Below are 144179 nucleotides of genomic sequence, written 5' to 3' on the forward strand. Positions count from 1 at the left end.
TCATGTTAGCTAACAGGGTGGTTCAGACACAGTGACATTAACGTAGGGTGGCCACTCATGCACCCCTAGAATACCGGACATTCTGGTACTAGCAGGAATGGCGTGATCCCACCCCACAGGTGTGATCTCATGTGCACTGTGTGTGTCAGGTCATGTTGGTTGGGGGCAGAGCAGTGCGCTGTTCAGAATGCCATCCCCTGTCCGTGATACTGGATGAAACCAGTTTTATCTCAGTACCGGACAGGGGACAAAGCATTGAAAATTAGGGCTGTCCAGGTTAAAACCAGATGAATGGTCTGCCTACTTTAATGTAGACAAAACCTTTACTGATCACAGGACCATAGCAATGTCACAGATGATCACCAGCATAGCTGTGTTTGGGATCAGTGGCACAAGATCCTTTTGCCCCGCCCCCTCTCATGACCTAGATAACACACCCCGCGAGTGGGGAGGAGCTAGCGGTGTTGCAATCTCCTCCAGGGCAAAGGGCCTTATGATTTTGGTCCATTTTAAAACTGAACGGCAGGAGCTGAGAACAAAGGCTTTCCTGGAACACTGGCTGGGCTTGAAATTTGTACAGCCAGGATTTTGAAACACTCTTTGAGCCAGCAAAGCAAACATTACCAAAGAATTACTGAGTCATATAAACAAGCAACTAATTAAAACATTAAATAAATCTTATACGTAACCTTTCTATTTAAACACTGTCCAGGCTGGCTTGGCTCCAAGGCATCTGACCCAATGGGCCTTATGATCCTCTTTTTATGTGATGCAATCAAGGGTTTGCTTGGGCCTGTGTATTTTTTTTCTTCTTCCTCTATTATTTATTTATGTAGCTGAATTTTATGCTGCTGAAAAGTGCCAGCTTGAATACCCTGAAACCACACAGGTATGGCACAGGCAGCAGCACTATGCCTATTAGCTCTACCCATGTATAAACTTTATAACACTGGACTCAGGAGAGCTGGGTTCTATCCTTGGCTGTCACTGGCCAGTGGGGTGACATTAGGCAAGTCACTTTAGCTCCCCATGCCTCAATTTCCCCATCTATAAAATGAAAATAATGATCCTGACCTCACTTGTAAAATCCTTTGAGAGCTACTAATGAAAAACAGCTGGGTATTATTACGGTTATTCTAGACCAAATAATAACAATGATTAGAGATGGGTGCGAGAAGCAAAGTTTGAAACTTGATCCCAACTTCCCTAAAGTTTGGAGGAGTTCAGATCTGGAGTATTAAGAATAATGCTGTACCCCTCTGTAGCACCTTTAACGGTATGGCTCCAAAAGTTCAAAAATCATGTGAGGCCTGAAAAAAAAACATGAAATTATCTTTTAAATCATGAGATTTGTTGTAAGATCATATATTTTAGGTCCTTTTACTTGCCTTCAGGTTTATTGTGCCTTTGGGTTCACTTTTTCAAGCTTCTGTCACCAACTAGGAGAGCTACAACCATTCAAACAAACAAACAAAGCTGAGTTTCTCATGTAATCAGATTAATCCAGAGCCTGGGGCTCTAAGAAAAGCACCAAATATTGTGATTCGTAGGATCAGTTTGTGAGAGTTGGAAGTACAGCTAGCTGAGGGCTTTAGAAATCTGAACTAGTCAAACCTCAGAACGTCCCTGGGAAGCTGTATTGCCAATTCTCAAGATTTTATCACAAATCTTGCAATATTTAATGGTTTCTCAAAGCCCCAGCATCTGGAATCATGATTACGTGAGAATCACAGCTTTCATTTGGGAAAAAAAAAAGTACGCTTCTCGACCTTATGGTTACAAACAGAAGCTTGAAAACATGATCCAAGTCTAAAGATACAGAAACAAGAAGAAAAAATAAAATGAACCCCCAAATTACCATTTTCTCAATCTCAAGGTTTTTGACTGCTTGACCTTCATACTAGGGTGCAACACGGATCTACCATGGTCCCAAGGTCTATCAGAATGGTTACTGAGAGGTCTTTGGGTCATCTCAAGCTGATATTCAGGTCTGCTTCAGGCTGGCTTGACAGTTAATGCATCCATGACAAGATGTATCCATAAGAGTTAGCAGGCTATTCCTGGTGTGTTGCATGCAGCACAAACGCAGCCATGAGTGGCAGAACACCCTTGCCTGAGGAGGCAGAGAGTGATAATCTCATAACCTTGGCAAACGGTGGTTGATCAGGGGTGGGGTTGTGGATGCTCAGGAGCTGAAAAGGCATGAGGGGAAATGGAACTGGATGGTGACGGCAGAACTGAGGCACAGGCCTAACAGCCAGTGGGGCCTAAGCCCCTGGACCATAAGAGAATTGTCAGTGAAAAGTGATTAACAGACAATATTCATTCAGGCCCTGGGAGATGTCTCAGAACGCATGGGCTGTACAACGCAGCTGGCAGCGTCATCACAGGGGAGATGGGATGGACTGGCAGCATCACCCATTGACTTTTTTATACCTTTTGCTATGGCTGCCTTCTTGAATGGCTACCTACAGTGCATGCTGTACAAACCTGGGTGGCTGCCTCTGCACTGGCACTGCTCTGCCTATCTCCAGTTCAGAACTGGAATTTTCAGTACTAGAATGGACTCTGGCATCACCTTCTCTCTCCCATGATCCACAGTGCAGGTCAGGGGAAACCCATCCCTGACCTGCATTCCACCACCAGCCAAGGAATATCATCTTACCACCAGCCCCAGGGACCGCTCCCCCCAGTCAAATCCACCTCAGGCAATAAAGGAAGCCATTCCTCAACCTACCATCCAGCACAGTGTGAAAGCAGGCTGGCCCATCGCTAGCCAGCTACCCTACAGCCAGACAGGAAATCCACCTGTCATTGCTACTGCTGCTCTGTGGAACAGGGACCTGGAAGGGAAGCCACCTTGAGGAACGTCCAAGAGGTGCTGGGAAGGGGGAAGCATGGTGGATTGAGTAGCAATAAAAAGAGATATAGTCTTATATGGAGAAGAAATCATTTAAATAGTAAGCATAGAGCCAAATTCTGTTTACACAATATAAATCTAGAGTAATTTCATTGACTTCAGAGAATTTACTCCAGATTTACACAGATGTAATCAAGAGCAGCAATTGGTCCAATAAGCAATACCTTGCATGACTGAGCCCTTATTTCTCCTTCTTTTTTGCTTTACCTATTCTCAGACATTCTCCTGTTCAGACCTCACCAGTCTCCTGGCCTGAGATATGATGTTTGTGAGGGATGCTTACACCTCCCTTTTTTGCTCCTCAGTTCAGCTACTAACTCATTCTCAGCTGTAAAATTTGAGCAGTTGCCTGATCTCTGCCCTGCTAGGGTACCAATAGTCTTTTCATAGCTGAGAGATGCGGGGGGGAGGGGTAATTTTTTTGTGCTATGCAATGATTTTAAGCTCATGATTTTTTTAAACTCTAAAGCACTTGTTTGTCCTAACTGAATCTTTGGACATTTGGGTTCATTCACTGCAACACGCTAAGTGCTTTTTTACTGATTTTGAATTTGTGCAGCACTCAGTACTATGGAGCCCTGATGCTGACTGGGGCCTCAGGGTGCTACAAATAATAATATATTTCTTCCTCTTTTTAGCAGTTGCAGGCTGGACAATAGCAGGGCACCACCTGTGATCCAGTGGAGTCACTCCCAGCTTAGTCATGACTATGTATGGTGAAATCAAAGGGGAGGGGCATCACGAACAATCTAATTTTCCAGGGTCATGTTTTTGTGTGCCCAGTAAGCCAATAATTAATTCATCACTGGATTGTCAGTCTCCTCACTCTCCATCCTCTCCATGGATTGCCATATGCAGTGGCCGAGCATCTCCACCGGATAAGAAAGTGCCCAAGATGGGGCAAAGACGACATGTTGTGGGAGGTACTGCCTTTCTCCAATGCAGAGAAAAGTGAATGCAAGGAGTGGAGGGAAGCCAAACAGCAGGCAGAAAAAATCATAAGTTTGTTAATGACACTACTGAGCAGATGATTGTAGCCATGGAGAAGCAAACACAGATGCTGAAGTCATAAATGAGGCTGCAGATTGAGCAAATGCATGTCTGCCCTCCCCTGCAACACATTCAGAACTCTTTTCCTTGCCGCCCCAAACTCCACCCACAAAGTCCTTTCCACTTTCTGGGACTTCTTGGTTTCCCCTTCACTCTACCTCCTTGGACTACTTTCAAAATGATAGTTGGACCTATACATAGCTCTGAAAATCTGCCTTTCCCTGGTACCTCCTTTCCCACCAAGCCTCTGTGTGTGTGTCTGTGTGTGTGTGTGTGTCTGTGTGTTGTTTCTTGTGCAATAAAAGCAAAGTTTTTTAATGGTAATTCATCTTTATTTGTTTCCTACAAACTGAGTTAGCAGGCACTACCAATACATATTCAGGCAGTTTAATCATTTGCATACTGGAATGTAAGGCCCCAGATGTCACCATTGCTTCCCAGGAAAACTACATGTAATGTAACATTGCAGCATCAATCATAGAGATATACATTACTAGTTCTCATTTTCAAAGTGTTGCCTCAAAGCCTCCCTGATTCAAATTGTCCTCCTTTGGGCCCCTCTGATAGCCCTGGTATCTGGCTGCTCAAAATCAGTAGCCAAGTGGTCTGCCTCAACAGTCCCCCACTGAGCAAAACTTTCACCCTTAGCTTCACAAAGATTATGCAATGTACAGCACATGGCTATGACTATGGCAATAGTATCCTCATTGAGGTCTAACCTGCCATAAAGGCATCACCAGCGTGCCTTTAATCTGCCAAAGGCACATTCCACTGTCATCCAGCACCCACTCAGCCTGTTGTTGAACCGCTTCTTAATTCTGTCCAGGTTTCCCATGTAAGGTTTCATAAGCCATAGGTGTAAGGGGTACACTGGGCCTCCCAGGATCACCATGTGCATTTCAACATCTCCCACTGTAATCTTCTGGTCTGCAAAGAAAGTCCACACTTGTAGCTTTCTATACAAGTCAGCGTTCCTAAAGATGCACGCATCATGCACGTTCCCGGACCATCCCGTGTTGATGTCAGTGAAACGCCCACAGTCAGGGCCGGCTCCAGGGGTTTGGCCGGCCCAAGCAGCCAAAACAAAAACCGAACAAAAAAAAGCAGATTGCGATTGCGATCTGCAGCAATTCAGCAGGAGATCCTTCGCTCTGAGCGGGAGTGCGGGACCCTCTGCCAAATTGCCACTGAATACGTGAAAGTGCCACCCCTCTCCAGAGTTGCCACCCCAAGCACCTGGTTGATAAGCTGGTACCTGGAGCCGGCCCTGCCCACAGTGATCCACAAGCGCCTGCAACACCATGGAGAAGTACCCCTTCCTATTGATATACTCCATTGCAAGATGGTCTGGTGACAAAACTGGAGCGTGTGTGGCATCTATCGCTCCTCCATTTAGGGAAACCCATTTCTGCAAAGTCGTCCACTATTTCATGCACTTTACCCAGAGTCATGGTCCTTCGTAGCAGGATGCAATTAATCGCCCTGCACACTTTCATTAATGCAGCCCCAATGACCGACTTCCCAACTCCAAATTGATTTGTGACTGACCGGTAGCATTCTGGAGTCACCAGCTTCCACACAGCGATTGCCACGCACTTTTCTACTGATAGGGCAGCTCTCATTCTGGTGTCCTTGCACCATAGTGCTGAGGCAATCTCTGCGCACAGTTCCAGGAAGGTGGCTTTCTGCATCTGAAAGTTCTGCAGCCACTGCTTGTCATCCCAGACCTGCATGACAATACAGTCCCACTATTCAGTGCTCGTTTCCCGAGCCCAAAAGTGACAGTCCACCATCTGCAGCTGTTCCGTGAATGCCAAAAGCAATCTAAAGTTGCTTCTATCCATATCACACAGCATGTCAGCCAACTGGGAGTCTTCTTCAGTTAGGAGCTTTGTGATTAACTGCACTACCATCCACATTGTCTTAGTGACGGTTAACAGAGCATAGGAGAGCTGTGTGCGATCCATTCCTTCTCACAAAGATGCTGGGCTGCAGCACATCAAACAAAAGCTGTTGAAAACTGCCACGAAAGAAAGCTGGAAGCCCATGGAGTGCTGGGAGAGAAAACAATGCATCATGGGACATTTAGCCCAGTCCCAAGATGCACTGTAATCTGCTCCGCCTTCCCACAAGACCTATCAACAGAAGGTATCGAGGTGGACAGTGGAATAGGTACCCACAGTGCATTGCTCACACTATTGATGATAGTGCCCCAATTGTGGACCCGCTCTGCCGACAGAGGGAGCAAGTGTGAACATGCAATACTGATTTTTATTATATTGCTTTTTGAATGTCGACATAATTTTCATTAACAAAATTCTGTGGTATAGACAAGGCCCTACAAAATGGGGAATAACTGTCCAGGCAGTAGTACTGTAGGAAGCAGTTGGTGCTGGCCACGTTGGAAACAGGAAACTGAACTAAATGGACCATGGCTCTGATCCAGTCTGACAATTCCTATGTTCCTATGAAATAAACTGTTAGTTTCAACTAGGGTGACCAGATAGCAAGTGTGAACAATCGGGACAAGAGGTGAGGGGTAATAGGCACCTGTATAAGATAAAGCCCCAAAATATCATGACTGTCCCTATAAAATCGGGACAAATGGTCACCCTAGTTTCAACTCAGTTCTAGTGGACATTACAGTTGGCACCACAAGGCTCTCCTAATGGCAGGCTCAGTAGAGAGGCCAAGGACTTAAAAGATACGGGGAATGAACTCCCCTCTCAACCCCTAGAGTTGGGTCCTTCTTGCTCAGGGTTGAGGCACTTTGCCAGGAAGCGCAAAAGCTTCCACTGATGCTGCATGTGCTATACCTGCTCTATGGACAGAGGAAGGGTTCCAGTCTCCAGGGTTGTCAATGTGGTGCCTTTCCCAAGCTGCTAAAGCAATCTAAAAAATGATGATAGAGACTCCAAGGAGCAAACAACTGTTTTAACTCATGAGCTGGAACAGAAGTCAGAAGTCATTCAGGCAGCTAGCAAGAAGGTCCATTCCTTTGGGGAGCACAAGGGCGGGGGGGTTGTCATTGGCACAGACAAATAGAGAAGTGCCATCCAATGTAGACACTAATGATAAGGACTCTTAACAGGACCCTCTTTGTCTTTCAGGTGAAACTTTAGCTAATGGCCTTGTTGTATCAAGGATCATTCAGCTCTATCTACTCCTTGTTCTCATAGCTCCCTTTACTCCCTACCGGAGCCTAGGGTCAAACTGCCTTGAGCCAACAGAGGTAAAAAACACATTGATCCTTATTTTGCTGATTTTAAACAAATGCTGCTATAGCTGCCATGCATCAGTGCCATGGCTGGCTGAGGTGGTTGCTGGGAGAAGGGTTAATAGATGATGAAACAGGAGGAACAAGTTGTTTTCCCTTCTGATGAAGCGACCTGAGGGGGGAATTCTTTTGGGAGAACAATGGCATGTTCACAAGGCTGGGTGGCTTGCCAACTCTCCAGGCCTAATTGTCACCATGTCCCTGCCAGGCAGTGCGTCTATGTGTAATTACAGGGGTGACACATGACCAGGCTGCAAATAATTCCCTGAAACAGCTGGGAATAAGCATTAGCTTCTGAGCCAACGTGAGCCATTCCAAGGCATCTAGTGGCTTCACGGTGCAAGGAAAGTGAGGCAAAATTGAGGGTGGTATCCACGGTCCAAAACCCACACCTGGTTTTTGGCACAAGCAGTGGTGTTATTTTCAAGCACATGGGAGCAGATCATCAAACTGGCATTTAGAAAAAGAGTAGGCCAAATAAGCCCCATAACCATCACAAACACATTATCCTAGACTGTAAATTAAGACTGGGGCCTGGGCTACACTAGCGAGGAGGGAGGGTGTCAAATTAAGATATGCAACTTCAGCTACAAGTCAAAGTATCTTAGTTTGACTTACCTGGCCATCCTCACTGCGGCGAGTTGACTGCCACAGCTTCCCCGTCGACTCCTCGACTTTGCTTACTCCTCCTGCTGAGGTGGAGTACAGGCATCGATTAGCGGATCAATGAGATGTGATAAATTGATCCCCGATACATCAAACACTATCCGCTGATCCGGCGGGTAGTATAAACATACCCTGGGTGTCTGTCTAGCTCAATCAGAAGCCATGGGCTTGATGCAGGAATTACTGGGTGAGGTACCCTGGCCTGTGTTAAGTAGGAGGTCTGACAAATGACCAAAATGGTCCCTTCTAAAGTGGACAATAGTTGGCAGGTTCAATGGAAAAGCCAAAGGACTACCAAATCCTCCCCCTCCCATTCCTCACACCCAAGAGATGGTTCCTTCCAGCTCAAGGCTGGAAATTGACGGGTTGTAGGATGAAGCCTGTATTCCACCTTAGCTATATTCTCTGTGGCTGTCAGTCCAGCACACCTCATCAGCACTAAGATCCTGAGTCAATGTGCACTGATGTCCGTGGAAACACTCCCAATGATTTCAACAGACACTGGATCAGACACCACATTCACTCAAAATTTGGTCAGTTACTCTATGTGCCAGAATGTAAACCAGGGGACAAACTCATCTCTGGTGTAACTACACTGACTTCAGTGCAGTTACACAAGGGATGAATCTGTCCCCATGCACTATTGTCTAGCAGAAGCTAAAGGTTATCCCCCCAGAGTAGTTCCACTTTATTGGGTGCTCCCTGTCCCATTCCTTATAATTACTCATTTTCCTAGTTGGTCTGACAGAGCCTGACTTTGTCATCAACTTCAAAGGATGTTGCACAGGCTCTCTGCTGGCTCAGGACCCAGTTCAGCAAAGCATGCACTTAATCCCATCTATATTTAGCAAAGCACTTAAGCACATGCTTAAACAAAGCATACACTTAAGTCCCATAGAAGCGAATGGGCTTATGTTATGTTGTTAAAAGAACAGAAGTACTTATGGCACCTTAGACACTAACAAATGTATTTGAGCATAAGCTTTCATGGGCTACAGCCCACTTCAGCAGATGCACAGAATGGAACAAATAGTGAGGAGATATATACACATACAGAGAACGTGAAAAAATGGGAGCTGCCCAATCAACTCTAAGAGGCTAATTAATTAAGATGAACTGTTGTCAGCAGGAGAAAAAAAACTTAGTATTAACAAAGAGAATGTTTAAATTCTAAGGCCCAGAATACTAGCCTTTAACCGACAAGTAACCCTATTCAGGAATTCTATGCATTAGGCTGTATCTAATAATCCTTGGCGCCTCCGTGTCTATAAAATTCCAGATGCTCATGGAAGCCATCCCCTTTATATAGATAATGTTTCCTATTGGGGAATCAACAGGGAAGAATGATTATGGAGGAAAGAGGACCCACTGAAAGATATTAAATGTCATCAGAGCATATGGTTCTGGGAGAGTTCTTTTGGCAAAGAGGGGTATCCGTCTAAAAACCCTATCTAATGACAGAAGTTTGGGAACTTAGTTGGGGAACAAAACTGCACATCCCACCGGTTACAGCAAAGAAGAGAGCCAGAGCCAGCTCTTTACCTTACATCCAGGGTGGTAATGTATCTATTCTTTCTGTATTCTGTACATTCCTATACTAATCTCTGATTGATAATCCTTGATTAAATAATTCCAGGTGAGCCTGTTATTTGACAATCTTGAATCATCATTCACTTCAGACACGCAGCGAGGTGCTGAAATGCTTAGCTGAACAGGGACGGACCACTCAGGCCTTTGTTGCGAGGGGGAGGTGGCCGGGCTGGGATGAGTTTCATTTCAAAAGAAAAGATTAAGGGGTGACTTGATTACAGTCTGTAAGTACCTACATGGGAATGAATATTTAATAATGGTTCTGTAGTCTAGCAGAGAAAGGTAGAACACAGTCCAATGGCTGGAAGTTAGAGCTAGATCCATTCAGATTGGAAATAAGGCATACATTTTTAACAGTGAAAGTAATTAACCACTGGAACAACTTCTTCAGTTTCATGGTGGATTCTCCATCACTGACAATTTTTGAATCAAGAGTGGATGTTTTTCAAAAAGCTCTGCACTAGGAAATATTTTGGGCTAAATTATCTGCTGATGTAAATGGGTTAAACTCCATTGAAGTCAGTGGAGTGGCACTCATTTACACTAGTGGAGAATGTGCCTGCTTACCTCTTGTTATGTATCCTTTCCAAACTTACAGCACTTATTCTGTGAGCACAGAATGATTTTTTGAAGAATTTACAAGTAAATCCATTAATTAGTTTGAGTGATCATTTTTAATTGGGCCCTTTAAGAAATTTTCTTTATAAATCTAAGTTCTCATTAGAAACTTTCTCAGATGTGGACTGGGAGTTCTGAATCTTTAATGGACTGTCTGTAGTGTTTAATCTTTAACAAAGATAGCACTTATTTAGCTGAAGCACCTAGCTCAAAAGCTAACACAAAAACAAGCAAGAGTTTTAAACAAATTGCTTAAAAATCCTTTTCTCTTTTAGCTAGTCAAATTTTCCTGCCTTGGGATCTCTGGTGTCAGAATCTTACCAACTCTCCAGCTGTCCATAGAGCTTTTCAGGAAAAATGGGAGACAAGAACTGAATTTCTGGTTAAAAAAAGAAGAAACTAAAAAGTGATAAAGAAACTCTATGGGCCTTCTTTAGAGATTAAAAAAGTGATAAATAAAATAACAATAATAAATTAATAATAAGGCGGTCAAGTGATTAAAAAAATAATTGTGATTAATTGTGCTGTTAAACAACAATAGAATACCATTTATTTAAATATTTTTGGATATTTTCTCTATTTTCAAATATATTGATTTCAATTACAACACAGAATACTAAGCCCTGGTCTACACTATGAGTTTAGGTCAAATTTAGCAGCATTAGATCAATGTAACCCTGCACCCATCCACACAACGAAGCCATGTTTGTCGACTTAAAGGGCTCTTGAAATCGATTTCTGTACTCCTCCCCGACGAGGGGATTAGCACTGAAATCGACATCGCTGGGTCAAATTTGGGGTAGTGCGTATGCAATTTGATGGTATTGGCCTCCGGGAGCTATCCCAGAGTGCTCCATTGTGACCGCTTTGGACAGCACTCTTAACTCAGATGCACTGGCTAGGTAGACAGAAAAAGCCCTGAGAACTTTTGAATTTCATTTCCTGTTTGACCAGCAGGGGCAAGCTGATCCGCAGAGGTAACCATGCAGAGCTCATCAGCACAGGTGACCATGCAGTCCCAGAATTGCAAAAGAGCTCCAGCATGGACTGAATGGGAGGTACTGGCTCTGATCGCTGTTTGGTGAGACAAATCTGTGATATCAAAACTCTGTTCCAAAAGACGAAATGCCAAAATATTAGAAAAAAATCTCCAAGGGCATGATGGACAGAGGCTACAACAGGGACCCGCAGCAGTGCCACATGAAAATTAAGGAGCTCAGGCAAGCCTACCAAAAAGCCAAGAGGCAAACGGCTTCTCTGGGTCAAAGCCCCAGACATACCACTTCTATGATGAGCTGCATGAAATTCTAGGGGGGGGGGGCCTACCACTACCCCACCCCTGTCCGTGTACACCTGCAAAGGGGAAGTCTCATGCAACAGGGATGAGGATTTTGGGGACAATGAAGATGAGGAGGTGGAAGATGATGAGGACAGCACACAGCATGCAAGCGGAGAAACCATTGTCCCCAACAGTCAAGAACTGTTTATCACCCTGGAGCCAATGCCCTTCCAATCCTCCCAAGGTGGGCTCATGGACAACAAAGCCAGAGAAGGCACCTCTGGTGAGTGTACCTTTGTAAATATAATGCATGGTTTAAAAGCAAGCATGTTTAATGATTAGTTTGCTCTGAAGACTTGGGATGCATTTGCGGCCAGTACAGCCCTTCCTTTTAAATGGCCAACTCAACGGGTGCTTGGTATGGGAAAGGAAGGTGCTGCTGTTTGAAACCATTCCCACATGTTATGAAGGTTGAGGAAGCTGAAAGACTGTGACTTACCATGGCTGTCTGCAAGCTGAATTCTGTTGCCCAGCCCTGCATGTGTGATCTCTCACACCAAACTGGCAGGCCCTCAACATAAGAGGCAAAATGTGACCTTGTACCAAAAGCACATGTGCTATATAATGTTAATAGCTTGATTCATCGTGAAAGAATCTACCCATTGTTCTCTAAAATGTGTCGTTTTAAATACTACTCCCCCTTTTTTTCCTCCTGCAGCTGCAAATGTTTCAATGCTACCCCTATCATCTCTGTCCCAAACACGAGCACAGACAAGAAGGCGAAAAAACCACACTCATGATTAAATGTTCTCTGAGCTCATGCAGTCCTCCCGCACTGAAAGAGTTCAGCAGAATGCGTGGAGGCAAACAATGTCAAAATCCAGGAAAGCAGCAAATGAACACGAGGACAGGAGGGATGAATGAGATGAGAGGTGGCAGGAGCAAGAAGAGAGGTTGTGGGAGCAAGATGAGAGATGGTGGCAGCATGATGAGCAGAGGCAGGATGCAATGCTGAGGCCACTGGGAGATCAAACTGATATGCTCCGGCGTCTGGTGGAGCTGTAGGAAAGGTACCAGGAGCACAGACTGCTGCTGCTGCCTCTGTGTAACTGTCCGCCCTCCTCCCCAAGTTCCATAGCCTCCTGACCCAGATGCCCAAGAACGTGGGTGGGGGGCCCTCTGGGCACCCAACCACTCCAACCCATAGGACTGCCCAAGCAACAAAAGGCTGGCATTCAATAAGTTTTGAAGTACAATGTGGCCTTGTCCTTCCCTCCTCTCCTCATCCACCACCCCACCCAGTGCTTCCCTCCTCCCCCACCCCTCTTGGGCTACTTTGGCAGTTATCCCCCTATTTGTGTGATGAATTAATAAAGAATGCATGATTTTGAAACAATAATAACTTTATTGCCTCTGCAAATGGTGATCAAAGTAGGGAGGGCGGTTGGCTTAGAAGGAAGTATAACAATGGGTTATAGAGTGAAACAATGGGGCAGGTTTTCAAACAGAACTGTCACACCGTAACCTGGCCAGTCATGAAACTGGTTTTCAAAGCTTCTCTGATGCGCAGTACGCTCTGCTGTCTCTTCTAATCACCTTGGTATCTGACTGCACGTAATCAGCGGCCAGGCAATTTGCCTCAACCCCCACCCCGACATAAACGTCTCCCCCTTACTCTCACAGAGATTGCGAAGCACACAGCAAACGGCAATAACAATTGGAATATTGGTTTCACTGAGCTCTAACCGAGTCAGTAAACTGTGCCAGCAGGCTTTTAACGTCCAAATGCACATTCTACCACCATTCTGCACTTGCTCAGCCTATAGTTGAACAGCTCCCTACTACTGTCCAGGCTGCCTGCGTATGGCTTCATGAGCCATGTCATTAAGGGGTAGGCTGGGTCCTCAAGGATAACTACAGGCATTTCAACAACCCCAACAGTTATTTTCTGGTCTGGGAAGTAAGTCCCTTCCTGTAGCTGTTCAAACAGACCAGAGTTCCTGAAGATGCAAGTGTCATGTACCTTTCCCGGCCATCCCATGCTGATATCGGTGAAACATCCCTTGTGATCCACCAGTGCTTGCAGCACCATTGAAAAGTATCCCTTGGCTGCCAAAGTGGTCCGGTCCCAAGATAGGGATATGCATTCCATCTATTGCTCCACCACAGTTAGGGAATCCCATTACAGCAAAGCTATCCACTATGACCTGCACATTTCCCAGAGTTACTACCCTTGATAGCAGCAGCTCAGTGATCGCATTGGCTATTTGGATCACAGCAGCCCCCACAGTAGATTTACCCACTCCAAACTGATTCCCGACTGACCGGTAGCTGTCTGGCGTTGCAAGCTTCCACGGGGCTATCGCCACTCGCTTGTGAACTGTGAGGCCTGCTCTCACCTTGTTATTATTGAGCTTCAGGGCAGGGAAAAACAAGTCACAAAGTTCCATGAAAGTGCCCTTACAAATGCAAAAGTTTCGCAGCCACTGGGAATCATCCAAGACCTGCAACCCAATGCAGTCCCATCAGTCTGTGCTTGTTTCCCAGGCCCAGAATCAGCATTCCACAGCATGAACCTGCCCCATTACCACCTTGATGTCCAAACTGCCAGGGTGAGAGAAGTCTGTGTCCATGTCCTCATCACCGCGCTGTCATTGTCTCCTTGCCTGCTTTTGCAGGTTCTGGTTCTGCACATACTCAGGATAATGTGTGATGTGTTTAGAATGCTCACAACAGCAGTAGTGAGCTGAGTGGGCTCCATGCTTGCCATGGTATGGCGTCTGCAGGAGAGCAGAGTTGCAGCTGAAGCAGTGGATGATGATGCGTGCCACAGAATAGATATTTATACTGAACGACGAGAGGACCTGTGAGGTGGATTCATGGCACCAGGAGAGTAGAGTTGCAGCAGAAGCAGTGGATGACTGAGCTCATTTACTCTATTAAGCTCAGTTATTATTTACTCAATTGAGACTGGGCTCATTTACAACAGCAGGAGAGCAGAGTTGCAGCAGAAGCAGTGGATGACGATGATTTGCACCTACTGCACCGTCTGCTGCTAGCAGCACTCTGGACACAACAGCAGTGGTGACTGTTAGCTGAGCTGAGTGGCTTCCATGCCTGCCATGATATGGTGTCTGCACAGAAAAAAAGGCACAAAACAATTGTCTGTCGTTGCTTTCATGGAGGGAGGGGCAACTGACGACATGTACCCAAAACTACCCGCGACAATGTTTTTGCCCCATCAGGCATTGGAAGCGTAACCCATTATTCCAATGGGTGGCAGAGACTGTGAGAACTGTGAGATAATTATCCACAGTGCACCACTCCGCGAGTCAATGCTTGCCATGGTATTGAGGAAGCACTCCGCTGACCTACTGCACTTAGTGGGGATATACACGATCGACTGTATAAAATCACTTTCTAAAGATTGACTTCTATAAATTCGACCTAATTTCCTAGTGTAGACATACCCTTAGTGTACAGTGCTCACTTTATATTTATTTTTTATTACAAATATTTACACTGTAAAAAAACAAAATTGTATTTTTCAATTCACCTAATACAAATACTGTAGTGCAATCTGTTTTTCGTGAAAGTTGAATTTACAAATGTAGAATTATGTACAAAAATTATTGCATTCAAAACCAAAACAATGTAAAACCATAAAGCCTACAAGTCCACTCAGTCCTACTTCTTGTTCAACCCATCGCTCAGACAAACAAGGTATTTCAAATTTGCAGGAGATAATGCTGCCCGCTTCTTGTTTACAATGTCACCTGAAGGTAAGAACAGGTGTTTGCATGGCATTGTTGTAGCCAGTGTCACAAGATATTTACGTGCCAGATGCACTAAAGATTATATGTCCCTTCATGATTCAACCATCATTCCAGAGGATATGCGTCCATGCTGATGACGGGTTCTGCTCGATAATGAACCAAAGCAGTGCGGACTGACACATGTTCATTTTCATTATCTGAGTCAAATGCCCCCAGCAAAAGGTTGATTTTCTTTTTTGCCGATTTGGGTCCCATAGTTTCCACATCAGAGTACTGTTCTTTTAAGACTTCTGAAAGCATGCTCCACACCTCATCCTTCTCAGATTTTGGAAGGCACGTTAGATTCTTAAACCTTGGGTTGAGTACTGTAGCTATCTTTAGAAATCTGATATTGGAACTTTCTTTGTGTTTTGTGAAATTTATAGTGAAGGTGTTTTTAAATCAAACAACAAAAATATGCTGGGTCATCATCTGAGACTACCATAACACAAAATATATGGCAGAATGTGGGTAAAACCATGGAGCTGGAGACATACAATTCTCCTCCAACGACTTCAGTCACAAAATTAATTAACACATTTTTTTAACAAGCATCATCAACATGGAAGCATGTCTTCTGGAACGGTGGCCGAAGCATAAAGAGGCACATGAATGTTTAGCATATCTGGCACATAAATGCCTTGCAATGCTGACTACAAAACTACCATAAGAATGCCTGTTCTCACTTTCAGGTGGCATTGTAAATAAGAAGTGGGCGGCATTATCTCCCATAACTGTAAACAAACTTATTTTACATTGTTTTGTTATGGAGTGCAGTTATGTAACAAAAAAAAATCTACATTTGTAAGTTTCACTTTCCTGATAAAGAGATTGCACTACAGTACTAGGTGAATTGAAAAATACTATTTCTTTTGTCTGTCATTTTTACAGTGCAAATATTTTTATCAAAAGTAATATGAAGTGAGCACTGTACACTTTGTATACTGTGTTGTAATGGAAATCAATATATTTGAAAATGTAGAAAAACATCCAAAAATATTTAATAAATTTTAATTGGTATTCTATCATTGAACAATGTGATTAAAACTGCAATTAATTTTTTGAGTTAATCATGCAATTAATCGACAGCCTTAATAAATAAATAAAAAGGGACCATACTGAAAATTTCCTGTGCTTTACAGATCACTGTTAAGAACAATTGCACGGCATGTACACAGACACCCTCACAAGCAGGATGAGGTCTGCAGAAATAGACACTGGACCTCATTCTCAGTTACATTTAGGCCCCTTTATTCCACTTGTTGGCAGTGTAAAGATGGCTTAAATGTGCATAAATAGCCCCCTGAAAATATCCCTAATGCAGCGGGCCTCCCCACTGGGTGTACAGCTGGCGTAAGGGCTCTACATGAGCTCTATTCCTAACCTAGTCCCAAGCATAGACTGCATCAGGAGCCTGGCTAACGTACACTGCATTATGGATATTCTCTGCTTCTCTAGGCCTATAGGGGGTCCTGGGAAACAAAGTGTAAATTAGAGCTACTTCTGGGCTGCTCTAACTAACACCAGAGGCAAGGTAGGGCCTTATACAGCCCCAGAATAACACTACCTGTACCTCAACCTGTCTCTGCCGCAAAGACAGGGAAGGAGTAACTGAGAATTGAGCCCATTTGAGCACAGGGAAAGGCCAAGCTTTAATAAGCCACCACCACCAAGCAGATCATTTCCCTTTTAAAGTGCTATTACAAGTCCACTCCAAAAGGAGCAGAAGATAATTTGTGCAAAGCAAATTAGCAGCTGTCAAGGTTCCTTCCCCACTCTGAACTTTAGGGTACAAATGTGGGGACCTGCATGGACACTTCTAAGCTTAATTCCTAGCTTAGATCTGGTAACTCTGCCACCACCCAGAACTTTCAGTGTCTGGAGCACTTCCTGTCCCCCCAAAACTCTCCCCTCCTTGGGTGGCCTTGAGGGACTTCACCAATTCCTTGTGAACACAGATCCAAACCCATTGGATCTTAAAACAAGGAGAAATTAACCATCTCCCTCCTTTCCCCCACCAATCCCTGGTGAGTCCAGATCCAATCCTCTTGGATCTTCAAACAAGGAAAAATCAATCAGGTTCTTAAAAAAAAAGGTTTTAATTAAAGAAGAAAGGTAAAAATCATCTCTGTAAAATCAAGATGGAAAATACTTTACAGGGTAATCAAATCCGTATAGCCCAGAGGAACCCCCTCTAGCCTTAAGTTCAAAGTTATAGCAAACAGAGGAAAAATCCCCTCAGCAAAAAAGGACATTTAAAAGTTGAGAAAACAAAAATAAAACTAATCCGCCTTGCCTAGCTGTTACTTACAATTTTGAAACATGAGAGACTGGTTTAGAAAGAGATGGAGAGCCTGGATGGACGTCTGGTCCCTCTTAGTCCCAAGAGTGAACAACACCCAAAACAAAGAGCACAAACAAAGACTTCCCTCCACCAAGATTTGAAAGTATCTTGTCCTCTTATTGGTCCTCTGGTCAGATGTCAGCCAGGTTTACTGAGCTTCTTAACCTTTACAGTTAAAAAGAGGCATTAACCCTTAACTATCTCTTTATGACAGCAGCCAAAAAAATAAATAAATAAATGCAGTGAGTGCAGAAACAAGCAAACAACCAACATCAACAGGTTGGCTTGGCACAAATTTTCTCAAAATACCAAAAAACAAAAGATCTCAAACTTTCCTCTTCGGAGCAGCATTCTCTGTAAAATGTCTGGTGAGTGCTGTGGTCTGACTCACAAGCAGAACCTGGCACCTTCCCTTTTATACAGCACCAGGTGAAGAACACCAATCACGCCCACTCCACACTCAGGTGAAATGAGGAGTTAACCCTGTAATGCATTAGGAGCAAAACCCAGCCCCTTGGTGAGAAGGGATTTTGCCAGACAGGCTGTGTGACGATGGGAAGGAGGGTTTTCCCACACATCATCAGAGACAGGTGAAGGGTCCAATTGGGAAAGTTTCTAGAATCTGTCAGCAAAAAGGACCAGTGGGAAAATGAAATAACCAACAACAGGCATGCACTTTGGAATGTTTGGTGGTTCCAGTTATTTCTGTGAGAGCAGAACGATCTGACCCAAACTAGTCTCAGCAGCTTTGAATATCCCAACTCTCCTGCCCAGGCTGCTCAATTCAGCTTCTTTAAAAAGCAAGTGCTATTTTCCATCCCTCCAAGCACTGCCTCCCCTACACCAACACTCACTCATGCCCGTCACCCCAATTGTGGTATGGGCCACCAACCACAGATCTCCAGAGTCCACTATACTGGGCCATTCGCTCTAGCTGGTTCCAGGTATAGCCCATTTTTTGCTATCAGCCTGAAGGTCGGGTCGCCAGGTGTTTCTTGGACGGCCTCTTTTCCACTTGCCTTGGGGGTTCCACCGCAGTGCCTGTCTGGTGATGCCTCCAAATTGTCATGCCTGGAATAGCAGTGAGTTTCACCTCCGAGTACCTTAACAAAAAACCCAAATGATAAACCACCAGAGCATGCCCAGATACATCCCAGTGCTCAATGTTCAGTGCTCGACATTGCACTCTATACAACAGAGTCAAACCACCACCTACAACTGCATTTGAAATCATTCTGGCTCTGGAAGATGCTATTGTACGTATACTGACGGGGAGGAGAATTCTAGAGCCTTGGGGCTTGGCGGTGAAGAATCTTCCCTTCCTACCTCAGCCAACCCTCTCAAGGTTTTAGACTGGCCAGGTTAGTAGTGCCTGCCAATCTCACCAAAGTTTAATTAATGAACTAGTCCAGACCTGGTGCTGGAATTCCCTCCCTCATTTCCAGAAGTGGGCCATACCCCCCCATGCCTTTTGCAGGCTTGACAGTCAGAGGGAGTAAGATACACCGACATCAATGACACAGTCCAGAGCAGGAAAGAATTTGTAGCGAAGGCTGCAAGAAAGGGTCAGAACCAAGAAAACCTGCCCAGACAGTGAAGTGAAAGAAACACAAATAGCCCTCCCACTGTTTCACATCACTGCTTTTAGTAATCACAGCTGTTTTCACTTCTCCCTAGAGCCTACTATTGTTCCTCTGAGGTTCAGTTTTGGTTCCTCTTACCTTCCCCTCTTCTCTATTTCAAGGCCAGCCTAGTCTTCAAACCACCTTAGCTTTTACTTCCAGCTTCTAACCACAGAAATCCCACCAGTTTCCGTGCACTGCACTGATCAATCTCTAAGCCCCTGCAAAATCTGCAGAGAGATAGAAAGTCCCATAGAAATCACCCCCAGCTGCCAGGTTTTGGCACTGGCTGTCTTGCCCGCAACAACTGGAGATATAGACAAAGATGGGAAGGACCAAGATTCACTGATGCCCCAACTCTCTCGCCCTGAGATGTATGTAATACACCAACTTGAGTCTTATCAATGAGTATGGGGGAGGAATAGCTCAGTGGTTTGAGCATTGGCTTGCTAAACCCAGAGTTGTGAGTTCAATCCTTGAGGGGGCCATTTGGGGACTGGTCCTGCTTTGAGCAGGGGGTTGGACTAGATGATCTCTTGAGGTCCCTTCCAACCCTAATAATCTATGATTCTATGAGCTTGGCTCAGTGTTCCATAGGATGGTGAAACCACCTCCAGCTTGCTGTCATTGTGATCTAGGATGGGAAAAGGAAAAGGCCTTCCTGACCCTAAAACAAAAACAGAGAAATAAGCTGGAGGAGGAGGAGGATGGAAAATCATAAGCAAAAATGGCCAGGGGATATCCCCTTAGTTACCTTGACATTCTAGGGCAGAAGCTTCCTAGCCCAGAGCAGGACAAAGTGAGGGCACAGGAAAGAAAACATTCCTTTTGGATTTCTAGGCCCACAATAACAAATCCAGACCAGATTCATTCCTGGTGTTAACTCCACTGATGAGCCCTGAGTTTAGTCCTACAAATAATTTTCTGAACTTCAGATACAGAACACGGGAACCTACATATCCAGTGAACGCAGGAGTCAGCTGGCACTTCAGGCCTGAGAAGTCATTTGACAAACTGACATCCTTTATTACATTACTTATATTTTACCAATATCAATATTGTCTCAAACCAGACATAAACGATGCCAGGATGCCACAAAAGCGCCTTATAAAGGCATCTTGAGCCTTCACCTTCTTTCTTGGAGTCACTTCTTCAGCTCCTGACCCAGTTTTTCCACATGTTGGATGAATCAGAGAGATTTTTAAAAGTCACTCAATCCACTGCTGAGATGATAATGCTTTGATGGGCTCCAAACCGATGAGCATGGGTTTCCCACATAGATTCATCAGCTCTTCACAGGGAGAGGAGGAAGTGACCAGAATAAGTAAACACACAGATACATGTGAAACTACTTCAAGGAATTTAACCAGCAGGGTCAGCATCCTTCTGGTTTGACATGCAGTTTTCCCTTGGCTAGTGTCAGCTCGTCTGGCTATCAACTGCCCAAACAGCATTGGAAAGTCTGACCATGTGATTCAGCTCTGACCCATGCTGTGCCTAACAAAATCAGCAGAACAAGGCAACTATTTTGTTCTGCTTTCGTTTATTTTAGTACCAATAAACGCAAATGATTAAGAAGAATAAATATTGAGTTCCACTGAAGTAACCTTCAGGGTTCATTGACCACAGGGGAAAGACTGGACCTTTTGCTGAGGGTCAGTGACTACCTAGAGGGACTATAAATCTTGATACTCATCAAAATATAAAGTCAATGGACCAGATCCTGGAGCCTGAACCTTCTGTACACAGTGCTGTTCAGGAGAGAGTAGTAAACCACCCCAATCCTTAAATTGCCAGTCTGATCCAAAGGCACATCTTGGAGTACCCTTGGGGCTGCTCTACATTGTGCTGGCGGCCCAAAGCCAATAGGGACAACTCTAGCAGCCAGGGTTCAGTTGGATGCAATGGTACCCCAGCCATGCTACCTATGTCAGAGGCAGGGAGGGGCGAGAAGTCAGAGCCACGATACCAGCAGTAAGCCAAACAGGGACTTCTCCACACTGATGGAATACTCAGGCAGTTAGACCAATCAGCTTCCTGGTACCTTGAGCTGGGGAACTGGTGCAAAGTGGCGGCAGTGGAGGACAGGAGCTGATCTAATACATTTTGCTACCTATGTCCCAGTCTCAATATTTTCAACAGAAACCTTTAAATCTTGAGCCCATGATTTTGTGTACATGCAAAAAGCTCAGGTCTGCATAGGCAAATTATGTTTTGCTATGCAAATCTGGCAGACTGACAACTACCTACTAGTGTGTGCGAAAATACAAGGTGCTGGCTTGCACAGCTTTGATCCCTCCAATTCAGAAAGCCATTTGAAACTGCCAGGAAAATATGGCTCTGAACTTCCTTTATCAGAACTCTCTGGATGATAAAGCTCTTGAGCATTAAAAAAAATAAAAATAAAAATAAAAAATTACACTGTCATTTTAAAGAGTAGAGCAGGTTGAGATTCAGAAAAAAAGCTTTGATGAGGCTATTAGGGAGCAGGAATTTGCATACGACATCCAATTGTCTTATCAGTGGCGATTAATCATTTTCATTCAGCTGTGAAACAATCACAATTCATTCACAGATGAGAAGCAGTGTGGCTGTGCACTGGACTGGGATTCAGGAGACCTGGGTTCTTTCCTACCTCTACCACTGGCCATTAGGCATGTCCGTTCATCCTTCTGTGCCTCAGTTACCCTATCTGTAAATTAGGGGTAAAATGCTTTGAGATCTATAGATGAGGCATGCTAGGTATTATTATTTAAATTTTGCAATCTTATAGATTAACAAAGCACCAGCCCTCAGTACTGTTAACCCTTATGAAAATAAACAATTGTAATGACCTGACTTGACATAAGACTGTCATCAGCCAGTCATAAGACACAATTTTCTTCTTAGTGTCATCATGATACAGCAATTACTTCATGTTCATTCAGCACCTTTCACATACAAAAATTGGACTCCAACATGTTTCTACATTCACATACCCGAGGCTCTTTTTGCTCATTACTGAAATAGAAACCTCCTCCGGGGTGGGATGCAGCTTGGGATTTACCAGCTCCAGGGACACTGCACATCATTTGTGATGATCCAGTTAAAACAACAGGGGAAATTTAGGACAATTTTGGAGGAAGCATTTTGTCAGAAAACCAAAGAAAAGTTGTCAGAAAACTTCTTTGGAAAGTGTCATGGGATTGTTAGTGCCATCAGAGGCAGTATTGACTAGCAGTTACAACACCAGACTGGGAATGAGGAATTCCTGAGTTCTGTTCCTGATGTGGCCATCTCTGGGTAGCTTTGAGCAAAATTTTCAGAGGTGCTGAGCATACACAATGCCAATCGAGTCATGGGAACATAGGGATTGCCAGACTGGATCAGACCCATGGCTCATGAAAGTCCTGTATTGTGTATCACAATGCTGGCCAGCGCTAGAAGCTTCAGGTACACAAATCTCACAACAGGCAAATGTGGGAGAATCTTCCCCCCAAAAGGGCTCATCCTAATCCCTAACTCCTTTCCAATACTCTTATTTTATCCTTAATCATTACAACTCTGGATATTTTTGTTGTCCATACAAATGTCTAATCCATCTTTGAAGTTTACCAAGTTCTTGGCCTAAACAACATCCTATGGCAATGAGTTCCACAGTCTAACAATGTGTTATGTGAAAAGGAATTCCCTTTGATCAGTTTTTCACTTCTCCCCTTTCAATTTTATTGAAGGCAGTGCCTGCTGCGGGTGCTTAGCAGTTGTGATCAGGGCTTTCTGTCTCAGTTTCCCACCTGTACAATGGAAGAAGTAATATTCCCCTATTCAATGACATAGGTGGGGTGCTTTAGGAATTAATGAATTTGTGTTAGAATAAGCACTAATTACTCCTTTTAATGAAAGATTCTGTATGACTATGAGAGGATATTATTTGCCATCAATGCCACCTAAAGCATGATGCACCTTCTTGTTGCTTTCTCCCAGTAATTTTCCTCTTCTAGCTGATGTTCACCTGCGGAACAAGAGCCAAGAACTGTTCAGTTATGTACAGGTGTTTAGTAAGCCAGTAAAATTGAATAGCAACCTCCAGGCAGGGGTAAAGTTCTCCACCAGTACAGTGAGCATGCTAATATTTTGGATTAAAGTTTTCGGAGGAGCTTCAACCTGGTTTCCCAGAACTTCAACCATTTGTGCAGCTTTGCACATGCTATCACATGTATTTTTAAATACTATCACCTGTGCACACAGGTGACAGTGCTAAAAAATGAGTGTCAAAGTGGTCACACACACACACACACACACACACACACACACACACACACACACACACACACAAAGTGGAGGGCATGTTTGGATATTCATGGGTAAAAGCCACAATTACGTGTGATGTGTGGGTGGGCTGGGAATTTCCTTAGTTCAGCTTCCCTTAATTAAGTGTCCCCTGCAAACCCCACTGGGATATCTCAGACAAAGACCTCTTCTAAACAAACAAATAAAATATCAGTCTAAAACCTATTCCACCAGTGAACCTCAACCCTATTCTGAAAGGGCCACCTCTAGGAGTGAAAGGGGAACCTCTAGGAGGATGGAGCTCAGAGTGTGCGGCTCAATTCATCTTTATTATTATTATCACTATTGATTTGTATTGTAGTAGAGCCTAGAAGCCACGGTCATGGGTGAGGACCCCATTGTGCTAAGGGCTGTACAAACACAGAATAAAAAGATGCTCCATGCCCCCTAAAGCTTACAATCTAAGTAGATATTTGGCTTCTCTGCTGAGATTTCCAATTAAGGGACCAATTTTTTTATTAAATGAAGCAGAGGAAACAGGATGAGATCCACCAAGCTCACTTCACACAGACCACTCAACAAGATCCAGATGGTAGCAGTTTACAGACACTACTGACCTGGACCAAATTCAAAGAGACTAAAGGCAAAAGGCTCCATATTGCCTGAGCAAACCAATTCCTGGTTTTTTAGCCTTTAGATATATTTAATTCATAACCTTAGTAGGGAGAGGAGAATAAAATAGTACAAAGCCCAGAAACTGCTCCTCAGCACATCTGGGCAAACAGGCCGATGTGCTATTGAAGGTCCGTGCAATATGCAAAGCCCAAAAGCCCAGATGGTGACCCAGCAACTCTATCTGCTTGGTCTACCCTTTGATCCCTGGAAGACACATGCCAAGCCCTCTCACATTTTACAAAGGCTTAGAATAAACAGTAACAAATTTGCAAGGCCAGTTTGCAAATGATTTGTATGTGGTATTGATATTTGCAAACACAGTCTTCATCTGCCTCTGAGCTTTGGACCATGTCTTCCCACAGAGCCTATAAAATCCCTCATCTTCATAGCTCCACAAAAGATCAATCTCTTAGCAGCAACAGGCTGGAGAGGCTAAAATGCCATCAGGAAGGAAACGGCAACATTCCTTCTCTCTTTTTAGGTGGGGAGGGGGTGGAGATGTCTTCAGGTTTCTCAGGGCTTGGTTACACTGGAGAGTTGCAGCACTGGTGGTGGGTTTACAGCGCTGCAACTTACTCACCGTCCACACTTGCAAGGCACATACAGCGCTGCATCTCCCTAGCTGCAGTGCTGGCTGTACTCCTGCTCTGCCTGGGGTATAACGATTGCAGCGCTGGTGATGCAGCACTGCTCCGACAGTGTGGCAATCAAAAGCGCTGTAATTGGCCTCCAGAGATATTTGGAGGTATCCCAGAATGCCTGTTCAGCCACTCCCAACAGCACTGCAAATGCTGCAAATGTGGCCACACTGCAGCACTGGTAGCTGTCAGTGTGGCACACTGCAGCACTTTCCCTACCCAGCTGTATGAAAACAGCTGTAACTCCCAGCGCTGTACAGCTGCAAGTGTAGCCATACCCTTACTCTCCTAGTCCGTCATTTCTGATCTGTGTTATTGGGCACCCAGCACCATAAACGTGCATGGTATTTTACGTGTTCAGCAGGGGAAAAGCCCACCTTTGTCCAAACCAAGCCTTGCAAAATTCCACTGCCCATGGACAAGCATGTGCATTCCCATCCTATAACCATTTCACCACCATGCTAATTATCAAACCTACACATTAGGCCCTGGTGAATAACCTATTCAAACAATATTCAAATTCTGAGAGTTGCAGAAATCAGTTGCTATTCAGCCCTTCAAATAACCCAGAGGAATCTGGAAGCCCTTGGCCCCATCGAGCACTTTCCAGGTCCCTCCTTTGTCCCCACAAGAAGAGTGGAGAAGTGGGTACCTGCTCCCTTCAGTTCAGGAAGTGAGAACTTGTTCCTCCATCAAGCAAAGAGAAAGGAGAAGCTCCTACCAGGCATCAGGTTCATGTATTCTATGTATCCAGTGTCCTGCACAATCATAGAATCATAGAACCTCCAGTCCAGTCCCCTGCACTCAAGGTAGGACTAAGTATTATCTAGACCATTGTTTCCCAAATTTGGGATGCTGCTTGTGTAGGGAAAGCCCCTGGCAGGCCGGGCCAGTTTGTTTACCTGCTGCATCCGCAGGTTTGGCCGATCGCGGCTCCCACTGGCCGCGGTTCGCAGCTCCAGGGCAATCAGCAGAACCTGCAGACGCAGCAGGTAAACAAACTGGTCTGGTCCGCCAGGGGCTTTCCCCACATAAGCAGCGTCCCAACTTTGGGAAACACTGATCCAGACCATCCCTGACAGGTGTTTGTCCAACCTGCTCTTAAAAATCCCCAATGATGGAGATTCTACCACCTCACTAGGCAGTTTATTCCAGTGCTTAACCACTCTGACAGTTAGGAAGTTTTTCCTAATGTCCAACTTAAACCGCCCTTGCTGCAATTTAAGCCCATTGCTTCTTGTCCTGTCCTCAGAGGTTAAGAATAATAATTTTTCTCCCTCCTCCTTGTAACAACATTTTATGTACTTGAAAACTGTTATCATGTGCCCCCTTCCACCCCCATCTTCTCTTCTCCAGACTAAACAAACCCAATGCTTTCAATCTTCCCTCATAGGTCATGTTTTCTAGACCTTTAATCATTTTTGTTGCTTTCCTCTAGATTTTCTCCAATTTGTCCACATCTTTCCTGAAATGTGGTGCCCAGATCTGGACACAATACTCCAGCTGAGACCTACTTAGTGCAGAGTACAGCAGAAGAATCTTCTTACAACACTCCTGCTAATACATCCCAGAATGATGTTTGTTTATTTTTGCAACAGCGTTACACTGTTGACTTACATTTAGCCTGTGATACACTATGACTCCCAGATCCCTTTCCCCACTACTCCTTCCTAGGCAGTCGTTTCCTATTTTGTATGTGTGCTACTGATTGTTCCTTCCTAAGTGGGGTACTTTGCATTTGTCTTTATTGAATTTCACCCTATTTACTTCAGACCATTTCTCCAGTTTGTCCAGATCATTTTGAATTTTAATCCTATCTTCCAAAGCACTTGCAACTCCTCCCAGCTTGGTATCATCCGCAAACTTTATAAGTGTACTCTCTATGCCATTATCTAAATCATTGATGAAGATCAGAGGGGAAGCCGTGTTAGTCTGGATCTGTAAAAGCAGCAAAGAATCCTGTAGCACCTTATAGACTAACAGATGTTTTGGAGCATGAGCTTTCGTGGGTGAATACCCACTTCCTCAGATGCATGACATGCATCTGACGAAGTGGGTATTCACCCATGAAAGCTCATGCTCCCAAACTTCTGTTAGTCTATAAGGTGCCACAGGATTCTTTGCTGCTTTTATTGATGAAGATATTGAACAGAACCGGACCCAGAACCAATCCCTGTGAGACCCCACTCATTATGCCCTTCCAGCATGACTGTGAACTACTGATAACTACTCTCTAGGAATGATTTTCCAACCAGTTATTCACTCACCTTATAATAGCTCCATCTAGGTTGTATTTCCCTAGTTTGTTTATGAGAAGGTCATGCGAGACATTATCAAAAGCCTTACTAAAGTCAAGATATATCACATCTACCACTTCCTAACATCCACAAGCTTGTTACCCTGTCAAAGAAAGCTATCAGGTTAGTTTGACATAATTTGTTCTTGACAAATCCATGCTGACTGTTATTTATCACCTTATTATCTTCTAGATGTTTGCAAATTGATTGCTTAATTATTTGCTCCATTATCTTTCCAGGTACAGAAGTTAAGCTGACTGGTCTGTAATTCCCTGGGTTGTCCTTATTTCCTGTTTTATAAATGGGCATTATATTTGCCCTTTTCCAGTCTTCTGGAATGTCTCCTGCCTTCCATTACTTTTCAAAGATAATTGCTAATGGCTCAGATATCTCTTCAGTCAGCTCCTTGAGTATTCTAGGATGCATTTCATCAGGCCCTGGTGATTTGAAGACATCTAACTTGTCTAAGTAATTTTTGACTTGTTCTTTCCCTTTTTTAGACTCTGATCCTACCTCATTTTCACTGGCATTCACTATTTTAGACATTCAATAGCCACCAACCTTCTTGATGAAAACTGAAACAAAGTGGCTCCAGTACAGATCCTCTAGGCATTACTGTAATACAAATAGTAATCATTAACTGTGATGCTATACCCCATAATGCTTTATGGGAATATGACATAACTGGAATATGTTTTGTGCTGCCTGTGCCATGTAACATAAGTTATGGTCTACTATATCTATTCATCCTATTTGTACACATTGTGACAAAGTTCCTCCTCTACCTTGGTGGGTCCTGAGCTTACTGGCAGATTTGCTCATCTCAGTGATCTTCCCCAAAGTCTGGGTCAGCTCCTCCTGTGTCTGATCAGGAGTTGGGAGGTTTGGGGGGAACCTGGGCCCACCCTCTACTCCGGGTTCCAGCCCAGGGCCCTGTGGACTGCAGCTGTCTATAGTGCCTCCTGTAACAGCTGCACGACAGCTACAACTCCCTGGGCTACTTCCCCATGACTTCCTCCAAACACCTTCTTTATCCTCACCACAGGACCCTCCTCCTGGTGTCTGATAACGCTTGTACTCCTTAGTTCTCCAGAAGCACACCCTCACTCTCAGCTCCTTGGGCTTCTTGCTCCCAGCTCCTCACACACACTTCCTCTCCTCTGGCTCCCCCCGCCTGACTGGAGTGAGCTCCTTTTTAAATCCAGGTGCCCCGATTAGCCTGCCTTGATTGGCTGCAGGTGTTCTAATCAGCCCGTCTCCATTAATTGGTTCTAGCAGGTTCCTGATTACTCTAGTGCAGCCCCTGCTCTGGTCACTCAGGGAACAGAAAACTACTCATCCAGTGGCCAGTATATTTGCCCTCTACCAGACTCCTGTACCCCACTGGTTTGGGTCTGTCACAACATATATCATTTTGTACTTGAGGTTAAGAATATTGGCTTTATACTTACTCAAAAATCAAGCAAGCTTTGTGAGGCATTTGGTCGGCTTCTTTAGGAAGGAATTCGCAAGGTTAAGTACCCGATCAGGAAGTGCTTGGGGAACAATGCATCTTGGAATGCTCCAATCCACATAAGTAGTCTTCCTGGAGACATACAAGATACCATGTGGACAACGGCTTCTGCCTGTAAAGACTATGAGTCATGCATGGACATGTCACTTGCCTAGGTGATTCCAAAACTCCACATTGGAGTTGGACTTTGAATAGGAGTGAGGAGGGGGTCTCCACCCACAAAAAAAGTCTATTTAAACCCCTGGAATACACTTCCATTTTGTCTTCAGCTGGCTAAAGAGGGAGCCTCTCCTCCCCGGGATACTTGGAAGAAACTGGAACAAAGGGGTGTGAGTGATTGCTGGACCCAGGCTAAAAGGAGATTAGTCTGTAACAGGGAGCATTCTGGAACTGGTGAGGATCTTATCTGTATTCAGTTTGAGCAGACATAGATTTGCACATTTTATTTTATTTTGCTTGCTGACTGACTTTGTTCTGTCTGTTATTTCCACTTCAGGTACACCTACATCAACTGTGGCTTTCACAGGTCAGTGTATGTACAGTTGTGATTGTCTTTAATGTCCCCTGGGGTGGAGTTGTAGGGGAAGTGCAGCAGCCTCTGATGTCATGTAGAATGCTGGAGGCCGTGGGGCTATCGGCTGCAAAGGGAGGAGAGCGTGCAATTTTTGGACCTGTAGGTCCACCAGAGTCTGCCACATCTCTGCTGCCTGAGAAGACCCATTACGTCCAGGTGCATCTCCCTCTCTTTAGCCTTCTTGGATTTCCAGGCCTCTTTCCTCTCTACTTTCTCCTTCTCCAAGTAGTGTGCAAGGGTGAGCCTCCTGGCCCTGATCTCATTTTCTGATGCAGCACAGAATTGCAGCTTCTCCTGGAACATGCCATCCCGAGTTCTCTTTTTTCTCCTCCTCATCGGGCTCAGGTATTCTGCGATTATGACCTTGAGGTCCCTGCTCCACAATATCAGCAGCTGCAGATACAGTACACAGAGGTACCATGGTCAGTGTATTCACGACAGAAATAGAAACTGAGGATACTGAATTCACTCCACTTGATCCCCACAAGTTGTAAGCACGACATTCTCACTTCTCCTGGGGATGGATACAGAACTACACCAGTCACAGCACAACGATGGTGAGTATGGCCCTCGGGGATGGGGGAGATAGCTCAGGCACGAGTGTACGTGTACAGGGCAATGGGACTGAATACTGGGACTGTTTTTCACAGGCAGGGGGGATTTTAGCACATACCTCACTCCTGAAAGTAACAAAGGCAGAGAGAACATACATGACATGCATCTGAGGAAGTGGGTATTCACCCACGAAAGCTCATGCTCCAAAACATCTGTTAGTCTATAAGGTGCCAGAGGATTCTTTGCTGCTTTTACAGATCCAGACTAACACGGCTACCCCTCTGATAGAGAGAACATAGCTGCTGCTGGCATCTGAATGCCACCAGAGGCAATACGCTGCTAGCCTGTGTACTGCAATGGTGCCTACTGAAGTAATTGCTGAATGGTGTGGAAAAGTGTCCAACTGCAGTGGAAGAAATAAGGCAGCCCTCCCTGGAGTACCTCCATGAAAGTTTCACTGAGATCTCTACGGAGGATTCATGAAACATCCCAGTGCACATAAATTGCTCTCCCTGGCTCCCCTCTCCCACAACTCTAAAGGGGTGTTGTGATGGGGTCTTCACCCCATACTTGCCCAGAAAGGGTTAATGTAGAGTGAGAAGGGGGCTAATTAACCCAACAGGCCACAGCTAAGGGGAATCAGGTGGCTAAGCAATCCCCTGACAGAGTGAGGGAGCCCAGCAGAGGAAGAACCAGATGGCTGGAACTAAAAAGACAGGAAATTGGCAGCAGAAGAAGGCTGCTGGAAAAGTCTGCAATCACACCCTGGGAAAAGAGAGGTGTGTTTAGGCTGGAAAACCCAGAGAGGGGGAAGCCAAGAAGGTAGGAGAGATCTGGGAAAAGCAGTAAGATCTAGAAGGGAACAGACCTTGACTGCTGACTAAAGAGTCTCTGAGCCAGAACCTGCAATAGAGGGCTGGTCCATGTTCCCCTGCCAGCTACTGAGAGTGCGGCACTATAAGGCAGCAAATGGGAAGACTGCCTAGGATTTGCTGGTGAGACTTTGATATCCCAAAGGGGAACATGTGTATAGTGACCTGGCCAGAGGACTGTGCCATGAAGAGGCGGCAGCAGCTCATGGAGTGAGAGATGGGCTGCAAACCCAGAGAGAGAGGTGGAGAGATGGTGTGCAACCATGGGAAGGGGTGTCGACCTTGTGAGCTATTCCCAAGAGTGACCAGGAGGAGGCGCCATCCTAGTGGTGAGTGGAGCAAGCTCACAGGAATGGAAAGCAGATAGCAACACTCTCTCTCTTGGTTGTTTCAGTACCTCTTCTACCACAAGTAAAAGAGAGTAAATCAACAGATGTGTCCTACTACTTTGGTGGTTTCATGCCTGTAATTTCAAAGCAAACTGCATCCTTATCAGACATTCCTTCCCCTGCATCACGCTCGCCCATGCTCGACTGTCAGGACTGGCTGCACTGCGCTTGAGTCAAAAACAGGTCCTGGCTCACTGTGCAGCTGGATCCCCTATCCCCCATACTCCTCCTTTTCCTTATCCATCTCCTCCTCCTCGCTGTTCACAGTCTGTGACTTGGGCTCCTCTGAAGTATCCGCGGGGGTCTTAGAGGTGGTGGTGGGGTCTTTGCCGAGGATGGCATGCAGCTCTTTGTAAAAGCATCAGGTCTGGAGTTCTGTACCACATTGATTGTTGGCCTCCCTGGCGTTCTGATGCACCTGCTGCAGTTTCTTGGCTTTCATGTGGCACTGGTACTGGTCTCTCTTGTAGCCCTTTTCCTCAATGCCGCAAGCGATCTGCTCATAGATATCAACATTTCTCCGTCTGGATCAGAGCTGCGCCTGCACAGCTTCTTCTCCCCATAGACCCAGGAGATCCATCATCTCCTGCATATTCCAGGTAGGAGCACATCCGCAATGTGTAGCCAGCATGGTCAGCTGGGCAGTTGCACACAACAATGGAGAGTTGCTAGGTGTGCCTGCCAACCCAGGCAACTAGGAAAAGGAATTTAAAATATTCACAGGGTTGTAAAGGAGATGGTCAGCTTCCTGTCCACCTGGCCAGCAGAGTTCACAATGGGGTGACCAGAGCAGTCACCATGGGGCATTGTGGGACAGCTCCTCGAGGCCAGCAACAGTCGATGTAAGCAATGCTGTGTTTACACTAACACCGTGTTGACCTAACTACATCGACCTTGACTCTACAGTGCTTGGGGAGGTAGTGTTATGAAGTTGACATAGTGGGCCAGTTACATCGGCAGGAATTAAATTTAAATGCAAATACATCCACAGCTAGGTCAACATAAGCTGCCTTGTGTTGACCTAACCATGCAGTCAAGTATCAGAGGGGTAGCCGTGTTAGTCTGGATCTGTAAAAGCAGCAAAGAATCCTCTGGCACCTTATTGACTAACAAACATTTTGGAGCATGAGCTTTTGTGGGTGAATACCCACTTCGCTGGATGCATGTGACGAAGTGGGTATTCTCCCACGAAAGCTCATGCTCCAAAATGTCTGTTAGTCTATAATATGCCACAGGATTCTTTGCTGCTTTAACCATGCAGTGTAGACCAGGCCAAAGATACCCCTCTTTGCAAATAATACTCTCCCAGAACCATATGTTCTGATGCCATTTCTTATGTTCTGATGGAATTTCCTTTAATATCTCTACATTCTTAGTTTACCTGTTTGATGTGTGAAGGTAGAATTGTTTGCAGTTTAGAGGACCAACAGTTCTTCAAGATAGTCTTTCAGTGGGTCCTTCTTCCATACATAATCATTCTTCCCTGTTGATTCCCAATATGAAACATCTGACACAACAGCCCTCATCAATCTCTCAGGGAGAGATAGCTCAGTGGTTTGAGCATTGGCCTGCTAAACCCAGAGTTGTGAGTTCCTTCAGTCTTTGAGGGGGTCACTTAGGGATCTGGGGCAAAATCAGTACTTGGTCCTGCTAGTGAAGGCAGGGGGCTGGACTTTATGACCTTTTGGGGTCCCTTCCAGTTCTATAAGATAGGTATAGATGCTTATATAAGGATTATATATATTAAGAGGATGGTTTCTATTAATATCTGGAGTTCAACAGACATGTAGATGTGAAGGATTATTAGATATAGCCTAATGCATAGAATTCCCAAATAGGGTTACTTATAGGTTAAGGACCAATATTCGGGGCCTCAGAATTCAAATATACTGTTTGTTAATATCACAAAGATTCTAAAGCATAGTTAATATAAAAATGAATCAAATATACAAAAAAAGGACTAAAAGGTTTAATACTAACAGGCACTAAGAGACCCAACACTACTGTCTGGTTGCCATAACCATAGAGCAGTGGTTCTCAACCAGGGGTATGTGTACCCTGGGGCTACGCAGGATCAAATCATCTAGAGATTTGCCTAGTTTTACAACAGGCTACATAAAAAGCACTAGCGAAGTCAGTACAAACTAAAATTTCATACAGACAATGACTTGTTTATACTGCTCTATATACTATACACAGAAATGTAATATTTATATTCTAAATTGATTGATTTTATAATTATATGGTAAAAATGAGAAAGTAAGCAATTTCAGTAATTGTGTGCTGTGACATTTCTATATTTTTATGTCTGATTTTGTAAGCAAGTAGCTTTTAAGTGAGATGTAACTTCGGGGTACGCAAGACAAAGACTCCTGAAAGGGGTACAGTAGTTTGGGAAGGTGGAGAGACACTGCCATAAAACAACTCTGCCTCAAGAATTGACTTTCATCAGAAACCAAGGCAGAAAGCAAACTTCTGCTGCTTGCACAGCTCCACACAATAGAACACTGCCACTACATGAAACCCTGCATAACAAAATCTAACAAACACATCATGTCTTCCCAAGACTGAACATTTGCTCTCATGCTAAGAAAAAGAACTTGGAAGACTGTATGTAACAGCACCACCTGGTGACGCGTGCCATAACAATACAGTTAACCTGTGTCACGAACTTATACAACACTTATACACCTAGAATTAGAATGTCTACACTTCAAGCTAGGGTGTGATTTCCAGCTTGAGGAGACACACCTGTCTTAGTTCTAACTGAGCTAATGTGCTAAAAATAAGAGTGTAGCCATGGCAGCGTGAGCACCAAGAGGGGCTAGCCACCCCAAGTATGTGCCTACAGTCATAGATGGGATTGTACTTGGGGCAGCTAGCTCCCCCTGCTGCTCATGCCACACAGCTACACTCTATTTTTAGCTGAAGTAGCACGTCTCTTTGAGCTGAGAATCACCCCCTCTAGCCCAAAGTGTAGACATCCCCTAGTGTCAGAGGAATAGCACCCACAATCAGCTCAGACATCTAAGGATTGTAACAAGAAGAACAGGAGTACTTGTGGCACCTTAGAGTTTAACAAATTTATTTGAGCATAAGCTTTCGTGGGCTACAGTAACGTGACCCAATGTGACAGCATTATAAAGGCTCTGCCTATACTGCAACCCTGTTGAGGAACCCAGTTACAGTGCAGTGTAAGCCAAATAGGTTACACCATGGTTCCATTAAGATAGAACTTTAACCATGTCCTCAAATCATCCTAAAACGTTAAGCCATCCCTAAATCAGTCATTTTTTATATTTTCAAAGACATGGTTACAACTTGGAGTCCAAACAAGCTGAAGTTATTTTGGATTAACTCATGCAGGGCAGTTCTTAAGAGTTGCATGGACAGAGATAATGCAGGAACAAAGGCTAGGTCAGACCAAGAAAGGACCTGATATCCTGGTGCTGCTTAATTTCTCCATCTCTGTGCTGAGTTTCCCTTTTAAGAATAAAACAACAAAGAGTCCTTGTGGCACCTTAGAGACCAACACATTTATTTGGGCATAAGCTTTTGTCGGCTAGAACCCACTTCATGCATCTGATGAAGTGAAAAATACAGGAGCAGGTATAAATACATGAAAGGATGGGGTTGCTTTACCAAGTGTGAGGTCAGTCTAACGAGATAAATCAATTAACAGCAGGATACCAAGGGAGGAAAAATAACTTTTGAAGTGGTAAGAGAGTGACCCCATTACATACAGTTGACAAGAAGGTGTGAGTAATAGTAGGGAGAAATTAGTATTGGGGAAATTAAGTTTAGGTTTTGTAATAACCCAACTACTTCCAGTCTTTATTCAGGCCTAATCTGAAGGTATCCAGTTTGCAAATTAATTCCAGTTCTGCAGCTTCACGTTGGAGTCTATTTTTGAAGTTTTTTTTTTGAAGAATTGCCACTTTTACGTCTGTTATTGAGTGACAGAGAGATTGAACTGTTCTCCTATTGGTTTTTGAATGTTATGATACCTGATGTCAGATTTGTGTCCATTTATTCTTTTTGTGTAGAGACTGTCCAGTTTGGCCAATGTACATGGCAGAGGGGCATTGCTAGCACACAATGGCATACATCACATTGATAAGATGTGCAGGTGAACGAGCCCCGGATGGTGTGGCTGATGTGGTTAGGTCCTATGATGGTGCCCCTTGAATAGCTATGTGGACAGAGTTGGTACCAGGGTTTGTAGCAGGGTTTGGTTCCTGGGTTGTTGTTGTTGTTGTGTGGTGTGTAGTTGCTGGTGAGTATTTGCTTCAGGTTGGGGAGCTGTCTGTAGGCGAGGACTGGGGGCTGTAGGTGACAGCTAGTGGCCTTCTGTTACTTTCCTTGTTGGGCCTGTCTTGTAGTAGGTGACTTCTTGGTACCCTTCTGGCTCTGTCAATCGGTTTCTTCACTTCAGCAGATGGGTATTGCAGTTTTAAGAACACTTGATAGAGATTCTGTAGGTGTTCGTCTCTGTCTGAGAGATCAGAGCAGATATAACCGTCTGCAGCCCCCAACTAAAACCTCTCCAGTGCATCATCAAGGATCTACAACCTATCCTGAAGGACGATCCCTCACTCTCACAGATCTCGGGAGAGAGGCCAGTCCTTGCCTACAGACAGCCCCTAGTTCCCACCAAAGACATGTTCCCACCTAAGACATAGGTGCGGGGACTAGCTTAGAACAGGGGTGCAGGAGAACCCCCAGACTCTCAGCCTTGCATGACTGGGGATGTGCTGCTGGCCTAAGCTTTGGGGGGTGCGGGAAAAGGACAGGGATAAGGGGGCTGGCTTTCAGCACCCCTATTAAAAATGTTCTAGTGCCACTGTCAGAAGACGAATCCATCACTTCCGCAGGACCTGCCATCTTGTTCACAGTTAGCAGAGACAGCATCCTGCTCAGGCGCCCACATTTTGATGCAGCAAGTGCCTCACCCTAGCCAGAGCCCTGAGCCACCATGGCAGGCACCGTCAACTGCCAGCAGCAACGGGCAGCCCACCACCAGGCCAGATCCATCTCACTGGCCCAGCCGCCGATGCAGAGCAGGCCCCCAAACCAGCAGGGCTGATCTGTCCCAGGCCCTGCACTCCCCGAGGAGTGATACTACGTGATCTGCCCAAGGTCATCCAGGAAGATCAGGTCACTGAGAATAGGTCTCCTGAGGCTCAGGCTAGCACTTTATCCACTGGACTGTCCTCTTCTCAAAACCGACAGCAGACAGTATCGTAACCTGCCTATATGCTCCTCCAGAGAATGTCACCATAACATTTGGCTTAAAATAAGACCCTCAGTTCATCTTTGCAGGATCAAGGCCTCAATCTGCATGTTTATTCAGACCAGGTTTTTCCATCAATGAGCACAACCCTGGCAGGGGCAAGCATCTCTGTTCACCGCCACCACTGACGGTGGCTCCCGACTGGGAAATCAAACCCAGGCCTCAGTACAGAATATTAACAAGGAGGAGCATGTCCCCACGGAGTTCACATTCCTAATTAAGCTTCCTTATTTCTGGAAATAATTTTTTGTGGGCAGTCATTGCACCTGCACATTTTAATTGGGCGTTAGCTGGTTCAAAGCAGAGATATCGCTGTAATTGGTGCTGACTAGTCTGTACAAAGCTTTTTGGTCTCAAGACCCCAAGGACTTCCCTTATCAAATAATTCTGTAGCTAAGCTGGCTTTTTATCTATAACATAACTGAGGGAAGACCTGTAAATGACCTGAGAGTGAAAGGATGCTGCAGCTGGAAAGTGATACCACGAAGATGACTGAGAGGAACTATAGTTGCAGATCAGAAGTTGAAGTGCAGAATAGAGTACAGAATAGACCAGATTAAGGACAATTTGAGAGGATGCATGCATAAATCTATATAGAATGAGCTCTGAAACCACCACAACGGAACACAGCTGTTAACTTTGTTAAACAGCCTATCGTATGTTAAGGAAGGCAGAGCGTATCTGAGACTTTGGCTAGTCATCCAGATCTCTTACCTTGAATCCCTCCTTCCAATCCTAAATACAGTGCAGTTCTGAGCCAAAGGTTTTAGTGACTGTCCAATGTAAGGGGTCCAGTGCCAAGAGGAAGTGGACTATAAGCTAGTTCAGACTCCCCTACTTTCTGATGAGCTGAAAAGGCAAACCATACACCAAATCCAGTACAAACATGAACAAACCTGAAAAGCACATGTTCTTTCAACAGATGCAGGGCTTTAACCTGGATAGAACACAACACTGACCCTTGAGAAGGAAGGAGGATTCAAAGGATCCACTCTGCTCCCAGATCCTTGTATCACTCTGTACGCCCTTGCTGTGGGACCTCTGACAAATGAGTCCCTGTAAGCAACATCTGATGGGGAGAAGTATAACTAGTTTTTTACACACAAGTCTGACAATCTCAGCTGAGATTTGGCTAGTAGTTAATTTGAGCTGCTGAATTTAAGCAACAAATGAAAATCTGCTTAATCCTGTGTTCCAATTTGACTGTAATTTGATATGATTGAATGTATAGTATGACAGGCTCCTCACCTGTGTCAGAGACTTCACAGCTGACCATCACTAGGGTCAGTGGAAAACCATGGCAGGGAGAAGGGAATGGGACACATGGGAAACATTTGGGGGCATTTCAAGAACACAATGGCGAATAATTTTCATTGATTTTTTTTTTTTGACATTGTGATAGTCACTACCATGCCCACTCACAGTTAACCAAATCTCCTCCTGCTGGTGTTACTGGCTCCGCGAAATGGCATCAGCAAGAGGAGTCAAGAAAAATCCTCACAGCATGATGGACTACTTGGGCTTTCCCAGGCCAACAGACAGGGCACACTGCTCTGATCAGTTTCCAATTCCAGCAACTTCTAAAACAAAGAAGAAGGTAAGTGTTACTAAAGGGCGCATAGAGGTGGGACTCAGGAGACCTGAGTTATTGTCTCAGCTCTACCACTGCCCTACTGGGCTACCCTGGGCAAGTCATGTCCCCGCTCTGTGCCTCAGTTTCCCCCACCCTTTGTCTTCTCTACATTCTAAGCCAGTGGGTTGCAAACTTTTTTACTGGCAACCCCTTTCACACAGCAAACCTCTGAGTGCAACCCCCCTAATAAATTAAACACATTTTTTAATATATTTAACACCATTATAAATGCTAGAGGCAAGCGGGGTTTGTGGTGGAGAGTGACAGCCTGCGACCCCTTATGTAATAACCTCACAACCCCCTGAGGGGTCCTGACCCCCAGTTTGAGAACCCTGCTCTAAGCTCTCTGAGGCAGGGTTTGACTCTCACTATGTGTTGGCACAGTGCCTAGCACAATGGGGCCCTGATCTTGGTTGCAGCTTCTGGGAACTACAGGAATTAAAACTATAGCTATGGTGGGAGCTTGAGTCTAGTTTTGCACTCACGTTTTCTACCCACAAGGCCTGGGCACTAGAAAGGTCTCCTGAGTCTTCAGGAATGAGAAGCTGGCTTTGCAACTGCACAGAGCCTCCTTTGGCAGGAGGTGGACTGAAGCTTGTAGTCAAAGTGGTCCGGATAGTCAGTCAAGCAGCATCGTTTCCGTTAGGCTGAGAAACTGGGGATGCAAGTCAGTATATGCTTGGTGTTATCTTGTTTACTTACAAAGAATGTACCCACAGGCCTGTCTCCCTGAACACAGCAGAAATAACCAAACGTAGGCAGTTTCCCTGCTTGGAAATCCCCAAGTAAGCCTCTCCAGCAAGATCTGTGCCCAAGAAGCTATGTCCCTCTGCTTCCTCGCACAGTCACACTTTACCTGGCTTTCTTCAACACACACAGTTTACAACTGATATCTTAGACCATGTCTACCATGCAGGTCTATATCAGTAGGACTACATCACTCAGGGGTGTGAAAAATCCATCCCCGACTGACTTAGTTATTACCCGCCCCACCCCAACAGACAGTGCTATAGCCACTGCCTCTTGGGAGCAGAGCCAGCTCAGGCTTTTTAACCACCTCAAGCAGCGAAGGGGAAAAGAAAAGAAAAGAAAAGAAAAGAAAAGAAAAGAAAAGAAAAGAAAAGAAAAGAAAAAGCCGCCATCAGTGGCACTTCGGCGGCAGCTCTACCGCGCCGTTTCATTCCTCAGCTGCAACTCGGCGGTGGGTCCTTCGCTCCAAGGAGGGACTGAGGGACCCACCACCGAATTGCTACCGAAGACCCAGATGTGCCGCCCCTTCCCATTGGCCGCCCCAAGCACCTGCTTCGTTCGCTGGTGCCTGGAGCTGGCCTTGCTTGGGAGGTTAATTAACTACTGTGACGGGAGACGCTCTCCCATTGGTGTCATAGCATCTTCACTAAAGCACTACAGCAGCACAGCTGTACTGTCCTGTAGGTGAGGACAGGCCTTTAGCCCCTGCAATCGCCCTCTTAATCTATCTGGGCTAGTTCAGGGCCAGCCATGCAGCCATTGCTTTGTTTCCTACACAAATGATTGCTCCTTCTGTTGAGCATCTAAGGGCATGGCTAGACTTGCGAGTTAGAGCGCATTAAAGCAGCCCAGTGCACTCTAACTTATGACCCAGCCACACTGGCAAGGCACACAGAGTGCTCTGACTCCACGGCTAGAGTGCTCCTGGTACTCCACCTCAGCGAGTGGAATAACGTTTGATGTGCCCCCACTGGAGTGCTCCTGCGCCAGTGTGGATGACCTGGTCTGTTAATGCGTTCTGATTGGCCTCCAGAAGTGTCCCACAATGCCTGGTCTAGCCACTCTGGTCACCAGTTTGAACTCTACTGCCCAGCCCTCAGGTGACCAACTGTCAGACTCGCCCTTTCAATTCTCTGGGAATTTTGAAAATCCCCTTCCTGTTTGCTCAGCCAGGCGTGGAGTGCTTTCAGCTAATCTTTCCAGGTGACCATGCCTCCACGCGCCAGGCGATCCCCAGTATGGAGCAATGGCAAGGTGCTGGACCTCATCAGTGTTTGGGAGGAGGAAATGTCCAGTCCAAGCTGCACTCCAGCCATAGGAATTACGATACTTTCGGGCAGATATCAAGGGACATAATGGAAAGGGGCCATGACCGGGATGCACTGCAGTGCAGGGTTAAAGTGAAAGAGCTGCAGAATGCCTACCGCAAAGCCCGCAAGGCAAACCGTCGCTCCAGTGCTGCCCCTGCAACCTGCCATTTCTACAAAGAGCTGGACACGATACTTGGGGATGACCCTACCTCCACTGTGAGTACTACCATGGACACTTCAGAGCCCAGTTCAACAAGGTAGGAGGAGGAGAAGCAAAGCAGGAGTGAGGGTGCTGAGGTGGAGGAAGTCATCCCAGAATCCCTAGATGCATGCAGCCAGGAGCTATTCTCAAGCCAAGAGGAAGGTAGTCAGTGGTGGCGGCCATTGCTTCAGGAAGGACAAACACCAGAGGAGGTTCCTGGTAAGCGGCTTTTATTTTGGGAAGGAAGTTATTCGGTAAGGGCTTTTGGGGCGAGAAGGTTAGGACTGCATGCATGCCTAGATGCAGAATATGGCGTGCTGTGCTCTTTCACATTGTGATAATTGGCCTCAATGATCTCTTCAAAGGTCTCAGCCAGAACTTGGGCAATGCGCTTGCACAGGTTTCTTGGGAGAGCCATTGTGGTCCTTGTCCCAGTCGGGCTAACATGTCTGCACCACTGTGCTGTGAGGGGCAGGGGAACCATTGCGGCACACAGGCAAGCTGCATATGGACCAGGGCAGAAGCTGCATTGTAGTAAAAGAGCCTCCTTTGCTTCCAGGTCAATCCTCAGCAGTGAGATATCTTCAAGGACGAACTCCTGTGGAAAATGTGGGGGCAGTGTTCAGTATAGTGTCCCCCTGCAACTGTTGGCTCTCCCCAAAGCACAGAACCCAGATGACAGTACAGCCATGAAACAATCAGTCCCCCTTGAATCTGCGCTTACTCATCATTTTGGGGCTCCCATGGGTTATGTGCGCTCGCTTTGGGACGGGCAAATTATGCTATAGCGTAGACTATGCTTGCCCTCCTTAAGTCCAGGGGAATCATTGCTCTGTCTGGTGTGAACAATGCTACCTCTGTTAAGTGTTGCATTTTGCCTTTACAGATGCACCTTGAGAACTCAGCTGTCTGTGTTATCACCGGCTGGGAGACTGCAAAGAATCAGGAAGAGGCCATGTAGAAGCAAAGAAGACATACTGCATCAAGTAGTGCAGCAGTCACTTAATGAGAATCCAAAAGCGCAGGAGTAGAGGGAGAGCGAAAGGAGGATACGCCAGCAGAATAGAGATCGCTGGCACAAAAGTGCAGAGCTCTGGCAGCAAAGCATGGACTGGCTGATAAGCATCATGGAGCATCAAACAGACTCGATCCAGGTGCTCATACCCATGCAGGCAGAGCACTACCGCCCCCCGCCCGCAGCCTTTGTCCCAAAACTCTTTCCCATGTGCCCCCATGTCACCTCAAACCCACTTTCCCCAATATCCGGGTTCTTATCGCCACCAGCTGCATCCAACACTTGTAGCTTAACTACCCAGCCCTGAAAACTACAACCCTTACCCACTGGACGCAACCCCCATTACCATGCAGTATAGCCATCCTAAAGTGCAGTAGTCATTGCACAGCACTCCAGACAGGACACACGCAAATCTGTGATTGTACCATTCTCCACCCTACCCCTCTATGCTTTTTGTTTCCCAAGGAGTTGTTTTTCTTTTCAATAAATGGATTTTTTGGCTTTGAAAACATTCTTTATTATCGCATAAAGTAAAAGATACCTTAGCCCAGGAAACCAACAAGCACTGCAAGTCAGCGTAGCAAACACAGATTCCTACTAACACTGGAACCACTGCACTTCACTCCCATTCAGGGCACCAGACATTACTGGTGGCTTTCGGCCTCAAATTGCTCCCTCAAGTCATCCCTAATCCTTGCAGCCCCACGCTGAGTCTCTCTAATAGCCCTTCTCTGGCTGTTCAAATTCAGCCTCCAGGGGTTGAACCTCCGAGGTCCATGCCCGAGTGAAGCTTTCACCCTTCCCTTCACAAATGTTATGGAGAGTACAGCACACGGATATAACCATGGGGATGCTGTCATAGGCCAGGCCCAGCTTCTCATACAGAGAGCACCAGGGGACCTTTAAATGGCCAAAAGCACACTCCACAGTCATTCTGCACTGGCTCAGCTTGTTGTTGAACCACTCCTTGCTGCTGTCAAGGCTCCCCGTGCAGGGTTTCATGAGCCACGGCATTAAAGGTTAAGTAGGATCTCCAAGAACCAGAATGGGCATTTCGATTTCACCTATGGTGATCTTCAGGTCTGGGAAAAAAGTCCCAGCTTGCAGCTTCCTGGACAGGCCAGTGTTCTGATAGATGCGTGCTTTATGTACCTTTCCGGGCCAGCCTGCGTTAATGTCAATGAAATGCCCACGGTGATCCACAAGCGCCTAGAGAACCATAGAGAAATACCCCTTCTGATTAATGTACTCGGAAGCTAAGTGGGCTGCTGCCAGAATTCGAATATGCCCCTCCACAGTCAGGGAAAGCCATTTGTGCAAAGCCAGCCACAATGTCATGCACGTTACCCAGAGTCACGGTTCTTCTGAGCAGGATGTGATTAATGGCCCTGCAAACTTGCATCAACACAATTCCAACGGTAGATTTTACCACTCCAAACTGGTTAGCGACTGATCGGTAGCTCTCTGGAGTTGCCAGCTTCCAGACTGCAATAGCCACCCGCTTCTCCACCGTCAAGGCAGCTCTCAATCTCGTATCCTTGCACCACAGGGTGGGGGCGAGCTCATCACACAGTCCCATGAAAGTGGCTTTTCTCATCTGAAAGTTCTGCAGCCACTACTCGTTATCCCAGACTTGCACGACGATGTGATCCTACCACTCAGTGCCTGTTTCCCAAGCCCAAAAGTACCGTTCCATGGTGGTGAGCATGTCCATGAATGCCACAAGCAATCTCATGTTGTATGCATTACTTGAGTCGATATCATCATTGGAGTCCTCACTGTCAGTTTGGATCTTAAGGAATAACTCGACTGCCAAACGTGACATGCTGGCGAGACTTGTCAGCATATTCCTCAGCAGTTCATGCTCCATTCCTGCAGACCAAAAGGGTAGAGCATGCAGCACAAAAAACATTGAAAGTTGACACCAAATGTGGACGGAAGCAGAGGGATTGCTGGGATGCGAACCGATGCATTACAGAGTGTTGGGACAGGACCCAGAATGCCTCGCATCATCCACCCCCTTCCCACAAGCCACAGCGCCAGAATGGGAAGAGGTGCTCTGTGGGACAGCTGCCCAAAATGCAATACTCTCAATGCTGCTGCAAATGCCACAAATGTGGCCATGCCAGTGCACTTGCAGCTGTCAGCATCAACAGACTCTAGTGCTTTCCCTACTGCGCTCTCCGAAGGCTGGTGTAAGTCAAAGTGCTCTACATCTGCAAGTGTAGCCATGCCCTAACAGTGTTTAGTACACACATAGGTTTTAACAAGGTCTATGATTGTGTTTCAAACCTGATGGCAGCTATTAACACTGTTCAACGTAACAATATTACTAGTTATATTGTAGCAGCAGTCAAAGGCTCCATGCAGAACAAAGCCCCATTTGTGTGCTAGGTGTTGTACACAACATTGGTAAAAACAGTCTGAAGGGTCATGTGCTCATCTTCTAAGGATGAAGGGACAGAGAGAATCCTTCCGACCAAAGGTATGTCTACACTTGCAGAGTTTTTGCACTGTAAGTTTCACGGGTGATAGGGAACCGGTGAAAGTGAAGTGCCGGTTTGTGTACTTGCTTAATTCCTCAGGCATCGAAGAGTGTTTACATTAGCAGTACTTCCATCACGAATGAGAGCAGCGCTATAGGGCAGCTATCCCACAGTGCAGCTCTCGCCAGTTTGACGATGGGTCTTGTGGGATGGGAGTGCTGATTGCAGATCAACCTGGGTCCCTACACATCCTCTTCTCCCCAAACACTGATCAGCTCCAGTAGCTCAGCATTGCTTCAAGCAGGGGATCATTTGCTCAGTGGAGCAGGCATTACCCCCTGCCCAGATAAGTGAGCACTCGCCAAGAAAACAGGAAGGGGAGTTTCAAAGTTCCTGGGGCTTTACAGGGGGAGGGGTGGATGTCTGTTTACCTGGCATCAGAGCAGCAGAGCTGCTGGCTAGACTGGTCACGTAGGCACTGTGGGATGTCCTCTGGAGGCTAAAATCTGTGCAAAAGCCTCACTGGTAAGACCTGTATGCCCCTCAAGGAGATGGTTTTCTTTTTGTGGTGAAACTTCTGAGCTTCACAAAAACTCATTGGCAAGCGTAGATGCTCCGGTGGTTTTTGCACAAAAAAGAGACTTTTTCTGCTCTAAATGGCAAGTGTGGACATGCCCCAAGGCAGAGTGAGAGAACAGCCCTGCTCTGCAGAACAAGTGAGAAAAAGGGATTGGAGAACTTCAAAATCTTTTCAGAGGCACTTTTTACTCTAGGGCCTGGTCTACGCTAAAAGGTTAGTTCCATGTAAGTCACTTTGCATTGATCTATTTGTGCATGTGTCTATGCACAAATTTGTTTCAGACTGATGTAACTGCCCCATTATGGCAATGCAACCACCTCCCCAAATGACGTAGAGCCATGCTTGAGACTGAGGTCAACTTGCAATCTGACAGTGCAAGCATAGACAATGCATTACTTGTGTCAACTCTCACAATTCTCCAGCAGCTGTCCCACAATGCCCCATTATCTATGACAGTGACCGCTCTGATCACAATTGTAAACGCTACTGCCCAGGAGTCAGAGGCCAGAAGCAACCCTCTCCTCACATTTTGAAATGCCTTTTCCTGGCAGCCCTCCTTGGCAGGCATACCTAGCAGCTCACTCTTGTGGTATGGCAACCATGCCAGCTTGACTAGACACACTCCTGCCTGGAGTTAACAGGAACTATTGGAGCTCCTAGACTTGCAGGGAGAAGAGGCTGTACAGGCACAACTACAGCCCAGCTGTGGAAATATGGACACCTAGCAGCAGACTGCATGGAGATACAAGCAGAGATATGACAGGTATGAGCAGCAGTGTTGTGTGAAAGTCAAGGAACTTTACCATGGATACCACAAGGTGGGGAGCGCAACAATAGATCTGGTGCTGAGCCACAGACCCGCTGCTTCTACGAGGAACTGTATGCCATATTTGGCACAGACTCCACCAACACCCCACCGACCACTGGGGATACTTCAGAGGAGCCTAAGATAGAGACCCCTGCTGTGAACAGTGAGGAGAGTGGGGGAAAAACTGCAGGGGACTCTAGACATGCTGTGTGCCAGGATCTGTTTGAGTCTCTGCCACAGTCTAGTCAGTCCCACCAGACGAGCACAGATCAGTCTGATGAAGGAGAAGAGAACTCGGGAGCGCGCATACATTTTTCCTTAGAGTGTTTTAATTTAAAGATGGTGCCTGGCCCATCCCCAAGTTAACAAGACAAAGGTATCAACTTTTCATTGTTTTAGTTGTACAAGAAGATGTGGAGGTACAACCAAGACAGGTAGAGTTGGCACCTGCTTTCCTTTCCCCTGTTGGTTTAGGCAGGGTGGAGTCCATCTGGAGCACTTTTTATATGCATAAAAATATACCTTTTATCCTCCTGAAAGATCGCCATGAAAGGAGATACTGTGAAATCCTCTCCCAAAAGTTTCTAGGGATGGCTGACTTATTTCTTCCTCCCCGGTAAGACACTTTCCGACACCACTTCGCGATGAGTTAGGTTGGAGACATTGCAGTAAACAGGCTAGTGGCATATGGGCCCGTGCAGCTTCAGGATGCCAGCAGCTGTGTTCTCTGTACCTTTGTTATCCTTTGTAGTGAGATATCAGCTAAAATCACCACCTCCTGTTGAAACTAGTGCCAGCAGTCAGTGCCATTTGTTTATGCTTAGACCCATGGAATAGGGATGAAAATGGAATAGGGATGAAAATGTTATAGCTTCGTGCAACAGAAAATCACTCATCACAGTTGGGGTCAATAGTGGTGCTGTGCTGAGGTGCTCCAAAGCTGGTGTCAATAAGCAAGTCGTATTAACATTGTTGATGGGAATAAGGAGACGGAGTTTTGAAACTTTTCTTTCCCTTTCTATTGTGACAGTAAATCACAGTATCTGTCTGTTTTTATCAGGAGCTTCTGGTGTGGTGACCTTCAGGGTGCCTCTTTCACACCCGCAGAAAGACTATCCTGATCAGGAGAAAGAAGAGGATGACTGAGGACGTGTTCTGCAGAGTCCTACAAGCCAAGCATCAGACCATGACCAACAGATTTGGAGGACCCATATGACCAACAGCATGTAGAAAGACACAGAAGATAGGAAAAAAGCCCAGGCGTTCCATCAGGAAAAGGAGAGGGAAATGCACCAGGACATAATGGGTCTTCTTCAAGCAGAAAACCCAAATTCTTCAGATCCTGGTTGATTTACAGGTCCAAAAATCCAGGACTCTCCACTCTTTGCAGTTCCTGGAGAATGCCTGAACCCTCTGAACTATGTGGCATAATGGGACACACCAGTACCCATACCACTCCACACTGAAAGACAGCAAGAAAAACCACAGCTTCATATAACACTGACCTGTGACAACCACAGTTGGTGTACGTACACCCACAATGGACTACATTTGTGCATTCAAATGGACATAATGTTTCCTTCCTTTCTAATTTTAAATTTGCACCTCACTAAGTTATGTTAAAGATTTCTATAACATTGCCTGTGGATTTTTTTGCACATTATTTTCTGCAGTATTTTTTCCTACCAATTTAAGTGCTATTCTGGAGAATCAAATTACCTTCATTAGTTCCAACAAATATCGCAGAACAGTGTTTAAAGGAAACAGTACTTGTAAACGTACACCAACCATCACAGAATTTACTGCTTTTGGAAAACACCCTGTCATATTTATAAACGTACAGCAAGCACTACCCAATTCTTAGCAGAAACCAAAACTCCAGCAGAAAACACTACTGAGGCTGACTGTTAAATTGCTCTTTCAGAGTCTCCCTCAACCACATAGCTCCACGCTGGAGTCCTGTAATAGCCCTTGTGTCCACAACAGGCAGCTATAGCCATTGGGACATTTGTCTCACTGAGATCCAATGTAGTGAGAAAACAATGCCAGTGTCCCTTCAACCTACCAAAAGCACATTCAGCTGTCATTCTGCACCTGCTAAGATGGTAGCTGAATCTTTTTCCTTAGTGCTGTAGAAATGGCCAGTGTATGGAGCCAGGAGAGCAACGGGTAGGCTAGGTCCCTCAGAATCACTTTTGGCAGCCTCATTTCAATATTACCAATGCGAACCCGCCAGTTGGGAAAGAAAGTCCCGGCTTGCAGCTTTCTGAACAGTCTTCTGTTCTTAAAGATGTGAGTATCATGCACCTTCTCTGACCAGCCTACACTGATATTGGTGAAGCATTACAGTGATCCACCAATGCTTGCATAACCATAAAAAAGTAACCTTATCTATTGAGTGCGCTGGGGCAAGGAGGATTGATGCCAAAAAAAGGGATTCCCTCCCTCCCCTGCAGTCCGGGAACCCTATTGCTGCAAACGCATTCACTATTTTTTTTGCATATTGCCAAGAGTCACAGTCCTGTGTGGCAGAAGACAGCTAATGGCCCTACACTCTTGCATGACAATGGCCCCCACTGTGGATTTTCCAACTCCAAAATGGTTTCCCACTTACCAGTAGCAATTCGACATTGTGAGCTTCCAAAGTGAAATTGCCACTCACTTCTTCATCGTCAATGCAGCTCTCATTCTTGTGTCCATGCACTGGAGGAAGCTCGGCCCACAAATCCAGGCACCTAGCCTTTCGCATCCAAAAGTTTTGCAGCCACTGCTCATCATCCAAACCTGGATTATAATGTGATCCCACCAGTCAATGTTCATTTTGCAGGCCCAGAAGCAGTGCTTCACCATCTGCAGCTGCTCTGTGAACACCACCACTAAGCTTGAATTATTTTTTGCTATGTCCTTCAGCAAACCATCTTCAAAGAAATCATAATCTCTGTTGTTGTGGTACTTCCTGTGGGTCTGCCAATACAGGAGAATCACTTCTTACATTTGGTCATCTTTACACAATTCCATCACTATAAATTCGCTATCACTCTGTGATCTTCTGTGTACTGCCTTACTGTTTCTTTAAATAACTCTTCATCTTTGTCACAGCCATGGGCACCCCATTGCACCCCTTCTTGGTCAACTGTGGCAATGGAGGCACTCTTTCCTTCTGTACCCTCCTCTGGAGTGGGTCTCCTTGGCTTTTCCCACATGGGTTGGTCACTCCCATTCCCTCTGGCCAAACAAATTTAAACCCTTCCAGTGTATTTAAGTAACTGGTCAGACCCTAAGATGGCTTCTCTCAGCTGGCCTTTTCAAAGGCCGTCACTTTGGGTTAATCTGGGCTGGCAGAAAAGTCTTTAAAAATTAAGCAGAAACTCAATGGAGTCACAGTCTTCTTTTCAGGGTAGCAGACCTGAAGGTTTCTCTCGTCCTGGGGGCCCCTCAGAAGAATTAAAACTACAGACAAAATCAAGTATCACTGAAGCATCTTCTGCCCCTCTCTGGGCTTGAGTGTCTCGCCCTTCTCAGGCTCCTCTACAACTCTCAATCGCTCTTCAGCAACAGCAGTCCATAGGACTGCCTGCCTGGAGCCTCACTCTTGGTTCAGGACTCATCAAATGAACTTGCTCCACTCCTGTACTTCTCCCCAATTCAGCTTAACTGCTCTCATGTACAGCCAGCCTCCAACTGCCTGTCTTTCCTCCTTTTAAATCCAACGTGCAGTCCAGGTGTAGTGGGAGAGGGCTAGCTGAAAATGGCTGGCTGGCCAAAGGCCTCCTGGCCCTTACAGGGGCAGACTCCCTTGTTACAATCCCCTTTATAAAATATTTCTAAGATCTCAGTGCCAGCATTACCCCCCTTTAATTTCAATGATCCTATGTCATTATAGGGCTATATTGAGACACTGTTCTTGAATCCTCTATCTAAACCATTCTATAGGATGAGTGTTTTGTTTTTTTGCCACTCTACCACGATGGGTCATTGTAAAATAAACAATGTCCGAGAAGAAGCAGTAAGCAAAAGGATTCTGTTACTTCCATGCGTGGCTGCATTGTAATATAACACTGTCCTTTGGGATGTTACATCTGGCCATAAGAGTTGGATGTTCTCATTTCTCAAAATTCAGTGCAGTACAATAATAAATAAAAGTACATTGCTGGTTAATTATATTCGGCTTTGCCTTTGTCAGATATGTTACAGCTAAAGACTATATGTCTATGGACAGGTGTTATTCTTAATAATCACCAAAAATCTATCACCATCAGTGCTTCTTCATAAAGTTGCAGCCCACTCAGAGCTGCAGGGGAAGCCTCTGCGCATCCCCTGTGATGTTGAGATCTCTCTGCTTCTTGCTGAGGTTCCTGCTGCTGAACTCTGCAAAATCTGCTCTCTTCAAAAAGAAAAGCACCTCACTTCCTGTTGCAAAGAGCTTTCGAAGATGTAAACCACACCACTCCCTGGCTTGCAGAAAGGCGTCTCCAGCATAACAGCTGCAAAAGTGTGAATGCCACCACCCACCTCAAACAGGAGTCAACCCCGCAGCCCGTGCACACAAACATCTGGAATCAGGGCTCTTAAAAAAAGATATTTCACAATATTTACTATAGTGACAGGCACCCTATATATACCTATAAAAGATAGCAGAGGAAAAATATTTAGGATCATATCTGTACCTGGCAACTCTACCAGATACCACGATGATGGATGGGCAGGAAGATCAATCATTTATTTATATATATACACGATCTGCAAAGGACAAAGAATTGAGTTTGTGCTTTTTTTTTTTTTTTTTTTAAATTGTTCATGTTGTAATAAAAGAAAGTGTGAATATGGGAGATTTATTTTTGACTTGCTTGTTTTTTCACTTTAGTAATATCAGAAATATCACATTGCGTGTTCCCTGAGGTTTGCTGGAGGTGTTTTTGGAGGTTTTAGGCCTTGCTAGAGCAGGCTTTAGAAGGCATTTGCTAAAATGTGCTAACAGCCTCATGTAGACAAAGTACTGTGCCTGTGGGCTTGTTTTCACTGGAAAGTTACCTCAAGTTATAACTTCAGTGTTGTCCATAGCTTGTGTCCAGTCCACACAGGAAAACCTTACATTCCCTCATGATGATGCTTTTATCTGGAGTGGGCTGACCTGAAGAAGGCTAGAGCCTGAGATGGCACAATTTGTAGGTGTGACAGGATCACAGAAACCCCCTGGGAACTGCCACCTGATGTGCCAAGACTACTTCTACCCCTGCTTTCCCTGACAGCTCAGGACTCCAGCACCCTGTCCTGCTGAGCCAGACACTCCCGCCTGCTTCAACAAAGACCCGGGGTCTGAATTACTTACCCTAAAGCTGCAGGTTTACCTGAAAGCAGCTCACAGAAGTGTTCCTGTCTTTAACACTCAGATGCCCAAATCCCAATAGGGTCTAAACCCAAATAAATCCGTTTTACTCTGTATAACGCTTATACAGGGTAAATTCATAAATTGTTTGCCCTCTGTAACACTGATAGAGAGATATGCATGGCTGTTTGCTCCCCCCAGGTATTAATACATACTCTGAGTTCATTAATAAGTAAAAAGTGATTTTATTAAATACAGAAAGTAGGATTTAAGTGGTTCCAAATAGTAACAGACAGAACAAAGTAAGTCACCAAGCAAAATAAAATAAAATGCACAAATCTATGTCTAATCAAACTGAATATAGATAAGATCCTCACCAGTTCCAGAATGCTCCCTGTTACAGACTAATCTCCTTTTAGCCTGGGTCCAGCAATCACTCACACCACTTTGTTCCAGTTTCTTCCAAGAAGCCTGGGAGGAGGAGGAGTCTCCCTCTTTAGCCAGCTGAAGACAAAATGGAGGTGTCTCCCAGGGGTTTAAATAGACTTTTTCTTGTGGGTGACGATCCCCTCCTCACTCCTATGTAAAGTCCAGCTCCAAGATGGAGTTCTGGAGTCACCTGGGCAAGTGACATGTCCATGCATGACTCTCAGTCTTTACAGGCAGAAGCCACTGTCCACGTGGTATCTTGTATGTCTCCAGAAAGACTTCTTATGTGGATTGGAGAATTCCAAGATGCATTGTTCCCCAAATGCTTCCTGATCGGGTACTTAACCTTGCAAATTCCTTCCTAAAGAAGCTGACCAAATGCCTCACAAAGCTTACTTAGAAATCAAGCAAGTATAAGCCAATATTCTTAACCTCAAGTACAAAGTGATATATGTGTACAAATAGGATGAATAGATATAGTAGACCATAACCTTTACAGAGATATGTTACATGGTACAAGCAGCACAAAACATATTCCAGTTATGTCATATTCCCATAAAGCATTATGGGGTACAGCGTCACAGTAGGCTCCTAACATCACCACTTGGTAGTGTGGACACAAGCTATCTCCATTTGATTGCCTCCAAAACATTCCCACAATTTCTTCCATGTGCCCAGAAAGAACAGAAAAGTTCTCCCACAATGTACTAGGAAAAAACTTACAGAGCAGCAGTCACAGCTTAGAGCAGAACCATGAAATGTGCACCCAGAAATCTTAATACCCCATACAAGTGACTGTAGCCCCAGTGGGATGCAACAACTCAAGTGTTATTTTACTGTGTAATCAGGTCACTCTTAGGCCAGGTCAACACTAAAAGGTGAGGTTGACCAAGCTACGTCGCTCAGGGGTGTGAAAATTCCACATCCCTGAGCAACATAGTTAAACTGACCTAAGTCCCTATGTATACCTAGCTAGCTACCGCCTCTCAGGGGGGTGGACTACCTATGCCAACAGGAGAACCCATCCCGTCAGTGGAGTAGTGTCCATACTGAAACACTGCAGCTGTGGTGCTGTAGCATTTCAAGTGTAGACAAGCCCATAGCCTCACTCAAACTAGGCTAACTCTAGAGAAGTAACTTGAGTGTAGATAATTTGAGTTAACCCCGCAGTTAAGACACACCCTTTAACATGAACTAAACTGGATGAGTTTCTAGGCTTTAACTCAGCCAGTATAACTAACGTGTTAAAGGCACACTGCATCGTTTGCACTAGTCTGCTCAGATATGTTAGCTAGCCTTCCAAATCCTACTCTAGATAAAGGCCCTAGATATGGATCCTGAGTTTTCTCAGCCCTTAAAAGCAAGGGGTACGGGCACTGAGTCTTTAGCAAAAAGAGCTTTAGTTCTAATTACTTATTCACACATTTGAGTTAAACTTGTGCTGCTCCCCCCTTGCCCCTCCCCCCCCAAAAGAATTCTAAACAAAATGTGAACAAACAATACTGTCAGTTAATTGGGTTCCACTTGCATGCTGTCTGTGATGTCACAATCACACTAATCCTCCAGTCATCCGTGGAGATTTTCAAGAAATATAGGGCAGATAAGGCCAGAATTTATAATGTCAAAAGAACAAAACAAACCCCTCCCCTCAAACATTTCAGATCCACTATACATCTGAAAGCAGCAAAAAAAGGGCAAAAGTCCAGTTTTCCTTCTTCTCTGTTTCAAAGATCACCTTTATGAGATATCCCTCATTTGATGCCTAATATACTATTACCCCTTTTACACTGAAGTGGTTAGCCAAAACTCAGGGTCCTGAGGGCTGTTTCAGTTAGTGGGGGAAAACTGATGATAGAGCAGGTGTCTTTGATGCAATTCTATTTACAAAGTACGTACGAAGTCCTGTTTGTTTGAGCACAGCAAGAATTAAACAGCAGGACACAGTTTCTCTGATCACAGCTTCAAGCCCCTTCCTAGCCAGAAGTCAGCCCAAAAGCACTCTAAGTTTTTTCCTCAGATCTACGCTTCCAATGCTTCTGTTGTTGTGTCTGATGCTTCCTTGGAGCCTTGTCAGCCTCTCTTCCACAGACAAAAGTTCACAAAACAATACCCAGCAAAACCCCTCTGCCTCCATGTGCAGGGCAGTCACATGTTCCTGTGTTTTGGATGGAGGCTGCTATTGTTTCAGCTATATAGTTCCATAAAGGAGTTGAACTGTCTCTTACATTTATCTCAAATGAAAAGTAGCTGTTACACCCACTGGTTTCAACGAAGTTTAAACTAACCCATGCTGACACCATGACCCATATCCAATAAGAAGCTACTCTAAGAAGTGTCCACTCAGGTTTCCAAGCAGTGATCATGCAAAGGATCACATAATGGCACACTAATGTCTGATATTGTACCACAGGTAAAACAGAGCGGGGTCCTTTAAGAAAAAGCTCCCTCCTTTATTTTTCAGACAGTTCTCTTTTATTTCCTTAAGGGGTCATCTCACTGTCTGCTCATATTTCCTCATGCTATGGATCAAGTTCTACTCTAATATATATTTATACAACTTCATTGGCATAATCTCCACTGGACTCTCTCTTTTGGCTCTGAAATTGTAAAATTCCTTTTATTCAGTGATCTGCAAGTGCTTTACAATTATATTAGCCTCACAAGACAGTTTTGTGTTATTTCCAGTTTAGCCTTTTTTTTTTTTTTTTTTTTTAAACAGATGAGGAACTGCAGCACATAGAGGGTAAGTGATTTTTCCAATCCCACAGAGCAAATCAGTTGCACAACCAGGAATAGAACCCAAGGGTCCCAATTCTCATTCCATTATAACCACCAGCAGAACACATTCTCTCTTCAAAGGTTCTGTAGTCACTCAGTGATGGCCTTATCCAAAGTCCAGTAAAGTCAATGGAAGTCTTTTCTAGCGATGTCAATGGGCTTTGGATCAGGCCCTGTGTCAGCATCACAAAGCTATTCTAATAGACTAATAATAAGAGACTTTTCCCACAAACATGGGGAAACCCCACAAGTCAGTCACCCTCACAATGTGACACTGCTAGAGGCAGAAGCCATCAGGCCACCACTCTAAAACGAGGATTCTAACTGCTACTGTGGAACAGTATCACCCAGCCCAACATCCCTGCTACCCTTAAGGCTGTGACATTAGACTCTCATCTGTCTTTATCCTCAGCAAATATGGGTCCCCATGGGGCCTGCTCTACATCAGTAAAGAAGCCAAAGTGGGAAAGTTCAGAAGCCTTTTTATTTGTGTAGCATCGATAAGGAAACTAAACACTCCATGATAACCTTTCATGCTAAGGAGCTCAAAGGTTGCCTAATATGTAGGTTCTGTACAGAAGGCCTTATATTTGATTGTGACTAGTTAAAAATAAACTCTAGTATCTGTAAACAAACCCCCGTGGTCTGCTGACTGCAGCACCCTCCCCAGTCCACTCCCATCCCCTTCAGGTGGAAGGATCGCATTTCAAAGAAGGAGGATGAACTGTGGGACCCTTGCAGGTCTAACGGCTGGTGTCCATGGTCAGGATTTCCCAACTTTCTCACATTATGCAGTTAATTTTCAATTTCAAAAGGAGCATTAAAGTCTCTTGGGAACAGCTGCCCCAGGCTTTCCAGAGTGGCCAAACGTGTTGATTCTAAGACCTGCAGCATACTGCCGGGCACAGCCAAAGGTTCTTTTTGGTTTATGTTTGACGTCTGCATCTCCACACCTCAATGGATACAAAAGGGCAAAGGTCAATACAAGGCATGTGCTCTCTTTCAATGTATTCTCTTCTCCTGTGATGTTAAAAAATAACATTCAAGTAATTTAGAAACTGCACATCAGCCACCAAAAACATGCGAAGACTGAGTCAAACCGCCTTCAAATGTAGAATTGCTGCCTTTTCTCATTATAGTTTCTTGGGGAAATATCGATAATATAAGGTCTCCTGCTGGAAAGGTGAAGACTAGAGCAGCTTCTGTAGGAGCTTTCCAAAACCAGTGCTTTTACAACATTAATTACAGTGACTTTTAGTGGGAGAGGCTGGGAGCATTCCCATAACAAATGTTTTTACACCAGTGGTAGGCAACCTGCGACCTGTCAGGGTAATCCGCTGGTGGACCGCGAGACAGTTTGTTTACATCGACCATCCACAGGCACGGCCGCCCGCAGCTCTCAGTGGCCGCGGTTCGCCATTCACAGCCAATGGAAGCTGTGGGAAGCGGTGGCCAGCGCGGTTCGCCATTCCTGGCCAATGGGAGCTGCAAGAAACGGCAAGGGCTGGCCACTTCTTCCCATAGCTCCTATTGGCCAGGAACAGCAAACTGTGGCTACTAGGAGTTGTGGAGGGCCGTGCCTGCAGACAGTTGATGTAAACAAACCGTCTCACAGCCCGCCAGCAGATTACCCTGACAGGCCGTGTGCCACAGGTTGCCCGCCACTGTTTTACACCATTCTCTTCTCTGACTCCTCTTGATGCTGGACCTTAGAAATTCTCTTTTCAATGTTTCAAAAACTATTCCATATAAAATACTCAGGATCAAGAGGCCTAGTATGATACGTCCCTCTCTACAGAGATGTTTGTATGTGAACTGTGTTTAAGGTACGTCAGAGGGCCCCCAAATAATCATATACAGAAACTTGACTTCAGTTCTCAAAGGTCTCTAATGATGCAAGAGGTTTAATGTCAGAGCAGTTGATGGCACTGGAACCCAAACATCTTATTCTTTCAGCTTATGGCAGTGTTCTTGGAGGCACATGCCATCTCAGCTCCCATTGCTTTCATCCTTACACTGAAAAAAACTGTCAAGAAGGGGGGCAAATGTGATTTACATCAAGGAATCAGCTCTGCGTCAGCAAGTCCCGCTCTGAAAGGATCGCCTTCACCTTCTCCACAATGGTCCATACTTCTGCCATGGCACCTTGACCTAGAGAGCAAGGTCACACACACAGTAAAACTCAGGTCCCAGGGAGCCTGCACAACTGCTGAGCATTGACATACCACAAGTCCTGCTGAAATTTGGCCTTGTTCCTTCCCATACACTCAGCAGTGCAATGTGCCCATGCATTTTCTAAGCAGTGCATTGCAGCGAGTTACACCAGAAATGCTGGCAGGACACAATAAGCCTAGTGTGAAGATCAGCTCCGACTGCCAAAATCCAAGGGACCAGACACTGCCACAAACTATGGGTCCTCATGAGTAGGCCTTGTGATTCCCATAGTGGCCTGAATATCAGAAAGCAACTGTGTTCCATATGGGCAGGTGAAAAATACCCATGACTAGCCACAGAGCCTCATCGGTTCTCCAGGGTCTATGTGAATTATGCATCCTGGTTAAATGCCAATTGGTTGATTACAAAAATTGAGTGGAAATGACCAAAACAAATTAATGTGAGATAATTTTTTTCATTTCACTTCTCATTCTGAAACCCAGAAACTTTATTTTTGTGTGAAATTTATGCAAAATGGCCATTTTTTTCTACGTCAAAACCATGCACACTTTGTATTTCTGTACGCTTTCAATAGACAATGAAATTAAGATGATTTTCAAGTGAAAATTGCCCTGACTTTGCTTTGGCTTGCATCCTGAACTAATTCTTGGAAATGTAACAAGAACAAAATGTAAAAACTCTTCCTTTACGATTGGTTACTTGCCAGATGGGCACTCAATCTTTCAGTGGAGATGTGGCTTTCACTCCTGCAGGCTTTTTTCATAGATTCATAAATTTCATAAGTTTTCAGGCCTGAAGGGATCATTAGATAATCTAGTCTGACCTCCTGTTAAACACGAGTCATAGAATTTCATCCAGCTACTCCTGAATTTAAAGCAATAACTTGTATTTGATGAAAGCATATCTTTCAGAAAGGCATTCAGTCTTCATGTGAAGACTTCAAAGGTGTAGAATCCATCTCTTTCCTTAGTAATTTGTTCCAAAGGTTAACCACTTTCACTGTTAAAAAGTGTGCCTTATTTCTAATTTAAAATTTAATTACCTAATTGCCAGTTAGTTACCTAGTTCCTAATTAGAAATTAGTTACCTTAGACCTGTTTTAGGAAGACCCCATAATTGTCAGCAACTGTTGGTGAATGATGGTTTTGAAAGAATAAAGGAACTATTTTCCTAAAAAGCAGAAAGAACCTTCATTCTACACTAGAATATTTCAGACCCATAATTCCGAACAGGTGAACTCCAACTGGTGGATTGCACTGTAGATAAGGAATAGGTAGGCTTGTGTGTTAATCTCCATACTGTCTAACCCCGAACAGGTGGATCAGCACCCAACAGATATGGACAAGAGACATCCTCTTGGATTGCCTCCTTACCAGAGGCAACGTGCGGGAGGAGGGTATATGGGGTCACATGCCCTCCCAGATTTCTGACTTCCATTTCCAGCCAGGCATTGACTGGGGGGCTTGCAGGGAGGAGCCAACGCAGTTCAGAGGGCTCAGCAGGAGCATCTGAGTCCTAGGGCTCTCCATGGGGGGACCATCCAGCTGGGCAGCACACTGGGACTGGGCAAGGCCACTGGAGCAGGTGGTGGCAGCAGGCAGGGCAGGGCTGTTGCTGGTGCCTGGCAGCAGGAAGCTGGGCTATGGGGGAAACCAGCAGATCCCCACTTTCCCTGAACCAGCTGCAGGTGCCGGGTGCTGCAGGGGCTTCAGCAGCTGCGAAGCCCAGCCAGAGGTGGCTCAGTGAGGGAGGATGCCCACTGCAGGAGGAGAAGCACCACATGTGGCTGCTGCTTTGGGCACAAAGCATATTGGACAGATCAGTCCCATGCTCTCTGAGGCTGCGGCCAGGGCCTGGGCCAAGCGGGATGATGGAGGGAAAAAAAGGGCTCTAAGCCCCTGTCCATGGGACTGCTGGGGAGCCTGCAAGTCCAGGGTGGGAACAGGCTGAATATCACTCCTCAGCCCCTACTCCAGTGTTTATCTGAGGGGCAGAGAGCCTCCCCCATGCCAACGCTGCACAGGGTTCAGGACAGCTTTGGCACATGCAGGGCTTGTCTCCTCCTGGGCCATGTCCTGTGTGTGAGGGTCTTGGGCTTTCCGGGGGTGCTGTCCTGGTCAGAGGCAGAGGGGAAGGAAGGAGTCCGCCAGGCAGGCCGCAGGTGTTCTTAGTGCTCCCGCTGGCTATTTATGGAGGAGCAGCGGGGCTAGGGATGGGGATAGCAAGAGGGAGAGCTGCAGGAGGAGGCAGAAGGAGGAGAGCATGCAAAGGGCCGATGGGTGGGCAGCAGAGCCAACACATGGGGCAGTCAGGTCCACCCCAAACTTTTAAATTGTGCCTTCCACTATCAACAGTTACGTGTCATCTCTGCTCCTTACAGTTCTGCATACAGAGCCATTCATCTTAATGATCCATAAATAACATTTCCAAGACCTGCCTGTGTTTTCCCAGCTACTTCCATTTCACTTTTGGCAAGTCACATCTGGACTTTTTAGCTGTGCAAAATCTTGGTAAGCAGTGTGTCCTGAACCTATAAATTATTCATACAGGGTAAAATCCACCCAACACAAAACCTACACACCTCTGAGAGATAATCACAAACAAAATAAGAAAACAAATAAAATAATCATGAAACAGAAGAGAAACACTCTTCAGTTTAACCACTATGAAAAGCTTAGCTAGGTAGGCTCTACTGATAGCTCATGACACAGAATACTGGTTAAGCAGGATGAAAAGCGTAAGCATTAAGAAGTACTTTGCCTGAGCCAGCTGCTGCAGGCCAGTCTGTCTTACTGTCCCAGAAAGATTAAGCAATACAGTGATAAAAACACTTCAGCTCAGCTGAGTTTTGTTTATATTACAGCATTCATTGAAGGAGCAGAATCTGTTAGGAATTACAGATCCAAAAATTTGGGAGTAGACACGGTTAGAGACTTCTTGGGTCTACTAGGGAAGAGAAATTACAAGGGAAAGTAATTCAAGCAACGACTGTGTGCTGACGCCCTTGCTAATACTGAGGTTTTGCACCAATTCCAGCCATCAGTGGCCTGTCATCAGCGTAACTGTACGAACACAAACCTGTAGAATAGACAGGCAAAACACTGACTGGTGCAAATTGCAACTTTCTTTTGCTACTCTATGGGTTTGGACCTTGCTGGCATCAACTGGTGGGATCAGAGCAAAGTTCAGTATGGACAAGACTTAAAAATCACAACTGTTTCTGGAGATGGAGGTGATTGACGGCTGAAAGATATCAACGGTGAGGGATATACAGGAAGGATGGTCCAATGGCTAGGGTGCTCACTTGGGTGATCTGGCTTCAAATCTCTGCTCTGCCACAGACTTCCTGTGTGACTTTGGGTAAGTCACGGATCCTCTCTGTGCCTCAGTTCCCACTGGTACATTATGGATAAAAGCACTATCCTACCTCACAGGATGTGTGAGGATAAATACATAAAAGATTGCGAGGTGCTCAGATATCATGGTAATGGGGGATCTTCGGTAAATAGATAAAGGAAAAGACAAAAAAGGGAAAGCGTGTTGATCCAGATGGCTTTTTCCATTTTGCCAAAGTCTATTGTGTGGCTTGATCTCATTTGGGTGTTTCCATTTATAGTAATCATAGACATGTGAGAAATTTGATGTGACGTGTTATAAGAACCCTGGCAGAACAGTTATGGCCCAGTGTGTTTTTACTGATTTAAATGTGTTTATCCAGCCATAAATGTATATTGGTATTCAGTTCCAAAAAGCCTCTCTTTCAGAGATGCACATTATTTACCTGAGAGATCAGGAGGTGCGAAAGCCAACGCTACTCAGCAACCACAAAGACTATTTTTAAATGTGTCTTATTTTCCAGACAGATTCCTATGCACTGTGTCAATGCACACCATAGAGCTTGGTATCAAACTATACAGCAGAGTTATTAAAATATTAACATAAATGTGCTTGTTCAAACATGATTCTATACAGGTACTACAGCTCTTCTGTTTTTATGAATAACTCGATTACACATTCATAAAACAGGCCAAAGAAACAATTTTCTTCTCTAGCCATATATGGTCCTCATTACTATATAGTATCTGAGTGCCTCCATTTTTTAATGTATCTATCCCTTCACAACTCCTCAGTGAGACAGGGGAAGTGCTATTCTCCTCTATTATCCCACTGGGGCACAGAGAGACTAGACCAAGGTCAAACAGAAAATCTGTGGCAGAGCAGAGAATTGAATCTGTGTGTCACAAGTCCCAGAACAGCACGCTAATCACTGGCCCATCCTTCCTCTCTCTCATGCACTTATCATGGATTACTAGTTGGCAATATTTACTTTATAAATCTTAGATTGATTTGAGTTATTGAAGCTAAGTTAAGCCCCTAACCCCAAATTTCAACTCCTGATTCTGCTTTGAATTCCTAGCAGCTCACAGCGTTTGCATGGATTTTGAAAATTGGCAAGAAAAGAAATATTTTCTTCAAGGCTGGTCTGAGACCCAATTTCAACACATTTCTATAAACTTTGGCAATGGACAATTACAGCACAAACTGTACTTGTTCACCTCAGCCCAGCACACTGAAGCTCACAGGGTGAGAAGACTGTCTCACCATCAGTATAACATTTCCATGATCATCATGGGAAAAAGCACACCGGAAAGTAGCCAGAGGCCATGCTAAAGACTGACCTTCATCCCCACACACCAGCCTCTTCACCACACAAGGGATCTCTGTGTAGCCAAAGTCCTTTAGTTGTTCCACCTGATGAGCTGTAATAGGATGCTCCCACATGGCTGTGTTCATAGCAGGACAGAACAGCAGGGGTTTAGTCATATCCCACGCGCGGATGACACAGGTCTGTAAGAAAGGCAACAAGAGACCCAACCCTAGCGTGTTTGCTGCCTTTCCTGTTTGCATCTCCTATCACACTGCTGCAGAAGCCCTTTGCCAAGCCAAAGACCATTAGGGCTGGGGTACCCAAAATTTGCCCAGCCATGCTGGAAACTTGTCAGCAGCTTCCTGGCTGCAACGAATTAGCACTAAATGGCATAAGATTGCAGCAAGGAAAAGGAGGCAAGTCCCAGAGCAACATGCTTCATCTTTTCTTGAGTCAAGTGAACAGCCCACTCAGATCCAGCCGACAATCTCCTTGGGCTGCACTTCCACAGTAAAGCTAAGGATGGCCACAAACCATACTGTAGAACTCTCTAGACCGTATTTGAGGGAAGCCGGTGTACAGTCATTTTGCCTAAGTGCCATGTCGACTGGATATGTCACTTTTGCAATGAAAAGAAACATCCCATCTTCCATGGATGTAACTCGCATCAAGTAGAAGAAACATGTCTGGTCTATTTCAAAACATGCAAAACACCTCAGCTTCACAGCCATTAAACAACTCCTACATATTACATCAGAATCTACAGTGACAGAGTTTGCAGATCGTTAATAGAGAGCGCAGTCAGTTCTCTGTCTGGCTTCTTGAACCAGCAAGTTATTATCTTGTCAGATAGGGCAGATAGGGTTTGCTACAACATCCTAAAGACAAAGGGACAAGAAGAAGTTATTCACTTTGTGCAGAAACAATGGTTCTTCCAGATGTGTCCCCCAAGGTTGCTCCACTGTAGGTGTATCTGCGCCCCTGCTCCTCTAATCAGAGATTTTAGTTAGCAGTGTCCATTCAACCCACACATGCGTTCTCCCTCCCTTGTTGTCTGCCTAGAGGCAACCTAGTACTGTGCAGGCAAAAACCTCTCAGGTCCTTCTCTACCGCAAAACCCCTTATGGAGAACACTAGGGGGAAGGAGGGTGGGTTGTGGAGCACCAGTAGGGGGACACATCTCAAAGAACCATTGTTACTGCACAAAGTGAGTAACTACCTCTTCTTCTTCAAGTAGTGCCCCTTGGGTGCTGCAGGTGACTTTACAGCAGTATCCCCCATGGAGGGCCAAGGCTTCGGAGTGGTGTCTGTTACTACAGAGAGTATTGTGGAGTCAAAGATGGCATCAGAGGCCGAATCTCCAGTGATAGTATAATATTCTGCGAAAGTGTGGGTAGAGACCCAAGTCGCTGCTCTGCAGATCTCCAAGATAGGGACATCCTTAAGGAATACGACTAAGGTAGAAATTGACCTCGCAGAATGCATAGGGATTAAGGATGCAGGCAACAGGGTGCACCCTTGACAACAGTAATTAATGCAACTCTTGACCCATTTGGATAGTCTTTGAGTCAATACTAATAATGCAGATAAGGAAGGGACAACTGCTCGCTTCATTCAAGGCCAAAGACGGTTGAGAAGGAACTGAGGGGGGTTCGCCTGCGCAGTGTTAGACAGGCTTGAGGCAGACCATGAGGGAGGGAGAACACATGTATGGGCTGAATAGACACTGCTACCTAAAATCGCCAATTTGAGGCACAGGGGCGCAGATACACCTACAGTGGAGCACTTGTAGGAACACTACTCAAAGAACAACTTGCATTTGTCCTTGGAATAGTATCTCAGCTGTAGTCATCTTGCGTTCAGTAAACCTTTTACCTGTTGTTTTGTACTGTATAATGTGAACTTTCTCCAGTACAGGCAAAATTTAATTCTGCTAGGTCTAGGGTGACTAGATGAGAGGGAGAAAATATTGGGACACATGGGGGGTGGGAGGGGAAAATTCACCGGCGGAGCAGCAAGAGAAAAGAAAAAAAGCCAAGTGCTGCCAGCGGAGCAGCAAGAAAAAAAAGGGGAGGGAGGGCGGCGAGTGCTGCTGGCGGAGTGAAATATCAGGACAAATTGCATCCTGACCAAATATTGGTTGGGACGCGGGACAAACACTTAATATCAGGATGGTCCCGATTTTATCAGGACAGCTGGTCACCCTAGTTAGGTCTTATCCCCTCCAAGCTTCCAAATGAAACCCTAAATGGCCTGTTTCATACATCTATGTTATTTTATTTCCCTCCCAAAACAGGCTAGCAGTCACATAGTTGTAATCTTGTGTGTCACTGACCGATGGGATCTGTCTCCTGGGCCGTATAATGCCCCTCCTGCTAAGCCAACACCTCCAGAGACATTCTAGACGCTCACGTAGGTGAAGCCTGTAAGTCCAGCTGTACTTTACTCATTTACAGGCACTGTGGTTTTCCTTAACACTGGGGTTCAACCATTCAGAGTTTCTTGATCTGAATGGCACCTGTCCAGACAAATTTCCTTTTGAGATTGTGTGTGCCTACATCCCTAGCTCCACCCACCCTCCACTCATTTTTCAGAGCCACTGAACTGGTATACCAGCGCTGCATGTGCAGATTTGCATTCTCTTTGAAGATTCCTTAGGTGTCTAAAATTCTATGACCTTCCCTATCTAATGAGCATCTATCTCTGGTCCCAAAGTGCTTGGGTGTACAGGGGGCTCTTGGGTAGTCTGTCTTACCCAAATGCAGGAGCTGCCTCCCTTCTTCCATCCACCCCAAGCTACTTGAGGTACCAGAAAACAGCACTGCCCCAAAAAAGACCTGTGGCTGAAACTGGAAGATAAATGTGTGAGTGTGGGTGGGTGGATGTCCATGTTATGCTTTTAGATGAGGGAGTGAGGACTAGCAGGAAGAAAACAAACATATCTGATCTCACAGGTGTCTTTCCAGACTACATCTAAAATACAGAAAGGAAAAGGAACTGAAGAGTGAGAAAGTGTGTCTGTGAGATAGAGAGAGACAGAGAGATGGAGAGGCTATAAGCTGCAGGAGAGGAAGAAGAATCATGCATCAGGAAAAGGAAGAGGAGGAAATATAGGGAAAGGGACGGCGAGTGAACATCATGAGAGAAGAGCCAGGGAGATGAAGAAGGATGTGAAGAGGAAGAGAGAGAGAGGTATAAGGAGGGAGCCAGGGGAAAGAGTAGGCATTATTTATTAGTAGTAGTAGTAGAAGTAGTATTTTAATGCCTAGAAGCCCTATGTGAAGTTGTGCAGTCTATATGGTTTTACAAAAATTTAATAAGTGAATATAATATAACTGAGATATGCTTCATGCAAAAGGTCTCTTATAAGGTATCATTACAAAGCTTATAATCTACAGAGTGTGATCATCCCATCTGTATAAATGTACTACTCTTGTATCTGAAAATAGAAATATGAAACATAACTCTCACAGCCTATTGTAATTATGTAAAGTGTGGGCCATTAATGGTGGTTTGGAATCTTGATGACTCCCATTAACTAGGACCATTGACTGCAGATGGTTGTGTTTTACCTGTAAGTCTTCCTGTACATGTGTGTGCTGGCAAGTGGGCAATGAAGTCTTGCAGTGACATGATCATGTCACCTAAACTGGAATCCATCTTTAACCTGGTGTCTTTCCATTGAGAAGGAGGGGTTGGGAACTCAGAGACAGACAAAAGGATTCCCACCTTATGCAAAAGGTATATAAAGGAGTGGAAGAGAACGAGAGAGAGAAGTCATCATAAGGAATCCCCTAGCTACCACCTGAGCTAGAACAAGAGCTGTACCAGGGGAAAGAATTGTGCCCAGGCCTGGAAGGTGTCCAGTCTGAGGACAAAACTTAACAGAGCATCTCTAAGGGTGATATTATCTGTATTCAGTTTGATTAGACATAGATTTGCGCATTTTATTTTATTTTGCTTGGTGACTGACTTTGTTCTGTCTGTTACTACTTAGAAACACTTAAATCCTACTTTCTGTATTTAATAAAATCACTTTTTACTTATTAATTAACTCAGAGTATGTATTAATACCTGGGGGAGCAAACAGCCATGCATCTCTATCAGTGTTATAGATGGCGAACAATTTATGAGTTTACCCTGCATAAGCTTTATATAGAGTAAAACAGATTTATTTGGGTTTAGACCCCATTGGTAGTTGGGCATCTGAGTGCTAAAGACAAGCACACTTCTGTGAGCTGTTTTCAGGTAAACCTGCAGCTTTGGGGCAAGTAATTCAGACCCTGGGTCTTTGCTGGAGCAGACAGAAGCTTCTGGCTCAGCAAGACAGGGTGCTGGCAGCCTGAGCTGGCAGGGAAAACAGGAGCAGAGGTAGTCTTAGCACATTGGGTGGCAGCTCCCAAGAGGGGTTCTGTAATCTAACCTGTCACACCCTAGTCATGGATCGAGGCTCCATTTCACTAGGCACTACACAAACACAGAACAACATGGTCCCTACCCCAAAGAGCCTGCATGAAAAGGAAAACAGAATAGAATTACAGTGAAAGCAATAGAGGGATAAGGAAAAAGAGCATGAAAGAAGTCCTCAGCCAGTATTCAGGGCAACTAGCGGCCCAGATGCAGACAGTAACTCACCAATAAGTTGTCACAGATGCCATTTGCTATTTTTGCCAGTGTATTTGCATCAAGAGGAGCCACTAGCATCAGGTCGGCCCAGCGCCTCAGGTCGATGTGGAGGACTGGGTCCGTACGCCCTTTCCACAGCTGCAGACAACAGAAGAGGCTGGATCACTGAACTCTCCTGAGACATTTACTCGTTCACAGAGCGCTTGGCACTGTACTAACCCCAGATGCATAAATGCCATGTCAAATCAGGGGGAAAGAGTAACATCCACACAGAGCAAGGCCCAATCACAATGGGGCTCTGAGACAGCAGTGCTGCTGCTGCTTCATATTTAACCCTTTTCTTGCTTCACTCTTCCTACAGTTACTATTTTATTGTGGTAGCACCTAGAAACTCCAGTCAAAGATCAGAGCCCCACTGTACTAGTCGCTGTACAGACAAACATAAAGAAAACAGATTCTGCTTCAGAGAGCACTCAGTCTACATCTCAGACATCAACATCACTCTGCATGCCAGTACAGGCTTCCCCATCCCATTCACCACAGGGCATCTGTGAATCTCAGGAACAGTTAGAAAAAGTTCCTGAAATTTTTACCCTGCTGACTATGCTGCATTGAACAACCCCGGCCAAAGTCCCATAGAATAGACTAGATGAGGCCAGATAGGCCTTTCTCGCTCCAACCTTTGTAACTCTGATCATTCTGGTTTAGCCAGAAGGCTGCTCTGGAAATTCTCTGTGTGACAGACATGGTGATTTCCTGCAATATCCTGGGCAAACCTTGCTGAATTAAGTTAAACCTTATTGAATTAAGGTTAAGTATCTTTGGAGCCCACTGTATTAAAAACGCAAAATGTGGGATTCACTAGGGTGAAGACTTGTAAACCTTGGGAAGTATTGTGAATTTCAAAGGACTATTTTAAACGAAGTTAAGTGGGGTTCCTAGGAAGTATCTGGGCGAAAGTGTATAGGTTACAGTTCAGTGCAACTGCTCCTGTATTCCTCCTTTATGATCGAGCAAAGGAAACCCACTGTCAGGTTTCCAGATTTGTAGCCACCACCTCTCTTGGATGGAGACACACGTCTCTCTCCCTCCTGACCGGTGTTTTTCCAGACTGCACAGCTCTCTGCCTACACTGTGAGTTCCCCAGCAAGTCAGACTGCCTAAGCTAGCCTGCTTTGCTTTTGCCTCAGAGGCAATAAACAGTGTAATTACCGATAGGTATAAATTACAAAACAACTTGTCCTCAGCAAGCACATTTATTCTTAAGGTGAAAGCACTACAGAGAAAACGTATTTAAAAAGTAAAAGAAACTACACATATGCGGCATACTAATCAGCTTACCGGAGATCATCTCAATTCCAACAAGGGCTCTGACACGTGGCTGGTCCTTCAAACTCCACCATGGGAGTTTTCTGTGGTCACAAGTTCATATCAACTGTTAGCTCAGAACAAGCACACCCTGAATCTGATTGTCACCACTTTACACAGTTTGGGTCTTTGATCTACAGAGACCGTAAATACCCAAGTACCCAGACAGTGGTCCCCTCCTCGGGATGAAGCTTCAAAAGGCTGGCTCTCTGTACAGCTGGAAGTGGTCATTTGCATTTACCAATCTGCAGGTATTTTCTAGAAGCCCACTTATATTTGTTTGTCTGGCACATTGCTTAAAATATTTCTCTGAAGCTCATAACACTTTCCAAAGTTTACACTGGCCATGTCTCCCCCAGAAGAACTTACATACAATCCCACAATAACACACAAACTTCACATTTTAAATACAATAGACTGTAAACATACTTAAAAGGTTTAACTTAATCCAATCAGGTTTGTCCTGGATATTGCAGGAAATTGCTATATCTGTCACACTCTGACCTCGATGGAGCATCTGAGCTGGTAAAATGTCAAGAGAAGCAGCAAATGAGATGAGGTGTCTTACCTCCAGAGGCCAGGCACGACCACAGGCCAGTGAGAGGTGTGCATCAGGGCTACAAACTGCTCACTCTATGAGTCACACACAACCACAACAGAGAGGCAGCATCCGGAATAACTAGTGCTCCCCACCCTTCCCAAAGTAGGGCTCTTCACTCTCTTTTTAGTTTTTAAGTACATTAAAGAGTCTTACCTTCTTTTTAAAGTAACTTTTTGTATTTAACTCTTCTGGAGCCAGATATAATGCAAGCAGAAGCTATACAGGCTCCTCTCACACAACTCTGTCAATGCACCTCAATCCTGACCTGCAACATCCCTTGCCCACCTCTGCCAATGTATCTTAATCCTGATCTGCAGCATTCCCTGGTATTTCGGTACTGCAAGCCATACGGCCCAGCAGGGCCGGTGCAAGGATATTTTGCGACCTAGGCGAAACTTCCACCTTGCACCTCCCCACCCCCAAAAAATCACATACATTATACATGTATACATTTAAATCAACCCAGGGCTCCCAGCTGCAGAGGAGGCTGGGAGCCCCCGGGGCTCACAGGCAAATTAAAGGGCCCAGAGCAGTGACTGCTGTGGAGCCCCGGGCCCTTTAAATCCCCATCGCAGCTCCAGCTGGGATTTAAAGGGCTCAGGGGCTGGGGCCGGGATTTAAAGGGCTCAGAGCTCCTGCAGCTGGAGGAAGCTCCAAGCCCTTTAAATCCCGGCCCCAGCCTGGCCGCCAGAGCTGCGGGCAGGATTTAAAGGGCTCTGGGCTCCCCGTAGCAGTGGAGAGCCCAGAGCCCTTTCAATCCCAGCCACGGAAGCCGGTGCAGTCCGGCACAGCATACTGGCTCTTGCTGGTATGCCATACCAGATCTTACCGCCTTACTTTCATCTCTGGTGGAGGCTGAGCCAAAACTCTGCTGTCACGCCTGTCGCCGGGCTTGTGCCACGTGAGCACTAAGCGGAGCTCTGCCCAGCCGCCGGCACCCCCACCGGCAATGACAATAATTGCATGGAGGGGCTGCTGCGCTGGGAGGAGTCGTCTGAGCCGCACGTGTCAATGCGCTGCTGGCAGCCCGGCCCAGGAATGGTGTAAAAAATAAAAATAAAAAAAATTTAGGAACACCGCTTTTTGGCACCCCAGGCAACTACCCAGTTTGCCTTAATGGTAGCACCGGCCCTGCTGCACACTCAGCGCACCTCAATTCTGACCAGCAGGCCCTCTGCTATTCCAGACCTGGGCACCAACAGAGCTCTGCCAATGCACCACAATGATCTCTGAAACGACTGGAAAGCTTTCTGTTCATTCCCACTAACATGCCTTTCTATGAAGGAAAGCAACATATGCTTGTGGGTGCAAAAACAGAGGACTGCTCCCATAGTGATGAGCCGGTCTTCTTGTACTCACTCATGGTATGTCTACACTACAAAATTAGGCTGAATTTATAGAAGTCGATTTTTTAGGAAGCAGTTTTGTACAGTCGATTGTGTGTGTCCCCACTAAGCGCATTAAGTCGGCAGAATGCATCCACAGTACCAAGGCTAGCGTCAACTTCCGGAGCATTGCACTGTGGGTAGCTATCCCACAGTTCCCACAGTCTCCGCCACCCATTGGAATTCTGGGTTGAGCTCCCACTGCCTGATGGGGCAGAAACATTGTCGCGGGTGGTTTTGTGTACATGTCATCAGTCACCCCTCCCTCCGTGAGAGCAACAGCAGACAATCATTTCGCACCTTTTTTTCCACGCAGACGCCGCACCATAGCAAGAGTGCAGCCTGCTCAGCTCAGCCACCACTGTTGTGTCCCGGGTGCTGCTGGCAACAGACTGTGCAGTAGGGCTGCAAACCATCATCAGGCATACACTGCCAGTCTGGTCTCCTGCAGACGCCATACCACGGAAAGCATGGAGCCTGCTCAGATCACAGCGGCAGTTATAAGCACTGTAAACACCTCATGCATTATCCTGCAGTATGTGCAGAACCAGAATCTGCAAAAGCAGGTGAGGAGGCAACAGCAACGCGATGATGAGAGTGATGAGGACATGGACACAGACTTCTCTCAAAGTAGGGGCCCTGGCAATTTGGACATCATGGCGGCAATGGGGCAGGCTCATGCCGTGGAACGCTGATTCCGGGCCTGGGACACAAGCACAGACTGGTGGGACAGCATAGTGTTGCGGGTCGGATGATTCCCAGTGACTGTGAAACTTTCGCATGCATAAGGGCACTTTCATGGAACTTTGTGACTTGCTTTCCCCCGCCCTGAAGTGCAAGAATACCAAGATGAGAGCAGCCCTCACAGTTCACAAGTGAGTGGTGATAGCCCTGTGGAAGCTTGCAATGCCAGACAGCTACTGGTCAGTCGGGAATCAATTTAATAGAATCATAGAAGTGCAGGACTGGAAGGGACCTTGAAAGGTGACTGAGTCCACGGCCCTGCCTTCACAGCAGGATCAAGTACCATCCCTGACAGATTTTTGCCCCAGATCCCTAAATGGCCCCCTCAAGGATTGAACTCACAACCCTGAGTTTAGCAGGTCAATGCTCAAACCACTGAGCTATCCCTCGCTGATGGGAAACTGTTTTTGTGTGTTCACACTGTCAGCTCCCTGTGCAATAGCGTGTTCACACTTGCAGCGGTATTCAGAGCAGTGCAGTCTGGGCAGCTATCTCACAGATCATCTCTTCCTCTTCTGCCACTGAGTTGTGGGAAGGCAGCAGGGGTACTGGGGCATCCTGGGTCCTCTTTCAATGTCCCAGGATGCATTGCTTTGCATCCCAGCAATCCCTGTGCTTCCGTCTAGATTTGGCGCCATCTTTCAAAGCTCTGTATCTTCAGTCTGCAGGAACGGATCCCACACTGTTGACCAATATGCTGCTTGCTCTCACTAACACATCACGAGCGGCAGTGGAGTTATTCCTTAAACTACAAAGGCAAGATGACATTGATCTCACCACACGTAGTAGCTACAACACGAGGTTGCTTGTTTCCTGAGCCCAAAAGGAGCGTTCCATTGTTGTCAGCACCTCCATGAATGCCACAAGCACTGAGTGGAGGGATCACGTTGTGATGCACATCTGGGATGACGAGAAGTGGCTGCAGAACTTTCGGATGAGGAAAGCCATTCATGGGACTGTGTGATGAGCTCACTCCAGCCCTGCAGCACAAGGACACAAGAGTGAGAGCTGCCCTGTTGTTGGAGAAGCACATGGCAATTGCACTGTGGAAGCTGGCTACTCCAGACTGCTACTGATTGGTCGCTAACCAGTTTGGATTGGGAAAGTCGACAGTTGGACTCATGTTAATGCAAGTGTGCAGAGCCATTAATCATATCCTGCTCTGAAAGACCATGACTCTGGGCAACATGTGTGACAATGTGGACGGCTTTGCCCAAATGGGCTTCCCTAACTGCGGAGGTGTGATAGATGGCACACGTATTTCAATTCTGGCACCAAACCACCCAGCTACCGAGTACATTAATACATACATAAATACAGAGGGAGTATTTCTCAATGCTTCTCCAGGCACTTGTGGATCATGGTTGGCATTTCACGGACATTAACGCAGACTGGTCCAGAAAGGTGCATGACATACGCATGTTTCAGAACACTGGCCTGTTGAGGAAGCTGCAATCAGGGACTTTCTTCCTGGACCAGTAGATCACCACAAGGGAAGTTGAAATCCTGGGAGACCGTGCCTAACCCTTAATGCTGTGGCTTATGAAGCCAGACACAGGGCACCTTGACAGCAACAAGGAGCGGTTCAACAACAGGATGAGCAAGTGCAGAATGATGGTTGAGTGTGCTTCTGGCTGTCTAAGGGCCTGCTGGAGCTGCTTATATGGGAGGCTCGACCTGGCTGATGACAATAATCCTATGTTTATAGACGTGCGCTGTACATTCCATATTTGTGAAGGGAAGGGTGAAAGCTTCACTCAGGGTGGGATCGCTGAGGCTCAGCGCCTGGAGGCTATTAGAAGGGTGCAGATGGGGCAATAAGAATCAGGGATACCTTGAGGCAGAAATTTGAAGCTGAAATCCACTAATATTTGTTGCTATGCTCAGGAGTGCAGTGCTTGTAATGCTAGGAGGTGACTGTGACTGGCGCAGACGATGCACTATGAAGGTTTAAGAAAACTGCCTGTTGCTTTGAAGGCCTCTGTTTGCTTTCACAATTAATGGAATAAAGATTGCTTTCAAACCAAAACAATTATTTTATTAAAAAAAAAAAAAAACCCACAACAAGTGGAGGAGAGAGACTAACAAAAAACACATCAAGACTGTGGAGGATGGGGAAAGGGAGGGTCCCAGGAGGAGGTGGGGTCCTGGGATGGTTAAAGATTTGTGTATGTCCAGGTATCATATGCAACCTTGTCCTTTGGAGTACAGTGCAGTGGGTACTGTACTTCAGCAGGGCTAAACTGCAGAAGGACGGGTGTTGAGTGCAGTGGGTACTGGGAGACCACAGGGCTGGACTGTGACAGGGCAGCAGTGGAATGCAGCAAGTACAGACTGGAGCCAAGAGGTTGATAACATTGTGTTGGCGGAGTCTGGGAGGTGGCAGGGTGCACAGGTAAGAGTTTTACGACAGCAGCTGCAGGGGAGGGCAGGCGCGGGGCTACTCGGTTTGTAGTGCTAATAGCGCCTGAAGCGTGTGCGCTTGGCGCTCCATAACTTTTAAGAGCAGCTCCGTGGCTTCGTTCTGGTGCGCCACATTCTCCTTTCAGTCCCTCTTCTTGATGTCCCACCACTCGTTCAGTTCTTGTTTTTCGGCCGCAGAGTGCATCGGGACATCATGCAAAAAGTCCTCTTTAGTCCTTTATGGCCGCTTTCTAATTCTGCACAGCCGTTCAGCCGGCGACGATAAAGAGGGAGGCTGGTCTCCCAAGGTCATCTCTGTGAAGCCAAAAAACAACACTTTAAAGAAGCAGTATTGTTTGCAACACACAGAACACTGATTCAGTGATTTAAAACACAGCCAGTATTCACACACCTGTCACTAACTGGCTGACCCCAGGCAAACACACATGAGCCACAGGACCCCCAAAATGGTGAGTAACTGCAGAGGCAGGGGAAATCAGTGTTCCAAGACCATACTGTACACTGGGCATGTGGCTCTTGAGGAGAGCCAGCATGGGGGGGGGCCCTTATAATCATTCCTCTCCCCCCATTTTCCACAAGCTGTGTTCATTATGGAAGATATTTTGCTGCTGAGGGTGAGCAGGGAATCAAGGAACGGTCTTCTCCAAGACTGTGGCTTCCACCCTGGCCCTTATGCGGTTTGCCTGTGTGCAGCAATGGTCCTGCCCCAGTGATGGCAGAGTGGCGTGGAAAAGTTACCCTTAATAAGACAAGAAACAACGCAGCTCTGCCAAAGAATCTACGGCAGAGGATTGCCCCATATCTCCATGAGAGTTTTGTGGAGATCTCTGAGGCAGATTCCTGTGAAGTGCGGGAGTCAATCAACACCCTATTCCGCCACTCAGACTAGGCATGTGGTGGTATGCACATCATACAGACACAAGCCTGCTTTCAGCAACCCTCGTGCCCACAACAACTCGCTCTGGTGATTCCCAAAATCAAAGCCACTTACCAGGGGCCTCCTCGCCTGTTTGTACTCCACCAAGCTCCAACAGCTGTGACTGGCTTGCCTCCTCTGGGGTAGAGAAGAGCTCCTGGCTGCATGCATCTCTGACCTCCGAGTCATCATCCACCTCTGGGTCCCCCCGCTCCACTCCACATCCTCATCCAAGATTTCCTCCTCCTGGTTTGTTCCACTCTCGACTGGCATGCAAGCCATTAAAGTATCCATAATGGCCTTCACAGTGGAGGTGGGATTGCCACCGAGTATTGTGTCCAGCTCTTTGTAGAACCAGCAGCTCATGGGCACAGCAATGGAGCAGCAGTTTGCCTCCCGCGCCTTGTGGTAGGCATTCCGCAGCTCCTTCACTTTGACCCAGCACTGCAATGTGTCCAAGTCATGGCCCCTTTCTATCATGCATCGTGAAATCTGTTGTGACAAAGTTCCTCCTCTATCTTGGTGGGTCCTGCGCTTATTGGCAGATTTGTTTGCCTCAGAGATTCACCATGTGGGTCAGGGAACAGCCCAGAGACCTTCCCCTCTAGTAGAATCCACAGTCCAGGTCTATTCCTCCTGTGTCTGATCAGGAGTTGGGAGGTTTGGGGGGAACCCGGGCCCGCCCTCTACTCCAGGTTCCAGGCCAGGGCCCTGTGGACTGCAGCTGTCTAGAGTGCCTTCTGGAATAGCTGCACGACAGCTATAACTCCTTGGGCTACTTCCCCATGGCCTCCTCCCAACACCTTCTTTATCCTCACTACAGGACCTTTCTCCTGGTGTCTGATAAAGCTTGTACTCTTCAATCCTCCAGTAATACACCTTCCCACTCTCAGCTCCTAGTGCCTCTTGATCCCAGCTCCTCGCATGCATGCATGCTACAAACTGAAGTGAGGTCCTTTTTAAATTCAGATGCCCTGATTAGCCAGCCTATACTAATTGATTCTAGCAGTTTCTTCTTAAGTGGCTCCAGGTGTCCTAATTAGCCTGCCTGCCTTAATTGGTTCCAGCAAGTTCCTGCTTTTCTGGAACTGTCCCTGTTACCTTACCCAGGGAAAAGGGATCTACTTAATCTGGGACTAATATATCTGCCTTCTAACACTCTCCTGTATCCATCTGGCCTGACCCTGTCACACTGTCCATAAGTATCATAATTCCTACAGCTGGAGAGCCGCTGGGAGTGGACAGACTCCTCTCTCCAAATGCTGATGAGGTCCAGCAGCTCAGCACTGCTCCAAGCAGGGGATCACCTGGTGCATGGAGCAGGCATGGTCACTTGGAAAGATGCGCTAAGACCACTGCACACATCACAGAGCAAACAGGAAGGGGACTTTCAAAATTCCCAAGGAGTTTAAGGGGTGGGGCAAGGCAGTAGAGCTCAAACTGACGGCCAGAGAGGTGAGAACAAGCATTGTGGGACACCCCCCAAAGGCCAATCGCAGCGCTGTAATCGACCAGAGAGTCTACACTGGCACCATGGTGCTGTAGCCCCAGCGCAGAAAGCTGTATGCCTCTTGTTGGGGTAGGTTTTTTAAAGTGCTGCAACTGCGCAGTTTCTGCTCGCTAAGTGGCTTGGCAGCACGTACACCTCGGGAGTTACACCACAGAAAGCTGCTTTGCTGAGCAGAAACTTGCCAGTGTAGACAAGGCCTTGGTTTAACATCTCCTCTAAAGTACTGTACCTTTGATAAAACATCCCTCTCCCACAGTGCTGCACTAACTCACTACAGTTATTCTACACCGCAGCTGGGTGCAAAGCTCACTCCCAGCTGCAGTGTAGACATCTCAGAAGTGTCCAGGCCCTGAAATGGGACTTCCGTCCACATTATCTGACTTGACCCTTCCCTAAATGCTTCATTATATGACTTGACCCTTCTCTAGCAGCTTCTATCTGAAGATGTCTCAGAGCACCTTGCAAACGTTAATGAACTAAGGACCTGTCTATACTGGAAAGTTTTGCACCGCTGTCACAACAAACACCCAATGTAGACACGGTGCACTGGTGTCAAAAGTGACACGCACCAGTTCAGTTTATGCTAGTGCAAGCCGCATTTTAGATTGGTGCAAGACACCTACATCACTAAGGTTTGCACCAATCCAACTACATTGGTATGGCTACACCAGTACAAACAACCTCAGTGTAGACAATTGCATGTGGGTGATAGGAAAGCATTTTACAGAAGGAAAAGCTGAGGCACTGTAATGAGGTGGAGTGGCCTCCCACGGACCCGGAGGGGGAGGAGCCCCTCACTGAGCCCTGGTGGGCGGAACCAGGGCATGCTCACCCCTCCTGCCAGAAGTCAGGGGGAGGGACAGGAAGTATAAAAGGTGGGTCTGGGCACTCAGTTGGGCTGTAGCCACCAGAGGAACCACATGCCTCTTGCTTGCTCCCAAGCGGGGAAGACTTTTGCAGGCCCTTGGGGAGCTGAGAACTGGCCAGAGCCGCATGCTGACCAGACCATACCACAGAGGAGTTGTCAGGACTATTGCAGGCCTGCTACTCTGACGATCTGACAATCTTCTACAGACTCAAGTACACCCCGAGGAGGAGTTAGGAAGTGGCCCAGGGACAGCTAACCCTAATGTGGTTTTTTGTTGCATGTTGCAGTCAGGATCCCCGCTGACTCAGTGGCAGACCCCTCTGCCAGTTAGGGCCCTGGGCTGGAATGCAGGGGAGTGGGTGGGCCTGCGTTCTCCCTGCCAACCCAGCCCCTGGGGTGGCGGTCTCCTCCTCTCTAGGCTAAGAGGCCAGTGCTTGTCAGGCATCCGCTGGAGCTAGGATGCCCGAACTCCTGAACACAAGCCAAAGCTATAGACTCTCATTGCCCTGCCCTGAGTGAGCCAAACCTGAGCCGTTCTTTTGGGGTGACAGATCTGAGGAACTCTCTCAAATTGAGGTATCATTAGAGGAGGTTTTAGAACAAATTGATAAACTAAACAGTAATAAGTCTCCAGGACTTGATGGTATTCACCCAAGAGTTCTGAAGGAACTCAAATGTGAAATTGCAGGACTATTAACTGTCACTGGCTGTGTTTTAAATCACTGAATCATTTAAATCAGCTTCTGTACCAAATGACTAGAGGATAACTAATGTGACGCCAATTTTTAAAAAACGGCTCCAGAGGTGACCCTGGCACCTACAGGCCAATAAGCCTCACTTCAGTACCAGGCAAACTGGTTGAAATTATTATAAAGAACAAAATTGTCAGACACATAGATGAACAGAATTTGTTGGGAAATAGTTCACGTAGTTTTTGTAAAGGAAATCATGCCTCACCAATTTATTAGAATTCTTTGAGGGGGTCAAAAAGTATGCGGACAAAGGAGATCCAGTGGATATAGTGTATTTAGAATTTCAGAAAGCCTTTGACAAGGTGCCTCACTACAGGCTTTTAAGCAAAATAAGCAGTCATGGGATAAGAGAGAAGGTTCTCTCACAGATTGGTAACTGGTTAAAAGATAGGAAACAAAGGGTAGGAATAAATGGTCAGTTTTCAGAATGGAGAGAGGTAAATAGTGGTGTCCCCCAGGGTCTGTATTGGGCCCAATCCTATTTAACATATTCATAAACGATCTGGAAAAAGGGGCAAACAGTGAGGTGGCAAAATTTGCAAATTTTACAAAACTATCAACATAGTAAGGTCCCAGGCAGACAGCGAAGAGCTACAAAAAGATCTCACAAAACTAGGTGACTGGGCAACAAAATGGCAGATGAAATTTAATGTTGATCAAAGCAAAGTAATGCACATTGGAAAACATAATCCCAAATATTCATATACACCTCTACCTCAATATAACGCTGTCTTTGGGAGCCAAAAAATCTTACCATCTTATAGGTGAAACCATATTATATTGAACTTGCTTTGATCCACCGGACTGTGCAACCCCCCCCCCCCCGAGCACTGCTTTACCGCGTTAGATCCAAATTCACGTTATATCAGGTGGCGTTATATCGAGGTAGCGGTGTACAATGATGAGGTCTAAATTAGCTGTTACCACTCAAGAAAGAGACCTTGGAGTCATTGTGGATAGTTCTCTGAAATCATCCACTCAGTGGCAGTCAAAAAAGTGAACAGAATGTTGGGAATCATCAAGAAAGGGATAGATAATAAAGCAGAAAATATCATATTGCCTCTATATAAATCCATAAATATTGCATGCAGATGTGGTCACCCCATCTCAAAAAAGATATATTGGAATTGGAAAAGGTTCAGAAAAGGGCAACAAAAATTATTAGGGGTATAGAACAGCTTCCATATGAAGAGAGATTAATGAGACCGGCATTTTTCAGCTTGGAAAAGAGGTGACTAAGGGGGGATATGATAGAGGTCTATAAAATCATGAGTGGTACAGAGAAAGTAAATAAGGAAGTGAACATAAGAACGGCCGTACTGGGTCAGACCAAAGGTCCATCTAGCCCAGTATCCTGTCTACTGACAGTGGCCAATGCCAGGTGCCCCAGAGGAAGTGAAACTAATAGGCAATGGTCAAGTAATCTCTCTCCTGCCATCCATCTCCATCCTCTGATGAACAGAGGCTATGGACACCATTCTTTACCCTTCCTGGCTAATAGCCATTTATGGACTTAGCCACCATTAATTTATCCAGTTCCCTTCTAAACATTGTTATAGTCCCAGTCTTCACAACCTCCTCAGGCACGGAGTTCCACAAGATGACTGTGCGCTGTGTGAAGAAGACCTTCCTTTTATTTGTTTTAAACCTGCTACCTACTAATTTCATTTGGTGACCCCTAGTTCTTGTATTATGGGAATAAGTAAATAACTTTTCCTTATCCACTTTCTCCACATCACTCATGATTTTATATACCTCTATCATATCCCCCCTTAGTCTCCTATTTTCCATGCTATAAGAGTCCTAGCCTCTTTAATCTTTCCTCATATGGGACCCTCTCCAAACCCCCTAATCATTTTAGTTGCTCTTTTCTGAACCTTTTCTAGTGCTAGAATATCTTTTTTGAGGTGAGGAGACCACATCTGTACACAGTATTCGAGATGTGGGCGTACCATGGATTTATATTAGGGCAATAATATATTCTCAATCTTATTCTCTGTCCCCTTTTTAATGATTCCTAACATCCTGTTTGCTTTTTTGACCGCCTCTGCACACTGCGTGGACATCTTCAGAGAACTATCCACGATGATGCCAAGATCTTTTTCCTGATTTGTTATAGCTAAATTAGCCCCCATCATATTGTATGTATAGTTGGGATTATTTTTTCCAATGTGCATTACTTTACATTTATCCACATTAAATTTCATTTGTCATTTTGTTACCCAATCACTTAGTTTTGTAAGATTTTTTTGAAGTTCTTCACAATCTGCTTTGGTCTTAACTATCTTGAGTAGTTTAGTATCATCTGCAAACTTTGCCACCTCACTGTTTACTCCTTTTTCCAGATCATTTATGAATAAATTGAATAGGATTGGTCCCAGGACTGACCCTTGGGGAACACCACTAGTTATCCCTCTCCATTCTGAGAATTTACCATTAATTCTTACCCTTTGTTCCCTGTCTTTTAACCAGTTCTCAATCCATGTTCCCTTTTATCCCATGACAGCTTAATTTACATAAGAGCCTTTAGTGAGGGACCTTGCCAAAGGCTTTCTGGAAATCTAAGTATACTATATCCACTGGATCCCCCTTGTCCACGTTTGTTGACCCCTTCAAAGAACTCTAATAGATTTGTAATACACAATTTCCCTTTACAGAAATCATGTTGACTATTGCTCAACAGTTTATGTTTTTCTACGTGTCTGACAATTTTATTCTTAACTATTGTTTCGACTAATTTGCCCGGTACTGACATTAGACTTACCGGTCTGTAATTGCCAGGATCACTTCTAGAGCCCTTTTTAAATATTGGCATTACATTAGCTATCTTCCAGTCATTTGGTACCGAAGCCAATTTAAAGGACAGGTTACAAACTTTAATTAATAGTTCCGCAACTTCACATTTGAGTTCTTTCAGAACTCTTGGGTGAATGCCATCTGATCCCGGTGACTTGTTAATGTTGAGTTCATCAATTAATTCCAAAACCTCCTCTAGTGACACTTCAATCTGTGACAGTTCCTCAGCTTTGTCACCTAGTAAAGCCAGCTCAGGCTTGGGAATCTCCCTAGCATCCTCAGCCATGAAGTCTGAAGCAAAGAATCCATTTAGTTTCTCCGCAATGAGTGTTATATCAAGTGTTATTTACTCCTTCTCATTATACAAGAACAAGGGGCCACCAAATGAAGTCAATAGGTACACCTCTACCCCGACATAACGCTGTCCTCGGGAGCCAAAAAATCTTACCACCTTATAGGTGAAAACTGCGTTATATCAAACTTGCTTTGGCCTCGAGCATTTCCATTATTAATAGTCAGCAAATATGACTGGTCCTGCCCCTATCTGACCCCACATACATCCCGCCCCCTGACTGACCCCTCAGAACCCCCAACCCATCCAAACCCCCCGCTCCTTGTACCTGACTACCCCCTCCAGAGACCCCCTGTCCCTAACCACCACTCCCAAGACCCCACCCCCTATCTAAGCCCCCTTGCTCCTTGTCCCCTTACCACCCCCACCAGAGAACCCCCCAACTCTAATCACCCCCAGGACTCCCACATCCTATCCAATGCCCCCGTTCCCTGTCCCCTGACCGCCCCTCCTCCAGAACCTCCGAACCATCCAACCCCGCTGCTCCCTGTCCCCTGACCGTCCCCCCGACACCCTCTGTCCCTTATCCAACCTCTCAGCCCCAGCCCGGCACCCTTAACACACCACTCAGAGCAGAGTGTCAGAGCCAGACACACTGACGCGCTGATCCACCAGAGTACGCAGCCCCACCCCCCAGAGTGCTGCTTTACCACGTTATATCTGAATTCGTGTTATATCGGTTTGCATTATATTGGGGTAGAGGTGTAGCAGGTTTAAAACAAACACAAGAAAATATTTTTTCACGCAACATGTCAACCTCTGGAACTTCTTTCCAGAGGGTGTTATGAAGGTCAATACCATAACGGGGTTCAAAAGGGAGCTAGATAGATTCATGCAAGATATTAGCTATGGCTATTAGCCAGAATGGGCGGAAATGGTGTCCCTAGCCTCTGTTTGCCAGAAGCTGGGATTGGGTGACAGGGTATGGATCACTTGATGATTACCTGTCTGTTCATTCCCTTTGGGGCACCTGCCTTTGGCCACTGTCAGAGGACAGGATACTGGGCTTGATGAACCTTTGGTCTGACCCAGTATGGCCATTCTTATGTTCTTATGACTAAGGGCCTGGCCTCCCTACCTGTGTTTTGTTGCTGGGCCCTTACCACAGGCCTGAGCTATAGACTTGAGCAGTAGACTGTTGTCACCCCACTAATGCCCCATGGTAGGAGACAAACAGACACATAATGAGGCGGAGTGGCCTCCCACGGACCTGGATGTGGGGAGCCACCGCCGCTAAACCACAACAGGCACAGAGAGGTATAGTGACTCACCTAAGGTCACAAGAATGAGTCAGTGGCAGAGCCAGGAATAGAACCCAGATCTCAGTCTCGCAGCCCTAATCATAAGATGATAAGAATAGGACAGAGCAACTCATTCATGCAGCACAAACTGCTGCCGCCTCTGGCTGCCAAAAATACAATTTGGAACTATTTTTCACCACACAGGCCATCTGTTTTGATTGGCTGGATTTCATGTTATGATCCAGGACTAAGAAGAAAGGCTGTTCAGTACCATAGTCTCCAATCAGAAATCCTAACTAGTATTTAATTACAAGAGGAAAATGAATAGGAGGGATCCATCCAAAACAGCAAAATGCTAAAGTTGTGAATGAGACAGAACTCTGCAATGAAACTGGGCACAGATGAACTTTTTCTCCTGGTGCTCAGGCATCGGATCTGAGGCTGGGAATCTAGAACTTCTATTACACTCCGTGTGATGTATAAGCAGCCTGGGAAATTCAGTGGTGCTGGAGGTTATTGAGTCATATGCTGAAGGTAGATTTTAAACAAGGCTGGATAATTTTATGACTATTAATAATGTCTGTAGATTTGCAGGCTAAGATAATGACAGGGGATAATCAAGCTGCTGCCCTCGAAGTTGGGTAAGGCATAATGATTGCATAACATCTGCACCCACAGCTCTTCAGTGGTTTCCTACCCACTTCCAGCTGCTATTCAGGGAGATGGGGATAGCTCTTAAGTCCTGAGTGGTCAGAAACCACCTCTTATCCTACACTCCTTCCCTCGTCCATCTGGGTGTCATGTGTTTCTCTGGAATAGCGAGGGCAACCTTTGTTTTAATACTTGGTTTCCAATGTAGTTGAGACCATGTAATTTGGGAACTGTGCTACAGTCCCAGGTCATCACAAACAAAATATGTGACAACTGTGCTGGAAAATTGCACTGGCACATTTCGACCTATAGTGTAGAGGTAGTGTGACCGAGAGACCCAGATACAGGAAGTGATCAGTCCTTACCTAGACCCAGCAGTCTTAGAAGCACATGGGATCCAGTGGTTAGGTCTTCTCACAACATACTGATGCCTGTCCAAAGAGGGGAACTGGGCCAGGTTGTGGCACTACCCATTAACAATCTTTCCTTTCTTCCATACTTAGTCGTTCCTGTTTATTTAGACTGTAAGCTCTAGGACAGCGCCTGTCTATTATGTGTTTGCACAGTGCCTACCAGAATGAGGCTATGATATTGGTTGGGACCACTAAACACTACTGTAATAATAATAAATACCACCATCACCGCTATCCAGAGAGGGCAACATCATATTATTTGCATGTTTTTAATACTCTGTACTTGGATTCAAAGGCTCTGTAAAAGTGAATGAAATCAGTCCATCAGCCTCATGCTGAAAAACTGATCACTTGCACGGGACCAGGAAGGAATTCTTTGACTACACCCAATCCAGCATCTGCACAACTGACCAAGTGCATTATGGAGGGAGAGGGTTTTGCCTTGCTCTGAAGTATCCACTATTGGCCATTTCTGGAAGACTAGGTCAACTGAATGAACAAACAAATCCTATATAAAAAGTGAAGCTGGCATGGGAATTAGGTGTCCCCAGCAACCATAGAGAATGGATCAGATGGGGTAGAAGAGGGATACTGACCTGCCATTCCTCAGCGTCACTGTAGAGGGTTACAGGAATCTCCTGAGGGTTGTAGAAATGTTTTGCCCTCTCGGTTGTTACCACACGCACTTTCAGCTAATGAGAGAAAAGGAGGAGGAGACACAAACAATTACCTTTCATAACATAAAAGCCCTGAGCCAGGCAAGGGAAGGAGGACCTGAGTGGCAAAGAGTTTTATATCAGGCCCTCACACCAAGACTTCATCCTACTACTCATATTTGCATAACCACTTCCAGTCACTGCTGAAAGGTCAGGCACCAACAGGTGCAATGCAAGCCAGATACTCATTTCTGTTCTTCACATGAGCAGGCTGGGCCTTAGTCATTTGGTTCCTAGGATATGTAAATAACCAAACAGCAGTTGGGCCAGTGAAGATGACCGAAACAGACAAAAGAGAGGTGTGGTTTAGAAAAGAGGGCTGCCAGGAAAAACAAAGCTCCATACAAGATACTCATTTGATCAAGAAATATGTATGGAAAGAGGGTGTGAAAGTGCCTGGCTCTGGAAGGCCCTATTAACCAGGGCACCTCATGGCCGTGGACAAGAAGACACCATAAGAAAACTTTTTGTTTCCTAGGGCTATTTCTGTCTGGCAGGATTTTTGTTCATCGGTCTATGTCTAACTACACCTGCTGCATTTGCAATCAAACTGCATGCAAACAGTCTGTCTACCATGTGAAATTATGGGTGTAACTCAATGGTTTTAACTACAAGGAGGCTTTTCTCAAATTCTCTGGCTGCTGTCCTACAACCAATGAGGATGCACACTTACTACCGATTATGGAGTGTGATGCTGGCATACCTGGTGCCAGCTCATGCCGAGATCCCCATGCCTCAACTGAATACTTACAAATATTTGGTTGAAATCAGCCAGGCTTACCTGTGTTTTAGTATTGTTCAAATAAGTACTAGAATAAGAATGCATTTAGTGTTTAGATTTTATGAAATGCTTGTAAGTTGCTGCATTCATTAATCTCACTTATCATATCTGTATCCCATATCATAAGGTAATATTTGAGTGTTTTCACTGTAACCCTCTGCGTAAATCACCAGATGGAAGAGAGACATTAACTAGTGTAAAGTGATTATCTCCAACAGAAAGTGGCCAACAAGGAAGGCCCATCAACAGCAGATAGACTAGAGTGGAACACTGAAGAGGACAAAAGACTTTGTTCGGTACTGATGATGGCCAGTATATGCTAGCACTTCCTGCCATTATGTTCACCAGAATTTGAAGAAAACCTCTGTGTAGGCACATCCATAGCAATATACTTGATTATAGGCTAAGTGTACTCATCATGCTAGCTGCTATACACCTCTGTTGTCACCAAAAGCTGCTGACCATCTCCAACAGCAGCAGTTGAGGCTTGGGAACAGGTTAACCTATCTCCCCAACAGTGACTGTTTTATAGTCTGTTTTATCTTCCTAGCAATGACAATTCTAGGTTCATCTTCTTCCACTCTTGTTACCTAGGATGACCTGGGGCAGTGGAAAACTCCAGCTCCCAAACTTCAGGGTCTTTGATCACTTTTGCTGTTTATTTCAGAATCTAAGGAGAGCTGGTCTACATATAGAAATTTACATGTATATACCATGCAGGTATATATATACCGATACAGGTGGAGCAGTACATCATACTGGATTGACAGTTTTATTCTGGAATAAAAGTGATTTTTTCCAGTTTAGTTTATGTTGCTTTGAAAGTGGCAATGTCAAAGCATAGTTGGGGCACGTACCTGTGAACTGCAATCTAACAAGCAAGCAGCTAGCTGGAGTCAGCCAGCACTATCTGAGTGCATGTCTTTCAGCTCTTCCTCCTCCAGGCTGGGTTCTGTGGTTGCTTGTTCTCCACAGCAGGGCACTATCCAGTTATTCTGCATCATACTCTGGGACATTATGCTCTTTCTGCAATGTTTCTTCATTTTCCATAGCTTTCATTTGAAATTACACACATTTCTGGCCCTTTCCAGTGTCAAAATCATTTTCAGAGCAACAACCACAGTTTCCCCATTAACCTCACTTTGCACAAAACTGTTTCCAACCAAACAGCGGCAGCAAAGGTGCTAACTGCACTATCTGCTACCCCATTTGCCTCAATGAGGTGTTTACCTCAGAGCCTCCACAGCCTATTTAAATGCTGATTTTATACATACATATCTTCCTTCTGTATTTTCCACTACATGCATCCGATGAAGTGAGCTGTAGCCCACGAAAGCTTATGCTACAATAGATTTGTTAAGTATCAGAGGGGTAGCCGTGTTAGTATGAATCTGTAAAAGCAGCAAAGAGTCTTCTGGCACCTTATAGACTAACAGACATTTTGGAGCATGAGCTTTCGTGGGTGAATACCCCCTTCGTCGGATGCATGTAGTGGAAATTTCCAGGAGTAGGTATATATAAGTAAGCAAGAAGCAGGCTAGAGATAACGAGGTTAGTTCAATCAGGGAGGATGAGGCCCTCTTCTAGCAGCTGAGGTGTGAAAACCAAGGGAGGAGAAACTGGTTTTGTAGTTGGCAAGCCATTCACAGTCTTTGTTTAATCCTGAGCTGATGGTGTCAAATTTGCAGATGAACTGAAGCTCAGCAGTTTCTCTTTGAAGTCTGGTCCTGAAGTTTTTTTGCTGCAGGATGGCCACCTTAAGATCTTCTATTATGCGGCCAGGGAAGTTGAAGTGTTCTCCTACAGGTTTTTGTATACTGCCATTCCTAATATCTGATTTGTGTCCATTTATCCTTTTCCGTAGAGACTGTTCGGTTTGGCAGATGTACATAGCAGAGGGACATTGCTGGCATATGATGGTGTATATTACATTGGTGGACGTGCAGGTGAATGAACCAGTGAGGGTGTGGCTGATCTGGTCAGGTCTTGTGATGGTGTCACTGGTGTAGATATGTGAGCAGAGTTGGCATTGAGGTTTGTTGCATGGATTGGTTCCTGAGTTAGAGTTACTATGGTGCAGTGTGCAGTTACTGGTGAGAATATGCTTCAGGTTGGCAGGTTGTCTGTGGCAGAGGACTGGCCTGCCACCCAAGGCCTGTGAAAGTGTGGGATCATTGTCCAGGATGGGTTGTAGATCCCTGATGATGTGTTGGAGGGGTTTTAGATGGGGACTGTATGTGATGGCCAGTGGAGTCCTCTTGGTTTCTTTCTTGGGTTGGTCTTGCAGTAGGAGGCTTCTGGGTACACATCTGGCTCTGTTGATCTGTTTCCTTATTTCCTCGTGCGGGTATTGTAGTTTTGAGAATGCTTGGTGGAGATTTTGTAGGTGTTGGTCTCTATCTGAGGGGTTAGAGCAGATATGGTTGTACCTCAGTGCTTGGCTGTAGACACTGGATCGTGTGGTGTGCCCGGGATGGAAGCTGGAGGCATGAAGATAGGCATAGCGGTCAGTAGGTTTTCGGTATAGGGTGATGTTAATGTGACCATCACATATTTGCATCGTGGTGTCTAGGAAATGGACCTCCCATGTAGATTGGTCCAGGCTGAGGTTGATGGTGGGGTGGAAGCTGTTGAAATCGTGGTGGAATTTTTCCAGAGTCTCCTTCCCATGGGTCCAGATGATGAAGATGTCATCAATGTAGCGCAGATAGAGAAGGGGCGTGAGTGGATGAGAGCTGAGGAAGCGTTGTTCCAGGTCAGCCATAAAAATGTTGGCATATTGTGGGGCTATGCGAGTGCCCATAGCGGTGCCACTGATCTGGAGATATATATTGTCATCAAATTTGAAATAGTTGTGTGTGAGGATAAAGGCACAGAGATCAGCAACCAGTTGTGCTGTGGCATCATCAGGGATACTGTTCCTGACAGCTTGTATTCTATCAGTGTGTGGGATGTTTGTGTAGAGAGCCTCTACATCCATGATGACTAGGATGGTGTTTGTTAGTCTATAAGGTGCCACAAGTACTCCTACTCTTTTTGACTTTATACAGTAACTGCATTCTTTAGGCTTGTCTACAAGGTGTCTCAATGTGCACCGGAGGGGTGTAAATTGTAGAGCATTCTAAAATGTTGTGCTGAAACTGCCCCATGTAGACCTGGCTGACACACTCTAAGGGCTTGGCTACACTTGAGAGTTACAGCACTGGTGGTGGCTTTACAGCACTGCAACTCACTCCCTGTCCACACTGACAAGGCACATACAGTGCTGTATCTCCCTGGCTACAGCACTGGTTGTACTCCACCTCGACGAGAGGAATAAAGAGAACAGAGCTGCTCTTGCAGCACTGGGGTGCCAGTGTAAACAGTGATTAATCTTACTACGCTGTAACTGACCTCCGAAACCTTCCCATAATGCTTTTAAGTAAAGATAACACTCTTTGTTTTGTTGTGAACTTGGGGCTCCCAGAGCTGCTTATCTAAAAAACAAACACAGCTACTCTTTGCTCGAGCAGAGGCAAGCAGGGGGATCCCTTTGGAATGTCCACAGCTAGTGTTTGCTTGAGGAGAGAAGCAGCCCAGCGGGTGGCGGGGGGTGTGCGTTTGGGAGCAGCTGCTTATCTGGTATGTGAGGAAAAAAAACAAAGAAGGCTATTTGCATTTAGTGAATGAGAGAGGGGTGGGAAGGGGTAGGAACTTGCAAGGCAGGGAGCTGACACAGTGTCACCTCCAAAAATCCACTCTCTCTCTCTCTCCCCCCTCCCCCCCAAACGCTCCCTGTCACACTCCACCCCATCACCCTCTTTTGAAAAGCACATTGCAGCCACTTGAACGCTGGGATAGCTGCCCATAATGCACCACTCCCAACAGCGCTGCAAATGCTGCAAATGTGGCCACACTGCAGCGCTGGTAGCTGTCAGTGTGGCCACACCGCAGCGCTTTCCCTACACAGCCGTATGAAGACAGCTGTAACTCCCAGCACTGTACAGCTGCAAGTGTAGCCAAACCCTAAAAGGTACTTAGCGTGTGTTGATGTAATCCCAATGTTAACATGCACTAGGGGTATGGCTACACTTACAGTTGTACAGTGCTGGGAGTTACAGCTGTCTTCGTACAGCTGTGTAGGGAAAGCGCTGCAGTGTGGCCACACTGACAGCTACCAGCGCTGCAGTGTGGCCACATTTGCAGCATTTGCAGCGCTGTTGGGAGTGGTGCATTATGGGCAGCTATCCCAGCGTTCAAGTGGCTGCAACGCCCTTTTCAAAAGAGGGGGGCGGGGTGGAGTGTGACAGGGAGCGTGGGGGAGACGAGAGAGTGGATTTTTGGAGCTGACACTGTTCTCAGCTCCCTGCCTTGCAAGTTCTAAGGACTGGAAGATACACAGCACCAACCTGCAATCAATTTAAAAGTTTTGAGCCCTTCCCCCACCCCTCTCTTATTCACTAAATGCAAATTATGCACTCCTAAATAGCCTTCAGACCACATAAGCAGCTGCTCAACACGGACTCCCACCCCTGCCGCGTGACTTCTCTCTTCAAGCAAACAGCTGTGAACCTTCCAAAGCAATTCCCCTGCCTGCCTCCGATCAAGGAAACAGGAGCTGTGTTTGTTTTTTAGATAAGCAGCTCGGGTGAGCTCGGAGTTCAGCCATTCTTCCGGTTTGTTGTGAGCAGGCATTCTGGTATACCTCCTAATACCCTGGAGGCCAATAACAGCGCTTTTGGTGGCCACACTTGATGAGCAGCGCTGCATCACCAGCGCTGCAATCGTTACACCCCAAGCAGACCAGGTGTACAGCCAGCGCTGCAGCCAGGGAGTTGCAGCGCTGGATGTGCCTTACAGGTGTGGACAGTTACTAAGTTGCAGTGTTGTAAACCCACCACCAGCACTGCAACTCTCCAGTGCAGCCAAGCCCTAGGAATCTTTTGGAGCAAGCTAGCATAACTGTGGCCAGATCTATACTATACACTTTAGCCAGAATACTAATATTGGATGAGATTTTTAATGACATTTCTATATTAATAAAAGCCTTGGCTTAACCACAAAATACTGGGTTCAAGGCAGGAATCACTGGGTGCACTTCTCCTTGTTCAGTAACTGGTATAGACTAGACCAGCAAAAGCACTGTTTTGCTGCTATAAGCTGCAACTACACTAAGGCTATGTCTACACTGCACTTTCAGCAGTAAAACTTTATTCAGTCGGAGTGTGAAAAAAAAAAACCCACTCCTGACCGACAAAAATTTTACTGACAAAAAGCACCGGTGTGGACGGTGCTTTATCAGCAGGAGACGCTCTCCCAACGACAAAGCTACCGCCCCTCGTTGGAAGTAGTTTTATTTTGTCGGCAGGAGAGCTTTTTTTCCTGGCTAATGAAGAGCGGCTACATTGCACACCTTATAGCGGCATGGCTGTAGCAACACACCTGTCACTCTAAGGTGCATAGTGTAGACATTCCCTTAGAGGGTTTGCTGGCATAGCTATAACTAAACTTTCTGTGTACACAAAGCCTACACTGGTTAGGGGTATGATATATTAATTATTAGTAGTATTGCCAATGTAGTTATACCAGTAAAAGCTCTAGTGTATAGGCAGTTATACCGATATAAAGGTGCCTTATAGCAATATAGTTTATTTCAGTTCCTGAACCAAAATAAGCTATATAGTGATATAAGAATTTTCATACTGATATAATTGTGTACACAACTAGAGTTTTTTTGCTGCTTTAACTGTACCAGTACAGGTAAGGCAGCAAACCTTTATAGTGTAGACAAGCCCTTCGAAACAAGCACATAGCTGCAGCCAAGGCACTTTAAAAAACCATTCTCTTTCTGCCATTTCTTTCACAGATTTTAAGGACAAAAGGGACCATTCTGATCATCCAGTTTGACCGCCTGTATAGCAGAGAAGTGCACCCAGTGATTCGTGCATTTAACCCAATATTTATAGTTAAGCTAGGGTGCATCTTTTCAAAAGACATTCAATCATGATTTTAAAACTCCAAGTGATGGAGAATTGTAACACATTCCTGGGTAAGCTGTTCCAATGATTAACTATTCCCACTGTTAAATTATTTTCTGCAGGGATAGGCTTGTTGCTTACTCATCCTAAGTGGGACTTTCATGTCCCTCTACCTAAAGTTGGAAAGAGATCAGTATTCCCTCCTTTCCATATATCTGCAACAGCCTTTGTTAGCCTTTATAACAGTTGTGTTGCTTGATTTTAGGGGAATAATATTATTATTTATATAAGTTAAATGGCTTGCCAATCGATCTGATCAGAAGATATGGTTCTTGTCCCAAAATCAGGCTACACAGAGTCTTGCAAGAACCCCTCTGGATATATGACAAGGACACTTATGCTGAGAACACAATACAGCCGTAGAGACTTTTACTGACATAAGTGAAAAAGTAATCAAATTGAAAGTAATCAACCAGAATTAAAAAGGAAATAGTACTATTTTGGAGGTACACGTGGTATCCTTTACTATAAAACTTCCTAGATTAACACATACTCATCCTTCCTTGAGAACCTGATGGTAAGAGACAAAGGACCAGCCTCATTTCTGGCATGCCAAAAAGAGTCCGATGGTCCAGGTTCCTCAATGCTTGAGTGGAAGGTGAAAAATTGAGGGGAAACTACAGACCTAGAAAGCCAGGAAACTAAGCCAAAAAAGATCCAAGAAAAAACTAACCTAACCCTAATCAGGGTGGTTTGCCCTCTTATGTGCCCAACCTTCCATGTCCAATTTCTTCACTCACATCAAATTGGGGTGCTCATTCTCACATCTGTTATTTCTGGCCTGAATCAGTTTGGTGGTTATTTCCATGTTCTTTGTGGTGTACCTGTTAAGTTTATAGCACACAATTGCTTGGCAAATTCTCTATGCCAAAGCTCGCAAACATGTGTACGCTAACTTGCTTTAGCTCATCACACAGGATGTGGCCTGTAGGTTTCTTCCATTACTGCAAAAAAATACTCTAATACAAAGCTATAAAGCTATTATCAACAAACCCATAAGAAAGGATATAAGCAAGTAAGCAAGCAGGCTAGCCCTATGGGCTACAAAAGACATTCAGTCATGCTTTAAAAACTCCAAGTGATAGAGAATTTAACACATTCCAATGATTAATTATTCCCACTGTTAAATTCTTTTCTGTAGGGATGGGCTCCTTGCTTGCTCATCCTAATTAGGCCTGGTCTACACTATGCGTTTAGGTCAAATTTAGCCACGCTAAATCGAATTAAGCCTGCACCGGTCCACACAATGAAGCAATTTATTTCGGCATAAAGGGCTCTTAAAATCGATTTCTATACTCCTCCCCGATGAGGGGAGTAGCGCTAAAATCGACACTGCCAGTTCAAATTAGGGTTAGCGTGGAAGCAATTCAACGGCATTGGCCTCCAGGCGGTATCCCACAGTGCACCATTGTGACCGCTCTGGACAGCAATCTGAACTCGGATGCACTGGCCAGGTAGACAGGAAAAGCCCCGCAACCTTTTGAATTTCATTTCCTGTTTGCCCAGGGCGGAGAGCTGATCAGCACAGGTGAACATGAAGAGCTCACCAGCACAGGTAACCGTGCAGTCCGAGAATGGAAAAAGCTACAGCATGGATTGTACGGGAGATACTTGATCTGATCGCTGTATGGGGAGAGGATTCCATGCTAGCAGAAATACGTTCCAAAAAATGTAATGCCAAAACATTTGAAAAAGTCTCCAAGGGCATGTTGGAGAGAGGACACCATAGGGACTACAGTGTCACGTGAAAGTTAAGGAGCTCAGGCAAGCATACCAGAAAACCAAAGACGCAAATGGACGGTCCAGTGCAGAGCCGCAGACATGCCGCTTCTAAGTTGAGCTGCATGCAATTCTGGGGGGGGCCACCACCACTACCTCACCCCTGTCCCTGGATTCCAAGGAGGGGGTACTCTCAGCCATGCCCGAGGATTTCACAGATGGGGAAGATGAGGACAACGAGCTTGTGGAGAGCATACAGCACACCGTTCTCCCCAACAGCCAGGATCTTTTTCTCAGCCTGACTCAAGTAGCCTCCCAACCCTTCCAAGGCGGCATCCTGGACCATGAAGCCATGGAAGGGACCTCTGGTGCGTGTACCTTTGTAAATATTACATAGGGTTTAAAAGCAAACTTTTCTAATGATTAATTTGCCCTGAGGACTTGATATGCATTCGCAGCCAGTACAGCTACTGGAAATGTCTGTTAACGTGTCTGCGGATGGAGCAGAAATCCTCCAGGGACATCTCCATGAAGCTCTCCTGGAGGTTACTCCAAAAGCTTTAGCAGAAGGTTTCAGGGCAGTACAGCCTTATTCCGTCCTCCACAGTAGGACACTTTACCACGCCACGCTAGTAGCAAGTAATCTGGTATCACTGCATGACAAAGCATGGCAGCGTATAGTCCCGGTGTTTGCTGGCATTCAAGCAACATCCGTTCTTTATCTCTCTGTGTTATCCTCAGGAGAGTGATATCGTTCATGGTAACCTAGTTGAAATACGGGAATTTTAATTAAGGGGACAGAGGTGACTGTTCCTATGGGGCTGTTTGCCTGTGGCTGAAAAGAAATCCGTCCCTGCAGCTAGCCGGGGGGGGGGGGCATTGGCGCTGAGCTGTTTGGGTTTGGCTAGCAGGGATCTTCCCTGATACCAGCCTTGCAGTGGGGGGAGGGGTAAAGTAATCATCCCAGAGATTTGGAAGGGGGGCGGGGTTAGTTTGGTTTCTGCTGCTGCACGTTAACACGAAAACCGTAGGTATGGAAAAGGAGGGCGCTGCTTTTATGAAGGTTGCAGAAGCTAAAAGGCAATAGCTTACCATGGCCACATGCAAGCTGAATTCTGTTGCCTGGCCCTGGGTCTGTGATCTCTAACACCAAAGCCGCAGGCACCCAATATTAAGATGCAAAATGCAACCTTGTACCAAAATCACACGTGCTGTGTAATGTGAATTGTGTTGTTCACCGTGAAAGAGTACACACATTGTTCTGCAAAACGTATCTTTTAAAATATTTCTCTCCCGTTTTTCCCCTCCTGCAGCGGAAAATTTTTCAAGCCTCCCTCCTTCGTCCCGAAGGCTATCTCAGATAAGGCGGCGAAAAAAACGCACGCGAGATTAAATGTTCTCTGAAATCATGCAATTGACACACAGTAAAAGAGCTCATTTGAATGAGTGGAAGGACACAGTATCACAGTACAGGAAAGCGGCCAACGAACGCGAGGACAGGAGGGATGAACGCGAGGACAGAAGTGGAAGCGACAAACGCTCGAGATGAGAGGTGGCAGAAGGAAGATCAGAGGAGGCAGGATGCAACGCTGCAGCTACTGCGGGATCAAACGGACATGCTCTGGCATCTGGTGGAGCTTCAGGAACAGCAGCAGGATCACAGAGTGCCGCTGCAGCCTCTGTATAACAGCCCTCCCTCCTCCCTATGTTCCATAGCCTCCTCACCCAGATGTCCAATAACACGGGAGGGAGGAACCATGCACCCTGCCACTCCACCCCAGCGGACAGCCCAAGCAAAAGGCTGTCATTCAGCAAGTTTTGAAGAGGCCTTTTCCTTCCTTCCCTCCTCCCCTACCCCACGTGGGCTACCTTGTCAGTTCTCTCCCTATTTTTATAATCAATTAATAAAGAATGCATGGTTTTGAAACGATAGTGACTTTATTTCCTTTGAAAGCAAGCTGTGATCGAAGGGGGGAGGGTGGGTGGCTTACAGAGAATGAGTCAATCAAGGGGGCAGGTTTTAATTAAGGAGAAACAAACAGAACTCTCACACTGTAGCCTGGCCAGTCATGAAACTGGTTTTCAAAGCTTCTCTGATGCACAGTGCTTCCTGGTGTGCTCTTCTAATCACCCTGGTGTCTGGCTGCGTGTAATCAGCAGCCAAACAATTTGCCTCAACCTCCCACCCTGCCATAAAGGTCTCTCCCTTACTCTCACAGAGATTGTGGAGCACATAGCAAGCAGCAATAACAATGGGAATACTGGTTTGGCTGAGGTCTGAGCGAGTTAGTAAAGTGTGCCAGCGAACCTTTAAACATCCAAATGCACATTCTGCCACCCTTCTGCACTTGCACAGCCTATAGTTGAACAGCTCCTGACTACTGTCCAGGCTGCCTGTGTACGGCTTCATGAACCATGGCACTAAGGGGTAGGCTGGGTCCTCGAGGATAACTATACGCTTTTCAACATCCCCAATGGTTATTTTATGGTCTGGGAAGTAAATCCCTTCCTGCAGCCATTTAAACAGATTAATGTTCCTGAAGACACAAGCATCATGAACCCTTCCTGGCCATCCCACATTGATGTTGGTGAAACGTCCCTTGTGATCCACCAGTGCTTGCAGCACCACTGAAAAGTATCCCTTGCAGTTTATGTACTGGTTGCCCTGGTGCTTCGGTGCCAAGATAGGGATATGGGTTCCATCTATTGCCCCACCACAGTTAGGGAAGCCCACTGCAGCAAAGCCATCCAATATGACCTGCACAAGCTCCAGAATCACTACTTTTGGTAGCAGCAGCTCAGTGATTGCTTTGGCTACTTGCATCACAGCAGCCCCCACAGTAGATTTGCCCACTCCAAATTGATTCCCGACTGACTGGTAGCTGTCTGGCGTTGCAAGCTTCCAGAGGGCTATTGCCACTTGCTTCTCAATTGCGAGGGCTGCTCTCATTGTGGTGTCTTTGCACTTCAGGGCAGGGGAAGGCAAGTCACAGTGTTCCATGAAAGTGGCCCTATGCATATGAAAGTTTTGCAGCCACTTGGAATCGTCCCACACGTGCAACACTATGCGGTCCCACCAGTCTGTGCTTGTTTCCCAGGCCCAGAATTGGCGTTCCACGGCATGAACCTGCCCCATTAACAGCATGATCTCCAAAGTGCCAGGCCTTCGGTTTGAGAGAATTCTGTGTCCATGTCCTCATCACTCTCGTCGCTGCGCTACCGCCTCCTCCTCACCTGGTTTTGCAGGTTCTGGTTCAGCATAAACTGCACAATCATGCGCGAGGTGTTTACAATGTTCATGGCTGCTGCGTTGAGCTGAGTGGGCTCCATGCTTGCCGTGGTATGGCATCCGCACAGGTAACCCAGGAAAAAAGGCGTGAAACAGTTGTTTGCCGTTGCTTTCACAGAGGGAGGGGGGCCTGACGAAGTGTATCCAGAACCATCTGCGACAATGTTTTTCACCCCATCAGGCATTGGGAGCTCAACCTAGAATTCCAATGTGCGGGGGAGACTGCAGGAACTATGGGATAGCTATGGAATAGCTACCCACAGTGCAACGCTCCGGAAGTCAATACTAGCCTTGGTACTATGGACATACACCGCCGAATTAATAAGCTTAGTGTGGCCGCACTCGACTTTATACAATCTGTTTCCAAAAATCGATTTCTGTAAAATCAGAGTAATCCCATAGTGCAGACATACCCTTAGTGGGACTTTCATGTCCCTCCACCTAAGTTGGAAAGAGATCAGTATTCTTTCCTTTCTATATACCAGTAACAGCCTCCGTTTGCCTCTATAATAGCTAAAACAGAAAATGAGCATGTGACTCCTCTGTTTAACTGCTGAGACAAGCCGATGTACATGTCACCTGGTCAAAGAAGTGTGCTAGAGTCACAAGTTGTGTGTTTTACATGAGGAGAGACTAGTGGAGTGCCAGACTTCATCCAGGGCTAAGCTTGGATCTCCTGCTTTGCTGTCTCTACACAGAGATCACTAGCCAATGCTCTGCCAGCCTGATTTTTGCCCACGTTTACGTGAGTACCATTTTAAAGAGTCAAGAAAGCAGTGATTTCACTTATATTAGTAACCCTGAGCAAATACATAAGTGACCATCAGAATTTTCCACTGGCCTGGATAAAACAAGACTTTTTTCTGCTTCAACAGCCATGGTTATGAAGAAAACCTTTAAAAAGTTAACTGACACACAGTTAACTTCCTGAGTCTACAGAGAGTCTAACCTGATGGCTATGAGATGTATTAACTACCTCATTCATCTCAATGAGTGGTTGAATCTGAAACCTAATGATTACAACATTGATATTTAAATTGTCAACTATTTCACTGCTGATCGTTTTAGCAGAAACTTCTATCTAACATGCTTATCCTACAACCTTACTAAACCTCTCAGCACATCTCCTAATGATCCAAAAACTTCAGCTGTTTTCTACCCAAGTTCCTCTGAGAACTTTTGTAAGACAGTTCTCTGTTGTCAGCACAAATATTTGCAGCAAGTTAAAACTGAGGATCTGATTTAAAGTAACTGGAAAGACTCCCATTGCCTTTATTTGGCTTTGGCTCAGGCCCTGAAATTGTACAGACAGTAGAAGATCAATTGAATTTATTGCCAAAATAAATAACCAGGACTCCTAGACTGAATGGATTCTTTATATTTCATTTAGTGAAAACCTTTTTTTTTTTTTTAAATTTAAATGAAGCTGTCACAAAATCTGCAGACTCCTGCACAGGAGTATCACAGAATCCAGGAGACTTGCTATCAGATTTGGATCTAGCTTGCTGCAAAGTTTGTTTATGATCAAAATATTCACAGAGAAGGGATGTGCTTTGATCTAGACTCCTACAGAATTGGTAGTTTTCTCTCTTCCTGTCACCTACAGAGTGGAGGGAGGTCCTTCAGATACCAGTACAGGATGGGGGTGAGGGGAGAGAGAGAGTATGCTGCGGGCTCTATGATTCAGGCATCTCCTGTTGCTAAGATGGAAAACCAGAAAGCTGGGGATGACGGCTGGGGGAAATGGACAATCCCTGCATAACATACATTTCATACACATAGCAACACATGACCTGAGGTTCTGACATGACCTCTTCCTGTCTCTGCATCACTTTCTGCTGTCCATTCCCATCCCTATCCCTATCCCTATCCCCCTCCCAATCTGGTCTGGAACCTTAAGCCTCTTTCAGTTACTGGAACTGAAAAGATTAAGTAAGCCTTCCCCCCCACACACACACATGCCAGCTGAACTTTCTTTCCAACAGCTGACAAGATACAGCATTGCTACCCTGACAGCTCTGTGTACCTTCAACAGCCTTTCCAGATTTGCTACTGCCACCACCAAGCAGTTTCACAATTACATTTCCAAAATATTAACTCCTGTGTCCAAATCTCATGGGGTACCTTGAGCTCTGGAGTGAAGGAATCCCAAATATATAACTCATCCAAAGGGTATTAAACCAGGCCATCTAGCAACCCAAGCAATATAAATGCATTATGTATTTGGCCTAGGTTTACGAAAGGTGGTGCCACAAATTCTCCCTCTCTTTTCAATGAGCCACGATAATTGGGTTGGTTCCAAAATGTGAGAGCATTCTGAATTTTCCTTTTACTTTAAAGCAAAAGCTATTATAGTTCCCTTTGTTTTGGGAAAGTAAGTCTATTTACTCCTGACTAATACTGCCATCTCCTGGACAAATTGGTTACTCTAGAACAGGGGTCAGCAACCTTTCAGAAGTGGTGTGCCGAGTCTTCATTTATTCACTTTAATTTAAGGTTTCGCGTGCCAGTCATACATTTTAACATTTTTAGAAGGTCTCTTTCTATAAGTCTATAATATATAACTAAACTATTCTTGTATGTAAAATTAAATAAGGTTTTTAAAATGTTTAAGAAGCTTCATTTAAAATTAAATTAAAATGCAGAGCCCCCCCGACCAGTGGCCAGGACCTGGGCACTGTGAGTGCCACTGAAAATCAGCTCATGTGCCACCTCTGGCACACGTGCCATAGGTTGCCTACCCTTGCTCTAAGAAATAATTTTTTTTTAAAATGTGCATACAGATGCTTCTATATTTTTATAGGTTTCACAGTAGCAGCCGTGTTAGTCTGTATCCGCAAAAAGAACAGGAGTACTTGTGGCACCTTAGAGACTAACAAATTTATTTGAGCATAAGCTTTCGTGGGCTACAGCCCATGATTTTAACAATTTCCATCCCACCATCAACCTCAGCCTAGACCAATCCACACAAGCAGTCCATTTCCTAGACACTACTGTGCTAATAACCACCACTCTATACCGGAAACCCATTGACCGTTACACTTACCTACATGCCTCCAGCTTCCATCCAGGACACACCACACGATCCAATGTCTACAACCAAGCTTTAAGATACAACCACATTTGCTCCAATCCCTCAGACAGAGATAAACACATACAATATCTCTATCAAACATTCTTAAAACTACAATACCCACCTCTGAAGTGAAAAAACAGACTGACAGAGCCAGAAGAGTACCCAGAAGTCACCTACTAAAGGACAGGCCCAACAAAGAAAATAACAGAACGCCACTAGCCATCACCTTCAGCCCCCAACTAAAACCTCTCCAGCACATCATCAAAGATCTGCAGTCTATCCTGAAAGATGATCCCTCACTCTCACAGATCTTGGGAGACAGGCCAGTCCTCGCTTATAGACAGCCTCCCAACCTGAAGCAAATACTCACCAGCAACCGCACACCATACAACAGAAACACTAACCCAGGAACCTATCCTTGCAACAAAGCCCGATGCCAACTCTGTCCACGTATCTATTCAAGTGACACCATCATAGGACCTAATCACATCAGCCACGCCATCAGGGGCTCGTTCACCTGCATATCTACCAACGTGATATATGCCATCATGTGCCAGCAATGCCCCTCTGCCATCTACATTGGCCAAACCAGACAATCTCTATGCAAAAGAATAAATGGACACAAATCTGACATCAGGAATCATAACATTCAAAAATCAGTTGGAGAACACTTCAACCTCTCTAACCACTCAGTGACAGACTTGAAGGTGGCAATTTTGTAATAAAAAATCTTCAAAAACAGACGCCAAAGAGAGACCGCTGAACTTAAATTAATATGCAAATTAGATACAATTTACTTAGGTTTGAACTGAGACTGGGAATGGTTGGGTCATTACACTAATTGAATCTATTTCCCCACATTAAGTTCTCCTCACACCTTCTATGGGTCATCTCGATTATCACTTCAAACGGTTTTTTTCTCCTGCTGATGATAGCTCATCTCAGTTGATTGGCCTCTTACAGTTGAAAAGGTGGAAGTAGCCATGCCATGTTCTCTGTATGTATAAATATCTCCTGTCTGTGTGTTCCATTCAATGCATCTGAAGAAGTGGGCTGTAGCCCACGAAAGCTTATGCTCAAATAAATTTGTTAGTCTAAAAGGTGCCACAAGTACTCCTATATTTTTATAGTTTGTCCTCTTCCGTTTTACACTAGCATCCAACTTATAAGTTTTATGTTTCAACTACTGAGACTACTTATATTGCATGATCTGAACTACAAATTTGGAGTTTCAAAGAGCATATGGCACTTTTTACTATATGTATCTTGTAAATTCAGGTTTGGTGACTTTACTGACATTTATGTTTTTACACCGGTGAGCCCTATAAAGCGCACATAATGATGAGAGACAAAGCAGCTTTCCATCATGTATTGTGTGATATTAACAAAACAGTTAGATAAACTCTTACTGTGAGAATTTATGAGTTATTACTGATCATGGGGAAAGAGACAGAAAAATGCTCAGCCTGATTTTCAGACCCCAGGACCAGCATCTAGAATCAGCTTTAAAATTCTATCTGACCCAATCTGATCTCCACTAAGAGAGGATAAAAAGGAAACATGAAGATATCATATTTACAGTTTCTCTTCTAACTCACTGGAGCATAAGTTACTCACCCCAGGAATCTCCAGCAATTCTGAGACAAGAACAGGCAACTTCAGGGCAGCCACACTTCCAGTAACACCCACCAGCACATGGTACGTCTTTTCTGGTGTGGGCAAGCTGTTTTGTGGGGAAGGCTGTGGCTCTGAAAGGGTTAAGGGCTCCATTATGCACCTTGGCAACAATCAAATCTACAAACAAGGAGAAACAGTCTTCAAACTCTGAGCTGGATTTATCCAATGATAGACATGCAGAGAAATTATTGATTTGCCTCCCTATACAGAATAGCAGTAAGTGGCCTCAAAACACACTTCAGTTCAGAACAATATAAACTGACCTAAGAAGTGTTACACTTCTTTCACTAATAAGGTGGGAGGGTCACCATAACATTCTGCTCCTCAGCAGTTACCTATTATTCTAAAGATCACATCAGGGTTAACTGTGAAATTAACTTAATTTTAAAAATATTAGGTATTATGGCTCAAAGCACTTAATGTGCTTTCACCAGAAGGGACTGCTTGTGATCAAGGGTTATATGAACGATGGCTGCCATTTTGGATGACACCAGAAATTGATCCAGAGCTAAATGGATATGTTGCTACAGCATGAGCTAAAGAGTCAGGTTCTGTAGTTTGAGGATGTAACAGACTCACATGCTCTGTGGACTGGGCATGGAGGGAAACATGTAACACACACCCACCAGTGGGGTACATTTGCAACATGGGAACTCTGATACATCTCTCATTGAAGTAAATGGGATCCTTTCCACATCCGGAATAGCCCAATTGGTGAAAGTGAGCTAGCAAAAGTACTTACAGATACCAGGAGGTAAGACAGGTGGTCTTGAGGTAACATTTCAAAATTTTTAGAGTAATCCCATTTTATTGTCAATTAACAGAGAGGCACAATGGAAGAGATCCCTTCCAGTGTTATTAAGGGAAGCAAAATTATCTGCATTACTAAAAAGTGGAAGGATCCTATTAGATCCTAAATCAGGTCACCCAGTTTTAGGCTCGATTCTGCGAAGTGATGAGCAATCTGACCCTGATCCAGAAAAGCCCTTAACCACTTGCTTAACTTTAAGTACATGAGTAGTATGTGGTACCCACAGCTTGGGGTCAGTATACTCAATACCGTGCAGAATTTTCACCATTAAATTACAATATGTTTTTGCTAAAAGACTTGAAAATACAAAGTGGGTATTCACCCACGAAAACTCATGTCCCAATACGTCTGTTAGTCTACAATGTGCCACAGGACTCTTTGTGACTTGAAAATAGACAGCCTAGATTCATGGTTCAGGCAGTGGCATAGCCAGGTTCTAAGAGCGGAGGGAGCAAACACAAAAAAGGCATCCCCTCATGGCTCCTCCTCTGGCCACGCCCCCTTTGGCTCCTCCTCTGGCCGCTCCCCCCCTCCGCCCTCATGGGATCCACTCTGCGCTGGCCTCCCCTCTGCACTGCTACGGTGCCGAGCACCCCCCTCGCCAGGCCCCCCAGGCAGGGGTGAGGTGATGTGCCCTGGGCTGGGCCGAGCCACAGTGGAGTCCATGTCCCTTTAAGAGCGGGGCTGGGCTGAGCCGAGCCTGCGGGGGGGTGGCTCCGCTCCCCGCTGCAGGTTGATGCCGGAGCCTGGGCTGAGAGCCAGGCTCGTCTCCTGCCCCAGCTCTGGGCGGGGCTTTGCTGCGGCTCCCCCAGTGCCCCCAGGATGGGCCACCCCACGGTAGGGGCAGGTTTCATGAGGCAGGGCAGGACCCGGTGAGGCCGAGTTGAACAGGCCCAGCAGGGCGGTGTGGGGGCTGCTGGAGGGGGAAGCTGGGGAAGGGGGCACGGCCTCAACCCCCTGGGGCTGCCTGCGCCGCAGAGGAGGCAGAGGGGCACAAGCTGCAGCAAGACCCCAGCCCGCCCGGGGGAGGGGATATGGGGCCAGCTCGGGGAGGCAGGAGCAGCCCCCAGGGGTGCTTGGTGTGTGCAGGGCAGAGCCCCAGGACAGCCCCAGCCCCACGGCGGGCAGTGCTGCTGAGAAGGAGCTCACGCCCCACGGCGGGAGAGGGGAGCCCCAGGCGGTGGGGGGAGGCTGGACCGCCCGCACTCACCTCTCATGGCCGCTCCATGCTGCTCCCGGTACCAGTAACCAGCCCCGCCGCTCTCTGCTTCCGATGCCCAGCACCACTCTGCCCCACCACAGGGACCAGCCCCTTCCTTGTGTGCAGGAGTACTGCACCGGCTGGCAGGCCAAGCTTCAGAGCGGAGTTGGCGCCATGGTAACCCCTAACTAAGGCACGCCACTTTTGGAAAGCGTGCTGAGGGGAAGTGGCTGCTTCCCCTGTACCTCACTAGCTACGCTACTGGGTTCAGGACTTGTCAGGCTTTTTCTGGAAGGTCAACAGAAATAAATGTAAAGAGGCTACTTCATTTGTCCAAATTGGTACAGGATTTAGAAAAGGCACATGACTCAGTAGAGTTGCATACCTTCAGTCTCTAACAGGAGAAATGAATGCATGTTGTTGTTTTTTAATACATCAGTCACATGTATGCACCTTGGCTCTCGTACAACAGTTATTATCATCATTATTTGCTTCACAGGAGTACCAAGAACCCAGTCTGGGATTAGGACCCCTGATGTAATAGGTGGGCAAAACAGACCAACAAAGTGGAGGATGAAATAGCTATGAAGTGAACACAATTTTGCAGAAAAGCAGAAGTCACATCTTGCCACTTGCCTAACCAATGCCAGCCAAGAGTGTTAATATCTTGTGCATCACAGCAGAAACAGATTGGAGTTACCACAAGCAACTACACTTCCTGAAATAATTGATGTATGAACTTACATTTAAGGCACAAGACTGAGATTCAGGTCTGAGTCAATGCCCAGTTCTGCAACAGACAACTTGTGTGATGTTGGGCAAGACAATCAGACTCCCTGTACTTCTGATTTATAAAATGGGGAGAATAATATTTCCTTTCTCTCACCCTTTGTCTGGCTTGGTCTACATTTAAAATTTTAGGTTGACATAGCCACATTACTGAGGAGTGTGAAACTATGCCAACCTAACCCCCACACAGGTTCAGCTAAGCCAACAGAAGAATGCATCCATCAACATAGCTACCATCACTTGAAGAGGTGGTGTTCCTTGACCGATGAAAAAACCCATTCTGTTAGCGTAAGTTGCGTTTACATTACAGGGTTATGATGTCATAGCCACAGAGCCATAGCAATGCCACTATACTGTAGACCAGGGGTCAGCAACCTTTCAGAAGTGCTGTGCCAAGTCTTCATTTATTCACTCTAATTTAAGGTTTCACGTGCCAGTAATACATTTTAATGTTTTTAGAAGGTCTCTTTCTGTAAGTCTATAATATATAACTAAACTATTGTTGTATGTAAAGTAAATAAGGTTTTTAAAATGTTTAAGAAGCTTCATTTAAAATTAAATTAAAATGCAGAGCCCCCCCGGACCAGTGGCCAGGACCCAGGCAGTGTGAGTGCCACTGAAAATCAGCTTGTGTGCTGCCTTTGGCACGTGTGCCATAGGTTGCCTACCCCTGCTGTAGGACTGTGATCTCTGCTGGATCTTCTAGGCAATATTGTAATACATATAGTAATAATAATGCCTTTTTCAGGATTCTGAATCACTTGGGAGACATCCATTAAATAATAAAGATTACTTAAAACACTTTTCTTTAAAATGAACTTCAGATAAATTTGGGCATATGGGTAATGGATCTCTAACAATAAGAAAGATATGGTAGCAAGTAATTTGAATAAATTACTCACAAAAACAAAGGGAACATTTGTGTTTATAGAAAGATCTAATATGCTAAAAATGAATACGCTCCTGAAATTTTTATACATTTTCCATTGTTTGCCTATGAACTTAGGACATTTTTCCAAAATATTTGATAGATTATTTATAATTTAATGAAAAATAAAATCACCTAGGGCAAATTTAACCCCTGATCCTGCAGTTGCCTTTGCACAGAAATGAAGGCCATCACACATGAACCACTCATCATAACAGGTTTTTATCTTTGGCATTAAGCTTTAACACATTAGAAAATTAAAACTAATTTTCATTATGGCCATTATATTAAAATGACTTTGAAGTCAATGGGGATCTGCTCAGATCGCAGTGGTCCACCGACACATCATCAGTTGAAGGATCAGGGCCTAACTTTGTTAATGCTGTCTCATAATACAAGGATATATAGGCAACCCATCCTCCAAAATATTGCTAAAAGATTCAGTTTCTTTTGTCTTGGGGACAGGGACACTTGACTTATGTATTGGCTAAGGTAACTCAGCACACTGTAACATCTTATAATTTATATCATGTTTTATCTATATTCAATTGAAATGAAATTAAGGCCATCACAAATTATTCAGTCAGAACAGTGTTGGGTTTTTTTGGCATAAGCCCCACATGACTATTAAATAACAACTCTAGATCACCAACCTAACCCTGTCCTAAACTTTGCAAAAGAAAATGACATAATTAGGTTAATGAATATGATTTCAAAAGATTAATGAACAAAATTAAAAGTAGGATGTTCCAGCTAGTTATTTCTTCTGATTCTTTATTTAACTGGAGCTTTGGGAAATTAGCTGGAAGAGCCTTAATTGAATACTTTGGAAAGTAAAATGATTAAAATGCAAGCAAGATCTAAAGGACTCAATCACAGGGATACTTTTGAAAAATTGCTAGAGAGGTGAAATATAGAATTAACTACAATTAATTAACTAAACTAATTTGGGGAAGACTAAGGTATAAACAAACTTGTAGGTCACATAGGATGTTATTTAATTTTCAAGACATATATAACACTCAAACAAATGAATACCGATAATCTAGGTATTTATACCAGACTAAACACCACGTCTGTAATGTTTTTAAATAAATATATAAAGCTAGTGGTGGAAGCTGGAGGACGTGATATACAACTTCCCAGACCAAATGTAAAATGTTAGGGATTTCTGGTTCTGATCCAAAGTCAACTGAAGTCAATGGGAGTCCTTCCATTGACTCTAGATAAAGCCCTTTATGCATGTGGTTTGGAAATGGAGAAGACTGCAAAGCTTTGTTACAATTATATACAAGATTTGCTGGATGTGTTTGGTTTATTTAACCCAAATGTTTGAATTATATATTATTTTCCAAATGCTCAAAGTACTAAGCCCCTATTATACATGGAGTTGGTAGTGACATCTGTAGTTAAGGTTACCATATCCTTTCCACTTTAGTCCACTGTTTTCAAGTCTTTATAACCTTGCCAGACTTCAATCATTTGGGCTGGAATGCTTGGTCTTTGCTTCAGGATGATTTCTGTTTAAACCAAATAAATAAATAAATAAATAAATAAAAACCTGTTCTTCAGAATAAGGTCACAGTTTTATATATACTCAGCACACCTTAGAGAGGCTTGCTGCTAAAATCTCTGAAGATTTCATCTGCATTTAGCCTGCCCCCTAGCCTCACAGACCTTGAGTTCTCAACAAAACACTGCAACAGCAAAAGCTGCTGTCTCTTTGGCCTACGGGAAGGCATGCTAAACTGAGAGCCAGAAGGGTCTATGAGTTCTTGTCTCGGCTCTTCCATCAATTAGTGTTGATAATTCCATGTTCTTCACAGCCCTTATTATTGGGCAAGGCCTCATTCCCCTAATTTAGAAGGCAGATAAGTATAACTCCCCACATTTTACAGATGGGGAAAATGAGAGGTTGCACAAGGCCACTTCAGGAAGAGATGGGAATAAAACCCGTGTCCAGATCCTCAAAGTTATTTAGGCACCTAACTCCCATATGGAGGTGCATTTTGGAGACACATTACAGTACCATATGTCTCTAACATCTGACCAACATCTCAGTTAGCCATGGTGACAGGTTTCAGAGTGGTAGTCGTGTTAGTCTGTATCAGCAAAAAGAATGAAAAGTACTGGTAGCAACTTAGAGACCAACAAATTTATTTCAGCATAAGCTTTCGTGGGCTAAGCTTATGCTCAAATAAATTTGTTAGTCTCTAAGGTGCCACAAGTACTCCTCGTTCAGTTGGCCATGTTACTTTCAGAGTAAATGTGCCAATCTATGTGCTTGGCTGTGCTTTCTGTAACCATTAGGCCTCTCTCATCTCCACAGACAAGAATGCAATCCAACAATATCGATGTCTTCAGATGCCACCGGTGTGGTGCTTTGCTCTGTTCAATGATGATAACAGCTGCACGCGTGTGTTCCCATTGTGTGCTGCCCCGGCTCTGCAGATTGCTGACACAGCAGGCCCCGAGAGAACCCCCAATGACCGTAGACTCCAATAAGGTATGAAGGCACACAGCCAGATTTATTGCCAAATGAAGCACAGTAATAGTTTCCCACAGACTCTACAAGACATACTACGAATATGTGCCCCCTGACAATGGACCAGCTCAGTCAGTGGTGGACTCTCCATTGCCCCCTAGGCCAAAGATATTCACTCAGGGATGCATTCTTATACACAGGTACAAACAAGTAACACATCAGTCCTGACCCATTGAGGTATAATCCCTCTATGCATTAGGGTGCTGCCTCTCTCCTGGTACATGTTGGTTCGAACAAACAAGTCTATCCATCATATTATTCTTTTGATCCAGACTTCAGGATGGGTCAGCCTGTTCCCCATTATCTCTGTGGAATGTGTTTGTACCAGAATGTTCCGGTGCCATCCTGGCACATGTTCATCCTATTAGTACTTGATACCTTTTAGATATGTGTATACGTGCAATTAGCAGCCTTCTTCTTGCCAACTTCTGTGAGCAGGGTCTGCCTCTGGCTCACAGCTTAACTTTGCTTATGTTAGTAAACTCTTGACCATTACTTTAGTTCAGGTCTCAGGCCTCATACCAGGCCTCTGATACCAAGGGTTTATGTTTCAGGACCTCATCTTACTACATTCTCCCACTTTTTGTCTTTTTATGGGGTGGATGTTTACCCATCATCCCAGAAAAGCATAATGCATGGACTAAAGATAACCCAGTAGGCTAAACACTGTTATGTGGTTCCCTTATTTTGCCATCCATACACTCATGCCCCACCTGTCTTTAGTCTGCACATTCCCTCGATGAACAGATTTTATTTTCCAGTTGACTGTAGTCCCTTATAGTGGGCCTGGGAATGTTAGGCCTGGGACCATGACTAAGGCCATGTCTACATCTAAAATTTGGCAGCGCTGGTTGTTACAGCTGTATTAGTACAGCTGTATAGGGCCAGCGCTGCAGAGTGGCCACACTTACAGCAACCAGCGCTGCAAGTGGTGTTAGATGTGGCCACACTGCAGCGCTGTTGGGCGGCTTCAAGGGGGGTCCCGGGAACGCGAGAGCAAACCGGGAAAGGAGACCAGCTTCGCCGCGGTTTGCTCTCGCGTTCCCGGAGCCACCCTGCAAACCGCAGGGAAGGAGACCTGCTTGCTCGGGGTTCCGGGAACGAGAGCGCAAGCCGGGGAAGGAGACCAGCTTCGCCGCGGTTTGCTCTCGCGTTCCCGGAGCCACCCTGCAAACCGCAGGGAAGGAGACCTGCTTGCTCGGGGTTCCGGGAACGAGAGAGCAAGCCGGGGAAGGAGACCAGCTTCGCCGCGGTTTGCTCTCGCGTTCCCGGAGCCACCCTGCAAACCGCAGGGAAGGAGAACCGCTTGCTCGGCGGTTCGGGGAACGAGAGAGCAAACCGGGAAAGGAGACCAGCTTCGCCGCGGTTTGCTCTCGCGTTCCCGGAGCCACCCTGCAAACCGCAGGGAAGGAGACCTGCTTGCTCGGGGTTCCGGGAACGAGAGAGCAAGCCGGGGAAGGAGACCAGCTTCGCCGCGGTTTGCTCTCGCGTTCCCGGAGCCACCCTGCAAACCGCAGGGAAGGAGAACCGCTTGCTCGGCGGTTCGGGGAACGAGAGAGCAAACCGGGGAAGGAAACCAGCTTCGCCGCGGTTTGCTCTCGCGTTCCCGGAGCCACCCTGCAAACCGCAGGGAAGGAGAACCGCTTGCTCGGCGGTTCGGGGAACGAGAGAGCAAACCGGGAAAGGAGACCAGCTTCGCCGCGGTTTGCTCTCGCGTTCCCGGAGCCACCCTGCAAACCGCAGGGAAGGAGACCTGCTTGCTCGGGGTTCCGGGAACGAGAGAGCAAGCCGGGGAAGGAGACCAGCTTCGCCGCGGTTTGCTCTCGCGTTCCCGGAGCCACCCTGCAAACCGCAGGGAAGGAGAACCGCTTGCTCGGCGGTTCGGGGAACGAGAGAGCAAACCGGGAAAGGAGACCAGCTTCGCCGCGGTTTGCTCTCGCATTCCCGGAGCCACCCTGCAAACCGCAGGGAAGGAGACCTGCTTGCTCGGGGTTCGGGGAACGAGAGAGCAAACCGGGAAAGTGAGACCAGCTTCATTACCAGAGGCTTCCTCCTTCCACGGAGGTCAAGAAAAGCGCTGGTAAGTGTCTACATTGCATTACCAGCGCTGGATCACCAGCGCTGGATCCTCTACACCCGAGACAAAACGGGAGTACGGCCAGCGCTGCAAACAGGGAGTTGCAGCGCTGGTGATGCCCTGCAGATGTGTACACCTTCAAAGTTGCAGCGCTGTAACTCCCTCACCAGCGCTGCAACTTTCTGATGTAGACAAGCCCTAAGGAATGTAGTATTCAGGGGGCACATATTCGTAGTATGTCCTGTAGAGTCTGTGGAAACTATAACTGCTCTTTGTTTGGCAATAAACCTGGCTGGGTGCCTTCGTACCTTATCAGAGCCTGTGGTCATTGCGGGTTCTCTCGGGCCTGCTGTGTCAGCGATCTGCAGAACCAGGGCAGCACACAAAGGGAACACATGCATGCAGTCGACTGTTACCATCATTGAACAGAGCAGAGCACCACACCAGAGGCATCTGATGACACTGGTGACCCCAATGGCTGATCTGATGAGTAAGTGAGCTGTGTCTGTAGGAATCACTATCTAACATGACAGAGAACCATGAGCTACGGAACCCCCTTAACCCCTCCCTGCAACTCCCCACAGAGTTTAAAAAATATAATGGGGAAGAAACACAAAACGTAATCTTTAAGGCTATGGCAGAGACTGTAGCCTTAAAATGTAAAATATTGCAAACTATAACCATGGCTGTTAAATGGTTAAAACAGTACGTCACAAAATTGGCAGGGAAAGAAACAGTAACAACTAAAGAGTTAAAAGAATCAAAAGAAGCTACACAGCCCTGGAATGCTCCCACCCCCTCTTGCAGGGTGGCAAGCAGCCCAAAGACAACCAGCACAAGAATATGGAAACAGCTGCAAGGAACCTATAAAAAAATACATGTGCTGTCCCCTTATAAATACTGGTGGTAAACAGCAGGCTTCAGGTAGCTACCATGTGCCTGAAGAATGGGGACAGAAATGGAAAAAGGTGGCCCTAGCAAAATTAAAAGATGAAACAGGGTCCACTGCAGTGCAACCACTACCTTATGATAAAAGCCAGGTTCTGGTACAACCTAAACCAGGACCTAGCCTGGTGCCTGTCAAAATGAGACAAGTAAGTGCACAGATGGAAAAAGTAGCACACAATAATTTCACTGAATTGGTAAATCATATGAAGAAAAAATGGAATGGTTCACAGAACACATTACAAGACAGAAGCTGTGACTCAATCACAGGGGAGTGAATAAAAAGGAATTTCAAAGTCAAACTAAAATTGAGCAGGTTAACACCTAAATTGAAACATGAACATATGGAGTTGCCCAAAAACAGTTAATTACAGGAAAAAAAGGGCACTCCTGCAATCTCTTTGGCATGCAGACAAAAACAGACATCAGGGGAATAAATTCAGGTTTTACAAGAGCAGATAATTACCCCCACTATCATCTCAGAGCCAGAATAAAAACCCAAGGCACGGTTTTCCAACTACTTTTACTCACAGAACTACACTCCGCACTCAGCTAAAAATATAACCTTCTTTCTCAAATATTTTTACATACCAGTATGTTTTCTTTTATATCCCTTATCAGTGTGCTAAATTTGCTGCTGCCTGTACCTTAAGAGTTAATCTGTCTTGGCTCATGTCTCACTACCTCACTAGGCAGCTCTACACACACACACACAGCTCATGTCTCACTACCTCACTAGGCAGCTCTACACACACACACACACACACACACTTGCTTTTTCCCTGCCTCTCCTAACTTCGAATCTTTCTCTGTAATAAAAGTTATACTTTTTACAGAAACCTCCAAAAGACAAAGCAATTGAAAACAGAACAAAGCAAGAAACAAAAAGAAAACAAAGTAAACAACTTTACTTGAAATAAATCCAGTATATTAATTATTTTAACCCTTCAGGAATGCAACAGCTAGAATTATTTCTAACTTTCTTGAAGATATCGTTGCCAAGCAACAGAAATGCACACTCTGCTTCTAATCCTAACCACTCACTGATATTTGAAATATGGTCTTTTCTTATTTCCATATAGCAGAGTTTTAAAATGTTAAATATAGGTAATGCAAAATTCCTTGTTACCAAATTAATACAATAAATTTGGCAAATAACACATTTAAAACTTTTAACAAAAATTGATAAAAAAGGTAATAACTTGTTAATTCAAATGTTTAACCCTTTTTATTTTTTTCTGTCTTATTTTGTATAGTTATGAACAGAATTCTGGTGCCATTTGTTTTTAATTTTAAGTTTGTCGTGTATGTCCTGTGTGTTGTCCTGTGCTGTATGTTGTGTGTGTCGCGACACTATTTTTTATTTTGTTGCAACAAAAGTCAATTTTATACTTTTTTAACATATATGTATACATGGTACCACACTATTTTAAGATCCTGGTTGGGGTAGAATCATAATATTATTAACACCAATTTTTTTGTGCAAAGTTCAAAAAGGTTTCAGTTACAAATATATGTACATATATATTTCTGTTTCAACAAATAATGCAATTGCAAACAAAAAATTCTCTTTTATTAATCACAGTTTAGTTTTGTTTAAGGTTTTTTTACTTATTATTCAAAGAAAAAATATAAGGGGAAACCTCAACATTAAAGTAAAGATAACATTTACAAAATGTCCATTTCTTGTTTGGGTTTTTATAAACTTGTTTGCACTTTTAAATATACTTATAAGAATGTGATAGCAAAAATGTTTAAAAACAGCAATTTATCCATAAAGCTAACCAAACAATTTCAACACTTTTCCACCTTTGGATCCCAAACACAACAAAGCATCCTGAAAGTTTAATACCCTCAAAGTATTCGCATGGACCTGTATTTAACATTTATTTTGGTTTAATTTTATACACTTTTCTTTTGTTGTTATGTAATGTTAATGGGAAGCAGTAGTTGTTAAAGTTTGTGCTTCTAAACCAGGGATGGCCAACCTCAGCCTGAGAAGGAGCCAGAATTTACCAGTGTACGTTTCCAAAGAGCCACAGTACAGGGGAGTCGTGTCTTATGCAGGGGTTAGGTTCTGAAGCTAGCACGTAAGGCGAAAATCACATATAGTCAAAACACTCATTGAGTGGAAAGGCAGGCGGAATCGCCTGCACTACATGTACAGTATTTAAATTATTTTTCTTTTTCTTGTTTTGTTTTGCCGAGCACATATAGTTAAAATAGTGTAAGTTAAATGGGCCTATGATGCGACTCCACTGTAATACATCAGCAGCCCACCATCAGCTCCCCCACCCCTGCTCCCAGCACCTCCCACCCACCAGCAGCCCCGCTGATCTGCACCTCCCTCCCTTCCTGCGCCTCCGGATCAGCTGTTTCATGAGATGCTGGAGGCTCTAGGGGGAGGAGCAGCAGCAGCAGCAAGGGCACTACAGGCTCAGGGGAGGTGGTGGGAAGCGGTGGAGTGGAGGCAGGGCCAGGGACTGAGCAGTGAGCACCCCCTCCCCCCAGCACATTGGAAAGTTGGTGCCTGTAGCTCCAGCCTGGAGTCGGTGCTTAGCTTCTGAAGAGCCGCATGTGGCTCTGGAGCCACAGGTTGGCCACCCCTGTTCTAAACAGTTAACAAGAGTGAAATTGGTATCACAAGCAAACGACCTCTAAAAAGCTAGGTAAAAATTATGTTATTAACTCTCTTGCTAACACAGAACGTTCAGCAGGGGGGAAAAAAGCAACACACCTTCTCACATAAGATTGTGAGCATTTATTTTAGTGGTTAAACATGATATTAGTATAAATATTAGTAATGCGCCTCAAATGAAAATGAATGTCTATATAACAATTGCAAAAGTATAGCTTGTGTTATAAAAGACTTAGTTAATATTACATTGTCCCTATTACACTGTAAATAAACTAAGTTAAACTTTGTACTAAGTTTGGGTTACTGAAAACAAAAACAAAAAACTACACTGTGTTAACTAACAAAAGTTGTTTAAGTTGCACCCCACGAAGCAAAGACACCAGAAAATATCTGTACACAGTGAAGAAACCCCCAAGCTGGTAGAACACCAGTGGGCAACAGCATTAAAGCACAGGGCTCCGCTTTTAGCCCTGCACCTAGCACCGCTCCAGAGAGCGTGTTGGGCGCGCACGTGGCCCAGGCGCTAAGGACGGTTTTTTGACATCACCTAGATCACGGCAGAAGTTGGGGGGAGGGGCTGTCACCCCGCTGGGTGCCGCGCGCCCGTGGAAGCGGACCCGTCGCCGCTCCCGCTTTTACACGGCAGTTGCGCCGAATGCCCCTCCCCCACACCCTGCTGTCACCGCGGCAGCGCGACACCAGCCGGCCCCCCGAGTTACTGGGGCACTGCCGCTCCGGCCTGCCCCCCTCAGCCAGACACATCCCTGATAGCGGGGTAAATAGCTGGGACCGCGGACAGTCCCGCACATCGCTCCGCTCACCGCTACGGCTGCGCTCGGCCCCGCACGGCCGGAAGTGCTGCCTGCGCCGGAAGCGACCCCGCGAGCAGAGCATTGTGGGAGATGTAGTTCTCGCCTCAGGCCGAGGCGTCCCACCTCCTCGTCCCGCCCTGAGCCCTTGACAGGCAGCCCCAGCCCCCAGGTAGCTGCGTCCTACGCGGAGGGCGGGGGCCGCATGCCACGCGAGAGGCCTTTCCGCCCCCTAAGCAGTGATGTCACGGGGTCCCGCTTGACATCACCAGGGTGATACGACGAGGAAACCACAATGGCTCTTGCCTACCTACCTCCGCTCTGCACCCTCGGCTCGGCCCCGCCCTCTGGCCACGCGCAGGAGCGCCCGGCTCTGGGTGCCCGCTGTGTGCACGCGCGGTGGCTGTGACGAAAGGGAGCCCGCCAGTCCCATGCCGGCATCGCTCTCCCCTGCCCGCATCCCTACTCCTCCGCCGGTCGCAGCCCGATGGGCCCTGGGCCGCTCCCCCAGCTCGGGCGGGCCCGCGAAATGCTCCCTGGCGCGGGGGAGGGGGGGCTCAGCGCTGCCCCAAACCCTGCGGCAGAGAACTGGGGTTGCCAACGGTCCAGGGTCGCCTGGGAGACTCGGGAATTAAAGATTAATCTTTCATTAAAGATTCTCTCATGTGATGAAAGCACCACGTGGCCAACTGTAATTAACAACCCTGCAGAGAGCAGGGCAGGACCCTACCCTGCTGGGCCTGGGGGTGCCTCAGGCAGTGAGGTCAGACTGCAGCAGCCTGGTGCATGGAAGCACCATAGGGTCCCCATTAGTCCTGCTGGCTTTCATCCCACCTGAAAATGGTAGGGCTCAAGCCCCCCTTTCTCCTAAAAGGGGAATTACCCAATGGAGCAGGGTTGGGTGCTCTGCTCCCAGGAGTGAAAGTAACAGAGAATTTACTGCTTGAGTCCTGAGGGGGGCGTGGTCTCAAGCAGAAGAGGCGGTGCCTCTCAAGATTTAAAGGCCTTGGGGCACTGGCTGTGACTGGGAGACCGAAGTCTTTTAAATCAACCAGGGCCCCCCTGCTGAAGAGGTGGCTGGAAGCCCTCAGGGGCAAATTAAAGGGTCCAGGGCTCTGGCCGCCGTGGGGAGCACCGAGCCCTTTAAATCCTGGCCCCAGCCTGGCCACCGAAGTCACAGGCAGGATTTAAAGGGCTCTGGGCTGCCCGCAGTGGCAGGGAGCTCTGAGCCCTTAAATCCAGCCCCAGCCCGGCTACCAGAGCCACAGGCGGGATTTAAAGGGCTCTGGGCTGCCCACAGCCACAGGCAGCCCAGAGCCCTTTAAATCCCCACCGCAGAAGCCGGTGCAGTCCAGCACGGCGTACTGGTTCTTGCCAGTACGCTGGACTGGACTGTACCAGCTTACTTTCACCTCTGTCTGCTGCTATGGCAGCTTCAGTTTCTGCCACAGACCTGAGCTTGGCCTGTAAGAGTTCTTCCCCACAGAGCCCTGCTGCTAAGGGCTCCCTCTGCTCCAGCAGGCTTGGAGGCAAGGGGGACAGGTGGCTGAAGGGTGACAAGTACAGAGCTAGCTAGCAGTGCCCAGGAGGACTGGGCAGGAAGGCAGTAGGCAAGGTGTCTCACCAGAGGCCACTGAGAAACAAGTGCTTCCTCCAGACTCAATCTGTTGATGAGCAGGGCAGCAGTTTGGCCCCTCTTTGCCAAGAGGAATATTTGGTGAAAGAAGCTTCCTCATAAGAGGTGGGGTGTTGAGTAGAAGTGGTCCCCAACCAAAGTCCTGGACCTGAGCACTCTTAAACTTTGGATCTAGATCCAAACATCTCCACTTCCTCCTGCAAGTGGATGGGAGGAAAATCACCCTGGCCACAACCAAAGTAATAGTCCCTATGCAATCCTCAGTGCACAGGGCAAGAATGAGATCCAACTGTGCATTTCACAACATATTACAAAGCAGCCCACAGTTATTCCAATGTTACTGACATCTTTTCAGGATCAGACACAAGAAACAAGCGTCATTAGCTTCCCCAGGTGCAACATGGGCATAGCCAGATTTCTGCCACCTCTTCTTCACAAGGACTATGTAATCATCTGTGTTTGAGCAGTGCTCAATGCAATCCTGGGGCCTGATCCTGACAGACCTGTGGGTACTAACACAATTCAAATAATGGAAATATTCCCACTTTGTATACATACAGGAACTGTTACCATAATATTGAAAGGTTCAGTTCACACTTCCAAGCCCACAGTGAACTACCACAGATGAGAGGCCTGTCTGTGAACAGCAATCCCATGCCCAGGTTCACTGTGTCATTGCTGGACATTCATCTCTCAAACCAACAGACAGATGGTCCTCAGTGTCTGCTCCTCCAGGAAGCTGTTCCTTTGTCCTGGAGCAGACACACAGCGGAAAAAGTGACCCACCTGCTCTGAAGTTGGAAAAATTCAGAAAGAACATTCGTAATAATACAGTAGCCCCTCATTCTCTGCTTCCCAATCACTCCAACTGCATCCAGCTCACCCTAAAAGTAGTATAATAAATAATTTATAATAAAGAGATAAAAATAGGGCTCAGAATACCCTGAAAGGAATAATGTAATTAAAAATAACTAATAAGCAGTTAAGGCTAAGAATAAAGAGCAAATGCTAATTACAGTCCATGGTAAATGCTAATCATAATAATGAATATTGAATAATAGTAAATAGTCAATTCTAATATTAATGCTCATAATAAAAATAAATAGTGAATGCTAATAATAATAAAACACAGACTTGAATCCTATGGACTATTAATAGAAATCAGGATAGCCTTGCAAGTAGTCTCTGTCCTGTAGGTGTCAAGGCTCTGTGTTCCTGTGTGGGAATGGGACCATGGGGGGCTCTTAGCAAGACTGAGGAAGATAGAAAGTCAAATCAAGACTCTATCTTCTGGAGCTCTGGACCTCTCATCTCCCACTTAGGGGCTTGCACATTGGCTTCAAAGGGACAGGAAAATCTCTCTCCCCAGTAACAGGCTCCTTTGTAAACTGGATCCTCGAGAGGAGATGGTCCCATATTCTTAAGGGGATTAGTTGATCATGACTAGGGTCTAAAGTGATCCACCCTTCTCATAGATGCATCATGAGCTCCACCTCACCTGGGCATGCGTGGCTCTGCTAAGGGCTGGATCCCACCCTGCGACTAACATTTCAGGGAGGGAAGCCTGAGAGCCTTTACTCCACCTCTCCCAGGACTGTAAGTGTGAGTCATCTGTCACCACCCCTCCACCATCCTGGGAGGAGCAGCCAGCTCCCCTCCATGCTCCTCCGGAGTTTGTGCTGGGCCCACCCCCCAATCCTGCTTCTACAATGGGGTTCAGGCAAGCAGTAAACCACTTCTCCTCCAAGCCCTCAGCACCTTTTGGGGGTGGTCATCCCATTCTACAACAGTGGATCTGGCACAGCTCCTGCAGCCCCCCACTGCCTCCCAGCTGGCTCTTGCCCTGCCCTTGGGACTAGGATGCCCCCAGAGGCTCCATGCAGGGCCAGTTTTAGGGATGGTCAGTCAGGGTGGTTGCCATGGGCATCAACTTCCAGGGGGTGCAACATTAGTCAGCCATTTTTTTAGTTTGAGGGTTTTTTTGCTTGGCCACTCCGGGGCACCTCCCTGGGTGGCAAAACACCTAGGGCTGACCCTCCCTGCCCCATAGTGAAGGCTTAGATGATGGATGTGTTGAAAGGACCAGTCACTTCAGTGATCAGCAGGAGAAGGCACTTCAAACAATCCGCCCAGCCAGGGAACCCCACAGGAGAGGCAGGCAAGAAACAACAGGGAATCCCGTTGGGGCCAAACCAGCTACTAGAGCAGAGGAGAAACCACTGGAGACACACCATCCCCATTCCATGTGAGGGGGCTCTGAGGGCAGCAATGCTGTGAGGGACCAGGAATAGGCAGAGCAGGGAGCAGATCTGGTTGCAACCCTATATGGGAACCACATAAGGCTGGTGCAACTGAGGCCTGGATCTCAGCTGAAGACTCTATGAGGTATCAAATTATTAAAAATCATCTTTACACAACCTGAGTGGAAATCTGTACTGTGCTGAGGGCAGAATTTATCTCGGTCCAAAATGTTACAGTTCATAATAGTTATTGTGATGTTTGGAGCCAGTAAAGAATTATATGTTTTACAGAACAAGAGTATCTTCAAAGCAATGTCACCATGATGTAATATGATGGTGGGGATCAAACCAACACACTAGCATTATCAGCATCACACTAATCATAATATTATCACATTACAATATAATAGCCAAATGTCCTCAAAAATTTTCCAGCTACTTCAACAGTGCTCCAGAGTGGGCCATTTCCAACTGGGAGCTTCCCACAAAGTTCAGGATGGGGGCAACCATGTCCTGTGACATTTCCTACACTCAGAAGCCAAATTACTTTCAGATCTCTTGTTTAACGTATTAGCCTATGCATCTCAACTATCTGCCCCCAAATTCTGAGCTTAGTAGTCTTGGAGTTTGATTGAAAAGGGTAATGAGATTCTTCTTACAATTATTATACAGCAGTTTATAATATGTGAGCACAGTAAACCACAAGGCAGGTCTTCAAAAATCAGAAGCCTACTTGAAGACACAGGTCCAATTTCTCCTGTCTTACACTCCATCCAGCCACATGCACTCAGGCCAGAATGTGCCCATAGACTTTAATAGAGCAAGAGCAACTGTCATAAGATAAATTGCAGGGAGCTGGCAGATGACTCTTGGCCATCAAGAACTAATCATTCACAACAGAGACAGTGGTTCCTGGCAAACCCAATTTCAACAACAATTTACAGCCAAAGATGATCATTGAGGTCAGACACCATGTTGTGTGCTCTTGGGCAATGATAATTTCTCTTTTGATGTTTAAAATCTGTAAAGGACCTCATGGTCTGATGAATCAGGGACAATTAATTTTTAACAGAACATGCTGGAGTGAGTTGGGGGCTGTAGATCTCAAGAGTGTTATGACCAGAAGTGGTAAAACTAAGTCTGTACCAAAACTTTTTGTGGAACAGTGGTGGCTTGGGGTATTTTTCTTTACTATTCTTCCACCAATAAGCAGGAGCACCATTTCAGATTTTGGGCGTGGGGGGCAACATTAACCCTGATTCCAGGGGCTACTTAGGCACTTGAAAACTCTAGTTTTTTGGCAGATAACTTAGCAATTAGCTGACAGGAGCACTGTATCTAATTCCTATATAAAAGAAAGAAAACTAAATAAATATTAGACCCACTCAGCTCTAATACTAACATGTTCTGACTTCTTGCGGCAAGTCATATAAGTGGCTAGGTAAATGGTTAGATTTAAATTTTTAATGTATATTCTTACTTTGTTACTAACTCTGTGGTGAGGGAGACCCTATCAGGACTACTGGGTTCTATCTCGGTTCTGGAAGGGGAATGGGATCTAGTGGGTTACAGAGTGTGTGTGTGTAGGGGGAAAAAGGGGTCAGATACATCTAGGTTCTAGATAAGAACATCACAATGGCCATACTGGGTAAGATCAATGGCACATCTAGCCCAGTATCCTGTCTTCCAACAGTGACAATACTTTCAGAGGGAATGAACAGAAACAGGTAATCATCAAGTGATTCATCCCCTGTTGTCCATTTCCAGCTTCTGGCAAAAAGAGGCTAGGAATACACAGAACATGGTGTTACATCCCCTTGCCCATCCTGACTAATAGCCTTTGATGGACCTATTCTCCATGAACTATCTCGTTCTTTTTTGAATCCTATTATAGTTTGGCCTTCACAACATCCCTTGGCAAAGAGTTCCACAGATTGACTGAAGAAATACTTTCTTTTGTTTGTTTTAAATCTGCTTCCTGTGTTCTGAGAGGGAGTAAATAAAGAAACGTTATTTACTTCATGATTTTATAGACCTCCATCATATCCCTCTTAGTCATCTCTTTTCCAAGCTGAAAAGTCCCAGTTTTTTTAATCTCTTCTCATACAGAAGCTATTCCAGACCCCTAATTATTTCTGTTGCCCTCCTCTGTACCTTTTCCAAATCCAATATATCTTTTTTGAGATAGGGTGACCAGATCTGCATCCAGTATTCAATATGAAGGTGTACCATGGATTTATATAGAGGAAATAAGTGACTTTCTGTCTTTCTATCCCTTTCCTAATGATTCCCAATATTCTGTTCACTTTTTTTTGATTGCCACTGCATATTGAATGGATGTTTTCAGAGAACTATCAACAATGACACCAAGATATCTCTCTCTCTTGACAGGTAACAGCTAATTTAGACCCCATCATTTTGTATGTAAAGTGGGATTATATTTTGCCATGTGCATTACTTTGCATTTATCAAAATTGAATTTAATTTGCCATTTTGTTGCCCAGTCACCCAGTTTTGTGAGATCTCTTTGTAATTCTTCGCAATCTGCTTTGGACTTAACTATCTTGAGTAATTTTGTATCATCTGCAAATTTTGCCACCTCACTGTGTACCTGTTTTTCCAGATCATTTATGAATGTTGAGCAGCATTGATCCCAGTACAGACAGCTGGGTGACACCACTATTTACCTCTCTCCATTCTCACCATTTATTCCTACCCTTTGTTTTCTTTTAACTTGAGTGCCTGGCAATGCTTTCAGAATCATCTAACAATCCTACATTTACTTTAATGACAAACCTTTTGTTATCTTAATCACCCTCCCCGTTTATAAACAAACTCCCTGCCCCAAAAGCGGAAGTTAAGAGCAGCACAGAACCATCACGTATCACTGAGGGTATGTCTACATCTACAATTTTGCAGCGCTGGTTGTTACAGCTGTATTAGTACAGCTGTATAGGGCCAGCGCTGCAGAGTGGTCACACTTACAGTAACCAGCGCTGCAAGTGGTGTTAGATGTGGCCATACTGCAGCGCTGTTGGGCGGCTTCAAGGGGGGTTAGGGGAACGTGAGAGCAAACCGCGGGGAAGCAGGTCTCCTTCCGCGCGGTTTGCTCCAGTGTTCCCCGAACACCCCCCCCCCCAAGCAGGTCTCCTTCCCCGTGGTTTGTTCTCGCGTTCCCCGAACTCCCGTGCAAGCAGGTCTCCTTCCCAGCGGTTTGCTCCGGTGTTCCCCGAACCCCCGTGCAAGCAGATCTCCTTCCCCGCAGTGTGCTGTCGCGTTCCCCGAACCCCCGTGCAAGCAGGTCTCCTTCCCAGCGGTTTGCTCCGGTGTTCCCCGAACCTCCGTGCAAGCAGATCTCCTTCCCCGCAGTGTGCTGTCGCGTTCCCCGAACCCCCGTGCAAGCTGGTCTCCTTCCCAGCGGTTTGCTCCGGTGTTCCCCGAACCCCCGTGCAAGCAGATCTCCTTCCCCGCGGTGTGCTGTCGCGTTCCCCGAACCCCCCTGCAAACCACAGGGAAGGAGATCTGCTTGCACGGGGGTTCGGGGAACGCGAGAGCAAACCGCGGGGAAGGAGACCTGCTTCCCCGCGGTTTGCTCTCGCGTTCCCCGAACCCCCCTGCAAACCGCGGGGAAGGAGACCCGCTTGGGGGGGGATTCGGAGAACACCGGAGCAAACCGCGGGGAAGGAGACATGCTTGATTACCAGAGAGGTATCCTCAGGTATGCTGGGATACCTGCTTATTCCACGGAGGTCAAGAAAAGCGCTGGTAAGTGTCTACACTTGATTACCAGCGCTGGATCACCAGCGCTGGATCCTCTACACCCGAGACAAAACGGGAGTACGGCCAGCGCTGCAAACAGGGAGTTGCAGCGCTGGTGATGCCCTGCAGATGTGTACACCTCCTAAGTTGCAGCGCTGTAACCCCCTCACCAGCGCTGCAACTTTGTGATGTAGACAAGCCCTCAGGCTATGTTGCAGTTAAAAGTTCTGTCTAGTGCTAGGGTGTGCGCTGTGAGCAGACCTCAGGTATGAAACTCAGAGGGGGTTAGAGCTCCCCCTGCCCTGCAAGTGGGTTAGCCCTTATCACTGCAAGACCTAATCCCATTGCTTAGGCCAGTGTGAGAGCTACAAGGCAGCATGTTTAACGAGTGGTGGAGGCAGAGGGAGTGGCTGTCAAGAGAACCTTAGAATGGATGGGTATTGAAGAGTAGTAGAAGGAGCCCCATCCAGTCCCTCTCAGCCAGAAAGATGGAAGCTACAAAATGAGTACTCCATGGTGATCAGCATTAGAGAGTAAAGTGGGATATCCTGAAGGATGCAGGAATCCTGGTAAAAGCCTATGCATTCCTGAAGTCACCTCTAACATGCTAGCAATTGCCAGGCACTGTTGACTGTTCCAGACTCAGCATGGCTTTTCACAGGCATATTTGTTATAGGTGGATGCTTTATGATGACCACAGTTCTTATGCAGGTGGTGATGAGAATACAGATGCCTACATATTGACACTGGGGCCTGCCTCATGGGGTGGAGGGAGATCCTGTCTCTTTCCCAGTGTTTTTTTTGTTTGTTTACTGTGGGATGGATGCATGAGTGAGTTGGAAGCAGGATCCATTACGGGGCACTGAGAATGGGAGCTGCAGTATCTGACATCCCTAAAAAAATCATAAAACTCAGGACTTAATTCCTATCTGAGTATTGCAGGAACCCAGTTTGGCAGAGCGAGGCTAAACCTTTTGCTTCTGCAGTCGTAGCAGACATAGGCTGTGCACTCAGTAGAAAAAGAGCTAGCACTAAGCGCAGCAGACAGTGACGTGGGATTGCTGTGAGGAAGTGAATGGTATTGGGTGGGCAGCAGCCACTAACATGAAACCAATGGAGGAAAATTTTTGTTCGAGCTTCCAGTGATGTTGTGAGGAACCAGTGCTGCTTTAACTGCATGAGTAACAGAGCCCGTAAGTACAAGTGGAAGATGGCAAAATTCAGAGTGAGTTGATGTATTATATATTCTCTATGCCATAATCATATAAAACTCTCAGCTATCTGAAGTTACAGCTGGTCTTCAAAACTCAGAGACAATATTACACAGGAAAAAGCAGGAGCAAGATGAGTGGGTTGCTCAAATTGTGAGCCATTTAAAAACAGGAACATAGGAATTGCCATACTGGATCAGACCAGTGGTCCATCTAGTCTGATATCCTATCTCCAACACTGGCCAGAGCCAGATGATGGCATAAGAATCATAGACTTTAAGGCCAGAAGGACCGTCATGATCATCTAGTCTGACCTCCTGCACATTGCAGGCCACAGAACCTCACCCACCCACTCCTGTAATAGACCTCTAACCTCTGGCTGAGTTACTGAAGTCCTCTAATCACGATCTGAAGACTTTCAAGTTACTGAGAATCCACAATTTACACTAGTTTAAATCTGCAAGTGACCAGTGTCCCATGCTGCAGAGGAAGGCAACCCCCCCCCCCAGGGTCTCTGTCAATCTGTTCTGGGGGAAAGTTCTTCCCAACCCCAAGTATGGCAACTGGTTACACCCTGAGCATGCGGGCAAGAGCCAGCAGCCAGACCCCTGGGAAAGAATTCCATGTAGTAACTCAGAGCCCTCCCCATCTGGTGTCCCATCCCCAGCCATTGGACATATTTGCTGCTAACTATAGCAGATCAGCTACATGCCATTGTAGGCAGTCTCATCATACCATCTGCTTCATAAACTATCAAACTCAGTCTTGAAGCCAGCTAGGTTTTTTGCCCCCACTACTCCTCTTGGGAGGCTGTTCCAGAACTTTGCTCCTTTGATGGTTAGAAACCTTCATCTAGTTTCAAGCCTAAACTTGTTGACAGCCAGTTTATATCCATTTATTAATAGGCATCTGTGGGGCAGGCGAGCTCCAACAGTTAGAGATTGCTTTAAGCATGAGATTTAATCTCTCTTTAGCTCTTGACACTCCACAACTTTATGCATCTCCATTGCAAATTTAAAAGCAAAATGTTCATGGGGCAAGTGATGTGATACAGAGCCTTTGAGTGCTGGGTCACTGGTCTCAACTGGAATGACACTGGCAGTAACCAAATGTCATCACCAGCAGATGGATCATTTTTGTTATTGCAAAAGGACTTTGTGGTCTCCTTCCAGCTCCTAATGTATAGGTACCCCCTTTACATGTCAACCCCATATCTGGCAGGCTGTTGGACTGCTATTAACAGACAGTGATCATCATCAGGTTGGCCTCTCCAAACTAAGTGTAGGAAAGCTTGTACTGCTGCTTCCTGTGCTGTAACTGTCCTCTGGATAAAGAGGAGACTTCAGTCTTAAGGAATGTCAAGCCACACCTTTTACCTGCACAAAATTCACTTATAAAGAGCAACAAACGACATTTTCACACCTTGCTTTAGAGAATTTTTTATGGTTATTCTCCAGAATGACACTGATTTATCAGGACAGACACGGAAGGAAACAGCAGCTTTCTGAATAGTCACAAATGGTCCAAATATTTAATAAAACCATCCATCCATTTGTTTTATGTTTTTAAAAAATCCTTGGACTGTTGATACATTGAAAGGATAATATGGCACCATCACTACCCTGAGCTATGCTGAAACACACACTGGTCACTGAGGTTCTTTCCTTCTCTACTGTCCAGCTGAGCTCCATAGAACCTGTCATGCTGGAGCATTCTCTACTGTTTGTTACCAAAGCAGAACCCTCCATGATTCAGTGCAAATTTCCAACAGAACCTTCTCTTTCCTTCTCAGAAAGCACATTAGTAGATCCCAGACCACTTCACGTTAGGACTGATTATGTCACAGAGTAGGCTACGCTCACAACCATCATTTGCCTCCACCAAAAAATTAAAAGTTACGTGTTGGTATGCAATGTTCCAACTAGAGTCAGGACTGAGCTGGAATCACACATCCAGGAGTTTTGGGAGATGCTAGGTTGGATTTGAATCCACAGATCTACACCCTCCTCTCTAATTCTGGATCTGGGTTGAATCCAAAGAGCAAAGGGACCATTTATTCTCCAGGATCTTGTTTGGCTTGGTGTAATCCAAAAACTGATGGAATTCTCCTGAGAGGAGATTGCTGGATTTCAGCCTTCAACCTTCACCTGACTCAGATCCAAGTACTGACCCTCCTCAGCCCATCTCTAGTTCGAACACTGTGCCAGATTCTTATCCAGAACCCAAAGGCCTTTCTCTTAGGATTTGAAGAGATATGTTCTCATGCCGCTATGGAGCCCCATGTCCCTTTTCTCATTCTATGCCTGGCACTTTACTCCCAGGCTGTGAGGTTTATTAGTTTATTTTTGTGATACAAAGGTGGGCCTGAGTCAGTTCCGTAAATGGGGATGGTATAACCATGGTGCTTTAGTGTAGTTAATCTTAGAATACCTGCTTCAATACAGCTGCAGGTCCTTATTCTGATCAGCTGAAACCCAAACTAGTTTAGCAAATTCTTTCCAGCCAGAATTAGGAATAAAGCTCCATTTTAGCAAAGTGAGGAAATAGCTATAATAAGTTAGCTTGCGAGTGTCTCAATTCAGTGAAATATTTTTTATAGTGCCACAGCGCATATCCGTGCACTTAAGTGTGTTGGCTTCTGAAAGTTGTTTCCAGGTCATGAGGATGAAGAGAACCAGAAATATTAATGAGCACAACTCACCATTTAAAGAACTTGTGTAGTTTGCTGAAGTAGGTTTTCAAGTTCTCAGAAAATTATTCTATTTACTCTAACAAGGATTCCATGTATAGTTGTGTTTTAATTTAACCTTGAGGCCAGCAAGAAGTTTGCTGCTGAGAGGGGGGAAAATAAGAGAAAGGGGAAAGAAATAGAGCTGTGAGAAGATAAGAGCAGAGCACCAGGTATCAGTAAGCTTTCAAAGCACCAATCTACACTGCAGTCTAATCCATGCAGGATTAACCAGTTTTTATTAGATCTACACAAGAGGCGAGAGGATTACTCCAGGTAGCCAATGAGCAGATGGTGGAGATTAGCTGAGGGACAGGCACTGGAGAGCAAAAAGTGAAATATTTTCTATATAATACAGTCTTTAGAGCAATGATAGGTCTCTGGAAAGACCTATATTAAGTACTAGAGGCTTTATACTAGAGTTAAAATCTTAGCATACATAATTTAGTGCATAATAAGGTTGGACACAACGCACTCATGAGGCATAGACAAATGGACAATGCAAACAGATTCTAATGTTCAGTTTTTCCATTTAGTAGATACAGTCGGAAAGAACATTGTGTGATTTCTTTAACAATATCCATATTTTTAATAGGCACGAAACACTCCCAATTGTGTGGTCAAGGAATCTAAATGCTACTGTTTGCAAGATAACAAAATGCCTGTGCCTCTCAGAATGGAAGTTGGACCTATGATGCATCATTATGGCTTAAGATTTTGTCACAGTAAAATTATGCGCAATTCACAGCACAATCACAGTAAAAACAGATCATTTCACACTATGGTCATAGCAACTTTGTGGACCTTGCTGCTTGCTTTGATATAGTGCTCTTTGAAAAAGGTCTAGATCAAAGCTAATGAACCGTTAATCCAAGGCAGCAAGGTCCATATAAATGGCAAAATTCACGGTTCTGTACCAGTGATGATCACTGTGACATAATCATATCTCCATGGCCCTGCCTTTCGGAATTGGCTGGACACATGTAGAACATAAAACTCAAGACAGAGTGAGGAATCTCCAGACAAAAAGATAGAAAATGGGGGTTGCAGGTTTATGTGGAATTTAACTGTGTGAATACTTTATGGCCAATGAGCTGTTGCTGTTTTGAAGCAACATCTTCACTCACCCTGCCAGCCAAAAAGCTACACTGGCATCCGATTTGCCATTGGAAATGCTGACTCCACCAATGCACATACCAACATTGGGCCAGAGCAGATTATCATCTCATACTGGTGAGAATCGGCTGTAAATCCTTTGATTTCATTGGTGTTACTCCAGAATTAGAGCAGTATCTAAACTCTTGGCATCACTCGGCTAGCAGTCACAGGTTAAGTACAAATAATAATTAAATCAAGGTACTGTATTCTGCACAGCTTCTGTCATCGGTGGCAGCCATGCTGATGCATTCAGTGTCATTTTACTGAGGATCAGCCACATTCATAGATTTTGGGGATGTAATAGACAAGAGAGTTAGCTAAAGCTGTATGTTTGTGTTACTGCTTGTTTTAATAGCTTGTCTTTCTTATGATAAATACAGAAGGTGAAACTAATCACTGTTAATTTGTACATTCTCAACCAGGGGACTAACAGACCACAAGGTTTGGTAGAATACATTTTAGACTAGCTATAATTAATTGCACAATATTTAAAATCTGATTAAGTATATAATAGGCTCAGTGAAGGCTTCCTTTCCTCAATAAGATATATACATTTTTATCAGACCTTTGTTTCACAGCCTTGTCAAAAGACAACTGGCTGCTGCAGAATTACTTAAGTTGCATCCTTAAAAAGGAAACTTCTTTATTTTTGGTTGGCTTTGCTGGAAAAAAATCATTCATATGGCATAATTCTTGCATATATATTTCATATACAGACATTATTAGGTAGCTAAGAGAAGGGGTTTTGATGGCCTGAAAAGCAGCGCAACTAGAAAACTAATAAGCTGTGGAATGTTGGGTTACTAAATTACAGGACCACCATTTGCCTGCTACAGGTTTAAGACTTTGGGGAGTATTGATCAGGGAAGAAAGGAGATACTTGATCAAAGGGACCAGATTAGATTAAATTTGAACTAATTTCTGATTATGGTTTGGAGAAAACCTGGCCTCCCTACTTAAAGTGCATTCAAAGTCTAAAATGTCTCTCTCTAAAAATAAGCATATTTCACCCCATTCCTTCCCAGTAATATCCATCTTCTTTTAACTGCCAAAGCCGTAAATTCCAGCCAGGATCTGAAATTGAAGTTGTTGTTTTCTTCTGCATTTTGTATCAGCAAATGTGGCAGTGCAAGTTTAGTTGACCACTGCACTGACAACGTGCATGACGTCTGAATCCAACTCGCTCTCCCCTAGCTGTGTGAGGTTTTCAGGGCCAACAGGAGTAAACACTTCTTGGACATTAAGGTTGTGATCTGCAAGCAAGCCTGATCCCACTGAATTTCAAGAGAAGTTGGGCACTTCACTCCCTTAGGCTCTGGTTTTCAAAGGAGCATAAAACCAGAAGATGATAATTTGTAGGGCCAAATTCTGTTCACATTACTTACATAAGTAGGGTGACCAGACAGCAAATGTGAATAAAAGGGACAGAGGGTAGGGGGGTAATAGGAGCCTATATAAAAAAAAGACCCAAAAATCAGGACTGTCCCTATAAAAATCGGGACATCTGGTCACCCTATACATAAGCAATACCACTGAAGCAATGTGTCTAGTAACAAGATTTGGCCCTTACTATGCCGAAGAGTAGATCCGTTGAAAAACACTGCACCAATTTTACCATCACTTTTCCCCACCTGAACACCTTAAAAATATATGGCTCAGAGCATGGAACTCAGTCCGGAGCTTCTGGAATGTATCAAAGTTTCATACTAATGGGAAGGTCTGCTACAATTCAACAGGGCAAATTCCCAACACTGCCTTGAGGCCCTTGATCTATGGTTACACACCAATACTGTCTTCCTCACAATACATCGAAGAATAAATTACAACACCATGTGTTAGGAAAACCTGTTGTCTCTGAACCTAGGAGGGAGGATATGGACTGGCTTCAGAGAATTAAAGTACTAAATCAGCTAGTAACCTGCTACAAGAAAAAGGAGAATTCCCGGGATTGGATAAACTGGTACCAGTCCTCGCTAGAGGCAGCCACTACTAACCACACATTAGCAACTGGAAGTATTAGCCACTGGAACTCCCAAGTTGTCAGGGATCTCCAGTTTTGCTCTTGACATTTTAGTGAGCTTGTTGGGGTTGTTTTTTTTTGCTGATGTTATAAACATACACCTATCACCACAGTAATTTAAAAATCACCACCGTACACTACTTCACGGGGGAACACAAGCACACAGTTACTACTGCACAGCACAAGTGTCCCGCAGGTCAACTCACAGCTTCTTCAAAATGAGAAAAGAGAATCAGAAAAAAAACGAACAAAAAATACCCTGTTCTAGAGTGGAGGGAAAAATCAAGTATCTTACACTTCCCTTGTTGAAATGCTTACACAGACTTGGCTCAGTATTCTCCCTTTCCTCCCTCCCCCCCACCTCAGGACAGTCTTCTGCTCACATCTCATTGGAATAGGTGTAGTTAGGGGTGGCAGAATACTGTGTTTCATGCTGCATCGTGGCCCCTTGTGCAGCACTGACTGCTGCGTTGTGCGCTGCCTGTTGTACATGCGGGTTCTTCCAAGCTCCCGTGGTCCACTCTTCTTGCGCTTTGCTGAAACTCCCCCCGCTGCCCCGGTAAAATTTATGCACCTGTGTGGAGCAGAGGTAGAGAGAAAAGAGATCACTGATTCACAGAGGCGAGCCCCTAACTTTTTTTTTTTTAATTATCTGGCTAGCCTGACAGAACCTAACACAAAGTGTCCGATCCCAAGAGGTGCTGAGCACTTGCAGCTCCCGTTGACTTAACAGGCAGTTACAGGTGCTCAACCCCTCAGAATCAGGACCGAAACCGACAGATGTTGGAATGACAGCCCTGAAGTCTGGGCTGCTCCATGCAATAATCCTGGCAGTGCAACAATTCTGACCAAAGAGGCTCAACCCTGACCTAATGGGACCTCCTCTGATGGGTGAAAGCAGTTCATCCTCCATCTCCATTTAGTTTTTGTACTCTACCTAGACTGCCAACTAGAGAAGCAAACTGACCTGTTGGGATGGTAGTTCATGATGTGGGCAACTGTCCACTGGAAACAGTAGTGAGACAATCAACTCAACGCACACATCATCGATCAATCACTGATTAGTTACTAAGATTGGAACAGCCAATCTACCCTATTACAAGTCTTCCCCAGAGTCATTCAGTCCAGGGCTTTGGAGCGGAGCCCGGAGCTGGAGCACAGAGCAGCTCCGGAGCCGTGGAGCTGCAGGATTTTGCCTGGAGCTGGAGCAGAGCCAGAGCACAGTTCCAAAGCCCTAATTCAGTCCCCTCTATATCCATATTCCTAAGGCAGGAAACAGGATAAAGGAAAGTTGCATTTCATCAGATACCTTTCACAAACACCTACCTCATTTTCTAACCTCGAGAGCCCCCACCCGTCTTGCTAACCTCAGAGAATGCATGTCTGTGCTTTGGGGGATCAGAGAAGTCATAATTAAGACTGAGCAACCCACACATCAAAGAAAGAAAACAAATAAGGTGAAGGCTTAAAGAGCTCATTCCTAGCTCTAAACCATAAAGATCACCATCAATGAACCAATCACAGGGCAGTGGACCTCTGTAAGCGAGAACGAAGTCCAGGAACAGGAGAAACAGAAAGTTTGGGGCTTTAGTGAAGACTTGAGTTTGATTTATTTTAGATTCTTGCTAAACTTTTTAAAAATTCTAAACATTTCTTACCGTACCCAAGAATTTCTCAAGGGAGCCCAAGTTATGCAAGCAATCAACACTCTTATTGAAATCATTCTTGCTCAGCTTCTAGGATGAGCTGAGCAATAAGAGTACTTCTCTGTTGTTTTTTATTAATTCAGCAGCACACAACCTGCATCTTGGCAGAGCCTAAGGGAACTCAAACATCAAGGGTCAAGTCCTGTCTTGGATCTGACAGCACTAGATTTGGAGAGGTTCTAAATTTGATAGTTATTTCAGCCCTAAATGCAACAGTGGCACCAGAAATTGTGAACAAAGGGTTGCTCCTAACAGAACAAAGGATGGAAAGGACCCAGTGGAGCTCTCTCTAGAAACATCATGAAGCAATAAACAGTACATCCCCCAGCTTGGATCTCCTCCCCAGAAGACCACCCAGAAAACGTCACAATTTCTGGTTTCTAATCCAGCACTCATACCATACTGAGGGCAATGAAGGAGAAGACTGCCACGACTGTAAACATGATGGTGGGGATAAGCATCACCACAGCTGCACCTACGTTGGTCCCAAAGAAGGATATTGCTGCAATCCAGCCACTGCAGGGAGATGAAAAAGGGTTCTGGTTAAACAACGGCATTGTTGCAGCCATGCATATCCAGTAGCTATGGTTTTTTCCCCATTGGCTTTGTATGCTGCAAGTGGCAAACCTAACTCTAAAATGATTCTTCTCCCAAACCCTTTAGTATCTTGGATGACCCTTTCCCTGGCTGACAGAAGATAATGCTAAGCCATTCCTGAAACCAACAAGCATCCTAAGGGCCTCCCCAATGCCTCCTAAAAGAACTAGATAAGTTCACGGAGGATAGGTACCTCAGTGGCTATTAGCCAGGATGGGAAGGAATGGTGTTCCTAGCCTCTGTTTGTTAGAAGCTGGGAATGGGTGACAAGAAACACTCGATGTTACCTGTTCTGTTCATTCCCTCTGGGGCACCTAGCATTGACCACTGTCAGAAGACAGGATACTGGGCTAGATGGACCTTTGGTCTGATCCAGTAGGGTCGTTCTTATGTTCTACTGCCTTTCTCCGCCACATCACATCCTTCATCACCCTTCTCCTCCCACTCCACTAATGCACTCCTACCATACTCCCACTTCCACCCACTCGATGTCCTGAACTAGCTGAGCCAGGGGACTCTGGAATTTTTTTCTTCCTCCCTCCTAACAGGAGTCAGCTGTGCCTAGCACCTGACGAGAAGAAAAGTTGAACGTGACAGCTTCTTGTCTTCCTTACCAGACTCCCCAGCCAGGGATCCCCACCGCCTGGATAATGCTGATCACCAGCTGGGCCATGAAGGTGAAGAAGAAAGCCATAAAGCTGAAAGAACTGTCTGTCCTACAAGAGAAACAACTTATCATCCTCATCCTCCTCACTGCTACTTGTGTCTCAATCGGTACTCAAGTTGCATTCCGAATGGCAGCAAGGAAGCTATCACCACCCTGAACACCCAGTATCTCTGCCACCAGCTCAGCTAAATAATCCCTTTTCTTCCAGCAGAGATTTTTTTTGCCATGATGCGGTGGATGAGAATGGGAACGGATGTTCCAGTGTGAACAAGAGTTGCCCTCAAAGAACAGTCAGAATAGTGACATCACAGCATAAAGGAGAAAGGAAAATGAGGGACTCAAGCTAGCAAACGGGCGTCAGAGAGCGGAGCTTCTCCAAGGCTCAATGGATATGTCTACACAGGAATAAAAAACCCATGACTGGCCTGACTCGGGCTTGCAGGGCTCCTGGGCTGAAAAATCTGCTGGTAGGCATTTGGGTTCAGGCTGGAGCCAGAGCTCTAGGACCCTGCAAGGGGTGGATAGTCCCAGAGCTGGAGCTCCAGCTAGAACCCTAACATCCACACAGTGATTTTTAACCCCACAGCCTGAACTCCATGAGCCTGAATCAGTTGACCTGGGCCTGCTGCAGGTCTTTTATCCCTGTGTAGACATACCCTATTTAGCTACTTATATAGTCCTAAATACCATATTATTAGAGCACCTCATAGTTAGCAGATTTTATCCTCAACACCCCTGTGAAGCAATGAAGTATTATCCCAAATTTGCAGCTAGGAAATGGACGAAGTCACACCAATCTGTGTCTGACTGGGGAATTTGAACCCAGCTCTCCTGAGTCCATGTGCAGTGCCCTATTCACTGAACCATTCCTTCCTCCTTGCAAGCAGGGTGGACAAATTTTTTTTTTTTAAATTTAATTTTTTAATTTTGTTATTTAAATTACCAATAAACCTGTTTAAAATGAAATCAGTTAAGGCCTAAAATAATTATAAGCTCTTGAAACATTTAAATAAAAAACAACTAAGCTAAATCCAGAAGCCTGTATCAAAAACTGAGTTAAAGGCTGTTTTTCTGTATTAAGAAAGAATCAGGGGGAAAACATATAGCTTCGGAGGTCAAGCTTTATAAATATGGCACAAAGGTCATGTACTGTATTAAGGGCTTGTTTTTTTCAATAAAAATTAATTTTATATGCTGTGCTGAGTGTTACATTCAATTCCAGTTACCATCACAATGCAGCTTGACACAAATCATAAGCAAAAAGTAAATTATCTGGCAAATATACAATATACTGTTCACCAGTTTCTAAGATATAAAAATAGACAATGAATAAAACTGAAAATATTAAGCTATATAACTGCTTAAATACACATATATAGTTATGGCGTACCCTCCTAGGTAGCCAAAAAGACGTACCAAAACTAATGTAAAGGTTCTATTTAATTGTAAGTGAACATGCTTTAATGGTTATACCAACCAATGAGAATGCACCTCTCTTTAGAAAATGACTGAAGTGCAAATGGAAAATTTGATTAAAATCGAGTATCTAACTCAAGGCATTTCACTTGGTGATTTAAAATCACCTTGATTTAAAGCAGTCCACCCTGCTCTCAAGTAGGGAGCTAATGAAGCATTCAGCAAGCTGCAGAGGACTGGTAGAATGGTGTACTTTACATTTTGTGATGCACGGATTGCTCTAATGTGTACACATAACCAATACAAATACATGCTATCCAGCCCCAAAAACTTTGTACAAGGAGTCTCTAGTAGGAAGGACTGTAGAACGCTTTGGTTATTGACTCAATGCAGAGAATTCTAGAGTCAGAGAAGCGTGCTGTAAACACTAAGATTGCTGGTACCCTGCAGTTCTTAGCTGGAACGAGGGGGCTGTGATGTTAGGAAGAAGCACTTGCAACTCATCTAAATATTGACCTATTTTCCCATCTCCGGTTCTAGTATCAGAGAAGGGCTGTCAGAGTTTCTCTGATCCCCAGGCATCTCTCTTCAGGAGCCTCCACATTCTGCAGCAAAAGCACAAAGTCTGTCAACTTGGACAGGAACAGAGCTGGAACGTATCCATTCATTATGCACTGTACCTGTGGACTCTGGTCCAAGTTACCATGTGATAGAACACTGCATTCAAAGTTTTCTGTTCACATACACTTCCCAATCTCCCATGACTCAAGGTCAAGAACCCCACTCAGAGGGAAAATATATTATATTAGTCTTTATAGAGAGCTGAGCTCTTAATCCTGAACATCCAAGATTTCAAGGTAGGTAAGTACAGTTAAAGGTGGGAAGGGAAGGGAAGGGGGGGATTCCCAGATAGAGGTGACCCAGTCTAAGCACTGGTTAGTCATGAGAAGAAAGGGGAAAGACAATGAGCTGTGCCCAGTTGTGACCACTTACTTGAAGGCTTTGTAAATAGGTCTAAACCAGCAGACATAGGAGCAAGGTGTAAAGAGAAGGAGCCAGAGAATTGCCAGTCCAAAATTAACAGCTCCACCGCCTCCAATCAGCCATGCGAGGCAGCCAATCAGATTCACTGCCAAGGTGATGCTGTTCACTGCAAACATATATACACACACAGACACACAGAGGGAGCAAAGTAGCACACTGCAAGAAAGTAAGCTATGACTGGAGGGACCCTTCAGGTGGCTACATCCATAGGGTTCAGAAATGTTCAGGCAGGTTTATCCAAGGGTGAGGTTTTGTCTTTAGTTTTTATCATCCTTCTCCCATCTATAATTCTCACAATTAGTCTTTCCATGCCCACCAGCTCCCTGGGGCAATAGTTCCAAGCTAGCCGGAGCAGACTGGCATCAATGAATCATGGCCCAATTGTGGCTCCCTTGCATATGTCACTCATTACAGGAGGTGAGAGTTTGGGGGCAGTGGAAAGGTACAATCATCTACAAGTTAGAGTAACTGAAACACAATTAATTTCTCTCTTGCCACCAAAGGATGGAAACGAGAGAACTAAAGAAAGCTTCTCACTTGCCACCAGCGATGGCTTCACTAAAGGGAGTGCGCTCCTAGGCAACTTGGACCAAGTAGCCAAGCTGCCTTTCCAAGGACAAATCTGCTTGAGCCACTAACTGATCGATTCTGAGAACTGAAGTCACAAGTTCCTAACTGGTCTATGGAACATCCCGATCAGTTCAACAGGAAAAATATTTCTCCAGTAAGATACTAGGAGGCTAAGTGATACAGGCCTACTACAATGACGGGAAGCCTACCACAAGCTAGACAATGCAGAGGAGAATCTGTCATCTGCATTTCTGTGCCTCAGAACTTCAGGATGAATCTCTGTTCCAGTCAGAATTAACGCCCATCAAGCAATGTAATGGAGCAGCCTGCTGGGATGCTTCACTGTACAAGATGAAAATATTTGGCCAATCCAGTGATCTGATGGGCAGGGCATCCACATGTGCATTACATCATGCAGCACTCAAGGATGTCCCATCACTGTCTGAGCTCTCCCCCCTGCCCCGGCCTTTTTATCCCCCAGGAGACATTTGAACTCCTTTCTGACATGTCTTCTCCCCAGGGGACAGGCTCACCTAAAGGGTCTCCTTGGACAGCAAGTTAATAGAAACCATCTCAGCAAGTTCAACAGTGATGTGGTGTTTATGCTTTTGCTTTTCAAGGCTCAAAGAACAAAAGGGTCCTATTAAATACAAGTGTAATGAGTGCAGCCAAATCAGGGCTGGGGCATCAAAGTGATTGTACACCTCCCTCCTGGCACCCAGCAAAATACATTTAACAGAATAATTTGTCAGCGTCACCACAACAGCCTCCCTGAATGAGGAAGGGAAAAGCTAGCGCAGCTCCAGACTCCTAGCAGGACACAGAACCAATGCTGAAAACTGGGCAGGTCCGCAGGATGGGAAGTCCATTGGAGGAGACAGACACATGAGCTAAAAGCATAAACACTCAGTTCCTTTGGTGCTGATTCAGCTCCTTTCAACCTGCACTTGGAGCACACCACTCCCCAGGGAAGGTTGCTTCAATGCAACACTCCATTTTGCTTTCAATATTCAGAGAGAACACCTGATAAGGAACAGAGGTCATCTTAAATGCAGAGGGTGCCCGGCACCTGCTCCCACAGACCCTGTATGTGCCATCCAATCACCCAGCAGCATTCCCACCCCACCCCAAAGAAAGAAGGATGGAAATATTCATTAACAGCTCCTCCTCTCCCTGCTTCCATCCCACCTTATCTCAGAACTTTTACCTAAAAAAACATTTGCACTGTCCTGGCTTACATAGCAGCAAACTCACCAGAGGAGCTTCAGAAATAGAATGTGGGGAGGGGAGGGAAATGGGCAGGGCCGTCCCTAGCTATTCTGGGGCCCTATGCCCTGGTTTGGGGGGCAGGGGGAACCCCCTCCAGCAGTCATTGGCAGAAAAGTTGGGGCTAGGTTACCGCACTTCCCTCTGCCAGTGAGTGCAGGCCTGGCCCTGCTTCAGTCATCAAGGGAGAGGGGATGGGGCTGAGGCAGAGCAGGGGTGGGAAGAGGCGGAGCTGGGGTGGAGCAGGGGCGGGGGCCATGGGGAAGAGGCAGGGCAGGGGTTGGAGCAGCACACCATGGCACAGGGCACCAGGAAATTTGGTACCCCGAATTTCCTGGTGTCCTACACAGCTGCATACTTTGCATATGGGTAGGGACGGCCCTGGACATGGGTGGAACAATCTTCCATCTCGTTTAAAAAAAAGGGTAGTGACTTCAGTCACTAGGACTATCACTGCTACACAGATGTCCTCAATTTAGGCACGGAGCAGATGGAGTAGCTATGCAAGTTCTCCACCAGGAATGCTGTAACCTCAACCTGGAGGGATCTCCTCTGGGAACAAGTTTAGTTTCCAAGGGCCATTCAATCCTTGGTCCTCCACCGGGCCAGACAGTAAAGGGGCCAAATGCAGTGGAGATTTCTCAGAAATGGACTTCTGATTAAACATTCCCTGCATACCTCAATTTGCTTGGGCAGTTGTGACACTGACACCCAGCACTGGCTGGGTTTCTAAGCAAGTGTATCTCCTGGGGAAATTTACTCACTTAGCTGCACTCTATTTAGTAAAGTTACACAAACTGTGCTCTCTGGCTACACTGGATGCCCTTAGGGTCAGGATACCCAAAGCAAAGAGATGGCAAGCTCCACACCAGGCTTCAGAAGGGGGAAAAATACACCTGAAGGAAGGGCAGCCCAAAGGGGGTGTAAAACCTATCCTATTCCCTCATAGGGAAGCCTGCCACTCTGCCTGCTTTACCTGCCCACAGGTCAAATTAGTAGATGGTCCCTATGCAAAGGAAATCAATTCCAGCTGCCAGTTTGTTGCATCAGTGGCATTAGGAACTATCCAAGGGACCACAGCTTGGAGGAGAGCACATCACACAGTAGCTGCAGAAGGGGCAGGTGAGGTTTGACTCTGAGGGCTTGTCTACATCAGAAAGTTGCAGCGCTGGTGAGGGAGTTACAGCGCTGCAACTTTGAGAGTGTCCACATCTGCAGGGCATCACCAGCGCTGCAACTCCCTCTTTGCAGCGCTGGCCGTACTCCCGTTTTGTCTCGGGTGTAGAGGATCCAGCGCTGGTGATCCAGCGCTGGTAATGCAATGTAGACACTCACCAGCGCTTTTCTTGACCTCCGTGGAAGGAGGAAGCCTCTGGTAATCAAGCTGGTTTCCTTTCCCGGTTTGCCCTCTCGGTCCCGGAGCCAGCCAGCAAACCGCAGGGAAGGAGACCTGCTTGCTCGGGGTTCCAGGACCGAGAGAGCAAACCGGGAACGCCGCGGTTTGCTCTCTCGGTCCCGGAGCCAGCCAGCAAACCGCGGGGAAGGAGACCTGCTTGCTCGGGGTTCCGGGACCGAGAGAGCAAACCGGGAACGCCGCGGTTTGCTCTCTCGGTCCCGGAGCCAGCCAGCAAACCGCGGGGAAGGAGACCTGCTTGCTCGGGGTTCCGGGACCGAGAGAGCAAACCGGGAAAGGAAACCAGCTTCGCCGCGGTTTGCTCTCTCGGTCCCGGAACCCCGAGCAAGCAGGTCTCCTTCCCCGCGGTTTGCTGGCTGGCTCCGGGACCGAGAGAGCAAACCGCGGCGTTCCCGGTTTGCTCTCTCGGTCCCGGAACCCCGAGCAAGCAGGTCTCCTTCCCTGCGGTTTGCTGGCTGGCTCCGGGACCGAGAGAGCAAACCGCGGCGAAGCTGGTTTCCTTTCCCGGTTTGCTCTCTCGGTCCCGGAGCCAGCCAGCAAACCGCGGGGAAGGAGACCTGCTTGCTCGGGGTTCCGGGACCGAGAGAGCAAACCGGGAAAGGAAACCAGCTTCGCCGCGGTTTGCTCTCTCGGTCCCGGAACCCCGAGCAAGCAGGTCTCCTTCCCCGCGGTTTGCTGGCTGGCTCCGGGACCGAGAGAGCAAACCGCGGCGTTCCCGGTTTGCTCTCTCGGTCCCGGAACCCCGAGCAAGCAGGTCTCCTTCCCTGCGGTTTGCTGGCTGGCTCCGGGACCGAGAGAGCAAACCGCGGCGAAGCTGGTTTCCTTTCCCGGTTTGCTCTCGCGTTCCCGGAGCCAGCCAGCAAACCGCGGGGAAGGAGACCTGCTTGCTCGGGGTTCCGGGACCGAGAGAGCAAACCGGGAAAGGAAACCAGCTTCGCCGCGGTTTGCTCTCTCGGTCCCGGAACCCCGAGCAAGCAGGTCTCCTTCCCCGCGGTTGCTGGCTGGCTGGCTCCGGGACCGAGAGAGCAAACCGCGGCGTTCCCGGTTTGCTCTCTCGGTCCCGGAACCCCGAGCAAGCAGGTCTCCTTCCCCGCGGTTTGCTGGCTGGCTCCGGGACCGAGAGAGCAAACCGCGGCGTTCCCGGTTTGCTCTCTCGGTCCCGGAACCCCGAGCAAGCAGGTCTCCTTCCCTGCGGTTTGCTGGCTGGCTCCGGGACCGAGAGAGCAAACCGCGGCGTTCCCGGTTTGCTCTCTCGGTCCCGGAACCCTGAGCAAGCAGGTCTCCTTCCCCGCGGTTTGCTGGCTGGCTCCGGGACCGAGAGAGCAAACCGCGGCGTTCCCGGTTTGCTCTCTCGGTCCCGGAACCCCGAGCAAGCAGGTCTCCTTCCCTGCGGTTTGCTGGCTGGCTCCGGGACCGAGAGAGCAAACCGCGGCGAAGCTGGTTTCCTTTCCCGGTTTGCTCTCTCGGTCCCGGAACCCCCCTTGAAGCCGCCCAACAGCGCTGCAGTGTGGCCACATCTAACACCACTTGCAGCGCTGGTTGCTGTAAGTGTGGCCACTCTGCAGCGCTGGCCCTATACAGCTGTACTAATACAGCTGTAACAACCAGCGCTGCAAAATTTTAGATGTAGACATGGCCTGAGGAAAGCCTCAAGCGCCTGCACCCTGGGGAGCAGGGTACTGCAGAGGTTACACTTTTTGGCTGGGTGAAAGCAACCGCTCACTGCATCAGAGGCCCTGTACTCGGTAATTTAAAGTGGCATTTCAGTTTCAGAGGCAGCCATGTGGTTTTGGGCTGGATGTGGAATCTGCAAACTGGGAAATGGGGGAGTAGAGACCTAAAACACAGGGCTGGAGGACAGCTCCATGTCTTCCACCTCAATCTGGCTCAGATTCCTGGCTCAGGAGGGCCTGGCAGGATCTGCAAAAACCTTGCATGGGCTTTTTGGCAGGGAATGGAGAGCCCAAGCACAGATATCACTGCAATTAAATACTTGGAAGTGTGCTGGTAGGCCTACATTTCCCAAGTGACGAGTCCTCTGGCTGAGGGAGTCTGACAGGGAGAAAATCAGAGCAGTAAATCCTTCAGCAAGGAGAAACTCATTGGCTGATCTGTTCCACCTCAGGGCAGCCTCTGTGAGGGAGCAGAGTTCATGAGTGGTCTCTAGTTTGTGAAGTGCACGTGATCACCTAGAGGCTGTGGGAGGACACCCTGAGGTGACTTCTAGGACTGGCTCCAACAGAGTTAAACCTAGAGAGGAGCTCAACCTTCCAGAAAATCAGATCCCAACTGGAACCCAAACTCTGTGACTGGGGCCTCTTTATATTGGCCCAACCCGGAACCCCACTCCCCAAATATGGAGAAGCTGAGATTTGGAGCTGAATGTCAGGACCCATATCCCATCACTTGTTTAAACCTCTTCAGAAATATGCAAGAGACAAAAAGTCTCTAGACTCTGGGGCAGGATGATGTTTCCCTTAGTGACAGTTTGTTCTTTACACTAACACTTCTAGAGAAGAGCATTCAGAGAAGCAGGCATGAGCATTTCTCTCTTGACTCATCTGATTCCTTTCCTCTCCTGCAGACACAGGGTGCCTGCCCCAGGGATGACTTACACATCCAGAGGTAGTAAAGGCGCTTGGCCAAGATGCGATGCTGTGGTGGAATGTCATCATCAAAATCCTGGTAGAAACATGGCTTCAAGGGGATGAATCTTGGGAGTGGAGGAAAATTGTTCACCTTTTCTGTGACAAGAGATAAAATATGTATCACTGAACAGAGCCCAATGCAAGTCTCTGTTCCTCCAAACTGATCTGATGTTGCTGATTGGTTAAAATGCTGATCTAACCTGAGCAGTGACTTTGAAAGTAGCCTAGTGGGTTTACATGTTTCTGTCCCACTGATTTCCAGCTCAGATTTGCTCAGTTTATAAGTAAAAAAAAGATGATTTCCCCTCATTGCCAGCCTTGCAATTCAGCTTGGGCTCCAACAGTCCAGCTGGGCTCTCTCTTTCCACACACAATCACCAGGAATAAAAATTGTGCAGGCCAAATTATACCCTTTGTGACACATATGACCCCACTGAACGTAAACTTGGTTGCAAAGGCCAATATGATACCTTCATTAAAACACTGAGCCCTTCAATAGAAAAACCAGTTCTACAAGATCCAGCAGAGATTTTTCCTTACCTGCCATGGTGTGTGTCTGTCCCTACTCCACAGCTAAGTTAGAGAACAGCTCGCACCTCTGCTAAAACTGGAAGAAATCAAGAGACAGTAACGACACTAAGGAAACAGACACTGAGAACAACAGGAAATAATGTTTCCTCTACATTCAACCACTTCCCAGGATTTACTCTGTTACCGGAAGTGCAAATATCCTAAACCATAATTCCTCCCCACCACCCCACTGATTCAAGCCTGGGGAAATCCTGTAGTCTCTTGGCATTTCTCCAAAGTATATCCTTCCAAAATTAAGGCCTGGTCTACACTACGAGTTTAGGTCGAATTTAGCAGCATTAAATCGAACTAACCCTGCACCTGTCCAAGCAAAAAAGCCATTTTTGTCGACATAAAGGGCTCTTAAAATCAATTTCTGTACTCCTCCCTGAGGAGGGGAGTAGCGCTGAAATTGACATTGCCAGTTTGAATTAGGGTTAGTGTGGACGCAATTCAATGGCATTGGCCTCCCGCAGTGCACCACTGTGACCGGTCTGGACAGCATTCTGAACTTGGATGCACTGGCCAGGTAGACAAGAAAAGCCCTGCGAACTTTTGAATTTCATTTCCTGTTTGCCCAGTGTGGACAGCTGATCAGCACAGGTGACCATGCAGCCTCAGAATCGAAAAAGAGCTCCAGCATGGACCATATGGGAGGTACTGGATCTGATCGCTGTATGGGGACATTCATAGGTGGCCATTCCTACTGGGCTGTTTGCCTGTGGCTGAAAAGAAATCCTCTCTGCAGTTAGCCGGGTGTGGGGGCACTGGCACTGAGCTGTTCGCGTTTGGCTAGCACGGATCTTCCCTGATACCAGCCACGGGTGCGGTGGGGAGAGGGTTAGAGTGGCCATCCCAGAGAAAAGGATGGGGATGGGGTTAGTTTGGTTTCTGCTGCTGTACCTTAACACAAAAACTGCAGATCTAAATGGAAAACTCAACAGGCTTTGCTTGGTATGGGAAAGGAGGGCGCCGCTGTTATGAAGATTGCAGAAGCCGAAAGACTATGGCTTACCAAGGCCGCCTGCCAGCCAAATTCTGTTGCCCAGCGTGTTTGATCTCTAACACCAAAGCCGCAGGCACTCAATATAAGATGCAAAAAATGACCTTGTACCGAAATCACATGTGCTATGTAACGTGAAGAGTATACTCATTGTTCTGTAAAATATATGTTTTTAAATACTTCTCTTCCTTCTCCTCCTCCCACAGCTGCAAATGTTTCAAGCCTCCCTCCACCATTCCAAAGGCTATCTCAGATAAGGCGGAAAAAAAAAAGCATGTGTGATTAAATGTTGTCTGAGCTCATGCAGGATCCCGCACTGAAAGAGCTCAGCAGAAAGGGTGGAGAGACACAATAGCACTGGACAGGAAAGCAGCCAGTGAACGTGAGGAGAGGTGGCAGCAGGCAGATCAGAGAATGCACGAAGCAACGCTGGAGCTCCTGCGGGAACAAACGGACATGATCCGGCATCTGGTGCAGGTTCAGGAACGTCAGCTGGAGAGACTGCCGCTGCAGCCCCTGTTTAACCACCCTCCCTCCTCCCCATGTTCCATAGTCACCGCCTCACCCAGACGCCCAAGAACACGGGGAGGGGGGGGAGGGGGCAGGAGGCTCTAGGCACCCAACCACTCCAACCCAGTGGACAGAAAGCTGTCATTCAACAAGTATCGAAGTGGCCTTTTCCTCCCCTTCTCCCACACCCCACCCAGGCTACCTTGTGAGTTATCTCCCTATTTTTTAAATCAATTAATAAAGTATACATGGTTTTTTAAATGATAGTGACTTTATTTCCAAGCTGTGATTGAAGTGGGGAGGGCGGTTGGCTTACAAGAAATTAGAGTCAACCAAGGGGGTGGGCTTTCATCAAGGAGAAAGAAATAGAACTGTCACACAGTACCCTGGCCAGTCATGAAACTGGTTTTCAAAGCTTCTCTGATGCACAGCGCTTCCTGATGTGCTCTCCTAATTGCCCTGGTGTCTGGCTGTGCGTAATCGGCTGCCAGGTTATTTGCCTCAACCTCCCACCTCGCCATAATCGTCTCCCCCTTATTCTCACAGAGATTGTGTTGCACACAGCAAGCAGCAATAACAATGGGGATATTGGTTTTGCTGAGCTCTGAGTGTGACTTTATTGATATAATCTGGGACCACACAGAACATGGTTGCAACCAAGGTCCTGTAGTGGCACCAAATCTTATGTAAAGGGGGTCCATATAAGGTGTCTAAGACCAGGTTATGGGTGGCTGGTTATGATTATGCTGTCTGTATGCATGTGTCATTTTGTAGTTCAAGTTATTAATATTGCCTCTATACTGTCTGTACTTCAAACTTATGCTATGCTTCTGGGAGACATCCCAGAGAAGCTGGTGTTAGCTCTGCTTAGCCTGCTTGATGGCCCTTGAAGGACCATCAGCTATACAACTGACTCATTGAGAGAAGGGAGATACGCCTTGTAACTCAGCCTTGTAACTCCCTTGCCCATGTGACTCCAGAATCCATTTTGCTGTAATTTTCCACAGTAAGAACAAAGAGGTGTTCTTACACCTGGAAAAGCCTATAAAAGGCTGATGCCTCATCTCCATCTTGTCTTCAATTCTGCTTCTTACCTGTGGAGGGACTTTGCTACAAACTGAAGCTCTGAACAAAGGACTAAATGACCCATCCCAGCAGGGGATGTACTCCAGAGACTTGATTTGAACCTGCAGTTATTCTGTCACTGCTACAAGCCTGAACCAATAACATTGCCATTACTATATGTAATTGATTCCATTTAACCAATTCTAGCTCTCATCTCTATCTTTTTCCTTTTATGAATAAACCTTTAGATTTTAGATTCTAAAGGATTGGCAACAGCGTGATTTGTGGGTAAAATCTGATTTGTACATTGACATGGGTCTGGGGCTTGATTCTTTGGGATTAAGAGAACCTTTTTCTTTTATTGGGGTGTTGGTTTTCATAACCATTCATCCCCAGGATGAGAGGCACTGGTGGTGATGCTGGGAAACTGGTGTGTCTAAAGGAATTGCTTGTGTGACTTGTGGTTAGCCAGTGGGGTGAGACCAAAGTCCTCTTTGTTTGGCTGGTTTGGTTTGCCTTAGAGGAGGAAAAACCCCAGCCTTGGGCTGCAACTGCCCTGTTTAAGCAATTGGTCCTGAATTGGCACTCTCAGTTAGGTCCCGCCAGAACTGCATCGTCACACTGAGCGAGTCAGTAAACCATGTCAGTGACCCTTCAAATGTCCAAATGCACACTCCACTACCCTTCTGCACTTGCTCAGCCTACAGTTGAACAGCTCCCTACTACTGTCCAGGCTGCTTGTGTATGGCTTCATGAGCCATGGCATTAAGGAGTAGGCTAGGTCCCCAAGAATAACTATAGGCATTTCAACATCCCCAACAGTTATTTTATGGTCTGGGAAGTAAATCCCTTCCTGCAGCTGTTTAAACAGACCAGAGTTCCTGAAGACACAAGTGTCATGAACCTTTCACGGCCATCCCACGTTGATGTTAGTGAAACATCCCTTGTGATCCACCAGTGCTTGCAGCACCACTGAAAAGTACCCCTTGCAGTTTATGTACTGGCTGCCAACGTGGTCCGGTCCCAAAATAGGGATATGCGTTCCGTCTATCACCCCACCACAGTTAGGGAATCTCATTGCAGCAAAGCCATCCAATATGACCTGCACATTTCCCAGAGTCACTACCTTTGATCGCAGCAGCTCAGTGATTGTGTTGGCTACTTGCATGACAGCAATCCCAATAGTAGATTTGCCCACTCCAAATTGATTCCCGACTGATCAGTAGCTATCTGGTGTTGCAAGCTTCCAGAAGGCTACTGCCACTCGCTTGTGTACTGTGAGGGCTGCTCTCATCTTGGTATTCTTGTGCTTCAGAGCAGGGGAAAGCATGTCACAAAGTTCCATGAAAGTGCCCTTATGCATGTGAAAGTTTCAGAGCCACTGGGAATCATCTCAGACCCGCAACATTATGCGATCCCACAAGTCTGTGCTCGTTTCCCGAGTCCAGAATCCGCGTCCCACAGCATGAACCTGCCTCATTAACACCATGATGTCCACATTGCTGGGGCCCGCAGTTTGAGAGAAGTCTGTCCATGTCCTCATCACTCTTGTCACCGCACTGCCGTCACCTCCTCGCCTGGTTTTTCAGCTTTTTGTTCTGCATAAACTGCATGACAATACGTGAGGTGTTTACAATGCTCATAACTGCTGCAGTGAACTGAATGGGCTCCATGCTTGCCGTGCTATGGCGTCTGTGCAGAAAAAAGGCGCAAAACGATTGTCTGCAGTTGCTCTCATGGAGGAAGGGCGACTGACAACTGTAGCTATACCAAAGTTCCTGCAGTCTCCGCCAACCATTTGAATTCTGGGTTGAGCTCCCAATGCCTGATGTGCCAAAAACATTGTAATGGGTGGTTCTGGGTACATGTCATCCGCCCCCCACCCCCCCCGAAAAGCAACAGGAAAAAATAGTTTCTAGCCTCTTTTCGCTGTCACCTCACGTCTACTAGGTGCTGCTGGCAGATGTGGTACTGCAGCACTACACAGCAGCATCCCCTTGCCTTGACTTGCCTTGCGGACGGCAGACGGTGCAGTGTGACTGGTATCCATCACTGTCATCCCACGGGTGCTCCTGGCTGGCCTCAGTGAGGTTGGTCGGGGGTGCTTGGGCAGACATGGGTGCTCCTGGCTGGCCTCGGTGAGGTCAGTCGGAGGCGCCCAGAAAAAAATGGGAATGACTTCGGGTCATTCTCTCTTTAAGTTTTGTGTAATGGAGATTCAGTCCTGCCTGGAATATCATGCCAGCTGGAGGCTTCTGCCCCAGTCTGCTCTCCCAGTCGGCAGCACCACATGATCGTGCCTACCCCTTGCTCCCATGGCTCATGAATCCTGGACAGTAGTAAGGAGCAGTCCAACTGAGCAAGTGCAGAATGGTGGTTCACGCTACTTCCCTGTAAGCCAACCGCCCTCCCCTCCCCCTTTTGATCTCTGCTTGCAGAGGCAATAAAGTCAGTGTTGTTTCAAACACATGCATTCTTTATTATTTCATCACACAAATTGGGGGATAACTGCCAAGGTAGCCCAGGAGGGGTGGGGGAGGAAGGAAGCAATGGGTGGAGTTGTTGTATGGGCACCCCCTAGAATGGCATGCAGCTCATCATTTCTGCGGGACCGGAGTGGCCATTTGCATCTGTGGTTCTTTAGTAGGCTTGCCTGATATTCTAGGCAGCACTGACCCTCCATTAGACAAAACCTAAAGAAGAGAATGACCTGGGGAATCATTCCCATTTTTGTCCAGGTGCCCCCAACCGACCTCACGGAGGCCAGCCAGGAGCACCCATGCTTGCCTAAGCGCCCCCAACCGACCTCATGGAAGCCAGCCAAGAGCACCCATGACAGCAGCAGATGGTACAGCATGACTGGTAACCGTCTTTGCTAACTTGCAAAGGCAAGGAGCTGCTGCTGTGTAGCACTGGAGTACCACGTCTGTAAACAACATCCAGTAGACATACAGTGATAGTGAAATAAGGCTGAATGGGCTCCATGCCTGCCATGCTATGGTGTCTGCTTGGGCAATCCAGGGGAAAGGGCACTAAACGATTGTCTGTCATTGCTTTCACGGAGGCAGGGTTGACTGACAACATTTACCCATAATCACCTGTGACAAATTTTTAGTGCTTAGTGTAGACATGTGCACCCGACTTTATACAATCTGTTCCCAAATATCGACTTCTGTAAAATAAGAGTAATTTCAGAGGGTAGACATACCGTAAGGGAGTAAATTGAATCCCTTCTTGCCTCCTCCTCCTCCCCGGCAAAAAAACGAAAACAAACCCAACCTCCTCCTACCCCCCTCCACCAAAAAAAAAAAACAGTTGGCTTCACTGCAAAATTCCATGGGATGATCCTCAGACAGAAAGATCCCAGCTACCTTCAATCAGCATGAAAATCACCCCTGGTATGGCAAATCATTCCTTTCCATTGTTTATGATATATATATATAGCCCTTCGTTTTCCAGTTTTATTTTATTTTTCCTGGGAATTTATCAGTGTTTATTATTACAACAGCAAAAACAGGTGGAAATTGGTGCTAAAATATTAATTTTTCTGGTAAATATTGGGGTTTATTTTGGTTGATGGAAGAACTGGGGGGAAGTATTCAGTAGATTAATGCTCTGATTAACAGAATTCAATGTGGTTTGCTGCAGAACTAAAACAGAACTCAAAACACAATGCCACCTCCGAGTTTAAGAAAACAACACATCTCTAACCCCCAAATAAAAATTTTCACTTGAATAAACAGTTGACTGTTGCAGACTTAGAACTATTAGCCTATAACTATTTACATTTAACAATTGGGCCACACCATTTGCAGTGCACACACTCAACTGCATCCTTTTCTTCGGTTTATTTTTTTTTTAAACTTTCGAATATTTCCTTGTGTTCTGAA

The 144179-nt window shown here is 45.9% G+C and overlaps 2 protein-coding genes across 15 annotated transcripts in view; both read right to left on the reverse strand.

Moving 5' to 3' along the window:
* Positions 1 to 14127: 14127 nt before the first annotated feature.
* Positions 14128 to 111482, reverse strand: PPCDC (phosphopantothenoylcysteine decarboxylase). Of its 14 annotated transcripts, none has more exons than XM_030576771.1 (8): positions 111074 to 111140; positions 103467 to 103567; positions 98259 to 98435; positions 81640 to 81735; positions 65032 to 65160; positions 60428 to 60596; positions 55630 to 55724; positions 53486 to 54526 (listed from the first exon to the last, which is right to left on the reverse strand). In XM_030576771.1, exons 3-7 carry the CDS (start codon positions 98409 to 98411, stop codon positions 55639 to 55641), a joined length of 633 nt encoding a protein of 210 aa, XP_030432631.1. In that variant the 5' UTR covers positions 98412 to 98435; positions 103467 to 103567; positions 111074 to 111140; the 3' UTR covers positions 53486 to 54526; positions 55630 to 55638. The 14 variants fall into 14 exon arrangements, with proteins under 14 accessions (XP_030432624.1, XP_030432635.1, XP_030432631.1 ...); XM_030576770.1 differs by having other exon boundaries at positions 53486 to 54593; XM_030576764.1 differs by lacking the exons at positions 53486 to 54526; positions 55630 to 55724 and adding an exon at positions 14128 to 14534 and having other exon boundaries at positions 111074 to 111142.
* A 13754-nt stretch (positions 111483 to 125236) lies between these two features.
* Positions 125237 to 144179, reverse strand: part of SCAMP5 (secretory carrier membrane protein 5) — a 24170-nt gene continuing 5227 nt past the window's right edge. The window contains exons 2-7 of the mRNA XM_030577904.1: positions 137682 to 137748; positions 137109 to 137237; positions 131193 to 131349; positions 128731 to 128832; positions 127918 to 128035; positions 125237 to 126387 (exon numbers count right to left, since the gene is read on the reverse strand). Coding sequence (XP_030433764.1) covers positions 126193 to 126387; positions 127918 to 128035; positions 128731 to 128832; positions 131193 to 131349; positions 137109 to 137237; positions 137682 to 137688 — 708 coding nt within the window. The 5' untranslated portion in view covers positions 137689 to 137748 and the 3' untranslated portion in view covers positions 125237 to 126192. The remainder of the gene's footprint in view (positions 126388 to 127917; positions 128036 to 128730; positions 128833 to 131192; positions 131350 to 137108; positions 137238 to 137681; positions 137749 to 144179) is intronic.

Source organism: Gopherus evgoodei, chromosome 10, assembly GCF_007399415.2.
Source record: "Gopherus evgoodei ecotype Sinaloan lineage chromosome 10, rGopEvg1_v1.p, whole genome shotgun sequence".
In the NCBI taxonomy this organism is placed as follows: Eukaryota; Metazoa; Chordata; order Testudines; family Testudinidae; genus Gopherus; species Gopherus evgoodei.

What these genes read in the sequence shown, in the direction of transcription:
- PPCDC (XM_030576764.1), bottom strand. Translation starts at nt 98,411, where the DNA reads ATGGAGCCCTTAACCCTTTCAGAGCCACAGCCTTCCCCACAAAACAGC. An exon ending in GCATCTGTGACAACTTATTG is followed by an intron (nt 60,597 to 65,031) that starts GTGAGTTACTGT and finishes CCTTTCTTACAG; the next exon opens with ACCTGTGTCATCCGCGCGTG. An exon ending in GCTGGTGTGTGGGGATGAAG is followed by an intron (nt 14,535 to 60,427) that starts GTCAGTCTTTAG and finishes TTTTCTGTGCAG; the next exon opens with ACACCATATCATGGCAGGCA.